Raw genomic sequence first — 121,289 nt, 5'->3', positions numbered from 1 at the left:
CAGGTGCTCCTCAAAGAGAGTCTGCATACTTATCTCAGAGCCCAGGAGTCTCACACAAGAAGACCTTGTTTATATGAATTTTGTGGTTAAGCCTCATAAATTGCCAGGTGCCACCTGGATTTGAGAGTTCTGTATTGTGTTTAGTTGAAGTAACCTGTGGTTAGCACCAGGGTGGTATTGGGAGCTCGGAGGGACAGGGATAAGTGAGATAAACAGCACTGCAGTGTCTTTAAAAAGCAGAGTGAACACAGAAAGAGCAAGAGCACGCAGGAGAGAGAGCAAGCAAGCTTGACATTTGGAGCAAACTGGGCAGACATAGCAGCAGCTCTACAAACTGACAGTGAGCTAAAGGTAGGCTGGCAATACTAATGACAGCATCCCAGATGCTTGTAGGACATCCAAGTGTTGGTTCCTTTTCCTGGTTTAATGTGCAGGTCAATGATTTTATTTTATACATGCTTCCTGACTTCAGAGGTTGTTCTGTTCATTTCGGTAGACTATCTATAAAGGAAGGTCTCCCCTGATGTATTAAAAAAGGGGAAAAAAAATTGAAAGTTTTGCAATCTTGCTCGTCTTCAGAAATGTATGAAATATTGTGATCTGGGAAGAAAAGGGATTTCTTTTCCCTTTTCAAGATAAAAAGAGGCGATACTGAACACAGCTGTCGGAGTCGATTAAATAACCACGGCTGGGGGGTCATACCTGGGGTTCATTCCGTAAGAATCTGAGTGGGGTAGACAGGGAGAAGAAAGATTGTTCAGTGTGACCCCCAACTAGAATAACAGAACAGAGGCATATTTAGCATGAGTAGCAGGAAATATTCCGAGCACTGGGAATATTTCTAGCTCTCCCAAGAGAGCTGCTGAAATCTCCACTGCCTGGGAGCTAGGCAATTCAAAGCATCTGATGTGTTGGCAACAATTATCTACTGCAGAAGGTGAAGGTCAGGTGACCTGAGAGGGCTTCTTTGTCGTTCATTTCTTCCAGGGCATATTCAATGAAAGAGAAAAAAAAAAAGAATGCTTGAACTTTTCTTTAGCAGGGGTAAACCCTGTCTGATTCATTGGAGTTGGTGATTAATAGCAGGAGTTGGGTCATGGGTTTGGAGATGAGTACGGCACTACGGTGGCACTTAGTCAAAGGGTTAGAAGAGTAGAGAAAGCATTAAATATTTTGCTCTAAAGGTACTTGGTGCTGGCTGTTCCTTTACAACAACATAGATACCGCCCCGAGGAAGCATTGCTCATGGTTTAAGAGATTCCAAAGGTGCTGCTGGAGATGGTGAAATTACACAAAATTGCATAGGGTGTTATGTACAAGAAAAGGATCTGAACACAGGACTATTCAGGGGCAAACGGGTTATTGCTCAGTGGATAGATTTTACCAAGTCTGCCTCAGGATGCAGCCAAGAAAGCAAGACAGTAGTAATGCTCTGAGTACATCTGGGCACAGCTGCACATCACAGATCTATGAACAGCAGAATGCAAGCAAGCGTGTTGCCAGGCTGGATCAGTGATGGACAGCAGGGAAACGCAGTGCAGAGAGAGATATTTAGCAGTATAGGCAGCTGGATGGAGCCATGCAGGCAGATGGGGACAGTGGTATGGGCAGCTTGTTCTCAGTGGGATGAAACGAAGAGAAGCTGGGAAGAAAACAAACCTAAATTTTAGTTGCCAAGGCCTAATGAACAATTTTGAAGTTAAACACAGCTCTTAAGGAAAGCGTTGAGCAGACTGGTATGTCATTCTGGATATGGAACTTAATAAAAGCATGCAGTCCTTTCCCAACAGACTCTGAAAGACTGTACTGAAATTATGCTTTATTGAAAGGTTATAAATGAAATAATCTCAGAAACACTCTGGGCATCATCACTTTAGACCATGACTTGGATGTCTTCTTATGAAGGACACCTTCTGAATAGACACTGAACTGGGATTTCTAGCAAGTTATGTGAATTGCTAAATGGCAATATAATCAGTTAAAGAACCACAGCCATACCCCACATCATTTCTAGTTCTAGTATATAGCCTTAATGTATAGTTTTCCTCATTTTTGATACTCACACGAACCAGATCAGTAAAAACAAAATAACTCAGAAAACATAATTGCATCTTCTCTATACTGTTTGTTTACTTTGCGCACTTCTCATAGCCAGGTAATGAAAAATAGGTTAGTCACTTTTGTTGCTGTTTCTACACAATTTTCTTTTCTAAGTCTGATGCAGTAGCAAAAAGTTTCAGTGTTTGAGGTGAAAGTCTTGTATTTATTTTTAAACAATACCATATTTCCATGGCAACCACTTTGATATTACTTTTGGCTGCATCTCTATGAAAGCTAAAATTGGGGTCAGATTTGAACAGATATTTTCAGCTTTCCAGTACCAGTAATCCTTACAGAGAGAGTTCTCAGCAGGGTACTTAAACAGATGACTAACTTACGATGTATAAATATTCTCGCTAGAGCAAATCTGCAGCCAGTATAAATTGCCATATCTCCTTTAGATTCCAGGGAACTATAGCACTTTGCATCAAAAGAGGATACACTCCTCCTGCTTTAATGGAACTACTCACATTCATTAAGCACATGCTAAAGTACCTTACAAAATTGGGGCCTGAATAAAGTCCACACTGGGATTGAGTAGTATGCCCTGCTCTGCTCATGTAGAATGGCATGTATTAGACACTTCAGATCAGACCAAGGACTAACAAGTGGTGTGAGAGCAGTGGTCTTGCTGTTTTAGATAATATAGCATGAGGCAGACAAAATTGTATCTTTCAGACACCAATCAAGTTTAGTTTCATATAAAAAAGTTACCAAACTTTGAAAATGTAATTCTGCTGTCTATTGTAGCTTTACTTATGGTAAGCTCAGTCAGGTGTAAGAAGAAAGGGGCAGATTTGGATATTCATACTGGATGACTAATGGCTTTATGTAAGGTGCATCAGTGATCTAAAAGACACGTGGATGCCTCAGGATCAAAGTCAAAACACATTTGGGTACTCCTCCGAGATACTGAGTGGACAGCCATGTCTGGGCCTCTCAGTGCAGTAGGTGTCTCGGACGAGTAACTCACTTTCAAAGCATTTCTCAGTTAAAGTGATTAGAACTGTTCTATTAAAACCCGTGGCATTATTATTAATTTTGGAGGATAAGCTAACTTACAGCTTCTTTCTCTTTCTCAGGTGGTCTGGTTTCTGCCAGACTGCAGATGTCAGTAACATCACAAATGGACCTTCCTGAAGAAATTCAGCATCCGTATACAAAATTTTCTGAATGGAAATTCAAGCTGTTTAAAGTGAGATCATTTGAAAAAAGACTTTCTGATGACAGCCAGCACATAAACAAAGATCAGGCAGAAGAGGTCACTTCTTCAAGCAAAGAAATCATACTGCATAAAGATGAAGCGGTGCCAAGAGGAGAAAAGATGGACTTAATGGGCAATAGGCAGGCACTTGAGAAAGATGCCAACGACATGCAAACAGAAGACAATAAAGCTCATCAGAACAATCTGAAGCAACTTTGCCGCATCTGTGGAGTTTCATTTAAAACTGATTGTTACAAGAGAACTCATCCAGTGCATGGGCCAGTGGATGATGAAACTCTGTGGCTTCTGAGAAAGAAAGAGAAAAAAGCAACCTCTTGGCCAGATCTTATCGCTAAGGTTTTTAAGATTGATGTGCGAGGGGATGTTGATACGATCCATCCCACTCAATTTTGTCACAACTGTTGGAGCATTATCCATAGAAAATTCAGTAATACTCCATGTGAAGTATATTTTCCTAGAAACAGCACGATGGAGTGGCAACCCCACTCCCCAAACTGTGCTGTGTGCCACACTACCAGGCGGGGAGTCAAGAGAAAAAGCCAGCCACCCAGTGTACAACACGGCAAACGTGTGAAGACCATTGCAGAACGTGCTCGAATAAACAGAGGTGTAAAGAACCAAGCACAGATAAACAACAAAAATTTAATGAAAGAGATTGTCAATTGCAAGAATATACATCTCAGCACCAAGCTGCTTGCAGTTGATTACCCAGTAGATTTCATTAAATCCATCTCTTGCCAGATCTGTGAGCATATTTTGGCCGATCCAGTGGAAACAACATGTAGACACTTGTTTTGCAGAACTTGCATCCTTAAATGTATCAAGGTTATGGGCAGCTATTGCCCCTCCTGCTGGTATCCTTGTTTCCCTACTGATCTGGTAACCCCAGTGAAATCCTTCCTGAACATCCTTGATAGCCTGGGTATAAGATGCCCTGTAAAGGAATGTGATGAAGAGATCTTGCATGGAAAATATGGCCAACACCTCTCCAGCCACAAGGAGATGAAAGAGAGCGAGCCCTACAACCATGTAAATAAAGGTGGCCGACCGAGGCAGCATCTCCTGTCTTTGACCAGGAGAGCTCAGAAACATCGTCTGAGAGAACTGAAACGTCAAGTGAAGGCTTTTGCTGAGAAAGAAGAGGGTGGCGATATAAAGGCTGTATGCATGACTTTGTTCCTGCTAGCGTTAAGAGCAAAAAATGAACACAGACAAGCAGATGAACTGGAGGCTATAATGCAAGGGAGAGGATCTGGACTTCACCCTGCTGTCTGCCTGGCCATCCGAGTCAACACGTTTCTCAGCTGTAGCCAATATCATAAAATGTATAGAACAGTAAAAGCTGTCACTGGAAGGCAGATCTTCCAGCCTTTGCACGCTCTTCGCACTGCTGAGAAAGCCCTCCTACCAGGTTATCATCCATTTGAGTGGAAACCTCCCTTGAAAAATGTCTCCACTAACACAGAAGTGGGAATTATAGATGGACTATCAGGATTGCCACTCTCAATTGATGACTATCCAGTAGACACCATTGCAAAGAGATTTCGATATGATGCAGCCTTGGTTTGTGCCTTAAAGGACATGGAGGAGGAGATCTTGGAAGGCATGAAAGCAAAAAACCTGGATGACTATTTGAACGGTCCCTTCACTGTGGTAATAAAAGAGTCCTGTGATGGAATGGGAGATGTCAGCGAGAAGCATGGAAATGGACCTGCTGTCCCAGAGAAGGCTGTTCGCTTTTCTTTCACAGTCATGAACATTGCTATAGCACATGGGAATGAAAGCAAAAGGATCTTTGAAGAAGTAAAGCCCAATTCAGAGTTGTGTTGCAAGCCCTTGTGCCTTATGCTGGCTGATGAATCCGATCATGAAACTCTGACAGCAATCCTGAGCCCCCTCATAGCGGAAAGAGAGGCTATGAAAAACAGTGAACTGCTACTTGAAATGGGAGGCATCCTGAGAACATTCAAATTCATCTTTAGGGGTACAGGATACGATGAGAAACTTGTGCGGGAAGTGGAAGGGCTGGAGGCCTCAGGTTCCACTTACATTTGTACCCTGTGTGACGCAACCCGCCTGGAGGCATCCCAGAATTTGGTCCTCCACTCCATAACCAGGAGCCATGCTGAAAATCTGGAGCGGTATGAAATATGGAGGTCCAACCCATATCACGAATCTGTTGATGAGCTCCGTGACAGAGTGAAGGGTGTTTCAGCCAAACCTTTTATTGAGACTGTTCCGTCCATAGATGCGTTGCACTGTGACATTGGCAACGCAACAGAATTCTACAGGATCTTCCAGATGGAGATCGGTGAAGTTTACAAGAATCCTGATGTGTCTAAAGAGGAGAGGAAGAGGTGGCAGTTGATTCTGGACAAACATCTCAGGAAGAAGATGAAGTTGAAGCCTATGATGAGGATGAGCGGAAATTTTGCTAGAAAGCTCATGTCCAAAGAGACAGTAGAGGCAGTATGTGAGTTAATAAAGTGTGAGGAAAGGCATGAAGCCCTGAAAGAACTAATGGACCTTTATCTGAAGATGAAGCCAGTGTGGCGATCCTCGTGCCCTGGCAAGGAGTGTCCAGAATTGCTATGCCAGTATAGCTACAATTCACAGCGTTTTGCTGAGCTCCTATCGACAAAGTTCAAGTACAGATATGAAGGCAAGATTACAAACTATTTCCACAAAACCCTTGCTCATGTTCCTGAAATCATTGAAAGAGATGGTTCCATTGGGGCCTGGGCAAGTGAAGGAAATGAGTCTGGAAACAAACTGTTTAGGAGGTTCCGAAAAATGAATGCCAGGCAGTCCAAATGCTATGAGATGGAGGATGTCTTGAAGCATCACTGGCTATATACCTCTAAGTACCTCCAGAAGTTCATGAATGCTCATAAAACATTAAAAAGCCAGGGCTTCACCATTGATCCAGAGGATAGTTTAGGTGACTCCTTGCCACTGGAGGTCTTGGAAAGCAATGATTCAGCGGAATTCTAAATGTAAAGCACATTTGGTGTTGGATTTGTGACGGGGTCTTCCTGCAAGAAGGCAGGTTCTTTTTCAGGCCTGTAGAGGTACAGGGAAGTCTGAAACAATCATTTTTACACTCGCTGTTAAAGGTGCTGAGTGGAGTTTAATAAACACCACGTCTGTTGGGAGTTTCCAAGAGGCAATGCAGTGGTGCATTTACCAGTTGTTATGTGAGATGAAAGCAGAAACAAATTGCCAAGAAGGGTCTTCGGTTTGTTTTGGTCTTAGAGTGTTGTTTACAGGTGAGAAAGCAAAAGTAAACAAGGTTTTATTTAAAGTAGCATTTTGGAATGAATATGATTCTGGAGAGTGATGACAGTTGCTGAAAAAGGGAGTGTGGCTATTTGTTCTGCTTGTATTTTTAAAACTATTTTTTATTTACTTCTTAAGGGGGTTTGATTGTTTTATTGATGGTCCTTTGGCTTTTATAAGCAAGGATTTGTCAGTGTGACACTTGGGCAATTGTTTTGGGATAAAGTTCAGTTATTTTTGTATAAAATACTGACTAAAGATGCAAACTTTGATCTCAGAAACTTTAAAAAATATTATTATCTAACAATTATATTATAGTACTGCTTAGGAGCAGGTGGTGGTATCACCATGCTAATTTACTATATGAAGATATAGGAAAGGTAGCTGGAATTTTTTAAGGATATTTTTATCGTAGTCTGTTTACTCTAAAATGCAATCTTGTACTTGTTCTCCTAAATCAGGATTTACAGTGCCTTGTGTTTATCTCACTATACAACATACATTCCAGCTCTGCTGTGTAGCTTGTTGCTTCACGGGCATTTTAGATTTCTGTGGTAACTTCAGTATATAGTATAATTTTTATTAGTAGAGTTTTATTGGGTGAATTCCTGGCCTCACTGAAGTCACCAGTAAATCATCATTAATACCAGCAGGCCCACAGTTTCACCAAGTGACTTTAGTCGCAGCAGACCCATTTCTCAGGCGATGGATATTACCTTGATCAGACACATGCCACTGTTCTGATCTTCTCTATTAGGATATTCCACTGACTGCTGCTGATTTGCTCCCACTGTATCTGACACCGAGCGTTTTCACACCTGGAATACACCACACTCACAGTCTCATTTTTCTAATCTGTAAAAGAGGAATGATATTTATTAACCTCAGAGATAGCTGGCATACAAGATTAGTTAAAAAGCAATGAACTGTCTTGAAATTACTGCATACTATATTTTACATTATTACAGCAATGTTTAGTTGGCATTCCTGTGTACTATATTAGATGAAACACTTTGTTGGTGGTATTTGCCTTTCTGAAGTGGTATTTAGTATATTCATATATTAAAATTATGTGAATTTCTTTCAATGACATATTCATGAAATATACTCGAAAATACCTGAGATGCCCTGAAATCATCTAGCCTTTCAGATTTGCACCTGTAGCTAGGGCATTACTGTGTTCAGAGTAGTATTTCTGAAACAAGATTAAATGCAGAAACAATCAAAGCATGGATCTAAAAGAATCCGCTTTTTGTTTTTGTTTTGATGTGGCAGAAGTTGGTTTGTGAGTGTAAGTGAATCACAAACTTAAAGAATTAATGGTCTGAGGTTTGTTTAGTAGTATCTTGTTCATGTTATTTACTATATCTTTGAGGGTCTGGTATTTACCATTTATGGACAATGAAAAAATAGAGTTAAGTGTTAGTAATTAGCACAAATATTTGCGTTATTCTGATTATGTCTTTCTTTTGATTTTATTAACTAAAATACTATTTTTTAAAGTATTCTGTAATTTAGGATTTTGTTTTAATATGGTTTCTTTAAATATAGTTTAACTTTATGTCAAAATTTACACTTGGAAATAATGCCTTTTACTTAAAACATTTACTTTTCTAAGCAGTCATAAGGACTACAGCATCTTTTTTATGGTGTACCATGTACAGCTGCACCTACTGAGTGTTTCTAGATTAATTTTTTTTTTTCAATTCTTTGAATAAAACAAGTATTTCCCATAGAGCATAAATACCAGGTTTAGATTAAGGATCATTCTTTACCAATAAATGCAGACAACAAGTAGAGCTCTTTCCCAGGGAGTATAAAAATCAGGAATAAAGAGCATCCTTTAGCAGTAAATGCAGATATAGTCTGCATTTTTGGTTGGCATATATTTCATCATGCAAATAGTTGCACGCTTTTCTTTTTTTCTTTGTATGTATATTTGGGACAACTGTATTACCTTATGTTTTATCCTTGACTCTGCTTGAATAACCTAGGGCCTAGTTTAACAATCTTGACTCAGCTCATGGTGATTTTCCCTCCATTTAAGTGGTATATAACAGTTTTTGTTGCCTTTTGCACAGGAGTGAATTTCACTCCCAAGTAATCTGGACGCATTCATTGCAATGCATATGTGCCACTGGAGTGACAGACCAGACTGTGTTCATTTTGCACATGTAATTTCAGTGACTCCGCTAACATTTTCAAATTCCAAATTCACTTTAATAAGCTTCTGATGTAACAGCCAGTGATTTGTCTCACTGCCTTCAAAAGGGTTGAGTAAGTTTTATCCATATAAGTATGATTTCTCAAGACGAGGCTTATATCCTGGCGTAACTTGTCAGACTGAACAGAACCTGGGCGGGGACAGAGACTACAGTGGCATGTGAAAGTATTCTTTTGTGAAATATTATTAAGCCATCAAGACACTTTTCACATTCTACCAGCTCTGGGCACGATAGCTGACACAGAGAACTACTACAATTTTTTTTTTTCTTTTCTTTTCTTTCGACTTGCATCTAGTTTAATCTTCTTATTCCCCATTGTTGACAACTTCTGTAAATCAAGAGACTCTCTTTGAGAGTTTTGAACTCATTAAAACAAACAGCACTGAAAGGGTAGGTACCTGCAAGTGAAGCTTTTGTAAACAGGGATAAAATAACAATGCTGCATGCGCACAGCCATGCATCGGAAGGCAAACAAATTCTGATTGCAGACAGGTGCATCATTTGGTTACGCAGACTATTGTTAAGCTTTTTGATTTTGAAGAGGCTTTAGAAAAATGGAGACACTTTTATTCATGGTACTCTTTCAAACCTTCACATTTTCTTTTTTACGTTAATACTTGGTACAAATCCTTCAGTAATTCATGGTAAATAATTTCCTTCTGAAATTGTATTGACTGTAGTTTTTATACAATCACATTATGCATCTTGTTTTGTTTGGTCTTATTCAAGGGCTTCGTATGGTGAATTGGCATGTTATGAAATGATGTGAACTATGTTAGAAGCCATGATTCTGGCCTCATGTATTTTTTTCCTCACAGGAATAATTCTATTGACTTTAAGCAAATCAGCTTAGACTTTTAGTCAGGTAGTTCAGAAACAAATTCTAGATATTTACAGCACCCTAATTTCTGACTACACTGAGTTCTGTGCTTTGTCTCACCGCACGGCTTCATAATGTTACCTTTTCTTACTGTATTACAGTTTCTTAATTAATGAAACCTGTTTAAAATAAAGGTCTTATCAATATTTAAGTTTCCGGCTTTGTATTTCTTACCTGTTTTTCAATTATGCATATAATTTCATGGTAACAGTCTTACTTCTCATTCAAATTGTGGATGCTTTTCATATTTAGGCTGTTCTAATACCCAGAGACAGCTGTGATTCCAGCCTTGTTCTGGAAGTCACTAAATTAACACAGATGAATATTACTCTGTGAGTCTCAGCAGTCCTTTCAGCACCTTTCCTCACAGGCAACTGTTTGACAGAAAACTAAACTGATTTAAAAACAGTTTTATTTAGTCTGTAAATGGCTTTTGCTTCATTTACAAATACCATCCCAGTGTTTGTTTAAAACCAGCCTCACACTGTTATGTCCATGCTAATATGTTAAGCCTCTTTACTGGTTTCCGTGCACCCTTTGCATCAAATTTTGGCTCCTCGTCATAGACTGAGCTGCAAAGATTAGTTCCAATCTACCTTTCAGTTCATGAATTGTAGCTTCCCTTTATTCCACTTCAGAAAATCTTTCTTTCTTCCCTGCAATGATATCTCAGGGTCAAATGACTTATGTAAACCAACTGGTTTGGGTGGAATTAATGATGAGCAAATTGAGCTACCTGATTTCCTTGTGCAATCAGGTAATTAGACATCTAATTTCTGGACTTTATATCACCAACTTAGTTCTTTCATCTGACCTTGAATAAAAAATGTTGGATGGAAAAAACAGAACCCATATAAAACAAAAAAAACAAGCCTCAGAGAGTTTCCAGGTAAATTAGGGTGATTTAACCCCTTTATTCCTAAACCTGTAATAACTGACTGAATTTTACTTTTCATGTATTCCTATTAGAATCGGGATCAGATGAAGAATAATGAGGCCTGTCACCACTCTTCTTCAGAGTACTGTTTTAGGTGACTGAATATGGCACAATTTTCAAACAGCTGACCGGCTGCAACTCCTAAGCGTGGGAGCTTTTCTACCTTCTGCATCCAACTTAATATTATCCATAATACAAAAGGACACATTAGAAGGGATTTAATTAGCACCTTTTCTAGCAGCATCGAGAGAGAGGTCAAGAGGTGTATTTTCAATGCCCAGCTCTTTCTCTGAAGGTGGGCATTCTGATCCAGTGGATGAGGAAATTCACAATAACAGCCACCTGAAGGAGGTCCTGCACACCTGTGGTAGTGGCCAGTGCCCTGTTCTTGAGAAATCAGAAGGTTTATAAGGTTACTGCCTTGTTTTTTTTAATGAAAAAATGAGCTTCGGTGTCACGATTTTCAAAGGTCAAGTAGAGGCACCAGATTAGAGTTTGATTTTCAGGGGCTGTTGCTGAAGCCCTTCCCAGAAGTTAGTCTTGTTTGAAATGGGATAGGGTAGGAAATCAAATACGGAGGGAGCTATAGCTACCAATCATGAAAAAAAAAGGTGTCAGACAGCCCTTCTGTCTTTAGTACATTAAGTCTAGCAGTAAATAACTTTACAGATTCCTTTTCAATCTGAATTCAATCTTTTCCTTTTGCTTTGGGCTCCCAGTTACATTATTTCCACTCCTTTCAATGGTCTATTGGTGCAATGAGTCACTCTGAACTATGACGCATGTTTTAGTGCTACCACTAAAGTTTGTGCTGTGCCTTTCCTGTAGATTAATCAGGTACTTCAGGGTCCAAGCACCTTTCAATAGCAGTAAAATCCATATATTATTCTTGTAAAAGCTGATAATAACAACGTAGTGTTACTAAAATGTGTCTGGGAACCATGACACTGCTTGTTGTGGTTACAAAACACACAGGTCAGTTGGATGCAGATACAATAGAGGTTTATTTCTGCACTCAAATCTACTTCATTTTATCTTCTAATTCTAACCTGCCTGAGGAAGAAACGTCTTGTATTGATTAGCTGGTTTTGAAGACAATCAATGCTCTAACAAGTACATGACTCAAAAGTGCCATCAGAATTATCAAGGAATTAAGTACTTTCTGCAGTCTTGAATGCTATGTCAAGTGTCTTCTTTACAGGCTGACTGATATTCATATATCTCTTTACGTTTGAGTCCTCTGGAATATTATATTGCTTTAGTTATGACTTCCTCTTCCCGTGGTGACCACAGTCACTGAGCTGTGATTTAATGCTGCTTGTACTGCCCTTCACTGTGAGGCTGGGACATGGTTTGACCAAGCAATTTCTCCCTCCTACTCAAATAAACCATAGATTTTAAAAAAGCACAGCTCCAACATACAATACACTAATGTTATGGGCCTGATGAGGAATATCGTAAAGTCTGACTGTGAATTGCTTTTTTCATAGCCACAGTCTTAAAGTAAAGAACAACAGCTCAGGGAAGAATTGGAAGGGGCCTCAGTGTGTGCTTGTGCTTGCCACACGCTGAGCGAACCTGCACTCACCTCCCGGGGGCTCAGGGAGTCACTGCAGGTGCAGGAGTTAGTTCTGGAAATTCAGAGATGCTCCCAACATACTGCAGTCACACCGCCAGGCTTTATCTCGGGCTGAACGTCACTTCTGCTACCCCAATGTTGAGCTTTCCCTTTGGAAAATGTTTCCATCCTTTTATTTGTCTGCACTAGGGTCGTGGTTTAACCCCAGCCAGCAAACTAAGCACCACGCAGCCGCTCACTCACTTCCCCCCCAATACCCAGTGGGATGGGGGAGAAAATTGGGAAAAGAACTAAAACTCGTGGGTTGAGATAAGAACGGTTTAACAGAACAGAAAAGAAGAAGCTAATAATGATAAAGATAACACTAATAAAATGACAACAGTAATAATAAAAGGATTGGAATATACAAATGATGCGCAGTGCAATTGCTCACCACCCGCCGATTGACGCCCAGTTAGTCCCCGAGCGACGATCCCCCTACCCCACTCCCCCCAGTTCATATACTGGGCATGACGTCATATGGTATGGAATACCCCGTTGGCCAGTTTGGGTCAGGTGCCCTGGCTGTGTTCCCTCCCAACTTCTTGTGCCCCTCCAGCTTTCTGGCTGGCTGGGCATGAGAAGCTGAAAAATCCTGGACTTTAGACTAAACACTACTTAGCAACAACTGAAAACATCAGTGTTATCAATATTCTTCTCATACCTAGCTCAAAAACATAGCACCTACCAGCTACTAGGAAGACAATTAACCCTATCCCAGCTGAAACCAGGACAGCTAGCAGACAAATTTGTCAGACAATGTGGGGTCTGAGGAATTGGAGATAATGACAGTAACTGGAAGAGGTAACAGGCAAAAACTCGGACTGGACATTGCCAGGGAGTTCAATAATTGTGGGAGTTTTTGTTGTTGTAAAATGGCGAAGGGACGAGACGTGGGGTTTTGCTGTGTAAGTATACTGTCCTCTTTGCTGGTGTTGTGATGATGTGGCTTTAATTTTGGTGTGGACTTTTTTTTGGCTGATGTAAATGAAGTCTACGAAGAGTGCATGATGAATGTACATTTGAATGACAGTTAGCTGAGTAAGACTTATGACTAACCTACAAAAGGGGATGTTGACTATTGAATGTCACCAGTTTGAAGGGACTTTACATGGGCATAATATTATTTCTTGGAAAAACATATAGCACTATATACTCTGAGCTTACGTAAAGTAGCATGACAAAGGAAACAGGAAGCTGGCATTGAAATCTATGAATTCATACCAATATCAGAGTGGTGAGAGGAGAGTCAGGGTGATAATACTTCCCATTTACAAGCTCTATCCCAGCTATAACCTCCCTCAGCACATGAAAGGGTTGGAAACGGAAACTTTGTATGGTTGCTCTTTACTTTGCTCTGCTGTTGACTTGAGTCATGAAGGTTTTAAGGGACTACTGAGCATACACGTCTGTGTTGATAGGAATACTGTACTACAGATGCTGCTTTGTAAAGGAGCGGCTGCTCAGGGTCTGCACATAGTGATCAAATGGCTGACAGCTGCTCCCGTTTTTCTTTTTTATTCAGGGGTCCAGCATGAGAGCTGGACTGTGAATACTGAGCTATTATTGTTGGCTCACAAATGTTGAGCTGATGGTATTGATTTTTTGAAAAGATGTTTGGAGCAGTAATAAAAATAAAAAATAAAGTCAAGAATGATGAGGCTTTACAAATAGCCAATAAAAGAATCCACAAAAAACTTAGTAAACTCTTGGGCTATTCAACCTTGACAATGTCCTTTTCAATCTGAATCCAATCTTCTCCCCGTGCTTTGAGCAGCCAGCTGCATTTGTTTCCACCCTCACAATGCTCCACTGTCTCAATTGAGTCACTCTGAGCGACAGCTTGCACTTCTAAGCTTTCACACTCTACACAGTCACCCTGGGAGAGCAGAGAAAGAAATGCATAGTGGAGGACTTGGAGTAAATGATAAAAGTCCTGTTCATCAGAAGGAACTTCTTCTGAAGGCAATGGGAGCTCACAGCATGGGGTGGCTGTGAAGCTAGACCCCTTATCCGACTTCAGATGGACCTCCCAAGCACACATGCCATCCTTTCGTAGACTTTGGGATTTACAGTGTTTGATTTACCCCGTGAGTAGGTGAAAAAAATGCACTCATTTTTATTATAAACTTTATTAGCTCACTGGAGTTTAAAAAATACAAATACAAAGCAGTTGTTGAGCACGGTGGTTTAAAAAAAACAGTTTGATTTTTACTATGAGATGATATTCCACAACTGTAGCCAAAACTGACATATAATCATGCAATACCTCTCAAAATAAAAAATTAATTATCCAGAATTAAATGCTCTGTATGTAAGCTTTCCGTAATGGAAGTCCCTGAGGAAAACTGACCCTCAGTGTCTGAATATTTCATTATTTCTGACACAAGGGACTTAAGCCACCACTTTAGTTTAAAACCAGAGTAATTAGTCTAATCTTATTTCATTACACCAACATAAAATTGGAGTAATGCAGCTATAAATCAGGCCAAATATTTCTAGAACTACTCACTAAGATAAAAAATTAAAATGGGTAATATAAAGTTCTTTATGGACAGCACTGAGTACATGGGATAATGTCTTATCCTACCAGCAGTTCCATTAAACTCACTGGGGATAACCAGGGAGTAAGTTATAGCATAAAATACGGCACACAGTTACCACTATCTGGCTGTGCATTTGCACAGTGCCCTCTATGATGGGGTTCCTATCCGGGCATTACAAAAATACACGTAAAAGACAAAATAAATTCATGAGCTTTGAAAAGTAGCTGAAATATCGAGATAACTGAAATCAATTAAGTAAAAAGATCTCTTTGAGCTCCAATAACCCATTCTGCTTCAACCATTACTAGCTGTCTTTGACCGTGATTTCATTTCCTCCCAGGTGAATACAAATCAGCAGTGTAAATCTATTCAAACAACCTCCGAAGAAAGGACTTTTTCGCTGGCGTTGTTAACTTCATGGTTGTCTTTTTACGCAATGGTTTCATGGGTTGCTTTTTCAGGTGCACCACCTTTTTGGGCGTTTGTAGCCCTTTATTAAGGTCAACGTGCTCGTTGCAGAAGTACTTGACATTTGCTTCTGAGAGACGTAGGAGCATGCTCTCTGAGAGATCCATACATTGCGCGTGGACCCAGTGGCCAGCCCCACTGGAGCACAGGATCATTGCAGGCTTGTTGAGCTCTGTTGAATAGAAAGGGACCCAGGTGTTAATGTCAATATTGCAACTGGCAGAGCAGGTGATCCAGTAGCCTGTTTCTGATTCATCTTCTTCATCATCTTCATTGTAAGTGTCAGTATCATCAACATCAAAACTATTGGCTTCAGCACTAAAACAAAACTCTTCCGAATCTTCAAATGGAGTGGAGTCTCCAGGGTCTTCGGTCGAGGTCTGACTGGAAATTTGTGCCGTCAGTTCTTCCTCCTGGTCCTCTTCTGCTCCTTTGCATCTCAAAATGTAGAAGTAGTTTGCATCTGAGATTAACTGTTTGTTGGCTCCTGGAATGCCCAGCAATACAGACCCTCTACCCATATCACAGCCAAACCACATCCTGCAGTGTTTAATATCTGGTGTCCAGTCCGGGCTCGCCCTTTCGACAATCTCTATCTTACTATCTTCCAGAACTATGGTGTTACACACCAACCGTTTCTGGTTGTCAGACTCGTAGCCCCCGACAAGGACAAATTCGGAATCACTGGTTTGAGTCACTATAGCACTTGACACAGATATCCCCCCTGGCAAAATGGTGCAGGTCACAGCTGGGCTGCCCAGTGGGAGATCAACTTTTAGCTTGTACAAGCTGGGGGACCTCGTGTTATTTTGAAGCGAATGGCCTCCCAAAATGTAGATTGTATCATTTCTGGCAACTGAAACGTGGAAAGCTAGTCCGTCTTGAAGCTCTGGAAGTATGTATGATGTACAGCATCCAAACTCAAAATCAACGAGAAACACAGATGGCAAACAGTCAACTACGCTGTTCCATTTTTCAGTGGTTCTTTGTGCAAGAGGAGTATATGCTCTCCCTCCAAATATAACGCTCATGCTTTTTCCCCGGCTATGAACTACGTTAATTGTATGCCCATATCTAGCTTCAGGGACATCTCCACCCAGGTCTTTCTCAACGCATTGCAACGTGGTTTTCTTGCTATTTTTGCTGACCAGACTCATAACATAAATCTTATCAGAAAGGTCATTGTTAGGTGTTTTCCCGCCATGGATGATATACTGGTACTCATCAGACTCCGCATTGCCTCTGAGCGTGCAAAGAGCAGGGTAGCGGAGGGGGGGGGAGGTAACAGGAGTCTTTAGAGAAGAAGGCAGGTTTCATTTTGAGTTCATTCTGCTTTATATCGAGGAGGAAAACACCAGTGGGACAGGATCTCTTTGGCCATCCTTTCTGCCCAAAAAAGAAAACATGCCCCTCAAAATTCAGGAGAGAGAAGCCTGGCTGAAGCAAGGACGAATTACTGATGGCCGATGCCACCTGCAGCGACATTTTGTTTGGCGACTGGGCCATACCGTGGTCAATACCTGAGGGAAAAAAAAAAACCCACAGAAGGAACACATGAAACATGCCTTAGACCCTGCGAGAGTCGTTCAACAGCACTGGAAGAAATCGTATTAAAGCTGCGCTTCACGCTTTGAGAGCCAAGAATCAAGCGAGAGCCGCGCAGCACTTCGGCGGGATTCGGTACGGCCTGCGGCCCGTTAAGCCCCTCGAACCCCAACCTTGGGGTGTGCGGCAACGCTCCCATGGAAACGGCGGCCCCGCGGCCTGCTGGGGCCGGTAGTTCCCGCTTGGGGCCTGGGCCCGGCACGGCCCGGCCGCCGCTCGGCTAAGTCCGCGGGCGTGAGGGAGCGGGACCGGAGGGGTTTAGCGGGCAGGCGGCGGGTGAGTGGGGCCGCGGGGCCGGCAGCGGGCGGCTCTCCTGCCGGTGGGATTCGGCCGCGGGACGCCCGGGAGCGGAGGGATGACAGAGATCGCCCCGTTTCTCGCCTCGGCGGCGCCGGGCCGGTGCCGCAGGGCCGCCTCAGCGGGCGCCAGGGCATCGGCGGAGCGGGGCCGCGGGTGTCCCGGCCCCGGCGAGGGCCTGCCGGCGGGCGGGCCGCCTGCCTGCGCCTCGCTCCGTGCCTGCCGGCCGTGTGCCCGGGGCGGGGGGGGGGGGGCTCGCCGGCTGCCCGAGACCGGCACCCCGCTGGTGGGGCGGGGGGGAGCTCCCCCGCCGTGCAGGCCGGCCGGGCCCGGCCTCTGGCCGGGACCGTGCTGCCGGTGAGCTGAAGTAAGTGCGTGCGCGGCCGGCCGCAGGCTTCAGGGGAAGGTTTCGCAGGTTTACAAGGAGAAGATCCAGCTTTGCTGAAGGCGTGCGGGAGCGGGGGGCGGCCGGCTGTGTTCTACCCGGGCAGGTATCGCCGCAGTGGCAGAGGCAGAAGCCGTTCGGGCCGGGGCGAATCCCCCGCGCTTGTGCTGAACAGCCCGCTCGGGGTGGCTTGGGAGTCTGGCTGCTTTCATGGTGTGATCAAGTTGCTGATCTTTGCTGTTTGCTCATGCCTTCATGAGTAGGTTTCAAGGGGATACCTTTTACTTTTTTGGCCTGTTTGTTCAAAAATCTAACAGAGTTTATGTGGTCAGCCTGGATAGTAACACTGAACGAGCTTTGGAGAGCACTGACACCGGAGGGGCAAACAACTGGCCGGTTCATTGGCACTGCCCTTCGGTGACAGCAGAGTTGTGCCTTTTAGTAAATGCCCAAGGTCTCTGCCCCAGCCTTTGCATAATCCACAGAATTTAAAGGTGTGAACTAGCTTTCAAATACAGTATTGGAAAAAAAAAAAAAAAAAAAACCTCTGCGTTTTAAAATACAATTCCTTGTTCTGAAATCTTTAGGATTCCTATTTTCCTTGCCCCTGCTTTTCATTTTGCTGTAACAACAAAAACAAGGCACAGAGGGTTTCTTTTTTAAGGAAGGATTGGTATCTTCTAGTTGAGTGACAGCAAAACCTGGAGACTCCAGAACAGCATAGTGTACAGTGACAGTCACTGTAAAATCGTAGGAACTGATGACACTGACTACATTAAATTGCCATCAGTACATGTTCTCAGGCACAGTAGGAACTGTTGTACCACATTCCTGTACTGCCTGCCCACCAACTGGTACACAAACTGCTGTGCTAAAATGTGGATCTGCCATTAAATGTTTTCAGAGGGAGGTGAGCCTGGTCAGATGTGCTTAGGCCAGAGCACACAGACAGAGTAGGCATAGCCACTACTGAGTCCATTTAAAAAATAATCCATGGAATAGCTGGCTTATCTTTTTGCATGTTGTGGAATCATCCAAAGATCACGGTCAAGTTCTGTTCACTGTGTAGCCAGTCCTAAAGCCTCTGCCCTGAAGGTGGTAGTTTTTTCTACATTTAGATTCCCTTTCAGAAGTACTGCACTGTAGGTGAAGTTCAGTTACGAGTTAATTAAATTAGTGAACCCTGTTCTGAGCATGTCAGTATAGACAGGAGGTTTTGTTCTTACTACTTGCATGAAGAAAGATTGGCCAAGTTATTTACCTTTGGGTGATAGGCTAAACAGGAATCTCTGCTGCCTGTTTCTTATAGCCATTCAAAAATGGTGCTGTTAGAAGACCTTGCACTAAGTTGGATTTACTGGGTTAGATTTCCTTTGTCTCTCATATTGTGTGGTTACTTAGCTACTTTGTTTATACAAGATCTTTAGAAAAGTATGTCTTTCATACTGAAGATGCCATGAGCACATCTTTTAAGTTAGTGTTCTATATTTTGTAACACTAGTGTTCTACATTTGACTGCTTGTTTATATTTGAAGTCTACAAGAGTATTAAAAATGGCAAACAATTTAATTGAAAAATTTGCATTCATCTTATTCTTACATATACTTCAAGAATCTCCAAATATGACAATTGCTAGTGTCCACAATGTCACAAACTATTTCCCAAATATCGAGCAGTACTCCGTTCTGAAAAGCATACTATCTGAAGAGGCTGTTGCAGATACAGAGTGGAGAAAAGACCAATGAAAATGATTAAAAGTGAGATTGATAGACACACAGAACTTCCTGGTCAAATAAGTACACTTAAACACACTTCCTCCTTGTCATCCCTTAATATTTCTTGAACTTTACATAAGCAAGCAGTTCAGTAAGTAATGGAGAGAATATTTATCCTAGATTCTCTGACAGAAGTAGCTCCTTAGGCCCTTGCTGGAATTGCTTTGGCTTTCCAGATTGTTTCATGCTAATTATGGTGTGTTAATACAGTGTGGTTGATCTTTGCTGACCTCCACCTCTAACCTCCAACACCACTGATTCCTTTGGGCCAATGCTCATCTGACCCTCAGCAGATTCAGGGAGCCCAAAAGGTAGAAATCTAACCTTATAACCAGAAAATTTAAAGGTTTTTTGTGGCTGTATGCTCAAAACCATGTCACTGTGGAGTCGGATTAGCATTAGTGGCAGTGTGGAGGGAAACAGACAAATGCCTTTGTTGTGGTAGAGCACAAGATAGAGGGGAACAGACACTGCAAGAAGTAAAGATGGATAAATAGAGAAGGGTGGAGTTACATAAACAATTACCAGTTATGGTGACTTCAGTCATGCTTCATCATATTTGGTATTTTTATAAAAGGTGAAGCTCCAAGCATTATACAAATAGGTGAGAATCTCAGCATTACCTTTATAACCCCTGTATTTGAGAAGCGAACTGTAGAGATCTGAGCTAGAAGCTAAGCTAACAGAAAGAAGAAAACAAGTATTCTCCCCTATTTTGTTTTAAAACCAAACATGATTTTGAGCTGGTTTTTTTTCAGTTAATAGTTGTTTGTGTGACAAGAATAGATTACAAGGAATTCAGATTTAGATAGATTCATTGGGAAATTTATTTACAGAAGGATCAAATGAGGAGAGAAGGTGCTTTTTAAAAGCACTAGCCAATGTAATTTAAAATGTGCTTAGTCTGGAAATAGATGAACGTAGTTACAATTTCGTATGTGGGGTATTATTTCAGAAACTGTATTAAGCATTCACTGAGAAGTATAGGATGAATGTGTTTTAGAAACGAGGGGTAGGATTCAAGCACCTACACATCAGGTGACGTTTCATATGCCTTTGGATATTGTTCTTGTCTTCCAGATTCTGCTATGGAAGGCGACAAGTCTGCCACAGGTCCTGTGTCCTAGGTCCTAGTAAATCTAGGGTTTATAAAATATCACTACATTACTATGTTTAGGCACTGAGTCACTCCTAAACTGTGTTTACTACTTTTTGTTCTCTTTGACCCTATGTAGTAATTGTTCGTTCACATATGTGCTGTGCCTGTTACCCGATTAGGCAACGAAAACGTTTTAAACAGGAGAACAATGAATAATCAGTACTGTTGTTTAGTGTGACGTTTTGTATTAATATTTGTCAACATGAAAAAATACCAAATTCATAATAATTTCACAGTAATTTGAATGGTACCAAATAATGAACGATTTGATCTTATGAATTGTAGCAAACCCAAAGCACTGTTCATTTACACAAAGATAAGGTATTTGAACAGCACCGATTGGACACTGAGAGAATGGATTGCAGGATAGCATGGAGTCTAAGCTGGTAAATGCTCATTGCTGATCATTAAATTCTGTCATTAGTTTGCAATTATTTTTAACTTGGCACGAACACAGATATCTACAGTAGAATTAAATTTATTTTGCAATATTGTATATTGTTTTTTTTTCCTCTGACTGATCTGCAGGGTCTTCCTTTGCAAAATGAAAAAGCATACCCCTGAAAAGCAAGTGCTGTTGCCAAATTCTTCACAATCAAAATCATATCCAGACACTCATAGAGCTTTGAAGTCCTCCATAAACAGTCTTAAGGAAGGAAATCTTTATATAGTATTTCTCAAAACATTTGCTAAGTGTATCAACCAAGTTTGCTTTGGGCAAAACAATAAGTTAGACATACCTGGCTGATAGGGTTTTTTTGCGTCCTCCGAAATCTTTCTATGTAATTGGGATTCAAATGTGAACACTTTGAGGAATCTTCTCTGACAGCACAGGGGGCTTGTGGCATGGAGAGACAGCCTGATGGAGGGGAATCTATCTGCTTAATTTGCAGATGTGCTCCTGAGAATTCGGTCTACTGTGGCTAACTGGCTGTGACTGTTTTTTTTTTCTTTCCTCTCTTGTCTTCAGATGGCACAACAAGAAACCCACCAGCCTCCAGAAGATTTAACCCTTTGCAGTAGTAGAACCCTTTGCAGTCGTAGAACCCTTTGCAGAGTGACAGTAGATGTCTGTTAGTTAGATTGTGAATGTCTGCAGCATATGCTCCTTTATAGTTTAATTTTTTTACACTGCCATATGTGTCAACTTCATGATCTTTTTTGGAATTTTTCAGTGCTATTGTAATATAAAAATGTAATCTAAAGTAATTTTTGAGTTCAAAGAAAAAATAATTTCAATAGCTAGTAAAAGAAAGCAACTCCTGCTGATTGGTGTACTACTGCTTTCCCCAGGAATGCTCTGCTGCAAGGAGGTAGTGACATGGAAACAGCAAAGGAAATGACAAATTCGTGCAACCCAGTGAGTGAGGGCTGATGAAAAGTCCAATTCAAAGTCCACTGAAGTCATTAGGAATGTCTTTTTTCTACTCCAGTGGCCTTCTGATTAGACCTTAAAAGACTAATAAAACTTTGCACCCTTCTGTGGCATTTTTCATCAGTTTCACAGTGCTTTTCTCCAAGAAAAAATAATTAGACTCTGGGAAGTCCTCTGGGAACATATCCTTGCAACAGCTAGCAGTGCTGGGGCACAGAGGATACGCCACTTGCATAGCACAGAAAATAAACAGAGAAACCTGGAAAACAATTCACTCTTCATAGCTCCCTGCTTTTGTTTTCTTAGCCATACTTCACCCACTCCTGAGTTACAATATCTGCTGCACAGTGTTTTAGAAATATCTCATCTCCCATTTGAAACTGCTGTGAGAATAGAAATAGAAAGAACTTGAAATGGAATTTGATTAGTACAGCAAAGCAAACATACCGAATGTTTGTGAAAATTGTCCTGAGACGTTGAGTAACTGTAATGCAGATAGGTTGCAGTGACGTTTCTCATATGAAATACAGCAGCTCTAAGGCACTGAGCCCTGTAGCATCCATATGGCCCTATTACTTCTCTACTGAAACAAAGATAAAAGTAGTCTGTACTGCAGAGTTGAATGCTGAAGAACTTAACTTCTCCTAAATTTAGAGGGCATTCAGATCACATTTATTTCTGTTTTCAGTAGTGCCTAGATGATATTTGACAGCTTCTTATCCAAGTGCTTGACATAGTCTGATCCTTGTTTGCGTCTGTGATCAAAGATCTACTGGCAAAAGAGATACAAATGTTTAAGTGAAAAATCCAACCCCCTAGTTGTGTCTCATTTAATATTTTACATTCATTTTTTTCTCCTTCTGCCAGTTGACATGCCTTATCTTTAGAAATTCTTTTTCCAATTACTGTGGCTGAGAAGATGGAGAAATTAAAGTTTGTTGGCAACAGCGTATCAGTTTTGGATGAGGACATGGTCTGTCCAAGCTGGTCTTCTGTAACTGTCAGTGACAAACTGCTTTGGAGGAGCTGTAGCAAGTAGCTTCAGAAGAATGTATCTATAAGGCAGGAAAATCATGTTCAGAACTGTCCAGGTCATAGCAAGAACATCCAGGATTTGCATCCTGAATTTATTTGGCAGAGAACCCATGCGAAAATGAATAAATAGATTTTCCTTCACAACTTCTATTTTAATAACATTGACATAGGTAGTATGTTTTCAGCAGATTGCTCACTGTTATGGAAATGCTTTGTTTCGCTTGATTTTCTTCTTCTACAATTAATTACTTAAAATAATATGTGGTTTACATCTTCTTCATCCCAAATCATTCCAAATTTCATTGAGATATTTCCAGGCTTTTCGGCATATTTTCTGCCAGTAAAACACAGTCATCTCTGAGCTGGAACGTAGCTGGCTCCCCGTGGGTTGCAGGAATGCAGACCAGCTCAGCAGAGAAAGGGAAGGCTGCCTTACTCGTTTCTGTAGGGTTAGCCAGCCAGAATGCAAATATCCTGGATACTTAGCCAGGACCCATGGGCTGAAACCTGTGAAAAAATGGCACAGGGAGTCCAGCATCCTACAGTCTTCAATTTTCTGTCTCATCTAAAACCATCAGTAAACAGTATTTAATATGTGAGGGACAGGGCTTTATTCGGAGGCCTCATCTAAAATAGCTGGTTGAATCCAGCTGGGCTTTGACTATCGAATCCAGCTGGGCTTTGACTATCAAATCCAGGACGATCGCATTCCAGGGGACAGTGGCTACTGCATTTTAGAGGAGTGCTTGATGCACAGGAAACGTTACCCTTGTCATAGGCCTCCAGGTGGTCTTTAAAGGGAGCAGCTTTCTTGAAGCCATTGGAAATTCATTAAAAAAACCTTCTGATCATGTACAGGACTGACATAATAGCACTGAAATCAAACAGGATCAATGTGCTTCCTTGCAATTAAAGCCCTTAGATGTACCCCTTAAAAGCTCGTACGAGCTGGGCCTGAGAGGCACATGTTTTTGACCATCGCAAAGGTCGGCTCTGAGGCTCAGTAATGCACTTACACAAGCAGATGCAGCTCCCATCCACGCAAATTGCTGATACATTAAGTGTGTGCCCTTAAGGCCTCCTGCTGAGGGCAGTGGCAAACATTGTTGATTTAAACAGGATTAGCTGTTGCAGATCCCATTGAATTGAGAGGTGCTGCAAGGAACCTCATCTGAAAGTTTTCGTCCTTTGTAATTGAAACTTTTTCTTTTAGTTTGTTTCCGTAGTTCAGTTGACCCGCACCTGCTCGTGGCCAGAGCTTGCTGCCGTCGGGTTTGCTGCAGGAGCTCTGCCTCCCCACAGGTGGTGGGTAGCGGGGAGGAGGAGGAGGGAGAAAAGTAGGGCAAGACGGTAGAGCAGGGAGGGCTTTCTTTTGCCTTTGTACCTTTGCAGATGTCTAGACAAGAAGGGAAGAGTTGACTGTCTTCTGGAAAGTGGGTAGCCTTCCTGTGCTGCCCCACTGAAAACGTTTTATGTCTTTCTCGCAGCAGGAATTCCCAGAATCACTCCTTTCACTTGGCCCACTTTCAAAGTGGATGTTTGTTAAGGTAGTGACGACAGTCCAAAGCTAACAACAAACATTTATTAAGGGCAGGCTTGAGTTCCAGCTTTGCATGCCTCTTTGCACCATGGGGGCTGATGATCTGTACTCCAGGCTCCAGCTCTAGCGGTAGTGCGGGTGTGAGTACCCTGGTAACATCTGCTTTTGCTAGTGTGGAGGAAGCACAGCTTTCTGGGCCATTTGTGAGTGGTGTTTCTGATGAGGCTGTGCTTTCACAGTTGCATAAACGGTGATGACAGGCTGCCAAAAGGGGCAATCCTGCATCCTTCCCTTGCTCCTGCTGCATGTTGCCACTGTCCCCTTGTGCAGGCACTCATGATGGTACGGCTGTAAGGCAGATCAGAAAACTTATATTTAAAACAGAACATACGTATTTGCTCAGGCTAGTTTCAGGTTTTATATTGGTAGTTTATTTTGTCTGGCCAAGAGATGGGCTGGAATGAAAAGCCAAGGGGTGAAGAAGGAGAGAGGGTGGTGGTGGCCTTTTTGGGAGCAGCCAGCACTTAGATAGGCTTAAGTTAATTCTGACTGCAGTTGTCTGACACAGGCTTATTCCTTTTGCAAAGGTGTTACCTCATTCTTTATTGCTGTAATAATATTGTAGCAAATCCATACTCCTGTAGAGTATCCTTGACTCACTGATGTGGTAAACCGGTTGTAACACAGCAAGGAGTGATAATCAGATACTTTTCCTCCAAAGGTACTAATCCCTGTTCTTCAGATTGAGTTTACTTTAGTTGCTAACAATAAAGCACCTAAGTCACTCATTTTGTGTGTAATTTAACCAGCTATCTTGAGCAAGCTTTACACAAATATATGGGTACATACACTATTACATGGGGTGACTTCTACAATAGTGCTGTCTAGAGGGCAGATTGGGATGTTACAGTTTTTCGTGAGACAGCATGCTGTTACGTGCCTCCTGGAACAGGTTGGAGAGGAGGCTCTAATGTCCTGAATCACAGTGTGCTTTCTCATCGTCCTTAGGAGGCAGTAACCAGCTCTGGTTCTGTACTTGGTCCCTAGATAACTTACTGCACACTTAAGACTTGGCTATATGCTTGCAGTATTGCCTAACTACGTGAGGGGTCAACCCACAGAGATAATTTCTGCATTGCCTTTACCAGCCCACCCCATCACTAGTGACAGCTTTTATGTTGCTGAACTAGCCAGGCCAAGAGAATCTCCAGAATCAAGGTCTTTAGCGCAGACTGACGTGTAAAACCTTTATGGATGAGAGGTGTTACAGAAATGCTTGCTGCTTAGTTCTGTATTGTGGGTTGTAAGAGAGTAGGATTGCTTTAATGAGAGATTAGTTAGATCTGAAGTATTAAATACCCCTTTGAAAAAAGTTAGTTGTGACAGGTGTAGTTACTGTGCTAGCTCTATAGGGAAAAAAGACCAGGGATTGTCCCGTGGAAGCAGAGTATAAGATGTGAAAATAGTGTATTTGTGTTCAGTCTGATTTTTGCAGACATAGGTTATAAAATCTCAAGAACAGGTGTATCTAGTGATGTTTTCCATGAACCTATAAGTGATCTGTAAATAAACAATTCTGAATATTCTTTTTTTACTGAGAATTACTTTTGGGAGAGCAAATTCACGGTGTGGAAACCTGACTTTAACTTATGCCAGAAATACTAGTGATATATTTCTTTTTCCAGAAAAATAAAATTATGTAAGGTTTTAGTTTGTAGAGTTTGTAGAGAGGATTAGCTTATTACTCTTCCCATTTAAAAATTCAGAATCTTGATTTTTCTTTCATTGCCTATATTATATTTGAAAGAAACATAATAAAGCAGTCAAAAATGCAACATAAAACAGGACGCCTATATTCCACCACATTTTTAATTGTTTAGTAGAACTAATAACTGTGTAATTGAAGTCATGCTAATACTCACTTGACCTGCCTCTGCGATTCAATGCAGAGATTTCTGTTTTGGCTTAAACTGCTGGGAAGAAGACTGCATTTTGAGAAATAAAACTGATTTTTTACAATCTGCTGATGATCAGCAAGGCTTAATGAATGATCACCTCAAGAAACCTCATTACAGTAATTTGGATGGATGAGCAGGAGTGAAAAGCAAAAAGAAGAAAGTATAGTTGCTGCTTGAATGCATCACTTACTGATATTTGACTCTAAAACTACCCAGAGCCAGCACAGAAAAAGGATCAGATATCCTTGCCTTACTTTTCTTGAAACCTCCAAGTTACTTTGATGTCTTTTGGGACGAAGATAAGTTTTTGATTTCATTAGTAGTTACTCTCTAGCAGAACAATGCAGCCATGTAATTTGTAGAGGTGTGATTGTACCCGGTTCATAAATTGTGGGTGATTCCAATCCATTATTGTACATTTTTTTTCTTTTTTCATGGCAGTTCAAAGAAGTCCTTGCCTTGAGGCTATGAATTGGGTGATTGCTGAAGCCTTTTACCTATGTAGAACCTACTGGTTAGCTCCTTAGCAAAGGTGAGAGTCTTCTGGTCAGCCTGGTTTCAGCTGTGCACATCACAAAACTTCTGTGCAGCTGACACAGTGTGGTGTTCATTTAAGAGAGACTCAGGAATAAAGTAGGTGGGAAGCAGCAGAAACCAAAGAGGAATGAAAATGAAAAATACAAAAACCTTGATAGGTTGAGATTAATTTTCTGAACACCGCTATTGTACCATCCATCCTAACCATATGTTCACTTTCAGGGATAGTAGGTGTTCTCCAAATACCATCCTCTGTGCTTGCTTTCATTTAGGGTGGTGCAATAGCACCCTGCAGTTCTTCATAATAATCAAAAACAGGGAGGGACAGGTAGTTCTAGCTGCCAGTCTCTCCCCTCTATTGTTTGAGTGAATGGGTGTTCTTCTGACAGAACTAGGCTTTCATTAGGACCTAGCTGGTTTTTCCTCTCCATGAGGAGATGATTCTGTAGGCATAAATAACAGCTGTGCAAGGGAAGATTAGGTCTGTGTTGGACTATCAGCTCTGTAGTCCATTTTGCATTTTATTTCTTGCTTTAGATTTTTGAAGCAAAACTGTGAAGTTCATATAAAAAGCAATGGAGGATGTATGCCAAAATAACAAATAGGGTTTTCTCCCCTCTTTTCCAATTTAACATTTATTAAAATATGAATAATTTACTAAACTCACATTCCAAAATATATTCTTCGGTTTTTTTTCTTTTTTTCAGAAGAAAACATAAGGAAATGTGGCCTATGAATGATGAGTTATTTATTTTCTTAACCCAAGATGAATACCTTTGACATAGCTGATAGCAGATCTCATGTACTAATGCCTGTAATAACAATATTGGCTGTAGGAGAGCTACTCTGGATATACCGTTTTGACTTGGTTAAAAATTTGGTCCATTTCTGGTAAAAAAAGCTGTTAGTCTTGAGAAAGTAATCTTTTCCCATGCTTGGAATATCCAGGGAATTTTCTCTGCTATTTTTTATTAAGTAATACTGTTTTGATGATGCTTCTCCCAATGGATGCATACTGAAGTGCATGCTAGATGAAAATATGTAGGCTTAGTGAGATATATGTTTAAAACCTTTAGGGATAACTTCCTAATCTCCATACATCAGGAGATTTCAGGTACTAAATGTTAGATTATATTCTAACAGCATCCAGTGCTTGCTTTTTCATGAGGCTGATGTTCAGGATTTTGCAATTGTAGTTCAGCTAAAACTTTCATTCAAGTTGAATTCAGCACTGCGTTTCCCAGCTAACTGTAGTGAGTCAAAACCTGGTGTTTATCCAAAGTCTTGTTGCACTGTTGTTACTCTTCTACAGCTTAACCAGCAGAGGATATTAAAATCTGAAGTGAACTTTCCCAAGTTCTGTAGGAAGTAGAGGCTGCGCAGCAGAATAAGAATTGAGCTGTAGCATTTTGGTAACACCTGGTCTGCATGCTTAATCTCAGGCTGATGGCCAGGTGGCTGTAGAACATGGCATTCACTGAGAAAGCTGCCATTCAGCTTGGTTAAGGATACAACTATTCCTCCAAATTGGTTATCAATTTTCTAGGTTCCTAGAGCATTTTAGAGTAAGGTAACCTAAGCTTTACTGCCAGCCCTCCTCTGATTTGTTTATAAGTCATTTAAACTCTTGGTGACTCATTTTTTTCATCTGTTATTGGGAATAATATTTGTTTGCTCTTCCTCATGGGACTGTCGTGAAGTTTATTTCATTAGTGTTTATAAAGGACTTGGAGATCCTAGACGCCAGATGCCAAAGAAAAACAGAAGGTTGTTGTTACCATTTTCTTGATTAAATATATGCATATATTTTTTTTCTTTGACACTAGCCTTACAAATCACTGCAGTCTTTCATATAATGAGATTTACCTCAAATAATGACTGTAATAACGGAACAATAATGAGGAATAGAAGGCATTGCTTCCCTCTGAAGCCACTGTAATTTGCATAAACCACTCCGAGAGTCTGGTAAATTATATTCTGCTTGGTCAGTCCACAGAGAGATTAATACTGGTTTGTTTTTTGTAAAACATTAGAAAACTTAAACTTTAGGTCATGTGGGTGTGCATGTGTTTTTATATCTTCAGAACATTAGTCTTCTTTACAAGCTGGCAATCCAACAAAATTAGAGTTTTACATTAGAAATCATGCTTTATTTTCCTGCTGGGCTCTGAACAATTCTTGTTCAATCTTATTTAACTTTAAAATCAGGTTGGCAGCCTTTCCTTAGTGTAGTTGATTTAAGAAAAATTAAGCTTTCATTCCCAAAGCCACTTCTTAATGCTGTGGTAAATCAAGAGAAGAAACACAGGAACACATGAAAATCAAGCATGCACTTAGTGTATAATGCATTCTTGCATCTTTATCACATTTATGTATGCAAACTGATCATTTACATTTTTTAGTTAAGTTGCCACCATGTGAGACAATGTGCCAGTTATGTGTGTCCACACCCTCATCTGTGTTTTTCTGCTTCTAGTAGTCTGTCCTATGTGTATAAAAAATCAGCAATATTATTAGCTATTTAGCATCACACAGCTGTTAAAATGCATTTACACAGCTTTTGTAAGTGAGGGGCAAGATTAACTTCAGCATACTTCACCAAGAGCTGTTTCAGGGCCATTACTTCCCTTAAGAGTCTGGTAAAATGATGAAGATGGGCTGGAAAGCTGTTGCTGTGTGACCGAAGAGTGGAGCTTTAAAGTCCAGAAAAGGCTCTATGGGGTTCCTTCAGCTCTCAGCATTTGTTCCCTTCTGAAGAGTGGTCCTTGCCTTTGTCCGTGGCTGCCCAGTTCCATCATACCCTCCCCGTCCTGTGTGCTGTCTGAGCATACACACACATGTCATCATGATTTAACATGCCCTCCAAAATCTGGGTTTAGTGGCTTTGATGGTACAGTAAACAGTGCACCTGCAGAATGATGGATTCAGTCCAAGTTTTGAATGTACAGGTGTGCCGGTTGTTAACATGCTAGTGAGTGGTGTCACTGGTTCTGCAAACAAGGCAGGGGTTGTAAGACTGAGCAACTTAAAATGAGGGGGAATGAACACCACCGAGAGAGGTTGTCACTTCTGTGGCCCGTATTACCTGAGGACATAAATTTCAGGCATAGCTGATCACAGTCTCTCCCTTTGTACTTAAAATTACTATGTCCACTTGAATTTTGGGGGAAATGTTGTGTAAGGTCCCACTGACAAGATCAGAACTTCAGAAGGAGAGAAGAAAAATTGGACATTCTAGTGCTCGTCTATGTGAATTAGGGACTTTTCAGTTAATTTGTTTTCTGCCCACAGATAAATAGGGCTCTTTTCTTTCTATTGCAGAAGCAGCCTACTAAAGCAGATATGCCTGTTCGACTGTCAAGGTGTGGATCATGGGACAACAACTGTTAAATGACAGCATCCTTGATCAATTTATTAATAGCCATGAGCAGTCATATGAAGAGTTTCTAAATACATTCACTTATCTTTTGAAAGGTATGTAGCTTCCCAAATGTCCCATTAGAAACTGCAGCCAGAAGGGGAGGTAAAAAGAGAAGCAGTAGTATTTAGTGTTGTTCTGCTACTCTCTTGCTTTGTGACTTTAGGCAAATCCTTGTGATGCTTTTGTTTCTCCTCTCAGCAATGGGATCCCTAAGGACAACTTTCCTTAGCTTGGTTCACGGACTGCTAAGGTAGGTCTCTACAGGTGCTTAACCATGTGTTGCTCGCTTTAGGGAGGTGGGGGAACATGCACTATTTGGAAGGATAGGCTTTTCCTAGGCAGGTCCTGCATTGCTTTGCTAGAGGAGTTTCCATAAAAGAAGAAGAGCCTAAGGAAAGTACTTAATGGTACGAGATGGCCTAAGATTTGGGGTGTGCAATTTGGATACTTTCACAGATTTACTAACACTAGCTTGCTGCGCTATGTGGCGTGTGCGCTGAGCTAACAGATAACTTGGATGAAGGCATTTCAGGACGTCAGGTTAGGATGATTAGTCTGAAAAAGTCTCATGCTCTGCAGATGAAGTAAAAGGTAGGGCTTAACCTTGATCTGAGCATTGCTGAATTACAGGCAGTTCAGATGTGGATCCAAATTCTGTAGCTCAGGTTCATTTCTTTTGGCCATGTTAAGTCAGGTGCCATAAAAATAAATGCGAGGTACATATTACTCACAATTCTCTTTACCACAGTTTTGCACTAAAAATGATGTCCTCATATTATTGCAGAAGCTGTGTATTTTTCAATTACAGCATGTGGCATGCTCCATTGATTGGCATTCAGAAGTCTGTCCTGTCCTTGTCCTTCAGGCAGAACTAAGTATCAGTCACAGGCACTGGGCAGAAAACCAGTGGGAGAGTCGAAGCTGCCATAGAAATAATCTTGTGGCAACCTTCTGTCTCTTCTCCCAGTAAAAAATAGAAGAGGAAGGAGACACTAGGGGATGAGATAAGAGGATTGAAAATTAGGTTCTGGACTTCTTTATGTATGATTGATACACTGGGGATAGCTCCTATCTTAGAAGCATGCTGCATATCATGATGCTACTTGCAAAGAGCCTCAGCATGTATTTCAGTCACTTTCATTGTCACTATAGCATCTGCCACTAAAACTGTATAAAAGGTAGAGCTTTAGCTGAATCAAATGCTTAGAAATGCAGTTTCCTATGCTGCTATAAACAAAACAGCTCAGCTTGTTTTCCTCCCACCTTCATTTTCCTTTAAAAATACCCAAAGGTGCTGGTTTGCATTATAAACTAATGACCTGCAAAAATTCCACTTAAAGCACAAGGCATTTTAGCATCAGAACAGTGCAAAATACTTCATGAAATATCACATTCTTAGTTTCTTAATTTTGCATTTGAAAAATAGTCATTTGGCTTTAAATGTTTTTAAAAAATGCAACTGTGATAGCTTAATAAGACTATCTGCTAAAAGGCTTCAGAAATTTTCACTTTTATGTATGAGTTCATATATTTACTGTGGGGATATATTTGTGATTACTGTCAAGCAAAATCTAACCATTTTCAGATTACCTTTCTGAATTTGGCCCGATAATGGTGTTGATCTACACGTTAATGCTCACTAATGTCAGAATTTGCAGTCCTGCTTAATTAGATATGGAGATAGCTAGTTGTATACACAAATAACCAAGCCTATTCAGTTGTGTGTGTAAATATATCGGAGCTCTTTAAAAAAATTCCTTGAAAAACATCACCATCTGATAGATTTTTGACTGCCGTAACATTGGAAACAGAAGACACAGATATAGCTAATTGGATCCCACTGATTTCACAGGGTACCATATTTATATAAGGTGGTTTTCACTTGTTCATGAATTTGTACTAGCTCTCTAGTTGGGATTGCAAGGATATTTTCACCAGGAGTTTCCACATTATTCTTGAAAGCATCTCATAAGAATCTGATTTCATAACTAATGTTTGGTTTTTCTTCATTAGTTAAATTTACACACAGTGAAACTGAAAAGAATATACCTTGAGTACAAAGACCCAAGCATCCTTGATTGTTCTGGCCTATCTAAAAAGAGCCCTTTGAGACTATAAATGTCAGCATGGAGTAACCCCCTGTGAGCACATTAGGGTCTTCTGCTGACAGCATAGTTCCATTCTTGTAAATATGGGAAACAGTATTAATGAATTTTTGCATTCCTGACTTTCATTGGCTTTTTAAGGGTTGCTAATATCCTAATCAAGAAAATTGCATTTTTAGAATATTGTCTTTTTTGTATCTGAATGTGTGATACTACCTTTGGCTACTCCTATTCTTCCTTGTGTTATTTGAAAAAGATATTCTCTTAGCTGAAGTAGAACAAGAGTTGGAGTCAAAATAAGGTCCTTCTAAATTCTGTATAATTCATTTAGTGATATGTATGGTTTAAATAGCATGCAGATACATTATAACTTAGTTGGACCATAAAAGTATATCTTTGATACAGGAATTTAATCTTCCTGATTTTAGTATTCCTAAAAACCCAGTAGTTCTGTTTGTCAAAGTGTGCTTGGTGCCGTGACAGAATGAGAGTTCATAGACTAATTGACAAGTAAATCCTATAGTAAGGCTTTTACCTCACTTCTACCAGATCTGATGGGACATGGATGAACATACTTAAATGTAATTTTAAAACTCTGAGCTCAGCATTTAAAGCATATATACTCCAACAGAACATGACCCATATATCTTAAATGCATAGTATTTAAAAAGTATGCGAGCACTCCCTCCATAATTGGAGACATTTTTAATGGTTTTTATTGATTCTGTAATGGATGGACACTTGAGGGCTGGGTTAAGATTCAAGTAAGTCTCTTAGTTTTTCTACTTACAGCATCCCAAGTGTGTTTTTTGTCAAAAGGATAACATTAACAAGATTAATAGATAGGTGAAAGGGCTGGTGAACCCATGTGAATGTAATTTAGTAATTAGAGCACGGGTCCAGAAGGATGAAATTTTTCATGCTTGCTGTAAAGCTTTGCACAAGTTTTCAGCATCTGGAAAAAAATGACCACCTCTTGTGCAAATCCAAAGTGAAGATATTGGTAAGAGGAGTCCTTTTATTAGCCATTTATTTTAATACTTTTGTTTGTGCTGCTCTTAGAATCACTGAACCCCCTTATGCTTATGCTAAGTTATGTATTTAGTTTTGTTAGTTCGTTCTTTTAGTTTTGGGTATAAAAACAATCTGATAATAAAACAGCTAACTGGCATTTACTTTGAGGTTGTACAACTCCACTATGTTTTTTAAGTCCAGAGACAAATCTTAAGAGTGATTTCTTGACTGTGCAGTTGAAGAAGCCTCAGAAGAGTTGGATTTACAAAGGAATTGATGACACAGATTTCTGTAGTTGTGGTCAATGTGTGGTCTCTTCAGAACTAAACACTTCCTAGAACAACTTTGGTTAAAATCTCATGGAGATAGACCCAATCCCCACTTTTTACAAAATTGCCACACAGGGCAAGAGGCTCTTTCAAATCTTAGGAAGAGTGTTTGAAATCTGGTGTAAAGAACTATGATGTCCAGAGTTAGAAGGCAGCATCTGCTCATTTTTCTAAACTGAGAGGAAGATTGGGAAATTCACTGGAGCATAAAATATCTCCTTTGACCTTCTACAAAAAATACAGACACCCCCCCCCCCCCCCCCCCCAATGGTCCAAGCTTCAAATTTTTCATCTGGATTTTAAATTACTTCTCTCCTCCTTCTAAAAATATGAGATCCTGGATCAGTCAGCTGCACAGAAAAATGCTGCCATGAATAAAATTCATATCCAAACCTAAGTTTAGATTCATATTTTTAACATGGTCCTGGGCATTTGACCACTGGGATTAAATTCAATCCATTCCTAGTGTTAATTTTACTCTATTTCATATACCTCACACTGCCTGGCAGTGCATTGAAGTCTGAGGACTTTGATGAGATCTATCTCTAAGCAAACTGAACCTTAGATATATACTTCATAGCCTCAGTGCTGTTGTTTTGATGCTTCTGTGCCGAGCAAGCTGTCAAGCGGAGGAAGTTGGAAGTGGCTGACCACTTCTCTGCTTCCAGGTGGCATGCAAGAGCCATATTCTGTGTTGTGATCAGATTAATTTAATTCCCCAGTGAAAGCTGAGCGATGTATTTAGTTCACAGTCCATTTGACGGTAGCTGTCTGCTTCCTTTTTTCGTTAACCACATTTAGGAAAAACAACAACTTTAAACTTCCTATATAAGTGTCAGTGGAGGCACTTCACAAATGTGAGTCTCAACAGCAGAAAGCATAGCAGAAAACTATATAAGAAATGACAGTAAATTCACTTTAATTTAAAAAATGGACCAGTAGGACAACGCTAACCGGAAGAGAAATTTGCAGCCTTCTTCCTATGAGTGGATTTGCCAATAAAAGCAACTAGATGGTTCAATAAAACTAATTAAATTAATCTGTCATCCCCAGGGAACTTAAACAGGGCATGAAATAGGGAAACAGTGTCAATTCAGAGCTTTTTATTGATGTGTTGTGCTGGATCATTGGAAAGAATTGGTTGGGAGAAAAAATTTGCAATTTTCTATTGATCATAAATTTGGTAGCTGTCTCTGTGTAACCTTCATTCAATATAGTATAAAATCAAATATCATACAGAGCCCCTAAATGTAGAAAAAAAAGACATAGGGATGCAAACATAACAGATTATTTTTGAAGTAATAATAGCTGATCTGTTTTATGGATATTTGTTGTCCTTAGAACTCAGTGGTATTTGCTATGCAAAGTACTTCATCTCCATTGTATAGACAGAAAAAATTAGGCATAAAGAAGGGAAATGACTCGTGTTTGTTTGCACAGTAGCTCACTGGCAGCACCAGATAAGGACAGAGGCACTTGGACTCCTGGAAACTTTGACAGCTCTTGAACAATAGTGCTTCCCTGATAGCAATTCTTCGTTCTTTGCTGTGATGCCTTTATTACTAAACAATTTCTAAAGATTGTTTCAGATGGAAAAAATATATTTGCATTCTGTTGGATAACTTATATTTTCTAGAATGTAAAAAAGGGAAATATTTAGTAATTTTGCTGTTGATACTTTGATACTTGCTCTAGCTCATCACCTTGCCTTGAAAGACATCGAAGTGTGCTAAATGCAGCTGTTAGCTAAGTTTCATGTCATTGCAGTGAGGTGAGGAAGCCTTCTTTTCCAGATGTGGAAATGACACAAAGCAAATAATGTCAGAGATCAGAGCCATATAGTGGCTCAACAGGACAATCAGAAATCAAGTGACCTCACTTCCAATTTAGTGCTGAACTCTATAGAATTGTGTGCTTTTCTATGTCCAGTATAAAATCACCTAGAAATGCCTAATTTCAAGAAAGTAGGTATTTGCCTTAAAAAAAAATCAGGCCTTTTGAAGATGCCTTAATGTCTTAATTATAATACCCAAAATTGAGCATTTTTGAAACTCTTGGGCTCTCTGACATTTTATTAATTTGTTCTCACCTGCTGTAATCTTTTTATGATATTATTTGTTAAAAAAGGAATACTTTGTATGGAGATGTCAGATGCTTTTAATTATATATAATTCACTTGTTTCTTACAGTCCTTATCTACTTACCTGCTAGTGCTGAATTCTTCTAGAATGCAAGTACACAGAAGATTTTCAAAATCAGTTCTGTCCTGATTTATTAGTATATCACCTGCTCTTTTAAAGTGCTCCCAACATATGTATTTAATGTAGTTTCCCTGTGCTGAGGATGAATTTAAGCACATTTGTGGTTGCTTTGACTTTAAAAATCAAAAAAACCCCAAGTGTGACAAACACAGTGCTTATTTAAGTAATAAACTCAAATACATTCTGTTTCTTTTAGCTAAGGTTCAACGTATGACTTAGTGTAGCCAAGACTCAGAAAGAAGTGTGGAGTTCCTGTACTCTGAACTAGTATTCTCCCATTAGTTACTGTGTAATTTAAAGCTTTTCCTAAACTATCCCTCAAACACAATTTCTGAAATATAACACTATTTGCATTCTGCAAAGGACAGTGTAGATTTTCTGAAGCCGTCAGAAACAGGCCCACCTTTATCAACTTCTGGAAAACATCTTCCAGCTTTTATATCCTGATACACTTTCAAATTATAATTGCAAAATACTATCAATTGTACAGCCTGTGCCTTTATGATGCCTTTTTTTTTCCCTCACCACATAAACACTTTTTATTTTTAGAACTAGAAATCTTATCTAGTATGTTGGCATTGCTTGGTAGTGATAGATACCACTTGATCCCTGGTAGATATTAAGAGGTGTAGCTCCCTTTGTAGGACTGTGCTGGCTAATATCAGCTGGGGATCTGCTCTAAGATTTCTGTCATGGTTTTCTGATTTTTTTAAACATTATTTTTCATCATCATCTCTTGGAAGAAGCAGGATTTTGCCCATGCGGGCTGCTGAAATGGTCAAGTGCACCTTTGCCTTGTTATTTAACTGACTGCATTATAGTATTCAAATGGAGAAGGTATCCAGCAGCAGCACTGTTGAACCGTGGAAGAATAATACATATTTTTAAATGATCAGATGGGGTGAATGTGGTATAAACAGGAAATACTGCCCCTTTTCTAACACTGACACTGTCTAAAGCACAACAGAGACATAGGTGTTGATACAGATAAACACTACATAAACCCAGAACCTATAGGTTCCATTAAGGAAAAAGGGAGAGATACTGATACAGTAGAAGAACAGTTAAACTTTTGAAAATTAAGAGCTGAGTTAGTTTTGGAGAAGTATTGCTGTACATTAAGCTAACGCAGGTGTGTGAGAGTGGCTGAAATATACTTGAGAGTAACAGTCATTTGTCTTTCCCCTGAAGGAGCACATACAAAAAAAAGTCCTTTCCTGTCTGGTTTTTAAACCTACTGCAATAAGGGAAGTATCCAAAAATGGCAGTCAAAAGTAATAACTGGGACTTAAGAGTTTACCCTTTTAAGTCAGAAACAGTCCCACTGAAGTTACTTGTCTCAGTCTATGGCATATGTACTTATCCTAGCTGAGGACATGGGGTAGTGAAATTTCCTTAGAAAACTGAGAAAAGAATCAAGCTGGTATTACTGATTATAGTAAAAGTTGACCTTTTTTGAAGGAAAAAAAAAAGGTAAACAATAGTTTTTGCTGATTATTTGTCATTTAATCAGGGTAATACAGAAGACATTAGGGGAAAAGGCTGCACCAGCTGAATCTCTGTTCTGGTGTAAAGAGCAAAGAATTCCGTAGACATGAGTGAGTTATATTGGTGAAACACTGCAGTGAAGGAAAGGGGATTGAGCAGCAACAATGTCCTTGTTAATTGGAGGTGAAGTGCAAAACCAGAAGACCATGATGTTTGACATATTGGACTTTCAAGATGTGTTACAAATATTAATTTGCACACTTAGGCAAGTAAGTTGTTATTTTCTCTGCTGTTAATCTGATTGAGTTACTTTGACAGAAGAGTTCTACTTGCTCAGTGCTACTGCGAGATCACTGTCATTGAAATTAGTGAGGGTTTTGGTTGAGTAAGATTGGAATGGGACTTCAAGAATTCAGATAGCTAGGGGAGAGACAATTCAGATGCTGAGGGCTGGCAGATATGATATAGTATGTATGGAACATCCACTGTCTTTTTGGGTGGCAGCAGGATGCTAGGCAGGATGCACTAAGACTCTTAAAACAGCACTACATAATGAAGTTTAGGTGCCTGAATTGCAGCTGGATTGCTTTTACTTATGGACAGGCATATAGGACCTTAATACTGAAATCCTCCAAGTACTTACTGTATGGGATACTTGGGCTTTTTGTCATGAAAAGTTGGACAAACTGCATTGATTTACAGAGATTTATGCATTTAAATACATGGAAACAGGAAGATAGCTCGAGAATGTAAATCAGAGCAGGTTTTCTAGACTAAGTAACTTTAAAACACTATGTTTTATTCTCATCTGGGCAATATACAAGCAGAAGGAGGCTGCAAGTTTTGATTGGGTTACTGCAGAAAATCTGGGAGCTGGTTTGATTGAATTATCAAAAAGAAATAGGTGGTTTTAAAAATTATCTTCCCAACAAATTGGATTTTCAGCCTTGAAATTTGTTTTTTCCTCTTACAGCTTGTCATTTAGAGCAAATGAACTCAGCACCATCCAATGGTTTACATAGTTGCAAATAGGTAAATACAGGTACTTCTCCTACAGTACGGTACTGTCTTGTGAACATCTCAAAGTGCTATTTTATGGAAATGTTTCAGTGACAGTGTTTGTTCTTGTTTTAAAATGTGGCTGTTTCCTGATGAAGTGTTTGAAGAATGGAGGTGGTGAATGAACATGAAAGTTGTACTCATGACCTCTGTGCAAGGCAGTTATCACACTACTATAAGTAAAATTATTTTTTTGTTCAGGAGTCCTGCACAAAGTTACTATATTATTTGAATCCCAGGTTTTCCATCAAAGCATAACTTGGAAGGGATTTAAGGGATTGAAAGGCCTTCTGCTGGCCCTCAGTCCAGCATTTTGAGGACAAAGAAGTAAATTGGAACTTACAATAGTAGCTTTGCTGTATTTTTTTCTTTTTTATAGTTAAAGGGGCCTGTTTCCCATTCTCACCCAATTTTTGTTTTTGGAATGAATTCACTGATTTGAAAAAAAGCAGGAAGTACCCAGTAGTTTGTATTGTTTTGTCCAGTATATTATCCCAAGCCAGGTTTTCTACAGTATGTTATTGATTGCTGCGTCTGGTCTGGCTTTGAAATGTTTCAGACCACGAAACTTTTATTATTCTTCTGGGTCTACTATTTCATCTAACAGTTTTCACTGACAGGAAGTTTTTCCTGATAATCCTGGTAGCTATCTTCTCTGGCTTTGTGATAAGTGACTCCATTATTCTTTGAAATATGTGGGTGTTCAGTGGACATTTTCAAAAGATTCCCTTCCAAATTGGAAGACAAAGAGAATTTTAAGCAATATAGAGGATAGATAGCAGGAGAGAAAAAAATTTATCAAGCTGGATATACTTTCTGATAGAAATATGTTTCTGAAGTCTGCAACATACTTTTCAGTGACACACAATTATGATGGATACTACTCTTGTGAGACTCAGATTTACTTTTCTAGAGACCTAAGCTGGCTTGTTATTTCATTGTTAAGGTACTGACAGTGGACTTTCTAAAAAGTAAGACTGAGAAACTGTCTGCAGAGTGAATATGTGAATCTTTCCATCATTTCAACCTCCTTCTTCTGCTACTTTTTGTTGTGTTTGTATCCCTTATTTTTGACTTTTGTCACATGTTGTAAAGGCCAGTGTTGTACATCTGGGATCTTGGCAGGTTGAAAGCTGTGACTGTGAATAATGAATCAATTATCACTTAGTCAGGGGGAAGGCAGAGTGATCCTCTTGCTGGCTTGAATGTGATCCTTCCTCCTTCCTCTTTTCTTTCAAAAGTAAGGACAGAAATGGTTGAAATTCAGAACACTGTCAAAGGAATACAGCTGTGATATTTCTCTGCAGATTGTAGTTTCTTTAATTTCTTATTTTTTAAGATCATCAGTGTTACTGCTTCAAGAGAGCCAGTTATGTGATGCATGCATTGAGAAACTATAGGTGTCAGTAGTTACTATGGGCATCTGAAGGTGGATCTTACTCGCCCTGAGGGGCTGTGCTTGGGGCTAGCAACGTAATGTTTGATTCACCTCCCCCCGCTCCAACTTATGTGGCATAGCCTCATTATGCATATGGTTGCATAACTGGTATTCTGTCCACAGCATGCATTTCACAACTGCTTTGGGTCGCTTAGACTTTTTTCTTTTCCTTCTGAATGTTTCTTCAGTTGCAGTCATGAATCTAGTATCACATTGCAGTTGTGAATGTTTCATCAAAAGTAATATTTAATATTCTATAACCCAATAACTGCAATGGTCGTAACCAGAAAAAAAGTTTCTAACAGCAGTTTATGACTGATCTCTCAGGAAAAGGCACAGTGCTTCTAGCTGTAGTCTGGGATTGGTAAATGGCACATAAATATTATGAATGCACTTGATTTCTTATTTGCTCATTTAATCTCTCTAGCTTTTTAACTGTGACAATTGCTCAGCTGTCCAGAAAATATATAACCTAATAAGTTTGTCAGCTCATATGTACTGTCTAATTACAACTGCCCAACTATGTGTCATAGGTCTTTTGATGGTAAAAGTGGTATTATTTTATTTGGAGAATTCAGAACCTATGTTTTGGAGAAGGATTATCTGGTTTATATCCCAGAAGAATGACCACAGTGGTATTCAAGATAGGCATGGGCTAGTGCAGGAATATCATGTTTATTCAGAACCTATCAGCTGTATGAATTATGTTGGTGATCATTCCAGCTGATGATGCCTTTTGTCTCTCTGTTGATCTGGCCGAGAAAAGTGTATGGCTTCCAGAAGCTTTTTCTCACTTCTCATACATAAAGATTCCTGATGTGCACGGGGAGGCCACTGGGTCCTTAGTCCCTATTGTTATTCTATAGGTCTGCACATGTTTGGCTGCATAATTTGCTAATACACACATACCCTAAAAAACATTAATATCCTTTTGTGCCTTGTCAGTCTTTAATATAAAGCTTGTCAGTTCTTAGTATAAAACAGGAAGTCCATCCTGTTTTACCACTACCGTAACAAAAGATTGAAACTTTTTGAGCTAGTCATCTAGGCCATCCTATAAAGTAGGGTGACAGTAAAACTGTCTTCAAATAGTGGGTGACCATTTTACCTGTCAAGAATTTAAAAGAGGGTTTCTTGTGTAATACTGCTTCATTTCCATGGTTTGAACAAGAAAGTGTGTAGGAGGAAGAGATTGCCCATATGTACTGCTGTTTCCAAATATTGTTTTAGGAAAGTACTTGCTAAAAAAGCAGGGAGAAGCCAGATGTCATATCAAGAGACGTGGGATTTAGGAATTATTCAGAGGATCCATCTGTGGTCTGAGTGTTAAAATCTGTTTGCTAGATTGCTCTGATCTGGTGCAGTTTGCATCACAGAGACGTGGTGGGATGGCTTCTATGACTGGAGCGTTGGAATGGAAGGATACAGGCTCTTTAGGAAGGACAGCCAGGGAAGATGAGGAGGGGTTGTTGCCCTCATATGTCAATGACCAGCTGGAGTGCATGGAACTCCACCTGGGGATGGAGGAGGAGCCGACCGAGAGCCTGTGGGTCAGTATTAAAGGGAGGGCAGGGACAGGTGACGTTATAGTGGGGGTCTGCTACAGGCCACCTGACGAGGAAGACTGAGCAAATGAAGCCCTCTATAGACAGATAGGAGCAGCCTCACATTCAGAAGCCCTGATCCTCACGAGGGACTTCAACCACCCTGGTATCTGTTGGAAGGACAACACAGCAGGGCATAGGCAATCCAGGAGTTTCCTGGAATGTGTTGATGACAGCTTCCTTCTCCAAGTGATGGAGGAGCCGATGAGGAGAGGGGCTATGCTGGATCTTGTTCTCACCAGCAAGGAGGGGCTGATGGGGAATGTGAAGCTTAAGGGCAGCCTTTCTGCAGTGACCATGAAATGGTAGAGTTCTAGATCCTCAGGGCAGCAAGGAGGGCACACAGCAAGCTCGCTACACTGGACTTCAGGACAGCAGACTTTGGCCTCTTCAGGGATCTGCTTGGTAGAGAACCATGGGATAAATCCCTGGAGGGAAGAGGGGGCCCAAGAAAGCTGGTTAATATTGAAGGATCACCTCCTCCAAGCTCAGGAGCAATGAATCCCAACAAAGAGGAAGTCAGGCAAAAACACCAGGAGGCCTGCATGGATGAAGAAGGAGCTCCTGGACAAACTCAAACACAAAAAGGAAGCCTACAGAGGGTAGAAGCAGGAACAGGTAGCCTGGGAAGACTACAGAGAAATTGTCCAAGCAGCCAGGAATGATGTTGGGAGAGCTAAAGGCCTGATAGGATTAAATCTGGCCAGGGACATCAAGGGCAACAAGAAAAGCTTCTGTAGGTATCTCAGTGATAAAAGGAAGACTAGGGAAAATGTGGGCCCTCTCTGGAAGGAAATGGGAGACCTGGTTATCCGGGACATGGAGAAGGCTGAGGTACTCATTGGCTTTTTTGCCTCAGTCTTCACTGGCAAGTGCTCCAGCCACACCGCCCAAGACACAGAAGGCAAAGGCAGGGACTGGCAGAATGAAGAACTGCCCACCGTAGGAGAAGATCAGGTTCGAGACCATCTAAGGAACCTGAAGATGCACAAGTCCATGGGACCTGATGAGATGTGTCCACAAGTCCTGAGGGAACTTGTGGATGAAGTGGCTAAGCCACTATCCATCATATTTGAGAAGTTGTGGCAGTCCAGGGGAGTTCCTACTGACCGGAAAAGGGGAAACATAACCCCCATTTTTAAAAAGGGAAAAAGGGAAGACCCAAGGAACCACAGGCCGGTCAGTCTCACCTCTGTGGCTTCGCTAAGGGTGAATTGTGCCTGATAAATTTGGTGGCCTTTCATGATGGGGTTACAGTGTGGACAAGGGAGGAGCAACTGATGTCATCTGCCTGGACTTGTGCAAAGCATTTGACACTGTCCTGCATGACATCCTTGTCTCTAAATTGGAGAGATGTGGATTTGATGGATGGACCACTCGGTGGATAAGGAATTGGCTGGATGGTTGCACTCAAAGAGTTGTGGTCAACAGCTCGATGTCTGAGAGGAGGCCAATGATGAGTGGCATTCCTCCGGGGTCAGTACTGGGACTGGTGCTGTTTAACATCTCTGTTGGTGACATGGACAGTGGCATTGAGTGCACCCTCAGCAAGTTTGCTGATGACACCAAGCTGTGTGGTGTGGTTAACACGCTGGAGGGAAGGGATGCCATCCAGAGGGGCCTTGACAGGCTAGAGAGGTGGGCCTGTGTGAACCTCATGAGGTTCAACAAGGCCAGGTGCAAGGTTCTGCACATGGGTTGGGGCAATCCCAAGCACAAGTACAGGCTGGGCAATGAGTGGATTGAGAGCAGCCCTGCGGAGAAGGACTTGGGGGTGTTGGTTGTACGAGAAGCTCAACATGACCTAGCAGTGTGCATCTGGAGCCCAGAAAGCGAACTGTATCCTGGGCTGCATCAAAAGAAGTGTGGCCAGCAGGTCGAGGGAGGTGATTCTCCCCCTCTACACTGCTGTCATGAGACTCAATCTGGAGTACTGCATCCAGCTCTGGAGCCCTCAGCACAGGAAAGACAATGACCTGTTGGAGCGAGTCCAGAGGAGGGCCACAAAAGTGATCAGTGGGCTGGAACACCTCTCCTGTGAAGACAGGCTGAGAGAGTTGGGGTTGTTCAGCCTGGAGAAGAGAAGGCTCTGGGGAGACCTTAGAGCAGCCTTCCAGTACCTAAAGGGGGCCTACAAGAAAGCCAGAGAGGGACTTTTTACAAGGACATGTAGTGAGAGGACATGGGGTAGTGTTTTTAAACTGAAAGAGGGTAGATTGAGATTAGATGTAAGGAAGTTTTTTTACTGTGAGGGCGGTGAGGCACTGGAAGAGGTTGCCCAGAGAGGCTGTGGATGCCCCATCCCTGGCAGTGTTCAAGGCCAGGTTGGATGGGGCTTTGAGCAACCTGGTCTAGTGGAAGGTGTCCCTGCCCATGGCAGGGGGTTGGAACTAGATGGTCTTTAAGGTCCCTTCCGACCCAAACCATTCTATGATTCTATGAATTTACTTCCTATGAACCTTGACTCTTATGAGTGTGGACTTCAGGTTACGCCCAGACTGCCAGCCCTTTCTATGTGTCATAGTAACTGCAGCACAGAGCTGTCCCTGGGGATTAATAACTCTTTGGTGGATGGCTCAATGTAGTACCCCCAGGGGCATCATTAAAACTCTCCACAAGAATTACTTCAATGCCTGTAACATTTAATTACACTTTAGAAATGCACTGCAGTGTTTCTTATTGTTACAAAGTAGATTTTTCAAACTAAACCCAAGAAACTCTGTTAAATGAGCATTTATTTTTCATTAACAACATGTGGTGTGAAGTTCATTTGAATTGATTGCCCTATAGCTGCTCCATATTCGATAATGAGACTTTTAAAATAAAAAGTTGTGCATTTTTATTTTGGCTGTGATTAGTATATTTTTTTGCCATGTTGTAGGAAAAAAACCTATTCAGCATGGGTTTGGAAGTCCATACTTCCGTGCACATACTTGTCCTGATCTGTAATCAGCTCCGAGATCCAGTCTGTACTGTTGAGATTTCATCTGATGATCACCTAGCTGTATCCTAATTCTGCTGGCTGCTCCGTGCCCCACGGACCTGGCTGGTAGGACAGTGAGAAGCACTAACAGTTGTCTTTAACTTTGCTCTTGTTGTCCAAGGAGTTGTTAAAAGTCTGAAAGATGTCATAAGCTATCATTGAAAGACTCAGTTCTGTTTCTGAATACTTCCCTATTTTCGAGTGAGGGCCCAGTTAGCCACTATTGATGTGTAAAATAAACACAAGAGAAGCTATTCCAATCTTCCGTCAATGCACTAGCAAAACATTTTTCCAGTCTGTCTTTCAAGACCAAAGGAATCCCCTAAGGGAACAAACTCTGCTTGAACACCTGTATTTAATCTTTAATCTCAGGACCTAAGCTTCTGGCAATTAAATATCACTGGCATACTGCTGTTAGTCTGATCCCAATAAAAAAATATTTACTTGCAAAATTTTCCCACCCAGTCAGATTGCTGATATAGGGAGGAAATCAAATCGGTAATAAGCTAGGTCAAGAGCATACTATAGTTGTTAAACACTGAAAGCAGCAGTGCCTAAAGAAATCAGCTCAGATGAGGTGTTTTACTAACTAAAGATACAGGGGCTAGGTTATAGGACCTGTCAGTGCATCTCATCACATGGTCCTGGACTGGTGGAGATTCTGGCAGTGGTGCCCGTGGACACCCGAGAGCTCTGTGGGTGCTGGCTCTGGGTGGGCTCACAGCCAGTATCAGTACCAGCTCTGACAAGAACTGCCACGGCTCACTTCTATACTAGACAACGTGAGCATTTTCTCTGATGGTTGCAAGGTTCACACACGGGGCACACGGTTGGGCTGATAGTATTAAACAGGGTGATACCAAGATAGTGAGGTAGAAAATACAAGAACTACTCCATTTTTGGACCAGATCATTGCTGTACTATGATCAAAATCAGAGTCCTTTCTTGTGCTTGATGAGAAGGTACACCGTCAGTTAGGTATGTTAAGGAATATGTGCACTTGAAGTGCTTAAGATATCAAGTGATTTTGTGAGCACAGATCCCACATAAGCACAGCTGCTGGACTTTTAAAACTAGACATGTGAGTGTTGGGAGTGTGTGTTGGTGTTGGGGAATGAGGTTTTTTTTCTGATTTTATTTCTAAAAATGTACACCTAAAATAGCTCTACTGAGTGCATGCAGTTGCTATGGGGTTTATAGTGTGACAAAGAAGAGACTCTCTTCATATGTGCTGGTGTTTGCAGTGCCGGATGAAGGCACGGGCACAAATGTTACGTGCCATTTTGTGCCAAATTCAGAGAGCATTTAAATAGAGTTTTTAAATTAAAACTAAGGTGTAACCTTACTGTCTTGCTTTTTTGAGGTATTTTCAGCTCTTGAGTTATTTTATGAAGTTTTCTGTATATTGCATAAGCTTTTGAGACAATGAATTCTTCAGTATTGAGGAATAGGTGGTGCACTTGAAGTTCAAACTGCATATTCAATTTTATGATAAAGATTGTGAAATACATGTATATGATGCACATGGAAGCTCTAAGCATGAGGGGAAAAGTGAATGTGTAAAATAAGTCAATATTAGATCTAATGAAATTCATGTTTTTCTTTTTCTTGGATGGTGCATTATGTTATCTGATCTGATGTGATTCTCCTTGCAGAGGAAGAGGGGAAGACAATTCAAGGAAGAGAAGTGGACTCCTTAAGAAAAAAAAATTCTACTTCTGAATTATCAAACAGAAATAAACAGGATGGCTCACCTGGAAGAAGCAAAGAAATGTGGGTGTCTCTTCCACCACAGATGCCAAATGAGAATGAGGTAATGAGTTAACATTTGTCCATGTGGATAAGCACCATATTCAAACAGATGAAAATATGGGGAGATACACTGTCCAAATGTTAGAGGCTAGTGGTATTTATCCCATCCAAGGCAAATATTTAAAATACTACCTAAGTGTGTAATGCTTACAGAGGCACCTGCGTGGGTCATGTTTGGCAGTGGCATTTGCTCTACTGAATCTGACTAATAAATAAGGCGCCCCGCAAGGCCCTTTTTAGTGCTTTCACTGAAGACTGCAGTTATTGGTAGAGGTTGGCAAAAAGGAAAAAATCTTGAGAGCATGGATGCCAACATGCACAGATTTATTTTGTTTCTTGAGGATTTTAGCAAGTCCTGAGTTCTGTGTTACTGAAGTAGATTGCCTCAGCTACCTAAAGTAAACGGTAGGCAGGCCAGAGGCATTTTCAATCTTCTGAAACATATGAGATTAGGGATTTAATGTGTAGGGACAGGAAAACAATAGACATCATCTGGAGAGAGCAAGATGGAAATCTGAGTCCACTTGTTAAAAACTTCTGCCCTCCTGCCTGAGTAACAAATAACTAAGCTGTGATCTAGCCTGTACTCAAAAATTCCCTTCATTAAACTTTTTATTAAAAAAGAAGTAGCAGGTCATTTTGTGCAATGCACAGAGAAACACACTTAAGTGCCTTCAAATGATGGGCCTGCCAGGCCTCAGTCAAAGAGCACAAGCTGTCATTTTCTTCCCTACTAGCACATGCCTTTGAGGTGGAATCGAGCAAGGCTTTTAAAACAATCACATTCTGTCAGTTGATTGTGTAATAATAATAATGACAAGAATCTTTCTGCCATTTTTCTCATGAAGAATATGGTTGCCTCATTGGGATGGACTGCCTTTGGGTCTCTTACTTTAGCCACTTTAAATTGGCTTTCTGCCCCATAAAGCAATGTGCAACTTCCATTATCCTTTATTTAATGGAACATCTTGATACTTGTCTTTGTTGCTACAGAAAAAAAGTTTCAGACATGGCTGCACATTTTTGTCACATTAGCAGTTTAAGAAACAAATACAGTAATAGCAGAATGCATCAGAAAAATTGCTAGCATAGTAGCAGGAGGAGGCTGTAATGCAGTAAGTTGGCCACTGTAACCTTTAAGCCTGCCCTGAGGAAAGAAGAAAAAAACTGCTATTGAAAACAATGCTTCTGTTCTAAATGCTGCTTTTTAGGCATGTTATGATTACTTGCACTATTGTTCCAATTGATTCAGTCTGGTCCTGTGTAGGATTTCAGAGGATTACCTGCATACGTTCTATTTTCAGGAGCATTGCATTCACTATTTAAAAATTTTTAAGTGCACCTTAAAGGATCTGTATGTGTAAATCAGTAGGAGCTCTGACTGTGATTTTGGTTCTGTTTCATGCATATAAGTATTTCCGCCTATTTATCTACAGACAGTGATGAATGAGAGCTGGAAAACTGGTGGCTCTGATGGAAATGATCTCAGTCTTTCTGAAAGAGTGAAGGTGAGTTTTTCTTTGATTTTATTCAAAGTGGGGATTATGAGCAGAACATGACTGATTCTTGCTTTATTCATTTACAAAGTACTTGCAATTTGTTGATGTATTTCTTTCCCATCTGTGGGAAAGAAGGATGAGAGCATCACCATCCAAAATTTTTTTCAAAGGTTAATGAGTATGTACTTTTAAAGTGTAAAGGTTATGTAAGTGTTGAGAATGGTGTCAAATCAGGTTGGAAAAAATTATCTAAGAACATCTCTACTTCATGAAAACACAGAAGATTACCCAGTGCATACAGTAAATCCTCAATGGTAACACTATTTGCACATAGGCTGGGAAAGGCCTTTCACTCTCACCCTATGCATCTATTCAGAGTGCTACCTGAAATAAGAAACGTCTTTTCTTGTGATATGTTTTAGATAGTTTAGACCATTTTCAAGGGACATCAGCCTGAAAAAACAGTAGTGCAGTGTCCCAGATGAAATATTAAAACTTTAATAATTTTTAGCTTTTTTATTTCCCAGTCAGTTCACCATTAGTATCAAAATGGATCAAGCTCTACTTTGCATGTATTGTCTCTCTACCATATGCAGTGATCTTGCAAAACTTGCAAAACTTATCATGTATCTTCTTCCTATGAAAATATTTTACTTCTCCATCTTCCCAATAAGTTACTGAAAAAGTTGCTGTACAGCTTGAGCTTCTTTTCCATCACTGTGGTTGATATGCAGCAATTTTGGCAACAATTCTTTGCTTATACATAAAAGTACTTCCTTTGGGTTACACATTTCAAAGAAAATTCATATGCTTTCTTGGAAGAATGCAGGGGAGAATGGAGAAGATGAAGCAGACAGTTTAATGCTTTTTTGCTTTGCTTTAGATTGTACTATAAGAATGGAATTAATACATTTTAAACTATTTTGCAATTTGGGTGTTTTATGACAGGTGGACAAGTGCTTGGATTTGGAAGATATAGACACAGATGAAGAGACATGCAGTGGTAGGTTTACCCCCCTTCATATTCACTATCATTGTCTGTCTTTGGATACAAGTGTATGGACATTGTTTAAAGAACTGTTTCTCCTCTAAAAAAGGTGTTCTTCCTCAGTTCTTCTATTGCTAGAAAATTCCCCAAATTCCCCAAATTCAAGTACTCATTTCCTTACTCTAAGAGGTAAGGAGGTAATAAATTATAAGTAATATTTATTATACTGTGTCCTGGTGAGCAGGTTTTTTTTTTTTCAAGATTTTTCAGAATTGTAGAACACTTCTTGTTAGCAATGTTTCTACATTCTTCTGCAGTTCTATTTTGTATTGAAATTATTTTGATTACCAAAGTTTGTCCAAAAAGTAATGTGGGTGCTGAGACAGAGTTCTATAAAGTGGAAATATTTAATGAAAATGTTGTCCCTACCTATTAAAATGATTTCATCCTGGGCTTCAAATAGATGAGACTAATTTTGAATTCACAGTGAACTTCTTTAAGAATTCCAGTTATGAGCATTTTGATTTGTGTTGAACTGTTCCATACATCTATAATAATTTTAACTCTCCCACCTCTAAAAAGTAAATAGAAACCTAGTTTCCGTAGATATTTGTCTATCATAGGTGCTTGTGTGGTCTTTATTACCGCCAGAATTCATGACCTTTTAAATTCATTTTCCTCATCTATACCTGTGACTACACAAAGAAACCAAGCCCCACAGATTAAGGGATTTGCCTAAGGTCACTGAAAGAAGCTGTTGGAGAGTAAGACTTTGGTCCTTGGATCCTTGGTTATTGCCATTTGATTAGTCTGTCTAACCCATTAAAGATTTGATTAGGCTTTCCTTTCTGCATGTGCAGAATTCCCGTGAAGTCAGAGGGCTTAGAGACTTCCAGTTGATTAATATTTGGAGCTTGGCTGTAACTCACAAGAAAATAATAAACCAACGTAAGTCAGGTTTACAGCAAATATTCTTTCTCCAACCTGGGCATTTCAGGAAGGAGGGAGTAAGATAGCAGTCCTGTATCAGGTACAGACATCAAAGATTTCTTTTGAGTGCAGTGTTCGTATGTGCCTATTTTTCCCTTTGTAGGACATTGTTCTGTGTTTATGTCTTAAATTCTGGTAATATCTATTAAAAAAACCTGGGGCTTACTGGTGGAAGCCTAAACCCACATTTCACTTGCATCATAATGAAATGAGAATTGTCTATATCTAGTTCATGTAAGTATTGTTAGATCTCTCTAGTTCAAAACAGGCCACAAATTGGATGATGAGAAATAAGCCCAACGCTAAAATACCAAGCAGGGCAGTGAGGAAAGAAGAGCTCTGCCAGAGCTTGGGGATAGCTCGCCACTTTCTGGACCATGCCAGACCTTGTCTCTCTCCAGGCTTTTCAGTCATTTCTGTGTATTTGTGTGTGTGCAAGAGTAAATGTTAATCACATATGTTTAGAAACCCCAGTAAAACAGACTGCATTTGAACAAGATGAGAATTACAAAAATTATCATCTGCTTGTACTGTCTGTATAGCACTTTATGCAAACCACATTGGGAAAACCTTTCAGTTAGTGCTTTTATTGGTGATTATAAAAATAATAAACATAACATTATACCACCACTACTGTAGATTATCAGTGTGCTAACTACTTGCTTTTTACGTGACATTGGATTTGGCTTTCAATCTCTGCTCTCCTCAGCTCTTCCCACGAGACAGCACTCTCTGCACAAATTCCCTGCACAGACTGCCTCAGTCCAGAAAGAAGCTGTATCCACTCCTAAGCAATCAACGGTGCTCACTAACAGCATTAAGCATTTAGATTGTATTTTATAACATCGAAACACTGCATAGCCAGAAGCTAATCATTCCTTCTAAAGTCTGTAAGGAAAGTGAACAGCATCCAAATTTTTATCTGGGAAACCCACAGCCTGGGTCTTGCCTAGGGCTTCTTCAGTGGAGACAGTTCTTGAGTCAAGATGAAAAATCTCCCCACGACTCCTAAGTGCAGAAAATAGGACTTATAGTTTGATAGCTGTCTTACCTGTCAAAATCCACTTGACAGGCTTCATAATAAGAGAGGTAAAATCTTACTCCTGTAGAAACCATAGCAACAAAATGCAAATTAAAGTATAAAATGGTGTCGCTTCCCTTGTTTGTAATAATGAAGTAATATAAAATAATATCCCTATTGACCACCTTAATAAAGGATTAATTCTGAAGAATTCCAGTTAGTTTATAAGTGAGGCAAAGTGTGACACAAATTTGAAAGACATTCTGTTGCTGGCCTTTTTAAATGCTGCCACCTGTATGTCAGAACAAATGATAGATTTAAGACTTCATATTGGCAAAATACTTCATTGGCGAAACAAGCTAGGACACCTAGTAAAAAATAGCATATCCTGCTAGTATGATTACAGCAAGCTTTTATCTCTACATATTATTGGCAACAGTTCAGTATCTCAGTACGTAGTTTAGCTTTAAAGGGCAAATCAGTTAGCTGACTTAGCAACTGTACATTGATACAATAAATATTCACACTTAAGGGGAAGTGGCTCAAAGTTGACATTGTGAAAAGCATGATAGAAAATAGGTGTTAAAACATCCCATCTAAACCAATGCTTTTTGGGAGATGTCCTGGAAGAATCATTCTAGTGGGTTGTTTTCTCTTTTTTTTTTTTTCCCAACTTACTTTCCTAAGTCCAATGTCTTTTAAGGTGTGAATGAATACAGCTGCTTCTTACAAAAAAGAGCAGCCCATAGATTTGGCCAGTATGCAAATTCATTGTAGCTGTTTTCATTAGACAGCACTGGGCTGAAAGCCTGAAACCAGAGGAATGCTTTGCATTGTAGGACTTTGGCACGGTAAACCATAATTGGCAAAGTAAAATTGCTGCCCTAAACCATAGCTTTAGTGCATCGTGTAGAGACAGCATGTGTATGGTGGACTGTTTAATCACTCTTTCTTACTGAATTTAATCTGTAACTGTAAGTAGCTTAAGGCAACAATAGAGATGATCAGGCTTTCTCCAGGGATGGATGGAGAATGCCTAGTACCTATGTTTTGACAACAGAATTCCCTTCCAGGACTGGTGACAAATCGCTTGCTGCAGGGCTCGAAGGATGGTTAGGTAATAATAGGTAATATTTGCATGAAGTACAAAATATGTAAAAAGCATGTCTAGAGACCTTGAGTGTGCAATTTTTTAAATACAAGAGAAAATTAAAGTAGGACTAATTAAATGTATGAATGAGGCTGCATAGGCAAGGATATCAGAGTCCCATCCTAATACAGCTTGGAGCCCTGAGGTACTGTAAACTTGTCTTTTCAAGGTCCCAGTTCTCTGTAACCCCACAGAGGTTGAGGATTAACCCAAGTGACTCAGTTACTTTGAAGCTGAGGCCAAGCACCACTATTATTTAAATAATTCTTTAGGCAAATTATATCAATATCTGTTACTTTCTATAATCTCTGCCTTTCCATTTATATTTTCAGCTTATATTTATGTCCAGAAAAATCAGGTTGAGGAGGAGGATTCGGAATTAAATTATGTGGATTTTTTCAAGTGTGGGGCTCCCCCGAACTGTTGGATCTCTTTCTTTTTTTCTCCTCTGGTCTCTGTAATCCATTTAACACTGCCTCAAGATGATTTCACACTAGGCAGCTCTTTGGGGCTAACACCCTAAAGCCTGAGACTCAGAGGAGACAGCAAAATTTAGCTTGTAAGCTTTTCTCGCTATCACTACCTACCTCCTCAGCTCCCCATCAACAGCATTTTTGTGAAATGTGGTGTCTGAAAGTGGTAAAACCTGTGTTAGTGTATCTATAGCTGGGCATCATTTGGCTACAGTGAAACTAAAGATATAGACAAGACTTTGAACTTCTTCACTCTTGAAAATTCAAATCAGGTTTGTGCCAATAAGTTCTTTTTTTCTATACTTATAATTAATGTCAGTGGTGCACAATGAGCAAAAACCCGCAACTCAGCAGTGTTCACAGATTTGGTAATCACTTTCTGTGACTCTATTGGGGTGGGAGCGGGGGGGAGGACTAAAGAAAAGAAAATTGCTTAGTTTCCAGATAGGCCCTCATTAAAGTATGCTAGACTTGAGTAAAATCATCAGAGCTCACTGCCATATCACCCAGGAATTTGATTCTTCATGGTATGAGAGGTACATTTCAAAATCTCTTCTCAGATTTTTAGTATCACTGCCTGCTCAGTTATCTCTATATATGGTGCTGCTGGCAGTATCCAAGGCTAATTAATCACCTCCACAGAGAACATAATTAGCAGCTTAATTAGGATCATCATCCACTAGTGCTGTAGCATCAGCCTAAACGAGCTGTGAGGTACTGGCTAGAACTTACAATAGCCTACAGTTCCTTTGGGAGCTCCCACTGAGAAGGAGGACTGTCAAAACTCCCTAATTTTTCTCTCTGAAGGAGTTTCTTGATTAAACATTATCAGGGAAAGCAGCATTTACCGATTAGACTTTCATATGCTGTCACGCAGCCAGGATAGAGAGACAAAGCTCATTTCTGGCATGTCTACTGGCAAACAAAGGTTGATTACCACATTCTTATGGGGTGATTGAAGGGAATTTGAAACATTGTTTGCATTACTAACGAGCCTTAAAATAGTGGAATTGACATTCTGAGTATGACAAGCACTTCTTGCTAAAAGCAAAAATAAATTTCCTTCTGTTGTCCTAAATTTTAAAGAGTTGTCTTTCAGAGCCGTTGCCAAACTGTTGTATAACAGTGCTTCCTCCTCATCTTCTCTCAGCAGATTGGTCTGTTGAAGCGGGGGGAAGCTCTTGGTACAGAAATAATCAGTGTTTATATCAGGAGGTGATACAAACCTCCTGATGTCCAGGCTTTCCTTCCTTCAGTGAGGGTATGTATTTAGGGTGCAAGTTTGAAACAATAGCAGAAAATGCCATTGCCTTTAAATGAGCATTCACATCTTCCTTCTGTCCTACAAACAGTTTTGACCCAAGTTACGAAAGATCGAAAAAAGCAGTTGCAGAACATGTGAAGACATAGCATATATACCTGTGGACTGCACTGTTCTTTTCAGAAAGCTTTCTCATATAACTGATGCAGAATAAGATCAGATGCTACGCTGAGAACAAGTACTGAAAGCACATAGATGACTAGAGATAGATATAAGCAACCAAGAGAATAGGGATGAAAACTGGAAACCACTTGTATGTGAATCATGAACCAAAAGACAAAAATCCAGGAATGAGATACCCAAGGGAATGAACTCAGCTCTTTTTTAAAGAACATTCTACTTTACAAGTCCAAAGCCCTGCTGGCTTTGAAGTAGTGCACAATTCCTAGAAGAAAACTAAATGAAGAATTCTATCATGGATTTTTTACGAAGGCCTAGCTAGGAAGTCATTATTTTCAAATGCAGATTTACAGGAGAGTGAGAGGTCTGTAACTCCACTACTGTGGTAAAAGTGTGCAGGTAGAGATAAATAGCCACTTCTTCCTTTTCACTCTGCATCTATGTAGCCTCTTATTGGTTCCATTAACTAACATTTAAGCAATGCTTTGAAAATTTATTCTGAGATTTCAAGAGGAAATCAAGCTACTAAAATGTAGTATAAAGCTGTAAAGAAACTTGTGTATCAGCCAGAAAAAATAGTAGGTAGATTTACGTAATCCTTTGACTAAATTGCAAGACATATGGTCCCCTTAAGTTCCTTCATAAAAACATTTCCGAGACAAGATGGACACACCTGTGCTGTAGCAGAGCTGAGATTGATTCATGCTACAAGGTATTTCTAAACCTAAGGCATATCAGTCTGAGTTGTCACAGAAAGCAAGCCCGCTGTTCCCAGAAGGAACGTTTTGCTTAAGTATGTAAAGGAAAAGTGATTCAGAAAGCCTGTGCATTTATGAACTGTGGACCAAATCCTACCCGTGTGGAAAGGTTACATGTTGCTGTGTCCCAGGGATAGGGAGGTCCTCTCAAGTATCTCTTTTTGGAAGGCTCAGGGAGGAACAAACATCCATGAAATATCCTTGGACATGAGAGTCATCTGGCACTGTAGTGGCGAATATTAGTACTTCTACCAGGTATTTTTGCTTAATGTTTAAGGAGAGTCATGTTAAGATGCTTTGCAAAGATTCTTTATGTCCAAAGTACGGGTGGTGAAACTCTAGCAAAAGAGTATTGAACGAGACTGCCCAGCTAATCAATGGCAAGACCAGGATTCAGTCTGGTATTTTATAACTCCTACTGCAGACATCTCTGCTCAGGACCTTCCTTCTTTGTTATGAAAGAGATGAATCTAATCCCAGGTGTTCTCTGAGTTCAGGAGCATCTACATCCAGATTTTTAATTCAGTGTCCTCAAGAAAGGAGAGCTACCTGTCTATTTTCAACCCAGTTTGATTTTTCCTTAGTATAGTATATTTTATTATCTAGATTTTAGCTGAGGACTGCATGGATCCATTTTAAAGATAGCTGCCTGTATTATATATTATGCAACAATAAGTACAGCACACTTTGATGAACAAGCTTCTGCCTGTGTCTGAACACTATGGGATTTTACACAGGATTTTGCTAGCTTATACATTGAGTGGAATGTTAAAGTTGACTATTTTTTATTCAGCAGGGTCATTAGTTCTCCCAGGAGAGGTGGAAGAGACAGTGGCTTATTGTACACCCTTTTTTGATAAGCCTATTCAACCGAAGTTCAGAACCTTGTCAGTTCCACAGCCATCGGACAGCAAAGCCCAAGAGGTATGAGGTCAGATTTATTTATTTAAACACTGGGGGTTTGGCGTGGGTTTTTTTAACCTATTGGCTTCTAATGCTATTTCCACAAGAACAGGGTGATCTAGATGGAGTGTGTGGAACTGCTATGAGTTAACAAATCACATTATTCATTTTAAAATTAATAATGAATTCTTAAATACATTAAGAACTGAGATAAACACTCTAATAGAAAGGTACTATTTTATCTTGCACACTGCTACTATATAATCCTACATTTTCAAAATGTATACTACAATACTTCAAACTGTTTGTGGGCTTTTTAATATTTAACTGGTGTAACTCACAGAATATTCAAGTAAACTCTTGCACTTCCTGACCTTTGAACAAATCATTACTTATGTAGAATGATGGGCCACTTAATTTTCCAGTGATCTCATGATCTTATAACATCCTGCCGTTCTCATTGGGCTGAATATAGGTACCAAATTCTGCAACAAGGAGGTAGTGAATGATTTCCCTTCATTGTGACATTTAAAAGAAAAAGAGGTTTTAGAATATATTGTGATCAGAATTGGGATTTGTCCTCTTGGAAATGAGTAGCAAGATGCTGCTGAGGGTCTGCATTGTTTAAGTCTGGTGTGGAGAGGTTTGCATTATGGAGTCTGAGTCTTTTAAAGAGACACAATCAATACAAGCTTTAATTTAGAATTTCCATTTTGCCTCAGAATTTCAGTTCTTTTCAAACTGGAACAGAAGGTATGGATTGCTCACAGGCTTATTTTAAGTCATTAAGCTTCCTATCCAAATAGTCAGTGTGAGCATTAACTGTTGGAGATGTTTCTATTGCAGAGAATTCTTCACCACTCTTTCCCCCTGCCTGATGATTGTAATAGAAGCTGAAGTTAGCTTCCGGCTAAAATGGGCCAGTTTTGATAGTGTCATATGCTTATTGATGTCCCATGAGGCTTAAATCAAGTTTATAAATGACGTGTGACCAATGAAGGTTTGATGTTATAGCAGTGCATATGGTGCCTCCTTTCCTGGGCTCAATTGTGTTTAGTTCTTTGCAATAAACCCTTTACTATAAGGAACAAGTCTGCTCTGGGAAAAAGTAAATGTTCTAAATTGACCTTTCAAGCTTTAATACCCACCATTCTGTGAATAAAAATACTCACTCTTTTCCCTAAGGATTGACATAATTCAAGGTTTTTGCCTTGAGAAATATCCACTGGCACACAAAAAAAACACCTAGGATGAGGTTTTATAGTTTTCTCATTTGATAACTTCTGTATAAAACCAAAGAAGAAGGAGGGTTGTAGCAGCCTGCAGTGTTCATAAAGGATTGCATATGACTCTTTAAACTATAATTCATGAAAAATAGATGAAGATCCCACTGCATGCAAAATTCATTTCCATTTGAGGAAAAGTTGGGTTATGAAAAAGAAACTGAGTATTATTACATTGGTTAGGGGTTGCTGCATTTTTCAAGAAGAAAGCCTTAGATTTTCACAACTGTTTGGTTGGTGCCAGGCTGCTCAAGATGAAGGCAGTCTTTCCCTTAAATTATACACATATTTGTGCCTTCATTTAGATAATATAGCTGTGGCCTGATTTTCAGAACTGTCAAGACTGAACGGGTCCATTTTAAAATCCCTCAGTCCTTCAAATTGTCATTGCCTTGAAAGTGAAGTCTTGCATTACTTATGGCAGGACTAGTTTAGAAAGAGAAAAAGATTTTCCCTGGAAACATCCCTGCTCTGAAATGAGAGTGTTCTCTGTCCATCAAAACAAATCTGTTAGGGAAGGGCAACAGAATGTGGCTGCCTAGTCAGTTTTCATAGAGAATGGAAAACCATTCCCTATGAAAAATAAACAAGTTTAGTAGTGCAATGTAGGAAGTCAGATGTCAATGCTGTGGACATATTTGTGAAGGACTTCAGGGGAAAGTGTGTATCTCTGAACGTATTGCTAGGGAAAGTTTAAAAAAAGAAGCTCTGCTAAGACCCAGTGGATAGCTTGGCTAATTGTTAAAGAACAACTTGTCTCCCTGAAAATGTTTTTCTGTCAAAAGCTGTTGGGAAGAGGCTTAGTGAATGACACAGCAAATTATTTGTGTTGTCCACCACTGTTGCTTCGTCTTTCTTCCCTGGTTTTAGACATTATTATATTCCTGGATCTCAATATCGACAGTACAGCATACATGACCTCCCACAGGCCACTGCAAATCGAAACAGCATTCACTCCGGAGTTGAAGTACATTATCATAGAACATTTACCTTCCCTACCCAGATATTTAGTCTCTCCTTTATTTCTATTTAATACTTTTTTTCATAAAAGACATTGTAGTTTTTTTAATTAACAGTATGTCTTACTATCTGCTTCTTAGGGTCTTTATTTGTTCTTATTTTCCCCCTGCATACATATGAGAGCAGTTGAATGGGTATTTTCCATCCACTCACTATAAACATGCATTGAAAGTGGGATTCATCTCACCTAACTTCAGCTTTAAATTTAGTCCAATGTAGTCCTTCTGTCATCAAGAGGGGGAGAGAAGCACCTCCAGAACGTGATTCATCCCACTTGCTGTAGGCATTTGTCCTAAGATCTAGTAAATCTCTGTCCACAGACTGACTCTCAGGCTGGGTCTTTTTTGGCTAATTGACTACCGTAATCTAGAAGCCTAATTTTTATATGACTGGGATTAGGAAAGATGAGTTCTACGCTTCTATTCTCCTTTGTTTATCTTTAGTTTGAGCATTCAAAAAAGTATTTACCATGCCTATCATTTTATCTTTATCTGTGGAATGGCAGCATTTATTACCTAAAATACAGCTTCCGCTGAGTTCCTTTTGTTAAGGTTTTGCTGATAGGCCTCAACTGAGCTTTGTTTCTGCTGAGTGCTATGCATAAATGGAACAAGAACAAGGAAGAATTTAAAGACAGGATTGACTAAGTGAAGGAAGGTGGAAGACTTACATCTTCTCAGAGGCCAGTAAAGACACAGAGATTGAATGACTTGTCCAGAATGCTGAAACAGAAGTGGAAAATTGGTCAAGATTTATTGACTCCCTATCCAGTGCCCCAAGCTCAAGACAAACATTTTTTTTCTCCCAAGTACCCCAGTATATATTAAGCTTATATGAGATAATAGCATACATGCCTTTCTCTGCTTTTTTTTTACCTATTGTTATTGAACTAGTAAGTTTTCCCTCGAGTATACAATAAAATCATTGGTGAGTGTATGTACATCCTTTACATAGTTTGAACAAGCGAATCATAGAGTGCCATAATTACACAGAAATAAAGGTTTTAGAAGGACAGAGACAAGCTGTTCAGTTAACTGTAACTCTACACAGATTAATAAAAAGAACCGAGTTGCCAATTATTAATAGACTTTTGAAAGTCTCAACTTTAAGGTATTTTATTTACAGCATTACTTTGTAAAACAGCCTCTAGCAAAATAGTTCAGTTACTAATATGAATATTACATTCTTTTCCCCTTTAATTTGGACATGCAGGAACTGTAAATGAAAACGATTTTTCCTTCAGAAAGTAAATCACAGGAGCAATCTTAAGCAAACTGGCAGTTTTCTAATAGAGCAAAATTCTATTCCCAGAGAGCTCTCAAAAAGATTTCAATTAGATGTTAAATTAGACACCTGAAATTCACATATTTCTCTCAGCTCCTTAGGCAAAAATAACAAGATAATAACTTGAGCAGCTCAGAGGATTCAGTGTTCTATTGCAAAATGTCTTCCTTTTGAAATAGACCAAAATTGCAGTTTGCGGTATAAAAATTTTAGATCGCTTGTCTGCGTAGAAGGTTGAAGTGAATGGCTTCTTGGGAGAAAAAGCAAAAAAAAGAATCCCTAGTGCTTTGAGTACTCGTTTGAGAGATGAAGCACGCTGATAAATATGCAATGTGAATAAACTTTTCAAATGTGCAAGGAGTGGGTACCAGAAGAATTGTTAACAGTGAAGTCAGGTATGTTCTACTTTGGCATCTCATTTCAGTTAGCATTTTGGGGTCGAGTTTTTTAAACAAAAGTTTTTCCAGTATTTCTCTGCATCTGCTTAAAATGTTCATGCATAAAATGACATGAAGGTCAACATGAGGGCATAGTGAATGTGTGTCTACTTTCCATAACTATGTTGGCAGAGGAAGAACAGATTTTTTTTTGTAGAATTCCTATGAAACCTCATTGTAATTTAAATTCTTCTTAGCTTAGTTACCTATAGATGTGGTAACAAATACTGTTACAACCAAACTAACTGAAAAAGATTATACCTTGCATCACATGTTAGAAGAATGTTTTGGGTTTCTGCAAAGGACAGACAGATAGTAATGAACCCCGGTTGCTGGTACCAGTTGTTACACAGTTGGTGGTACCCTTACTGGCATGGAATTTCAGAAGGCTTTGCCTGTGGAAAAGATGAGAGGAGCCTTAATGACCTTGGCCTTAATGGGAAAGAGAGCTTGTGTGCAGGCTTTGTCTCATGTAAACATTTCTTGAATGTGCTATTTATAAAAGTTAATGATGGTTTACCTGGGATAGTCTATGGACATAGGCAAGATAATCTTTGCATGCAGAATGAATGCCGTTTTCTAGACCAACTCTATCCACAGCGTTTGTTTTTCTCATTTATAAATGCCCATGGTCTACAGGTCTGCATCTAGGATGATTTATATGCTCCAGCATCTATTGAAGCCAATGTAAGCCAAATCCCTAGAACATTAAGCAATACAGATGATTAATAAAATTATACAAAACCAGAAAAAATATTTCCTGATCAATCAGGCAATATTACAGTCTATTAATAAAGAATTTAGATACTTGCAAGATACTCGCTGCCATGTCTGTCAGGTGCCCAGCCACCGGAAAGGAATCCAGCTACCTCTTCTCTGACTTATTAGATGGCATTAACTGTGTCAATATAGCTTCTTACAAAATGTTACCAGAAATTGTGTGCGATACTGTGCCTTCTAAACTGAGCAGTGACCATAAGATGCTGAGTGTTCTTCCTCCCTTTCAGCAAAACAAATAAGTGTATTCTTAACTTCAAATGCATCAGTAGTCATTGGCTTCATTGAGGATTTATCAGAAGTTTGAAAAAATAAGCAAGTGTTTAAACGTTTTGCTGATTTGGTACTGAAGTACTTAAATCTTTGAAACAGAGAGCCCTTGAGGAGATGTGCTATTTTTCATGGTTGAAATTTCTAGACATTTTATATTAACTTCTCAAAGGATAGGGAGCATTCCTGTACAGTTTGGGCATTGAGGATGTGTCGCCTGTGTAGCTCTGGAATTAATTTTATGTAACTGGTTACCATAAATCTTTTGTGTCATGGCCCCCTGCAGTTTCTTATCAGCGTGCAGCACTCCATAGTTATTTGTTTTCATTATTTTATTTTATAGGCAGAGCATTATTCTAAGATATTTCAGTGAGAAGCAATACAGCAATGCTATACACTATGTCAACAAAGCAAATATTGGCAAATGCAGTAAGACTCTTTATTCACCACACAAGAAATCCAAACCAGCCAATTGCATATCTCTGAGATGGTGAAAATAAATTATTAGAGTCTGAAAATTGATTATGTGTCATTTTGCTCATTCCAGGCATTTCCTTTGCTGAAACTGTGTTCTGGGAAGCATATTACATTACTATCAGATGCGTGTACACTGAAGCTTTATGTGATACTAGCCCAAATTTTAAGGATATGGAATCTGTCTTTGAAATTTAACATAGCTGTACATAACTTGTCCATATCCCCACAGCCCGGCCGCTACAAGTGGCAGGAATGTAATAGATGTGTGCAAGGGAGGTTTTCAGATTCCTTGCCTTGAGCAAAATTAGCTAATGATATTCATTCAGATACAGTACAGTACAAATGGGGCACATTAAATGGCTTAAATTAGGTCAAATTGAATAATTGAATTTATTCTTTTACTTAAAAAGACCTTAATCAGCTGAGAGTGCTAGAGTCAGAAAAAATAGTTTAATTAAATATTAATTAGAAGTTTATATTTTGAGCTCCCTTATCATCACTTGCAGCAATATTATTTATGTATGTGTTTTTCCTCATTACAGCTACTAGGGGATGATGTTCAACCATTCTTACTTGATGAAGAATTTGATTATGACAATGTGGCACTGACCCCTAAGTTCTCTGAAGCTGAGCTGAAGGCCATTACAGAGTTGTCTGAAGAGAAGAAAACGGGGACAGATGTCAAGTCAGCATGAGCTGAAGACTGAGTCAAAGGCATTCTGTGCAGCGCTGTTGAAATAACATTTTTAGGGGGTAAATCTAGCTCTTCATTGTACCCTTATTTAGTGTTTTTATCTATGTGGCCAGTAAATTAATTCCTCAAGATTTTTTTGTTTGCCTTCGAGCCTGAGGTTGCCTTTCCCTGTACGTCCTCCTAGTCCTAATGAAGACAGAATAGGAAGATGGTGCTTGCCCAGAGTTGCTTGTATAGTAGCCCTTCAGCCAGAGAGGAAGTATTTCCATCCTTTTTATGTCTGTACACTGATTTGCTTAGGCATTCAGGTTGGCTAAGGAGGTCTGTATTTGTCCCCAAACCCAACGGGATTTTTGGGTAGATCAGTGACCTTTAGTATTGTTAGGCCCCAGTGCTCCACTACTTTGTTTTTTTCCAGGTGGTACAAGGCAGTTGGAAGGATGTCTCAAATGACAGCCATAAATTCCCTTTTGTAGAAAAACCCTTGAGCGGGGTGAATCCTGTATTGGCTCAGGCTAGGTATGCTAGAGTAATTGCTCCACAGGACCAAAACAAGCTGGTGGAATTCAAAATAGCTCTATGCCTACTCTTGCTTGTATTTGGTACTGACTCAGTTCCTGACTAGCGCAAAGCTAGTCCTAAAGCTGCCTTTTACCTGGTTCTTTCAGTAATGCAAATAAGAGCTTTTTGCAGCTGACAAATCAGTCTATAAACTCTTTCCCTATTGTTATAAGACTTAAATATACAGTTAAATGAATGAATAAATCTGGAAATACTGGTTTTTTTTCTCTGTCTTTTGAGTTACTTCAGTTCTGCAGAGAAATAAATATTCCTGTTTGCAATAAACTTTTTGAGTTGATCAAAATTGATGTGGTGCAACTCCTAACAATTAAACATGAACTGCTACAAAAAGCCTTCCACACAGAGGGAATAACAGTGATCTCATCCATTAAAGGGAATGTCATTGGAAGGCTGTCAGATTTTGCATTTTTTTACAGGAGATGATTCCAAATACCAGCTTATGGCTTACACTCAGCATCACTGAAATACAGCAAACTCTGGAGTTGAGTAAAGGTCGGGTAGTATGGGTGGGAGAGAAGAGTGTGCATCTCTGACACAAGGGTAGTATCTACTCTTGCTATGAGGTGCTTAGAATTGATTTTTTTCAGCTTACTGTAGAACATTTGCTGTTGAGGCTTGGTTTAACATCACAACACTGAATCATATTATTGGTCATTTTCTGGTATAACTACAGTAGCTAAAGTTTATTGACTAACATTTTGTCCTTGGCCTTTCTCCATTATTTCTGAAGTGGGTGATTAACATGATGAATATGGGAAGAGTGCCTGAGCAGACAGACTAGAGACCAAACCACAAGTTGTTTAAAGGCTCTGGATGAAATCCCTGTGGCTGGTTGGCTGCTCCATTGTCAGCAATTTCTAAAAGCAAAGAAAGGTGCTTTGATGCTCCAAAGGAAATTTTCTGGATCAGTAATTTTGTAGAACATAATCACGCACCACTGAAATCTGAATAGCATTTGTTTTGAGGAATGGTATTTACCTTAATTAGGGGGATATAATTTAAGAGTGAGATTAACAAAAAACAGAAAAGAAAGTCATCTCAGACAAGATGTTTAAGGAGAGTGATATAAAACTAGAAGTATGTTGTATAGAAAAACTGGCCTGTATAGGACCTTGCTGGTAGAAGGTTATGGGAAATTTATTTTTAACATCTACACTCAAAACGGTGTCTGTGCAGTAGTTAAAACAGTTTTTGATGCAGTTGGCTGTATAGCAGATGCTACTGCTGTTTAGGAAACATCTTTTTTTTTTTTTTTTTTAATGTGAATTCATTTGAATTCAGTGAAGTGTCTTGTTGAACCCAAGATATTTTGAATTAAGTGTTTCAGATCCAACTGGAATTCTCCAGTGAAACATTCAGCTAAAAATTCTTAGGCAGATCTAATTATTAATCCATCTTCTTCTGGAAGACACAGATAATGTGTATAAATGGGAGGGATAAGAAGTAAGTTCTGGAAGAGCTCCACGAGCAAATCTGGGAGGAAGAAATTGAGAACTACTGTAGAAAGATAGCAAGGTCAGCCTTTAAAAGCCTCAACAGAAAAATAAGGGAGACAACCTCATTAATGTATGTATGTATAGCAAAGATAAAGGAACCTTCAATCTAGGAGACCTCTGTGTACAGAGCTTGCTCTCCTGCAGACAAAGAATCAACCATAAATAAAGGTGAACTTTTGTGGGTTTGTAGAATGGTGAATTCGGCACCTTTTTTGTGTGTTTTTTTAGAAAGGTTCAAGACACAAACTATAGATCAGTCCTGTTGGAATCCTATTGCCAGTAGAGTCAATGAGAAAATTTGTCCAGGGGCTCATAATGATCTTCAGGCCAAATCAGCCCTGGAATCTCTTAAGTGCATTTTCTATTCATTTCATTATCAATTTTTCCCTGTATATTAGAGATACATCCAGCCGTTCAGTTCCTTCTCTCTTAGGCAGGTGATTCTCTTACCAAATGTTCAGAGTACCTATTATGCTCCATAAGTGTCATTCAGTATAGTCATTATATGGTTCCGTTTGATATAGAGAAACACTTAGTTGCAGAATACCCAACAATATTGGAGCTCTTTAGTGACATCCATCTTACGCAGAGAAATGGGGATAATTCACTTACTTACATTTACACCACACATGAGTAAGATTTTTTCTCTTTGTTAACAGAGATGAATATCACAGTGGAGATGAGGCAACGTAGACTACATTTTCTGCACATGACATTTTATTGGCCTGCCCTTGTGGTTGATTTTGGCTTGTACCTTTCATTTGATTATCCTTCAGAGAGGAGGCATATTTTCCTCTTCCCCATTACCAGCTTGTCATTTTTAAGAACATACTTTATGTGCATATTAAATTTCATACATGTACATGAAGTTAGTTACCTGGAATTGTTTTAATGTTTGCAAGGTGGTTTGGAGTCTGAATAATATATATATTTTCCTCTTGTAGCTTGTATTCTCTTTAATATTTAATATTTTCAGCAGGGGTTGGTGAGGGACATTCTTCTTTTCTATTTATGGTCTTTTCTAAACATTTTTCCTGTTTTCCAAAAGAATTAAAGGCAAAACTCAAGCATGGAACAGGAAACTTCAAGTGCTACTTGGAATCGACTTAGGGACCGCTGCAGTAAGGAATACGATTTTCTCCCTACCACACTGACAAGGATTTTGAACTGCAAGATCTCTGATATTGGGTGAACGCGTTGGAAGTGAAGGCTGTGTGATGCATCTCTCTAATCCCTTTGTATTCATGACTTCATTGATGTCTAAAGTGCAATAGAGATATGCATCCATATCAGTCAGTGAGCTTATCTGTATTAAACTTGTTGCTCACTTGGGTGTTGCCAGAAGGATACTGACTGTTTCTTTCCACAGCCTTGAAGGATCCTGAGTTATGGGGAGGAACTCCTTGCGTTTTACGGGAAGTGTAGTAGTCCTTCCATTGGGGCAGGAACTTGAAGGGTTGTTTCCTCGGCTGGCTGTGGTGCAAGCTAGGATGTTATTAATGCTCAGAGTTACTCCTTGTAGGTGTAAAAGGAAGAGTAATTATTTGCTGAGATAATGGGTGTGAAAGAATAAGATAAAATTGAAGAAATGAAAAGAGATGCAGACAAATCTGACTGACTCAGATATTGTTATGGTTCTAAATATACTTCTATTAATGCAAAAAGGTATCATTATATACACTTGTATATACACAGTGCAACTGGAAGAAAATAATTTTAGTATGGAGAGTACTCACCGGATAATTCGGAACCTTTTGAAGAAGATGGCATGGAAACAAATCCCTGCTGTTATGGAAAAGACCCTTTGATCCTCTGGCCTTGATTTTCTGCTGCTATAAACTGGCAGAACTCCACTGAGGCCATCTGTATTCATACAGAGCAGACAGGACCCTGCTATTTACAGTCTTAGCTGAAAGAATACAGAGCCAAATCAATTCCTGATTTAACTTTACTGAATATTTAGCTATATATATGACCCATTATCATGATGGGAAAATATTTAAATGCAGAGCCAATGCAAATGAAATGTAAAAACTGTGTCTTTAACTGTTCAGTTACTAATTTTACAGAGGTCATTTTGGAGTTTCTGTAGTGGTGTGTGCTTAGAACATTGCTTTTTGCTTTAACAAAAACCTCACATACATTTTCAAGTCCTGTTCAAATCATGAAACTTGATTACATACATAACTACTAAAGATTCCCACCTCCTTTAGAGGTTTGTTTTTTTTTTTCCCTCTGCATGTTGGCAAGAATTGAACGTGTACTTTGCTTTATCTTGGAATTGTTTTAAAAAGATCTGACATCCTTTGTAAAAACACATACTTTCTTATAAAGGTGGACTCTCTCGGGTAGAGATGCAACACTAAATGCAGAAATTAAAATAAGTCCAAATGCCTAGTTATTCAGCAACTTCATGTACGTCATGATGTGGCTAAACAGCCACTTGGTATCAACGTGTCTGCTTGGATAGCAGGCTGATTGGTATCCTGTTGTCCTCTACCTTCAGTTTTACTTGGGAGTCTAAGCGCTAGCTTGGTCCTGCGTGGGTATGAATTCTTACAGCCCCGCAAAGGGAGTCTGCAAAAGTTGACCGAAGAAGCTGAACCGGCAGTGTTGTACCGGGGCTCCGTGCGCAGCCCAGCCTGCTGAATAATTTAGCTGAGTGTGGCTATCCACCTCTGTTCAGCGGAGATTTGTGTTACAACCATCGTGAATGTGATAGTCCTGAAGACATGCGATGGAAAAGTGATGACTGACAAGGGTCGGGGCAGAGATTCATCAGACCCCGTTCACCTTCTGGGGCTGTGCTGAACCGGCGGCTTACTACCCTCCTTCAGGGCTGCGGTTCAGCCTCGGCGTCTTCAAGCCACCCAGTAAAGTGAGGAAACCGGCGATACGGGTTTGCGCTGGCCTGGGGAGGTGAGCACCCTGCACCGCGGAGCCGAGCGCTTGCGACAGTGACAGGCATTCCCACCGCAGCGCGCTTTCTTGTGGCGAGGTGTCTGTTGGCACAGGTGGACGTGAGGGGCCACGTGCGTGCCGGGCTCTTCTTGCAGGGATGCACCCTCCCGCTGAAAGGCGCCTGCCTTTGCTGGTTTCGGGCCCATGCGGGTCTCCCAGGTGCTAAATGTCTGCCCATCCCTTGGGAAGACACGACAGTTTTCTCTGAAATAGTATTAAGTTGTAGAACATCTTGAAAGATGATGAGTTTGGTAAATTTGTGATTGCTGGCTGTTGGAGGTGACACCTGGTGTTTTGCTGGCAAGGTACTGTAAGCCAACGTTGCAGGTGTATGAGCTGTGAAATGCCACGGAGTTAGACCGGAGATAGTTTTAGTGCTTGTTTATGACAAGTTTGCAAGAAGAAAAGCAAGTGTTAAAAGGTACTGTCATTTTTATAGACAGGCTACTTTATTTGCAATTGCAGTGCCCCACAGTTAAAATGGAAATCAATTTTAATGCCTTATGAAAATGCAGAAATATTTGTCTCATTTACAGCACTTCCAAAAAGGACAGATAATAAAATTCCCCTGATTAACGATCTATAATTTTATGTGTTCTGTGGTGTCTTATTCAGTACATCTATCCACATAAACGTTTCAAAATAATAAGCAAAGATAGATCCGAACAAAATCCCTAAATCTAACTTCACACTGAATTTCAGGTTGTGGAAACTCTCTCTCTATATTCAAAGCCCTCTCTGATCTGAATACTCCCAAACTTTGGGGAAATAAGCACTCTACTTTAAAAAATCTCTAACCAAACATTTCTCAAGCAACTGCGTAGTACTCATCTGGATTACAAAAACCAAAGCAGTCAGGGACCTGCCTATATAAAAAGAACCTATGGAACGTAACAATTGGAACAACTGCACTCTACAGGAAGATAATGGATAAAAGGACTCTAAAGGTAGTACAATTACATGGAAAATTATATTTTTCTGGAGAGTGAACCATACTAAAATATTCTGTTGACTTCATACAATTCTTGAGTACCTTTGAATGCCCAACTGAAAAATTAGTGTAATCATTTTGTAATTCATGTGGATTTACAACACAGTTATTATCTCTTGAGCCATTAGAATGAGATTAAAAATTGTGTGGGATTCTTCAGTGTATTTTGTGGCAGCGCTAACACCATAAATTAAGGCTTTAGCCTCATTCTATAATATGTTACAACAGAGTTTGTTCTTTTGTGGCTGTTGTGGTTGAGGACTCTGGTGGCACTGTTTCTGGAGTGCAGGTGTGTACTTGTAGCGAGTAAGCATTAAGTTTAATAAGTTTTCTTGAATCCATGTGCTTTTTTTGCCCATATGTGTAAAACCTTGTAATATGCAATATGATATGCATAATTCTTAGAAAGAGGCAAGTGTCATTTATTATGTTGCTTATGCTCCTCAGAATAACTTAGCTAGAGGACAAATTCTGCTGATTACTTGGAAGCGGTGATTCTGCCATTTAGATTTGCTGCAGATTGCCCATTTGTTCTTTGAGAGAGAAATGTTGAAATGCATTTTTTCATCCTCTTTTCCTTATTTTTGTTTTTGTCTTTCCTACGTCAGATTTGCAACTAGCTTTCCTAAACTTGACAAGACACTACATTAATCCAATGAGCTACTTTCCTGCTGGATAAAATTTAAAAAAGATGGAAGGCTGGTGTCTGGGCCAGGAAACATCAAAGCACCGTTAGCATTTCATGCACAAGCTTAGCATTTGCAAAGCTTTCAAAACCAAACAATCAGGAAAATGCAAGTAATGGTCAGCCTGCTTACTGAATGAAAATTTAATTCCAGATTGCCTTTGTTTAAGTCAGCCGCTTACACTTCAGCTCCTCTGCCCACCAAGGCTTCTGTTAACTAACATATTTCAAAATCCAGACTGTCAAAAATACTGACAGCTTGCACTAGCTGAATAGCATTTCCCACAGTAAAATTGTGATCCATTTAAGGCTCTTTGTTTCGGGTTGTGAAACACTTCCTGCATTCCACATATTTATTTGCCATTCATGAACATTAATAAAATAAACTGTACAAAAAATAATGGCCTAGTGGGTATCTTTCTGCTGAGAGCAGGAAGAAAGGAGCTAGTGGGAAGAGAGGTTGACTGAGCAGCCAAATACTGCCCATGCTCCGAATGTGATGCTTGATGTCTTGCTTTTGATTCTTTTGCAATATTTGTACAAGAATCTTGGTTGTCAAAAGAGCTGGCTGAGTAACACCCCTCCCCACCCCCAAACCCACATGTATGAATGTGCTGGCAAACAAGCTATCCAAATTCAAGTGGCTACTGTTCCGAGGGTAATGCTGTTCATTACGGGGTGTGTTTTACAAGGTGCTTGCAACTGAGAGCATTTACTAATTGGCAGGATTAGGCTCTGATCACAAATGTTCAAATGAGTGTTTATCTGGTACTGCCTGTAATCCTATACTTCCCCAGATTTCATTTTCGAAATGTATATTCTTTTGATACTTTTCACTCGCTGCCCCAGAATCAACAGATCAAAGTCATCCTTCAGAGATGATACTGAAAAAACATAACTTGGTGTGCTCTGAACCAAAGTGATGAAATGAAGAATGAAATAAAATTAAGTAATGTTAAATTTAGGAAAAACAACTTGCTGAAATTCAGATATACTAGACTCTCTAAGTACCACAAAGAGAAGTTGTTGGAGCTGATTTGCTAAGGTCAATTAAAAGAAATCTGAAAAAAATATTGGAGAATATGCTATAGGAACCAAATACTGCATCAGCCAGGAGTAAGATTTGATTAATATTTTCCCTCTAAGACTAAGGTACATGCGAATGAATGGTTGAAGTCTGAAGAATTTTACTTGTTAAGTTTGTTACCGTCTTGGGATTCCAATTCTGATAACGGAAAAAAGGGTGGTTTAGTTTAGTGATGCAGGTTCAGTCTGACTGTTTTGGTTCTAGCACATCTCTACAAACCCTTGATTTGTACACAGGCTGGCAACCCATTTATGAAGCATCACTGCCAGCGTTTGCAAAAATGAGAAATTATGTATTTAAATATTCTGCTTTTCTGGACAGTCTAGTTGCATTACAATTGCACAGTAAGATAGGAGAGATGGCTTTTTCTTCCCTGCTTTTAGAAAAGCAGCTTAATTTAGAATTTTGAAGTGGAATGTTGGATCGGAACCACATTAGGGCTTTGAGAAAACCTCTGTCTGCATGTAGATCTGTGGCTCATGACTTCATGGTGCAGCCTTGATCTCTTTGCCTAAGTAAATGACATCACGTTTGGTCTTACTTTGGAATATGTGAAGTTAATTTTTTTCCAGAATCCAAAACCACTGTCAAATTTGTATTTGCAGGGCATGCTTCTTTTACTGTTTTTTCTTCTTGCTTTTATTGGTCTTAACTGCCACACTATACAGCAATCAATATAGCATAATGTAATATACAGAGAACAGGGTATGGCATTGCTACATTTTTCAACAGGAAAAGGGAACCTTCTCCGTACTGAGAGCTGAAGAGGCCGTTGAAACCCTTTGGTTGGCCACTTGTCAATTTGAATAGATGTGTATTGAGTTAAGCCTGTATTTTTATGAAGCATTTGTATTACCCAAATCAGGGAGGTGCTGCTGGTTGAAATAATTTGGAACAAAACTCAGTTCGATCAACTTCAAAATAGTCTGTCTTTTGGTCACTCTAAATTCCTCTTGATACTCCCATCCCACTGTAGGGGGGGATACACAGACATGTATCCCACATGGGATACATCCCATCCCTCGATAAGAATCAACATAGCAAACACACAAACTCTTCACTGCTGTTTCTTGTAGTTGGGCTCTTGTATAATACTGCCAGTTCTCTGGGACACTTCCAGGGAGCTGCAGCTTACCAAGAGGCTCCCTGGAGGAGAATATAATTTTTATTTATTTTCTGTTCCAAAACATGCCTACACGTAACCCTGCCTCACCCTGTCCTCCCCAAAGGAATGGCTAGGGGACAATACCACCGCCTAGACTGATTACCACTTGTTGGTTTAACTGAGTGTTCAATTTTGCTTTTCAGTTCACCTTCCCTAACCTTTCTTATCCAGATGGAATTTTACTTCTGGTGCCAAGCACTGAGGAAACAAAAATGCGTGTTTCTTCAAACCGCCCCCGTCTTATTAACACTCGGAAAGATGTTTGCTGATATATTCAATAGGAGACGAAACTGATTGCTACCTCACAGTAAAGTGTCTCTGCTTTAAATGTTAATTGTTTTAAGCACTCTGGAGTTTTCTGTGACCTGCAGGTCATTTTTTTAATGATGGTTGATACAATCTCTCAGAAGAAGGAGAGAAAAAAAGTACTTTGCTGGCGTAGTTTCAGGTAACCTCTAAAAGTTCAAGTGGACCAATTACACATAAAAGAACAACAACTTTTGTAAAGCTTCATTTGAATCCCAGAGGGGAAAAATGATAGAAAATCAATTAACTTTCCACATGAAAAAATAGCTCATATTGCTAAGCTTTCCTTGCATAGTTTCTTGATTATGTTTGGAAGCAAATTGCCTTGATTATACCTTTGACGGGAAGGAAAGCCTTTTAATTAATTTAATACATGCTATAGCAGTGCTAAATTGTATCATGGAACAATTAAGTGGGCCTACACCGATATTTTTGCCCTGTTGAAAATGGATATTGCTCACTTAGTGAGTCATGCTCTTGCTGGGTTGACGCAATTATCTGTTCATTGCAGAGCATGTGACATAAAAGCTATTAGGGCCTTTTATATAGAAGAGAGGCTAAATGGAGTAAACAAACAGCTGATTTCAGTGAAGAGTCTGAAATGTCTCCTGTGGTCAAAAATTTGGACAAATCTGAGCTCGACTTCAGAGGCTGTACCAACACTGGGGACTGAATCAGACCCCCAAACCCTAAGACAGCCCCTGCTTTGGAATAGTCAGGCTTCAGGTCTGTTTTCTATTCACCCTGGACTGAAATGAGGAGTGTAAGTGATTCGCTGTCGTGTACGGACAGATGATCCTCAAACTCTTGTGCAGCTATGAACTATTGATAGCTAATTCATAGTAGCGTCTACAGTAGCTGCTGCACTAGCTGCTGCTTAAACCCAATTTTTGCCTCAAGCTCTTAGGCAAAAGCAATTACATTTGTTGTGTTTGCTGAGAATAGGATTTTTAAATGACACTTTTAATTCAAATGTTCTAAATATTACAAGAAACAACACATTCTTTATTTTCGAGTAATGTGTGTTCTTGTATCATTAATCACGTTACATTGTATTGTTGAAAGAAAATAAGAATATTCTTGATCTGTCTCTGTTGATAATATACACTTTCTTGTCTTGCTAAACTAGTACAACTGGGTAACTTTACTTTCCTTGATGGATCTTGCCTGTTGGGAATGTATTCACCTGCACCGTGCTTTTCATGCTGAGATCTGCTGGGTCTTTTCTGATGAGTTGTAGAACCAAATGTCCAAGAGATGAATAATAAAGGAAAGAGTCCACCACCAGAGAACCTCTCTTAGGAATTCACTCATAGCTGTCTAAACTCAGATAAAATATTATCACACATTTTTCTAATATCCAAAGGCCATAAACAATGAAAAATAAAAATCTGTACAAGTGAGGAGCAATACTCTCATTGCATGCTCTCTGTTCTTTCTGATTTCTTAGAGAAGGGCCAACTGGTGAGGGATTTGTTTATAAAAGGAAGCTAGTAACTATGGTTAGGGAAAGGAGAGCAAGCTTTCTTGCAGCAGCATGAAGGCAAATCTGTGCTAGAAATGAACTGCAGAGGTGCGGAATCGTGGCTGTGAGTGCAGGACCACAGGACTGGCATGTTCTGAGCTAGTGCGTTCTGCATTATTTAGAGATTTAATTTAATTAGAAATCTTAGATTTAATAGCTAGCATTTTGAATTGTGACAGAATTGGGCTGGAAAACAGCAGTATGCAAGGAGCACTGTCAGATGTGCTCTCTAGGCTGGTGTACCAGTAAAAATGCTTAGTATCCACCAGAATGGCAAAGCCAGTAACCAGAATGGCTGCATGACATTGCCCAGCATTAGGTAGAGAGGTGCAATTTGCACCACTTATTTAATTCAGTAAAGATTGACTTTCTCGAGGACGGGTTCCAAATCTGCTTGTGGCTCACTGAAGGAGCCGATGCAGTGGAAGAGCTAACTCGGGACCTGTCCCTCCCCCGTCCCAGCTGGTTGCTGCCAGTCTTTTGGACCAACTGGAGACTCTAGCTTCAGTGACCTTGACTGTGATGATCAGGCTTAATTCACTGAGTGCAGTCAGTAAATGTATCTGAGAAAACAAATGTATTTATTTTCCACACTGCTGGTACAAACACATATTTGCTTTTTGCATCGGTGGCATGAATGGTCCAATGTAGTCGTCTACTTTCCCATCAATAGGAATTATGCAAAAAACCCCCTCTTTCCTTTTTCGTTATTTAAATTTGTCATTCCTATCACCACAGATGCCATACATTTATGTACTTTTTTAGTTCTCCCAAGTGAAAAAATAGCAAAAATATAATATGCATTCACCCTGCTGTATTTTGATTGCATTAAGGTTCTTTTTTTAATGTTTAGTCTTCTTCATCAAGAGGAAAAAAAAAAATACATTCTCCATCTTTTTGAAAGGCAAAGATGGATGGTTTGGGAACTCTGCTGGTGCTGGGATCAGCATCACAGCTAGCCAAGACCTAACCCCTCTGAAAGACGGAAGAGTGTCTCAAAGATGATGGAAAATGTCACTGATGCATAAAGGCAGTCATGTATGGCTAATTATTCCCACTGTAACTGGAATGTGATTTCCATTGCATTACTCGAGGAAAGATGCTGTTGACAGTTTCAGCAAAAATATTAAAGAAAGTATTTTTAGGAAAAAAAACCAAACTAAACTGATCTATTTCAGTTCTTGAATTTTCCACTTAGGCCTGGGGTCATTAATTGCTAACTCAAGTTGTGCCCCACGAGAACAGAGCAGTAAGAGACTCTCATGTGTGCTGCTAGCTGGCTGACTCTCTTAAGAGACTAATGGATGATGGGCAGGGTTTAAGGGAAAGCTGACAAAGGGAGAGAAGAAAGGTCACTAACTAAAAAGTTGTTTTTCTCTTGGACAAGGAGGGTTAAAGGGGTGAGAGCAAATACGTGATTCAGTTTGGGAAATGGGATTAGAAGATCAATGTGGGGCTTGCTGAGCATCTCGTAAGACTTCCAAAATGCTCTGGGCACTGTTTCACGCTACCTAAGTTCACAATAAAAAAATATTTTGTTGGGGAGAAAGTACTTAGTTGCTCTTAATTTTTTTCTCATTTCTCTAAAACAACACGAAAAGGAGGGCAACTGTATTGAGACCGTAAAACCAATTCTCAGTGCAGAACACACGGTGGCAATGTTGCACCACTCCTGAACGACTGTGGTGCGGCACTTACCCAGCCAATATTCATTTACTGAGCAATAAATAGGTAGATGCAGTAGAGTGCTGCTTTTTACCCAGGGAATATTATACTTGTACATGGTGGAACTGATTGTGTTTTCTATTAAAATAGAGAGTAAGGTATAGGAAAAATACTTTTTTTCCTTTCTCTTTACCACTCCTGTATTACTTGCATGCATCCTAAGCACTGATACAGTTTAAGTTTTGCAGAAATAATGTAGCTGGTATTGGAAAAAGATACGACTAATTAGTTTCATTCCATAAAACCAAATACACCTGCCTTAGAGGAGCACTTAGGATAGTAAAAACCTCTACCCAGCACGCACCCAGAGAAATCAGGGACTCTGAAGGCTTCTCCCTTTCAAAAGAAAGCTTTACTGTGCAAACAAGCTAGCCATGAACTCGCACTTACAGAAAGCTCTCTCGCCTAAATAGAACCTTCCCTAAATGTCTACAAAGAAACGGTGGCGTTGCAGAAGGACTTAGCAGGAAAGGTTTCGGGCACACGTAAGGGCGAGTTTCTGGGTCCAGCGGCCGTGGATGGCTCTTGGCACAAAACCCCTCGGAGCCAGTGGGCTTCGGCTGAACCCTTCAGGCGACCGCTGCCGCAGAGCAGCCAAGGGCTGACGCGCCTGTGGCTTTCTTCTCTGTTCAGTCTGGCAGGAGGGCCCTTCAGAGGCAGAGCGAGCAGGAGAGGACTTACGTTACAAAGGCAGTGCTGACGGCCGAGTATTTCAGGTCTCTGGGGCTGTTGTCTTTCATATTTGTCCTGCTTTTTGTGTGCTGTTGCAGCTCCACCGGCTCAGTTCCCGAGCCAGGGCCGTCCCTGGTTTTTCCTCTGCCTTTGGTGAGCTCTGCGCCCCAGCAGACAAACACTTCCCTGTCCTTCAGCTGATTTCTGTTTCACCAACACAAAATTAATAAGGTTTTTTTCCTTCTCTTTTTCAGCCTCTTAGGGCTAGACATGTTATCAGCCACTGCCGGGTTATTCCAATTGTCCTTAGCTCTAAGAATCTGGCTTCAACTCTAGATCTGGGTGGCAGGAGCAATGAACTGGGCAGGTATCTCCAAACTACCCTCCACAGCCCTACCTTACTCTCCGAGTGGGAGAGGACTAGGGGAACAGCAAAGCTGCAAGGGCTCAAGATGCCTTCTTACAGCACAAGGAAAATGCAGGTTTTTTTCAGCTAACAGGCAATACCCCACTGTCTTTGTTCCCTTCTCCCCATTCTACCAGTCACAAATGTAAACTAAACTAAAAAAACCAAAACACCCAAATCCCAAAGTGTGAGAGCAAGCACTCCAGGTAAGCCACGCTCAACCAACTGCTTAGATTCATGCTTGAGAAGTCAGTATTTTCAAACTGGTTGATTTTTGTGAGCGACATACCCACAAAGGTCAGCAAAAAATAAATATTAGGAATTAAACAAGTGTTTAGATCATGTTGCTGGTAAGATTAATGTAAATAAAAGCTGGCTAAAGCCACTGAAAATGTGTTGAAGTAATTGATACAGAAATAGCGGGGAAATTAAGTGGGTCTTTTTTCAATGCCTAAAGTCCTTTTTAGGTGCACATTTCCAGGATGAAGATCAAGAGTCCTACAATTCCACGTCGTCTTTATTGATTCACAGGAGGCATAGCTTAAGTGGTAGAGGAAAAAATTGGAATGGAGATTTGCCAAGTGTTAATCAGGAGTTTGGTATCTCGGTAGTTCCTACGTCTCCCTGCGTCCAACAACCAAGCCTTAAAAAAATGTATTGAGGGAGGAAACATAAGTGCCATACAAGTCCTTTTTAGGTGCGTAACATAACCCATATGTTATGACCGTTATTTCTACTGTCAGTAATTTTTAACAAGAGAAATGAATAAGAAGAAGTGGCCATGGTAATGCAGTGCCTTGAAATGTGTCATCCTCAAGCGATTCGGCTGGAGCTGTAGAGATCCCACTTCAATCCCTTCACACAAGCCAGAAGACCTGCCTCCTGTGCCACTGTCTCCCCGGGCAGACTGACACGGTTACTAATCTTTCAATCCTATTACCCACCCTAAGAGCAGCCTCTCTGTGTGGCTGGTGAAGCTTCGTCCAACTTGCCATCTTCCCTGCCTCAGAAATGCTGTGATAGCTCCCATACCCCTTCAGCCAGGGCTTTTTGTCTTTCATTTCTCCCTATTCTGCTTCTGCAAAGTTCCTACTTGCCCAACACCTCTGTCAATAGTGCATGGGGATTGCACTACTTTGTGTGATTTTCTGCACTCTTTGCTTTACAGGCCGTGCTGCTGGAGGTTAACAATGCGGATGAATTTCGTTAGGAGCCCTTGGCCCAGCTGCCTACAGTCACAAGGCAAAGAAATGCACCACCCCGTATTCCTAAGCGATTTGCTTTACCTGCATCTTTCTGGTTTTATGTTAAACCTGAGCTTGAACTGACAAGAAACAAACTCAAACACTACTAGTAAGGAAATGATAAATCCCTTTTGTAGAAATTATCATCTGTGAAGCGCAGGGAAATAGCTAAGCTAAACATTTGTAATTTAGAAAGAAGGACATTAAGAAGATCTGTTGCAAAACACTTAAACATCTCAAAAAAAAATTCCTGCTGGCTTTTGCTTGTTTCTCCCCCTCACACATAGGTAAAATATTAGTTTTCCTAGCCTCAAACAAGTGCTAAAACCCCAAACATTTATCATTTGCTCTATTATTGCTTAGGATAAAAAATTATGCTTTTGGCACTTTGTATTAATGGCACGATGATCTTCTGCAGCATCGTCTGCCAATCTTTTTTAAAGGACAGTATGAGTGTCATTTTTGTAGTTGAGGCATTAAGTCCCCAGGATGCACAGCAAGGCCTCCTTGCTGTGCAGATTTATTTCCACTGAGCAGCTAGAAGTATTTCAGTGAGGGAGAGATACTGAGGAGAAATACAGTAGCTCTAGATAGTAAAGGCAGATGCTGTAGAGTACTGACTGAGGGCTAGAATGTTACAGAGATTGTGATATTTAACACTCATCACCAGTTCACAGCTGATGTACCTTTACTCTCCTGCCCTGATAATATTTTACTTGGTCAAGGTTTGATGGTAACAAACAACAAAATCCATAGTACATCATATATTTTCTCTTCTGCTGGAACAGCACATGGAAAAAGTGTAAACTTCACATACAGATGCTGAATTAACAATCCTGTTTTCATGAAGTACATAGGAAGGCTTTATTGGGTGGGTTTGAGATGTAATGTAAGCTCTTTTAGAGGCAGAGGGTGAGATTTCCCATTCAATTCTGCAAGCGTGGATGGAATAAAACACGAGTAGTTCAGACAGGACCATGGAAATGCAATTGCCCACCCTGCCTCGCAACTAAACCCAGTTTGTCCCCATACAAAGTGAGGCAGGGTAGAAAATGGCTAGTGGAGACAATGGCTCTGCTATCCTGATTATCTTTCTCTTTATTCTTCTCTCCTACCCTGTGATCACTCGGCAATCTGTTTTGCAGCAAACACCATTTGAGGTTGCATTGTCTTTGGGTCACTTCCTTTTCATGCTTTATTACTTCTCGGTGGAAGCTGCTTGCTTTGGGTGGTCTGGGCATCTGCAGCAGTAGAAGAGAGCTCCTGCAAGATGCTTAAAATATATTCCAACATTTCCCATGCTATTCTGTGACAGATGTTTTGTCCAGTCATATTAATCTATCGTCTTGAAAATTAGTTCCTATTAAAGAAAATGCAGACCTCATTTCCCCCCCCTTTTCCTTACTTCAAGTAACTGTTCTGTTGCTTTATTGAGGTCAGAGTAGTGGACCAGCAGTAGTGTGCATTCATTTTTAGCCCTTCCATAAAGGTATTATCTTTCTCTTCCCAGCATACAGTATTTTCCAAACTGAAAATTCATTAAAAATTCCTTACTACTCAGCTTGTGACTCAATCTATTGGTTTTTTGCAGTTCTGGGATGAAGTGTATCTGGTTCACTGTACTGAGATCACTAGGTGTTTGCTTCTTCCCCAGAAGCTGTTATTCTACTGTTGAGATCCTAGGTTCCACTAGCAATCATGCTTTGGCCCTCATGTTCAACATTGTTGTTGCTACTGAAAACAAAGATTGGGGTTTAGTTTGTATGCTATAAATAGAGTGCTTTTGATCTCCCTGCCATACTCCTTGCCCACTGCATGATGATCCCATTTCTTCTTTCATTAATATCTGTGATACAAAAAGGATGTGTCTGCTAATAAAATTTACTGGTGGCAATGCTGGGAAGTGTTTTCAATACGGAAAAGGGCCAGAACACCTCTCAGGGGGCAATGGTTTCCCTTGAGAATAGAAGCAACATGAATTAGATGAAATTGAGTAATATAAAGTGAAAGGAAATTCACGTGAGGAGGGATTTGCCAATAACCAGCCCTCCTGGGAACTCACCGGACTTCCAGTAAGAAGAGTGGGAAGGGGACTTTGACGTTACCAATGTAACAGAAATTCAGCCCAGCTTCAAGTCCAGTCTTCTGTCCTGGCCCTTTAAAATGTAGGCTTCCTTAGCAAACAATGTCTTGGACAATAACAAGGAATTAATGTGTGTTTTTCCTCATGATATGATAAAAGCATGTAACTGTTCGTTTAGTTTATTATTGCTCATTGGTGTCTTTGCAACAGAAGATTTTTGCTGTTCCAAACACTTGAAAGACAGAGGGAAAGAGAAGTCTATTGTCTAAGTTTTTGTTTTCTTTAAATGTTATCCCTGAAGGCGTGTGTATGTGCTTGAAAATAATTGCAAATGTCACAACTCTGATTTCAGCTTATGTGTCGCCTGACTTTCAGGGATAAGGGCACTTAAGTTGCTAGTAAACTCTAGCCTAGAAATACTCTGGCCTTTTCAGTTCCTAAAACATATTTCATAAGCAGCATTTCCCTTCTAGCCTGCAGCAACAAGATTTGTCATTTATATATTGCCCCACACATACATCATGTAACGTTGCCAGATTCTTTATGATTAACTGTTGTAATTGACTTCTGAGATAAAAAGAAATTTATGTGGGAGAATCCACAGAATAAAACAAAGTTCCGATTTGATTCCAAAGTTGAACTAAGAAAAGGAGGAAATAGATCTTTCCTGAGGACAGCCATTCCTTCAGGAAAGCAAGCGTAAGAAAAGCCACTGCATCAATACTGGTGAGAAGCAAGGGCATGCCAAATTTATCCCACACCTAGGCAATGTATCAGATCAATGTATCAGAGAGAATGCAGGAAAATACAGAACAGACATCAAGGAAGTCAGAGCAGATAAGTAGCCTTCTCCAACTTTGCAGCAAGTCTTCTGCCCTCAGGAAGGACTGACTTAAGCTTGCTGGTATCATTCCATGCCACATCTGTCTTAACACACCTGCCTTGCATCTGGATGTATTCCTGGTGTTACTAAAAGACTTTAAAATTCTCAGTGGATGTGACCATCACCAAACTTGCACCTGAAATTGCAGAGCATGACATTCTTTTTCTACCTGATGTGTTGAGTGGGTTTTTGTTACTGTTACTAGGAAAATTCCACAATTAAAGCATTGAGCACCACTCCTAACAAGCATTTATAATTTGCTCTGAAACCACCTGAGCACCTCTGGGCTCACAACTGCAGGTTTTACATTTTTGCTTGCAACCCTTGCCTTTTACCACTGTGTGCCTGCATAAAAGAGTATCAGGATGAATATAATTTTCCGTTTGCTTGATGATGAAAGGGTGTCAAATTAGTCAGACTGATGGGAAAATGGCTTTTGTTGATTTATTTTTCCCATTGGAACACGGTGTGATTCTAAAAAATTTATCTTCCCGATGAGGACAAACCGTGAGTTCCCACAACTCCAGAGGGACGATCAGCAATGCTGGGGTGATTTGTATCCAGGGAGTGGTGCGCTGTGCCTTTGATTTGAAGAGCTGAGGAAGTCCATCTAACCGTCCTCACTGCATATATTAAGAGCTCTTCGTTTTGTTCCATATCACAGCAACTGATCGCGAGGAATGACAGACACTGTGCAAACCCCCACCTAGTTAGTTTCTCACTACAGAACTGAACTTCAGCAAAGGGAAATAAATAAGAATACTTCAAGACCTAAAGAAACCTGTTGTTCTTGTGTTAATAAAAGAAAATTGAACAAAGGAAGGAATAAGACAGAGAAGATTAAGTGACTCCTTATCTCGTACTGCAGTGACATTTTCTCATCCTTCTTAGAATTCATGGCTAGCTCTAGGAGTTGTGTTAGTAAACTTGTATATTAAAATTCAAAATACATGCTGAACTTTAAAATACTTCCCCTAATGCCCATTAGATTGAAAAGAAATCTTCATTATTTCTTTATTTGTGAATGGCTTCCTTCTGTCAACGTTATTTTGTGAGTCACCAGTAGCTGATGCATTGCTTTACCTTTATTTAGAGTGGTTAGAAATACAGAGTGATACATACTATGAAGTAAGTAATAATTTATGACAAGGTGTGCAGTATGCAAAATGTCATATAGTTTGCAGAGATTAATGCGTGAGCCAAGTGCAAATACATTAACTTAACCAACTATCTGGAAAGCAAGCTTAATGAAAGAGGGAAATGAATGCAACATAGGATGAAAAAGGCATTGTAGTGACAGAAAACTGTATATAGCATATGTGTTCAATATAGGGACCTGTATGCTCATCTCTGAGTTCAAGTACACAGATACTTGTTTCTGGAAGGGACGGTCATATAATTCAGAGTGGGCCAGTTATGCCTGACTATCAAAAACTGAGCAGCACTGGAGGCTGAGTTTAGCAAATCTTAGTCTGTTCCAGGATGTCACACATCAAGGTATAGCATTTCAAACCAAGTTTCTACAACATTTTAAAGCAAATACCATGTCTCATTCTGCTAAGTCCCATTTCTGCAGTACAGATGAGTAGAAAAGATAAGACAACTCAGTGTCTTCAAGTCTGTGCATTTCTAATGAATTGCTGCATGTTGAGATCTTTGGGAAAGATCTGCTTATACCCTCAGGCACACATGTAAAACCATGACTGCAATTTTTTTGAATATGTATCTATGGTCCATCCTGAAGTCAGCTTCAGAAGACTCTAGGTTTCTTGGCTGCACTCTAAACCTGGCAAATTTTCTGTGATAACACCAGAATTTGCACTGTAAAGCTCTTGACCTTCAAGTCAGGCATTTTCCCTGAAGTCTTCTGTGTTGACACTACTCGCCTTACTATTTCCTGTGAATGGCACACACTAATTTCAGCCTTTACAGACACCAGTAAGCTTAGGCTTAATGAAGGCCATCAGAATCTCAAAAACCCCACCATCAGAAACGCAGACCTGCCATCATCTTACTTTCTCTTCCTATAGTGCCTGACTCCGTTTCCCCCCAAGACTTCTGGCCTCAAGTGCTACAGCTTGTCAGGCTGCAGAAGAAGCCAGTCTGTATTTCAGTAACTTTTCACGGTTGCAGGCGCGCGATGACCAGACTTTTACGTGAAAGCAGCAGAGACATGAAAGAAAGTGAGCTTGAAGAAACAGGTTTGGAGAGAAGCATCCATTCTGGTTGATGTCCTTCCTCCGTCCTAGAAGCCGTGGCAGTCCCTCCCCAGGCACCCCGTGGGCTCTGCCAGTATGGTTTCTGAAGCTCAGTACAAATTGCCATAGGTGATAAAGATGACTAGCTATGTATTTACTCCTGCACTGAGGGCTACAGTGTGAAATTTAAGAGCCCTTCAATATATAGAAAGTCCAACTAGATGATTGAATGGGCCTTTCTAGCACCATGAATCTCTGTCTATAGATATATAACCATTAGGATCCTGTTTTCTGTAGACTGCACCATTAAATTTATGGGACTTTGCAGTCTGCGGAGGTAGCTGCCATTCTGTGAGACAGAACAGATGCTACCTGCTACACTGAAACGCACCATACCTTGTTCTGAAAGTCTTTGTGGTTCATATTAATCTGAAATAAATCAAATATATTGAAAACATACCCTAACTTTAGGAGCAAGGACAAATAAAACGTAATCGTTTCTGACTGACTTCTCTCCATTTGGAATTTGGAGCAGAAATCATAAAACTGTAACCAGAGGATGTCCATCAGAAATCAACATTTCCTCCCATGGTATTTTGTCTTTGCTTATGGTTTTATTTCCACAGTTGCTATTTAGAGTAAAATCTTATACTTAGCCATTCAGATACAGTCTCTCTTGGCAGCTAATGTTCTCAAAAACCCCTTATGGAAAAGACTATCACAATGGCTGTGGTAATATTCAGACACAGCTAACTTGAATATGCAAAAGTAAATGTATTACATCTTACTAATCACTAATACAGTGATTATCCATGTTTCAGGAAAATACAGTTTTAAACTTTTGTATCCGTAATTAAAAAAAAAAAAAGACACTAAGGAACTGTAATATTTCCTATTTTAATTCATGATTTTAACTGACAATAAATAGAACTGCTGACAACAGGAACTGTTTTTCCATATCACTAGCAGAAGAGTAGGTGTTATATGTGGAATAGAAGTGTATTATAGACTGGAAATTGTATGTTTTTAGCAAAACATATCTTGGAAACCATTAACTGCAATTATTTATTTCTCAGTCCCTAAAAATATGTGTGGTCTGCATTTTAACTGGCTTATTCATAATTTCCCTAAATAGTTTCTTGGTTAATATGGTAAAAGAACAAAGACGTTCTACTTCCTTTTTTATCCTTTCAAAGCACATGTCTATAGCACACATTTAATTTTGAAACCACATAGTAAAAAGCTTTCTTTGTGTGTGTAGGCATGACTGAAAAATGGTGAGAAATAAGAAAAACACGTGCCCTGTCTTTGCTTCAGGGACTTAGATGACATTGGTAAGGAACAAGAGTAGCTACTAAACTGGCTTGCACGCGGATGAACAGGAACAAAAGTCACCTTGGCTGATGTCAAACAGTGGGTCCAAAGTTTATAATCAGCCCATTTCTGGGCCCAAGATTCAAGGAAGTCCCTTCAGTGAAAGTCGGTTATGGATTTTTTTTTTCTCCCCACACGAGTTAAAGAATTCCACGTATCCTGCACTCACAGCTGTCACTAAGCTAATGCATCTCAAAAGTTTGTGTGCATATTAGAGAAGAAGATAGGTCATATTCCTCTGAAATATGCTCTGAAGGCTACCTTTTGCCTCACTCTTACAAAATGCATTAATTGGCTTTTTCTTAACAATGAGTTCTCTCCCACCTTTTGTTGTGTACACTGGCTGTTTCGGTTGTATCTAATCATAACTTTCAAGCGTTGTTCAAGCCACGAGGGAGAAACTGTACTGACAATAGTGCTAAGCACTGTTTGCTTCTGGCAATCTGCAGAGATTTGTTGGTTCATTTCTTTTCCCCACAGCAACCTCATGATATCCATGCTGCCTGATAGTTCTCCGAAGAAAAGCATTAAATAATACCTACTTTTTAGCTTTAACTAGAGCCTGTTTACCTCATTCTTTCTTTCCACGTCCTTCTCCTCGGAATAACTCTTAAACCGGCTTTAAACTCTTTTCAGTTATTATGTTTACATTTAGGATATAGAAGGCTGTTCAAGGCATCTACTCCTGACTCGCACTGGGAAAAATATTTAAAGCAAATTAAGCCATATATATTTAATGGATGAAAATCCGTGAGATGTCTTTTATTAACGTATGCCTATTGATACTCCGTTCTTTGTTTCATTTTGTCAAACAAACTCGGCACGCTGAATCCTGCCGCTGGTAATTACGCTGCATTGTTACGCTCTCTATGCTTTTTCCAGAAGTTTGCCTTGAGGACTCTCCCCAGACGAGACCCGCTGCCCAGCGGGAAAGGGAGCCAGTGCAGGCCGAGGGCACGCTCGGGATGAGGACCCGTGGCCGCCCTGCGCCTGGGCTCGCGCGCGGCCGCGGCGGTGGGACGTGACGCGGTGGGACGTGACGCGGTGGGACGTGACGCGGTGCGACGTGACGCGGTGGGACGTGCCTCCGTCCGTGACGGCTGCTGGGGAACTGCTCTAGAGCAGCAGGGCTCCTCTCTCAAGGGGCCGTGGTCGTAGTCCGGCTGGGGCCAGGCTGCCTCGTGGAGAACACCGAAATCTCAACGTCGGGCTGTAGGCAGGGCGGAAGGAGAAGAAAGAGGGAGGCTCGAATGGGGGGAAGGACTCACAAGGAGGAATGGGGGCTCGCTCTGCAGCGTGGTGCTTCCAGTGTCTTGCTCCAGGTCTCTGTGGTGGAGCCTCTTGGTCCTCCCGAGGAGGGCAAACCCTCCTGAGACCACTTGGGCAAGGTTTGCCGGAGGGACCCCGTCCTCTTTTGTTCCCATGGCCTTCAGTTCTTCTAGTGGCTTACAAATACCCAAAGGCCTCATATTGACCCTCAGGGGATGGGCTGTTTCCTTTGCCCCCGCCTTGGCACACAGGGCTGGACGATCTCCGTGAGGCACTAAGGGCCAGGGAGCCATCCCGATCACGTAGCTGGTCTCATACCGGGGCTGCAGGGATGGACGAAAGAACCCAACTGTGTACGAGATCAGTGTCTGTAGTCATGAAACAGGACAGAGCTTAACAGGTGCGATTTAAAGAGCAATTAGGCCTTTCTACTTGGCAAGTTTTGGAACAGCCTCTGGGTTTGATTATATAGTTACGTGGTTTTGGTATCCATTTCCTTCTTACACATTTTATGAAATTAGATGTCATTCATAGAGGTGAGGTTAACAATGTGCAAAAGTGCTAGTTTCTCTTCCACTCCGTAAATGTACTGTGATTTTTCCTAATTTAATTGACCAATAAATGATGTAGCTTTATTAATTCTGTTAATTTTCCGATGTGTAAACCTTTGATCTCATGATGTTTAACTATGTCCACTAAAAACTGAATCAGCACCCACAATAGCATCATTGCACACTAGGCCTGTGCAGTATTTATTCCATTATTTGTGGCTCGTTTGAATTTTGAGATGTAGTTATCCACCAGTTCTTTCTCTTTCTTGAGGAATGACAGTGAAAAATACTGGAAGAAAACTTTATTGCACAAACTTTTATTTCAATTATCTCTATTTTGTCTGCTAAGAGAAAGGAAAACTGCTTCAGGTAAATATTTTATTACTTGATGAATCCCTTCAATTGCCTTAAAATCAATCTTTGAGAGATAACTATATACCTCAGTCTTTTTTGTTTCTGTTCAAATATATCCAGAGTACCAATACTGGCTGTATTCCTTACACTTAGCTTCATAACTTTTCTTTCATGTCACTTATCTTACAGCCAGAAATTGAGCCACATTCCTTTGTTATTTTGAATAGTTCTCAGATTGATTTTGAAGGGAATGAAATATCCTATAAAGCAGCATCCACATAAAAAGGAAATTTTATGAATGACATTTCCGGTTTTTATTGCCCTTGTTTTTTCTCCCTCTCTTCTTAGACTGTCTGTCAGTGGTTCTGCTGACATGGCGAAAGCTGCCGACAGACGCCCCATTGTGGATAGGGCTCAGCATAACTGGGCTGTATGCGAAATGTCCCTGCTCCTTCTTTCATCATCTGCCTTCTCTCCAAACAAAAAACTGGAGCAAACCGTAGGGGATGCTGGGAGTCATGTTTCCAAAAGACATTGGAGGTAATAAAGGGAATGATTTTCCACATGGGTGAGGCGTAAGGGGTATAGGGAGGTGGGGTGACCTTCCCTAAAATCTCCAAAGTGCAGAAAGAAAGTCAGAGACACAGGGGAGGAATCTTAATCTCAGAAGATCCCCTGGGAAGGATATTGCTGTGGTTATCCTGCACAAGTGGGTGGTGAACCATGTCAATTCACCATCCTTTTTTTGCCACAGGATTCTTCCCTCTTTTTGGAGTGAAGCCAGATCTGCAACTAGCCAAAAATCTGCCTCCTTTTAAGGACTCCAAAAATCAAATATGGAAGGTCTGCTATTTCCAGCAAGTGTTCAAAGCATGCAGAAACTCTATGACTGTTGGTAGAAAAACAGATTTCAGAGTCTAATGTGTATCTCCACTGTTATATTTCTCCCCCTCCCAAATTGTACAGAATATTACAAAAACCACTGCAACATCTTTCTGGCTCAAAAAGGAATCAGACAGTCATGAATAGAGACACAGAGGCTGGGTCAAGTAGGTGTCAGGACAGCTGGTTTCTTACGTATTTTACAATACTTTATACAGTGTTCTTTCATGTAAGGGTGCAAGGGAACTGCCTGTGTCATGGTTCTTGAATGCTGTGATTTTCCAAAGTGTATCACCGTGACTGAAAAACTTGTGGCTAAATCATCATGATCAAGACCTTAGAATTTTCCATTTCATGTCTCCTGTGTGATGGTTTAACTGATAGAACAGACTGCTGTATAAATCACAAATGGAAATGGAAACGACTAAAATTATGTTCTCACAAAGCTACTGGTTAGATCAGAAATTTCTCTCTCATTCTTTGCCATTTCTCTGCGGCTAAGGCCAGCTGTAAGCTATAATGGTATCAGATTACTATTTCCTCCAACCTCCAAAACTAATTGCTGGAAATCACCAGCAACTCTCTCCACGCAACACTCTACGTTGTGCCCTACCTACCTATAAGGAAGCCAGGGACTGTATACAAAAACCACCAGGTGAGTGTCCCTCTCTGTGGGTGGCTAGCCTGTCATATGTGTCGTGGTTTCAGCCCAGCCGGTAACAAAGCACCACGCATCTGCTTGCTCACCCTGGGCCCTGGTGGGATGAGGAGAAAATAGAAAGAAAACCTCGTGGGTCGAGACAAGGACAGGGAGGGATCACTCACCACTTATGGGCACGGGCAAAAGACAGGCTCAGCTTGGGGAAGAAACAAAATTAATTTAATTGACTACCAATCCAATCAAAACAAGGATATTGGGAAGTAAACCCCAACCTGAGAACAGCTTCCCCCCCGCCCTCCCGCCTCAGCCCCACTCCCGGTTCTCTCTCCCCAGGGGAGCAGGGGACGGGGCTGGGGTCGGTTCCTCACCCCTTGTCTCTGCCGCTCCTTCCTCCTCGGGGGGAGGAGGACTCCGCGCTCGGCCCCTGCTCCGCCGTGGGGTGTCTCCCGCGGGAGGCAGCCCTCCACCAACTGCTCCAGCGTGGGTCCCTTCCGCGGGCTGCAGTTCCTCACAAACTTCCCTGGCATGAGTCCTTTCCGCGGGCTGCAGTCCTTCAGTGCCAGCCTGCTCCAGCGCGGGCTTCCCCAGGGAGCGGCGGCCATCTTGGGGTCCATCCATCCCCCTGCTCCGGCGTGGGCTCCTCTCTCCCCGGGCTGCAGGTGGGCATCTGCTCCCCCGCTCCCCTCCGTGGGCTGGGGGGGACAGCCTGCCGCCTCACCGCGGCACAGGGGGCATCCCCTCCTCCGGCACACCTCCTCCCCTCCTTCCCCGACCTCGGTACCCGCAGAGGGGTTCCTCTCCCGTCCCAATCCCCACTCACCGCAGGTTTCCCCCCTTCACTCCGCTCTCCCGGAGGCGCTGCCGCCGTCGCTGAGGGGCTCGGCCTGGGCCAGCGGCGGGTCCGGCTCGGGGCCGGGGGAGCTTCCAGCAGCTTCCAGCAGGAGCCGGCCCTGCGCACCCTGCCCCACACCCCACCCCCCCCCCCCCCGCACCACACAAACCCATAACAATATGTCACATGTAATACTGCTTATCAGACACACTCTTCTGGATGCAGGGATGGGAGGCCTATGTTGAAGAACCCGTGTGTCACCCACAGAGTAAGAGTGAAGGTTATTTCAAAAGGAAAAGTGTGCATACCCAGCCACACACACCAATTAAGCTCCAAACCTTCCTTTTAGAAAACATAGGGTCTTATGCATTAATCACAGTTGAATGAAAGATGTGGTATGGGATTTTACTAATCAGAGACGGTTCATTTCTCAAATTATTCAGCAAACGTAGCAGACTTCTAGCAAAGATATAGTTGCTTAGATATCTGTGTAATCCAGATTTGTCACTGCACTTTGTGGAATATATGAAAAGAAAAAGAAAAAGAAAAAAAGAGAAAAAGAAAAAGAGACAAAAAGAGAAGAGAAGAAAAGAAAAGAGTAAAGAAAAGAAAAAAGAAAAGAGAAAAGAAAAGGAAAAGAAAAAGAAAGGAAAAGAAAGGAAAAAAGAAAAGAAAAAAGAAAAAGAGAAAGAAGAGACGAGAGAAGAGAAGAGAAGAGAAGAGAAGGGAAGAGAAGAGAAGAGAAGAGAAGAGAAGAGAAGAGAAGAGAAGAGAAGAGAAGAGAAGAGAAGGAAGGGGAGAGGAAAGGAAAGGAAAGGAAAGGAAAGGAAAGGAAAGGAAAGGAAAGGAAAGGAAAGGAAAGGAAAGGAAAGGAAAGGAAAGGGAAAGGAAAGGGAAAGGAAATGGAAGGGAAGGGAATAGTTAGTGTGAAAACGTGAGAAGCACAAATAACAAACATGAGGGGTTTCATGGTTTTGTCATCCAGTTTTCAGCTGATATATTATATTTTTCAGTCCTGCCCATCTCACTGTCCAGCCAATGCCATTGGATAGTCCAAAATAAGTATATAAAAATAAGCGCTGCATAGTCTCTCCTATTCACATGCAGTCCACTGACAAGACTGGGACTGACTTACCATTTCCACAGACTTTTCTCTGAAATGTTAAGCTCCCAGACTCCATATGAGAACAAAACCTATGAGGACCAGCTGAGGGAACTGGGGTTGTTTAGTCTGGAGAAAAGGAGGCTGAGGGGAGACCTTATCGCTCTCTACAACTACGTGAAAGGAGGTTGTAGCGAGGTGGGTGTTGGTCTCTTTTCCCAAGTAACAAGTGATAGGATGAGAGAAAATGGCCTCAAGTTGTGGCAGGGGAGGTTTAGGTTGGATATTAGGAAAAATTTCTTCACTGAAAGGTTTGTCAAGCATTGGAACAGGGAAGTGGTTGGGGTTATTTAGAATATCCCTGGGCGTATTTAGAAGATGTGTAGACGTGGTGCTTAGGGACATGGTTTAGTGGTGGACTTGGCAGTGTTAGGTTAACTGTTGGACTCGATGATCTTAAAGGTCTTTTCCAACCTAAATGATTCTATCATTCTGTGAATGTGCCACTCCAGCAGACTGTCGGGTAGGCTTGGGAAATGAGGGCGAGGCCCTGGTGCGGGTTGAAGAGGGTGACCGCTCTGTTGCCTTGGAAGCTGCACTGCAGCCAAAAGGCAGATGGGCAGTGAAATCCCTCTGCCCGTTCCTCTCTGATCTGCCTCTGCAAGAATGAAACTGGCTGAGGAGGATGGCAGCCTTTGCTCTGGCACTATCTTTATACTGTGATGTGTGCCGAGGTACAGACAAATGTGGAAATCATTGCTAATCAACAAAGACGACCCATTTTGTAAGGAAAGCCATGACCTACTTCTGTGAAGATGGCTGTTCTCTTTCTGGTAGGGAGAACAGCTTATTCCATATTTAATAGGAATATTTAGGGAAAGTGTAGCTGTAGCAAAGGCATTTAGGGAGGGAGGGAGGGAGGAAAGAAGGAAGGAAGGGTGGATGGACATTTGGGATGGAAAATCATTAGATCTGTTAGACCTATTCAGAGAGCAGGTAGGTTTCATGCTTTCTAACCTAGTGTTAAAGACTTGTCTTCATAGATGAGTCCCCTTTGTATTACCCAGTGCAGTTACTGCCTGAATGTATACACGTAATAAAAACAGGCTATGCTTCAGTCAAAGTAGTCTCTGCTTGGCGTGAGGAACCATCCTAAGGTGGCAGCTAGGTCTGGTTTGTGGAGGATCTGAGGGGAGTACTGGGAATGGCCCCCAAAAATGGGCAATTTGTTGTGACAGTGATTAATGACCGGGGAAGGCAGAACATTGGGCATACTTCTGTGTTTGCCTCTGGGTGATGAGGCATCCAAAGCTAGGAGTCATGCTAACATGAAACCCTGTTGGCTTTCTACATAGCTTGCCTTTGCCTAAAATGGCAGTTTGAGAGATGAAGCTGGATAGTCTGAATTGACCTGTAGAGGCTATTTAGACATACAGTTTCTGGATGCCATGGTATAATTTGGTTTCCCTCCTTATACTGTAGTCTGCAATCCCTAAATGTGCTGTAGAACCACTTTATTATGAGCAAGGAGGCTGAGGCAATAAATGGAGAGAAGAGCTATACCTGGGCCTAAATCTTGCCATCAACAGTTCATGGCTGTGATTGGAAGCACCTATAAAATCTAGGAACCAAACTGTTCTTTAACAGATGGGAGAGAAAAAACCCTCCCCTTCTATAGAGATGATGAGGAGATGAGAATAATTTTTAATTATAGGTATATTTTTTCATCTGCTTGCTAATACAGCTTAATTTAACAGGGCTTCTTAGGAAAAGCAAGTGAAAAATGTAACTATGGTAAGGGATTAAAGACACCCTCTGGGTAAGCAATATCAGGAAAACAACGGAAAAGTATTTGCTAATAATGAATTGGCAGGGCAAAGCTCAAATAAGCCATCAAAGTAAAAGGCAAGCCTTGAACAAACTGATGAAGTATGTCACATCACTCTGGAAGCACAGTGTTGCTGCAAAGGCACTGTTTCTGGTACTCACGGTGCTCATATAAGTGAGCTTTTGGGCCTCTCTGGGGAGTGCCTGCCTGGGGAGTTTCACTACAGAGGTAATACAAACTTATTGATGCAAATGCAGCTAGAAATATTACAAGAGATGTAACACCACTTTGTCCCATACTTGCCATAGTATTAGCAAAAAACCCAGAAGTTATGGCTTGGTGACTTAGGCAATGGTGGCGTAAACACCAAAGTTGCACTTTTGCGGAGCTGCGAGTAGGGGCCTCTCTCTTGAAGTGAATGCATGTGAAAGGGGAAATTCGGGGTGCAGCTTGCCCTGGGCTGTTCCTTTAGGATAAGGGGACTGCAGTAAAACCAGGTGAGATTTTTTGTGTGATTTTCACACAGCCACGCTTCGTAGCTGTTAAAACCAGTTTGAGCATTACAGCTCAGACAAATATCGGATGCTTGGTCTTTTATTCAGTGTCCGTTTACCCTGACATCTGGAGAGTCAAGTGAGTTGTTTAGGTCAGCTGGAACTTTGTATGGAGGTGTACATACAAGGCCATTAATACCCTTTCAGTAGCTGTAGCTGCACATCAGTATGCCCTGCTGCGTTAATGTTTTTGATTCATTCAAAGGCTCTCAAGGGCGCATGTTGAAACATAAGAACTCAACAGGCAGTGAAGTAGTGAATCTGAAAAGATGAGATGCAGTGAACATTAGACAGTAAATGTGTCTTGCTTCTAGTTTCCTGGATAATCACAGCTTGGAACAGAGCTGCTGAAATACCTTAAACCTTTCTGTAGACTGAAAGCAGAGCTTGTGAAGCACAGACAATCATATTTAAAGAGGTTTGTGAGATCTGTCATTTTCTGTAGCAAAGCAGTGAAGGTGTTTTAACAGACTGAACCCTGTATGCCACCTTAAAAGGAAGAAAGCCATACAAAAACCCCCCACCAAACAATGGATTTCTGCATAGGAAGGTGTCTGTAAAACGATAAATTCACCGTGGGTTTATTACTCTTTGTGAGTCTTGCAAAATGAGCTGCCGAACATGGAACTATTTATATTACTCACCCTTGCAAAAAACAAGGGCATGTGAGCAATGCATTGAGACTGTGCATAGAACCAGCAGAATTCATTCATCCAATACATTCATTTCAGAAGGCCATGCATTTTTATTGCCAAGTTAATGCATTAGCTTTCCATAATGTAAATGGAACTGAATATGTCAAGGAACACAATAGTATTTTAATATACAGTTAGAAGATCTGTATTAATAATAGGCTCATATCCCAAGGCAGATTTACTCTATTTAATTTTATCTGTTGCAAAGGAGAGGTTAAATCTAGATACATTATTAAGCAGATAAAGCAACTTTTTATACAGTGCTTAGAAGAGCAACATCAGTTCCTGGGAGATTTGTCATACCGCATAGACAAACCACATGTTTATCAAACAGCTCCTGGAGCAGCCTTAGCTAGAGGTGGGCTTTATTTATTTATTTATTTTTAATAGTAGATCTGAATAGGAAGACAGTTTTCAATCATTCCAAAATCAAGCGCTTTTTTCCCCCCGAATATTTTCTTTTTTCTGTTTTTCAAGGGGGTGAGGAGAGGGGAAAAGGACGCAGGAAAAGAGAAGAGAGAGAGGAAACCGGACAACAGCCCTACGGTTAGAGGTATTTCGTGGGCTCAGCTCCCCCCGATAGCCAGGGGACTCGGAGCTGCCCCCTCCAACCCAGCTGCACCCGGAGTCGGGGCCAGGCACACGCCTTTCGCACAGGAGAAACAGACAGTTGAATGCCTGGCCTGCAGGTAACATCACTTACAAAGATCTTATGCCTGATTTGAAGCGGTGAAGTTGAATCAAAATTAGGTCTTTTCTGTGCCATCCCATTGAATTAATATGTCCAGATAGCTAAATCAAACTTTGTGCAGAAAGCAGGGAGCTGCCCCCAGGCCAAAGTCCTGGAAGCAGAGGTAGGGTCTTCCTCACCATATGTGCTGTGACCACCCGGGTAATGAGCTCTGTAACGCCCAGGTTTGGTGTACAGTCTTCTCGAGTGCACAGCACAACAGTAGATAGTCGGAGCAATTTTGGGGAAGAGAGGTATAATGCCTCTTCAACATATTTGTTCCCCAGATAACAGCAGTTAGTTTGTTGAGCTTGATCTTTCCCATGGCAAAGTTCACTTTTATCTGTTTTTTGGAGCTGAACTGCTCTATAAGCTCTTAGAGGTCAAATTTGCTGCCTACAAGCAGGACTATTTTGTCTGAGCACACAAAATATTTCTGCCCTTCACATTGACACTCAGGCACAGAGGATCTTAAAGACATCTTAGTCTAGCCCGTCCTCCTCTTCTTATCTCTCTCAAGCTTATTAATTATTCCTCAGCAGACAGATGGGAGCTATTCTATATTGCTGTGTGTTTCCACAAAGCTGAAAGATGAACGTTACCGGTGGCTTCATAAAATTCACGTCAGATTGTTGTTATATTTTATTTGTCAGAATTGCTTAGCTTGTGACATCCACAGGGCTTAGAATATATTGCAGTCTTCCCTGGGAGTGCAAGAGAGGCATTTGCCAAAATAGAGATCCTATTGTCTCCCCTGCCTGCACAGCCAACTTCTCTTTGATGCTGAGGGAGAGGAAGATACATATCAAAGCGGGGAACTGATGCCCTACAAATTTACAAGGCCTGGGGTCAAAGATCAAAAAGCATCAGAAGGCACCAAGTTGTAAATAAACAAACACTATTGGCCATGACTTTCAGCACACACTGAACTGTGTACTCTAGCCTGTGAGAAAGAGTAAGAAAAAAAACAAAGTCAAATTTGCATGGAAGCTACTACACTGTTTCATAAAACATACACTTGGGTATATGCATATAAAGTACGCATTGATATACATAGCAAAAACACCTACCACTAAACCCAGGCAATTTTGAAACACATTCCACCCTCCGTGACTCCTTATAAGAGTAGATTTCATTTTTTAACAGCAAAAATACATGGTTTTTGTGGTAATAACATTTCAATACTTACGCTGCTGAGGGTATGGGCCTGACAATGAGAGCTGCAGTAGGAGTTGTTGGGGATGCGTTCCCCAAAAACAAAGGTAACTTGTCCAACCATGTGGCTGGTAATAGGAGGTGTTGAACTAGTGACTTCGCATGCCTCTATCTTTACATGGTTAGTTAGACCTTTTAAAAGGCTTTTTACTGGGACAGTGCCCTGCACTTCTGCATATGTATGTTGAATACTGAGAAACAAAGTCTTCCAAAATGCCTTGCCACTTTAGAAATGCACATCATTTGGCCTTCTTGCAAGAGGCATAGTTCCTTCTTGTCATAGTGTATTACAAAGTTATGACTTCATTATATTTTGTATCTCTCTTTCCATAAGCCAATTTAATCAGGCACAAAACACAGAAGTCCTTTCGCTTCTGCCTCATTTTATTACACTGCTGTTAGCAGATAGTTTACAGTAGTGTCACTGGTCCTTATTTCTGCTCCATGTAGCCTACATTATTCATGTGCTGTGTCTTATTCATTAATGTAAGGCCCTTTGAAGTTTAGAGTGGCTTAGCTTCTCTGTGGACTTCTAATAATCCAAAAAGGAAAAAATGATATGGAGCCTTTACATGCCCCTCTCCTCCTGAAAAATAAGGGGGAGCATAGGATACACAGAAGGCCCACCAAACTCTGGTTGCTATAAAACTGAAAATTTCATTTCTACAATCCTCAGGGACAAACTGCAAGGAGTAAATCCCATGGCAGTATCCGTTTAATGGTGTGTATTTCAAAAGCTGTAAGACCGAAGCGAGAGAGAGAGAGGCACTCAGTGTGCGTGAGAGAGGTGAACGTGGAGAAATGGGAAGGACTTGGTAGCATTAAATTAAATGACAGAAAAGTCCAATATTAACTGCTCTGCAGTAGAGCTATTCAGAAGTTGTATTTCAAAGTCCTAAACTTGGAAATGAATGGCTTATAGGGAAAAATAAGACTGGGTAGCAACTTACCGCATATATGTCAACACTGCGTAGACAAACTTTATGCAAGGTTTGTTTATTTTGTGGCTGGATCGATGTTTTACAGAGACAGGCAGAAGTTTGCATAGAGACGGGCCTATAAAATGGATCTTGCGAACTTTTTAGGTAAGCAGTTTTCCACCATGCAGTAAGTCTATTCGGGGCACGCTTCAGGCTTACGGACGCAGGCGCAACCGATTTCTGTTGCCCTGAGACTGAGAAGCTGGGGGTGGATAAGAGCGGTGGACGGAGGGCCTTACGCAGAGCTGGGGGGTTCCTTCTCTCCAGCAGCTGCCGGAGCCTCGGCAGCGGGCTTTGAGGCGGCAAGGGCAGCGCTGTCGGCCCTGCCCGTGCCCCGCGCCACCTCCCCGCCCCTCGGGAGAAGCAGCGGGCGTTTCGGCTTTCCAGGACTATGACAAGCTAAAGAAACAGGCCAGGTCCTCCTATTTTGCTGCCCTTGCAGGGGAGCACTGCACAGAACTGTCGCCTTTGCTACATCCTGAGATTTAGTTACGCGGTTACTAAGATAGAAGGAGATGATTTATAGGTAGGCAAAAAGAAGCAGCAAAAAATATAGGAGTATGACTTCTTTTCCTCTCTAAATTTTAAGCGCTAGCTTGGCCAGAAGGACCAGTCATTTTTAACATTGAAGGAATGACAATGTATGGCTGAAAGGATTTAGAAATGGAGATGGGGGGAAAGGAAAGAAATACATTACTCCAGGGATGTTAAACTATTAGCAAGAAGGATATTTTTTTGGTTCTTCTAGTCAGAGAGTGTCTGTCTGCCAAATCCAGCACAAGAAATTCTGGTAATTAATCCACAGAGGCTCTTAGGCATCTAATCAGATTCGAGATACCTGTGTTCTTGGCACAGGTAATGTTTCCTTGTTACTTAAGACTGGTATAAATTGGCATTTAGCCGAAGCTAGCACCTGCACTGAACACATGAACTTTTGCTTCTCAGTAAACTACCTCAGACTCTTTTGATAAGAGAAACCGAGAGGAAGATACAAGAAAACACTGGGAGATGCTAAAACCTTTGATCCCACTGGTAAAAGCAGACGGCGTTACGGACTGTATTTTACCCTCTTTCCCCAGAAGCCGCATCCCAAAACAATTGCCGAGCCCCAGCTCTAATCATGCAGTTCTCATGCCACCTCACTGCCCAACGGAAAGAAAAGGTGACTTGAACCCTGATTGTGATGATCATCATTACCCTGCAGCCAGAGGTGTGCCAGCAGCACCGTGGCTATATTCATGTGAGGGGAAACCACCCTCCGGTCACCCATTTTGCTCCGGGGGGGATGCTCCCCCGGGCACAGGGGAGTCTGCGGCAGACCCAGGAATGTCGTCTGTCCTCTCCAGCAGTCTCTTTAAAAGTAGTTCATCCTTTTTCATCATGTTGAGGAAAGATGCAAGGACAACACCTGGGACTCATCGCGCCTCGCTTAAGCAACTTCCATGCCTTAAGTTAGGCATGTAGCTGGTTTAGGCATCTTGGATAGTCAAGGAAAAAGGGAAATTCTGTCCATCTGTCACCACTGGAGACGCATTATTTATTTTTGTTGACCAAAGGGAATCTTAAGTGTCGTGGTTTAACCCCAGCCAGCAACTAGGACATTAAGGCGTTTATGCTTCCAATCTAGGGACCTTTGTCAGGTGCCTGAGGTTAGGGCAGGTAAAAATGTGTCTACCAGGGCTGTGAAAGGTGCTATGATTAGTATGTCCGTTGCAAACCTCAAGGTAAGTTTTAGATTATTGGCTCTGCTCCGTAGTGACTGTATGTGTAAGTACTGGAAGATCAATATTCTTTAAGCAAAGGTTTCCATGTTCAGCGGAAGGCAACTACTGGCGACCGGCAGGAATTTGAATGTGGACCACTTTGTTTTAATTGTGCCAAATAATATCCACTGGAGAATTGTTAGGGACAATGAGGCTCCTGAGCAGTGATTTTGTCCAGTGATCTCAGTAAATATTGAAACTAAGAATTTTTAAAGAAATATTTCAGCATGATGCTTTAAATAATATCTTCACATGATTCACTATCAATAATGCATTCTGGTAAAGGGGAATTGTGACATTAAAAGCATGCTGGACTCAGCCAAATTATTTCAATTTATAAGTCTGAAAGTTCTTTGTACTTTGTGAGGCACTAAAAATAAACTGGAAAAAAACCCCTGATATCTCCCTATAAACTTGGCAGTTGAAAATAGACTATTGTTGCAAGGCATATTTAATACTGTCACAAGTTCACTCTCAGAAACATTGCAAGAAGCAAAGGTTTTATTTCCTTCAAGAGCTAGAAGTTGGCAAATAGTAAAAAAAAAAAGAAAAAAGAAAAAAGAAAAAAAGAATATGATATTCCTGTGAATAAATTCCACTTAGGTCATATTCATTTTGATGAAAGCAGGATCCTTTCATCAGCTATCCAGGATCATCTAATAAAAAAGTTTTTTAAAGCAAAAATATCACTAATATTATCATCACAAGTATTAGTCCAGTATTTACACCTAAAATGTCTGACATTTTAAACAAAACAATTTATTATTTTCACATGCAAAAGAATTATTTCTAGCAATTAGTGGAAGCAGTAAAAAGATTTATCATAAAAGATTTCTTATAAAAAGTAGGTTATCCAGTCTGAGAACCAAAAGCTACCATGTCACCTTGATACCTGACTGCATGGTGTGAATTGTGGACTAAAAATCATCAGCATGTCCCAGAACAACAACTTCTTCTCAACAAGTCATGAAAGAATGTGTATTGCTGATTGATTGTCCATTCTTGTCTTCACAGGAAAACATTCATCAAACAGGAGGGCCAGATGAGGGGTTCAGATTAGACACCGTGTGAAAATCACTGCACTCATGAATTAGAGAAAGTGAACCTCTGGACTTCTGTAATAGGTTTTTAAGGCAGAGGTGGCACAATCATATAATACAAAGCTTCTTGTAGTCACAAAAAAGTGCTTTTCTTTCTTGAATGCAGACAGATTTTCTAGCAGAAGCTGCAGTATTACCAAGTGATTTACATATAAATTAATCCATATTATACCATGTGAATCATTCACTCCTTCAGGGGAATGATCACCATCCAGTTGGTCTGATCACCTAAGCCAAGTGAATATATAATGTTAATCGTGCTACGCACTCCCTACATATCCATCATAATCATTAGTTTTAAATCATTAGGTAGACACTTCCGTTAATGGGTCTTGTGTTGCAGGTCTCCTGGAGATGGGTCTAAGTAACAAAGTCCAGGGCTGCAGTTCAAATTTCCAGTTTCTTGGCAAGACCAAGAGTGATACTTAAATGTGTGACGTTGCTTCAGAGCGTGCAAGCGTAGTGTGATGCGCAGGCACACGAGGGAAAGTCTGGACCTTGCTGCCCTCCATTACAGACTCTGGGTGAAGGTAGAAATGCTGAATGCTCTTCTCACACAAAGTCAGCCCATCTTCACTCCTTCTGGCTTTTTCTTTAGCAACGACTGCCTCTCATTTCTGCTAAAGGAACTGCTCAATTCCTGCCTCGGCACCAGGAATTTAGTTTTCCTGGCATACATTTCTTTCTCTGAAGTGGACCTGTTTATGTTAAGGAGTGAAGGTGTTTTGAGAAACGAGAAATTGCTAGGTACTGGAGCTATGTGCCTGACAATTCCCAAACTCACCCAGCTCCCTCTAGGAGTTACATGTTGGTTTCTGTTGCAGAAGACAGTATATCAGAATTAAAAAACAAACCAACCCACCAAACCAGCCCAGATCAATCTTGACTGATTTGCTGCAGCAGACACCACCATGTGAAAAATGCATAGAATTAAGGAATGAGCTTTTCTTTCTTTTTTTTCTCTGTCTCTGGAGTCAAGTTACAACGGAACACAGTCATTAAAAGGTTATCTAGTGTAACAGCCAGTAAAAGGCAGGAGGAGAAGGCTATATTCTTCTGTGAATTGTTTTATGAAGTATCTCATGGCTGACAATCAGTGAACTAAATCCTTCGACAAGGAAAGATTTACAAGGACTTGTCTACAGAGACAAAGTGTTTCTACAGACTTCAGGCAGCCCTGGGACCAGGGATTAGCAGAACTGCACATAAATACGGCTTGCAGCTACAGAATGCCACAACTGGGAGCCTTCAATAGGAAACTATGTCTAAACATGCCTATGGAAACAGGCTTCACATACTGATCATGAAATGTGCAAGGCTTTAATAGCTTTACAGACCTTTGCATTGGACTTTGAAAAGGTACTTTCCTTCATTAACCCACACTATATTATTTATGCTCCTAGAATTTTGCTGTCAGACATTTTTTTGGTCAAGGCTATTTTGAAGTCTCTCACTTGGAAAAATCCCAACCCGTGACACTCCTGTTTGGATCAAGGCTGGGTGTTATTCTCCACCTAGCACTGTCTTCTTAAGGGGCTGCATTTCTGGTTTTTTTGTTTTTTTGTTTTTTTTTTTTTTTTTTTCTTTTAATGAGTGATGAGCATCAGAAGACTGATCAGATAGAATACAAATATCACAAGCTGTTAAATACTAAACACTTGAGGAATACTTAATTAAGCAGCAGTACGCAGCAGGCGGTCAGGTTCTGAGTGGCTATTGCATTCCTGGGATGGTACCATGCTGGAAAAGCCCGTCTGATTACCTTTATTAACCACCTCAGAGGGGTAGTAATTAACTACTGCAGAAATTTACTGTCTAAAAAGCACATTGTTATCAATGAAACGAATGCAAATTTTCACAACACTGCGCTTAATGGGCATTACTGCCACACACAAAGCAGTACTGGCAAATCATTTCGCAGCCCATTTGTGTTCAGGTAAAATTAAAGCTGCTGCATAATACTGATTTTAAGCAGGATTCTGCTGGATAAGTGGAGTAGAGATTGCTGCTACCTGTGTGGTGCTGGTAATCTGTGACTAGCATCCTTTGATAAATGAAACTGGTGAATCTTAAGTCTGGTCTTCAGAGGCTATGGCTACATCCACCCCGTGAAAACATATTCTTATTACATGACTGTACTTTGACAATAACCGCCAAAACTGCAGCCACTGTGGATTTGATGCGGCTGCGCATATCATTACAGCAAGAAATTCCTTCAAGAATCACCATGTCAGGACAGCGTAGTGATTGGGGTCTGGTGTACTGCTGAAAGTACTGAACTGCCTTTCTGAGCAAGGGAAACTATCAGACCCCAAGAATTAATGGTCACTTGAGTCATCGCATCCTCCGCCACGTGTTGGGGCTCCTAACCCCACGTGTTCAACAAGGGACAAGTTACTTTCCACATAATTAAATCCTCAGTGGAAGCAAGGAAAGATGCACGCCGTGTATCACAGCCACTGATTAAACACGTCTCTTTCTTCTTTCAGCTGGATGTAGGAACCTTTTCACTACTTGCCCTAAGCAGCTGGGCATCATATGTCTGTGCCCTATAAAAAAGTTACTACGTGTACCTCACAGATGATTTCTGGGCAAAGTAATCTCCTCATTTTTTGGTTCTGTCTTTCCAGCATACGTTATTATACCAAGGAATGAACTATTCCAGCCCCCTAAGCAGCTTCAAGGACCACCATCTCTTTTAAAATCTTTCTGACAGAAAGTAAGTGTTTCCTCTTCCCTCAGAGGGAAACAATTAGCCAAGCCATCCAGACAGAGCCCAGGGCCAGCGGTGGGTTTCCTAACCATAAAAATGACATGACTTTGAAGGCCATTGTCTCGCTGCCCTGGTGGGCCAGAAAGCAGGATTTTTATCCTTTTTGAAAGGGGAGAATTCCAACTTGCTAGCACTTCCTTCTGAACTCTGGAATGGGCAGCTACAACAAATGTAATGTCATGACATTGGTACAGTTAAAAAAGGATTTTGAGAAAGGATGTTGTGACACATGCTGAGCCTGTGCTATTTGAGTCAAAATTACTGAAACATCCAGCTTTACTTGATGGGTTAGAAAAATTCTCATATAATTACTTAAAATTATCTGAAATGTTCCTGAACCAGTCTTTTTCTAACAGCTGTAGTGAAATAACAATGGAAGGAAACGGTGCATGTTTGTATTGAGACCATTTCAAACCAGTGCCGATCGCCTCTTTATGTCATATTTCACCAACATGTATTTCTTATATATCAAGTTAGCAAAATACTCTAGTATCCTTCAGGATTATAAGCATTACATGAAGGCAAGATATTATTATTTAATAATACATTTAACACATTAATTATCAAATAAATCAGTGTTACTATTGATACTTGCTATTTCATACATGCTGTGCTTCCTAAGGATTTAACATCAACTCATTTATGCAGGTGAAAAAGACAAAAAGGAAAGACAGTAACTTGGGAACCAGGAGACATTTTTTAAACATGTCTTTAAATTATACTGCTATTTTTTAACATCTGCCTTTCCTCCCTCAGCACAATTGCTAGTGAAGGCATTATTATTATTGCGTATGTGATGAGGATGTAGGATACTCTTTAAAAAGCTTTATTTAAAAGAAATAAAATCTGTGAGCACTCTCATTCCCAACAGCACAGTAGAAACATTTAACAGAAACAAAGCAACAAGAATCTGGGGACCAGAGTTTGAAAAAACAGGAATTCAGGTTGATACTCATTCTCATTAAGCAGTTTCATCTTTGCTTTCTGTACTATTTATTTCTCTTATTATGAAGAAAAAGTTTGAGTCCCTGCAGGGGGAAAGTGTAGATGTTCTAGCACTCAAAAGTGATTATAAAGAGACTGATAGTAAAAGTAGCAGTGGATAACTTGACTGACACCAAGTTACTACTGGAAGTACTGCACCACCAGCTTGCCTGATGCACAGAGAGTTTTTTTCTTCAGTTCCCAGATTCCTGCAATTATGTTGTTGTCTTTAGCAAAAAATATTTCAAATAATGATAGCAATTAACAATGAAAACAGATATTATGGGACGCATGCAGTATGCTCAAGACATAAACATACGCAATCCTGCTTTCTCTTGATACTATGGAAATATCTTTACGCTGTAAGATAGCATTTAAAGTCTCCATATATTCTTTTCCTTTTGGGCTTGAAATAAGAGCTTTGCATTGACAGAGTGAAGTTTTCAAAGTATGTAAGGGTGAGGCTTAATGTCATTTCCAGAAATGAACTCTCAATATTGAAACCTCACTGAGCACCAGGGGAAGGAACGTAACCATCTTGGAGCTTTGCACTCAGACCAGCCACCAAGTCCCAGGTGTCCAAAGTGAGATAAGGTGGCATTGATGTGCCTGAAGTCCCAGGCTGCGGTCCTTAGACCAGTTCCCCGCTCCTTGTAGAGAGGAAGTTTGCAGGAACACGAGCTTTTGGCAGGAGCCTTTCCTGGGAGAGCTGTCTCCACCTCAGGGGTGATCTGCACCTTTTCCCTTCTCAGCCTGAGGAAGACCGAGCCTGTAAGCAGTGCGTGCATCCCATAATGTATGGGCCTTCAGATATCGTTACACGAGTGCGGCACTGGAGACCGAAATAAATTGCAAAAGCCACTGCCTAAACCCAAACAAGCCTGTAGGAGATAAAAGGTACGACTTGGGTGAAATGATTTGGCATTCACAGGCTGGCTGATGGGGGACTGGGGGTGAGTACTGAAACACAGACGGCTGAGAGAAGTGGCAAAAACTTTGTAGTCCCGAGGTGTAACATCACTAAGTGATAGAAAGCCTTTAATAGGACAGAATAATGAAGACTGTTCTAATTCAATTTTATTGCTTATACCAACTGGTGTTAGTGACATGTAAGAAGTGAGAACATCTCTGTTTATGCCATTAAAAAGATGCTAGAAAAATGTAAGGCTGGTAGTTCTTGAAACAGATCTTTCATACTGGACACAAAGCACCAATGCAGCTTTCTCTAAGACTTAAAGATTTTAGATTCTCTTTAAAATCAGCAATAGGAAAATCCCCCTTCATGCTACAGTAAATTTGTTTCCTCACAGTAGGTATTTAAATTTTTAACATGTTTGTACTACAAACGCACACTCTTATCCTCAAAGTACCCAAATCAGCTTTTTTTTTCCCCTTTTTATGAAATGAGGTTTTGATTCAGCTAAGACTGTGGATAAATGCCCTTGGACTTGCTGTCAAGGCCACTCATTGGCTGCAACTCCCATTGAAGTCAGTGGGAGTTTTTCCACAGACTTCAAGAAGGGATTAGATCTGCCCTGTCTGGCTCAATTAATCGTAGTGAAAGTACTGCTATAAAAGCAGAATGTCATGACACCAATTCTGATTGCTCATAGTCAGTTTTGCTGGTCAGTCTGGGGGGAAAGTCACGAATGAATTTAGGAGGCTAAATACAAAGGGAACACTGGCTCCCTTGAAACACATTTAAAAGAAAGGTTACAAGAAGAGACCTCAGTTTTTAGGAGGAAATGGAAATAAATACAATGTTTTAAAAGAAGCCATAAGGGAATATCTGTCCCCTTGTTTGTAAGACAATTTACAGACAAATTACAATTTACAATTTGAGCTGATTGAGGCAGGAATGGGGGAGTGGGGGAGGGAGGTATTGCTGAAATAACTGGAAATGAGGAGGTCGCCAAAGTCATGCGAGCAGCCGAGGCTTGGGAGACCATCGATGCGGACGGGGACGCGCGTTTACGGGAACTCTCGGGGCTCGGTGCCAAGCTTTGAGCTGAAGTGACTCCTTCCTGGAAAAGCCGCCACGTGCTGAAGGTGCTCCCTCAGCTGGGGTCTGGAGGGCCAGGACAACATTGCGCGCACAAGTATTGTAGACAACTTTAACTACAGGGCGCCTGGTTCAGGTCATTGCCCTTCCAGTCGCTGCAGGAGCCACAGGCTACTCTGTAGCTAGAAAGAGATTTTTTTAATTGTAGGTCTCCTTGGTGAAATAGCATTTAAACTGGCAGGAGGAGATAGGGGGTGTTGACATGCTTAAGCTAGTTTTGTGATACCCTGTGAACTGAAGATATCACCCAGAAAGGTCTGTAAACCCGTAAAGATTGCCTATTCCTAATTATTTATTATCTTTGCTGTTATAGACTTTTCCTGTCTTACATTTAGGACATTGCTTCTTTTGCAGCCATCTTGTGATAACATTAATAATCCCCTTCTCTCATTTGTATTATCTCCTCGGAAATATTTATAGACTATGTTCATATTCCCCTGAGTCCTTCTTTCTGCAGAGAATTAATTTTGTTTCCTCAATCGCTCCCTCTCTTATGTGTTAGCTTATAATCCTTCCATAGTGTCATTTTCTTGCCCTTCTTTGCATTGTCTCACTTCTACAATATCATTTTTAATCACGGGCAAGAGGACTACATATAACTTCTTAAATATAATTGACTACACGTCACCTGCTCTTTTAGCTCCTTGACTGAACAAAGTGTAAGGTTAAGATCTTGCTTTCAACTTCCTTGTTGTGCAAGAACTCCCATTTGGAGACAATATATTGTGTAACCTCCTGAAATTATTCAACAGACATACGGGAAAATGCAAGAGAAAGATCTGGTTGTCTCTTTACAGCCCTACAGAAGGCCCATAATTCAAAATGACCAAATGTAATTAATATCCATTAACAATCTTGGACAGGCAGGATAATAGATATGGTCCAATCTTCTTATCAACATGGACAGCACTAATTAAAGCAACAATATACTAAATCGCATGCATTCTTGATACATTTCTGTGTCTGTACTCGGCTCTGAACTGAAGAAGACAGATTACACTGATAAAAAGTTTTCATGTTTCTTTAGCTTTGTATAAAAAAGACAAAGATGCCACCCCAAAAAACTCAAGAGCTCTTGTGCTGGCTCCAAGAGGACCCCATCGCTGTCCCCGTGCAGCTATGGCCGGCCCCACGGCACCGGCCGCCGCACGCCGACCCACATTCAGCCCTTTTGGCGCAGAAAGCAGCAGGGGTTGGACCCTCCCGTGCTGCACCATTCATAAGGCGGGTAAGTGTCTGGAGGGAGGGTGACACTGGCCTTTGGCAGTAGAAGGACCGGGTGTCCCTCATTTGATAGGACGAGGCCTCCCTGAGAAAGGCAAGGTGGGATGATTTTGGGGGGGGGGTATGCTGAGTGCAACAACATTTCATTTGAAATGCTAAACTGCACTCGGGTTATTTTAGTCTCAAAATACTATGGAGGAGGGAGTTTCAGTCACACAGCATTAACATTTCCAACAGGTGAACAAAAAGGGGCAGAAGGAATGAATTTTAATCTTTTTTTTATAATTTCACTTGTAAAAATGGAGCCAGAAGCAGCTACCATCAATACTTTTACTGACCATTTTTCAAGGCATATTGGAACAACCCCTGAGGAGGATTTCGTCTGTTAATTGCCCTTTAATACTTGGTAGATGTCCAGCTATTGTCCTATAATTTAACATCTAAGCCAGTACTTTAAGTTTCATTCAGATAGATGTTCTATACAGGAGTACCGGTTCAGTTTAGATTAGAAAAATTATTAAGACTGCAATCTGTTCTTGTGATTCATATATCTGTTCATTTGTTCCTGTAATAGTACCACATCTACCAGCCTCATTAACCATAATAGACCTTTAAGCTCCTGGTGGGTTATAGGTTTCTAAAGTGTTACAAAGTAATTCTTGTCACTATAATTTAAACATGATGTTGTTGTTATTACTGAATCTATTTTATGAACTTTTTTTTCCTAACTAGATATATGCAGAAATGCTTGGTTGTATATTGCACTTAGCTGCAATGGTAACAAAAATCTGGGTAATTACAGATGATGAATGGTGGATACTGAGCTCTCAAGTATCTAAAGCAACCTTCTGCCCTAACACACCTCATAGTGAAAGTGCTCTGGTATAATACTAATGAAGAATATTACATACCTGGCTCTGAAAATGAGCCCAGATTGTGTTCATTATGCATGAAGATACTCATATTCACTGTCAGGAACTTTGCCAATGAACCTTTTTGATATGATCAAATGACAGAACATCCTAAGGCATTACTGAATGCCAGACTGAGATCTTGGAAGATTTTTATCCATAGACATTAAGATTGCTCTAGTCATTAGTCAGCAGTCGTCGCAAGAAAATGCATCTTCTATTCAGCGCAGGGAGATTCCAGTCAAGCCCTAGATCAACACCAAGACATTGCTTGTATTCTGTATTATACTTTGTCCCTGAAGAGTAGCAAGCAAAATAATGTATTTTGTTTTTATAATAGTAGTAGCATTTCTTCATCTCATATACTCATACTTTGTAATTATTCGGCAACTTTCACTCAAGGATCTTAAAGGCTTTCTCAGCACCAGCTAGCACAACCGAACAACCCCAGTGTTTGTTAAGTATGTTCGCTGTTGCTATTGTATACACTAAATGAATTCATTTGGCCGCTCCCCACCATTTCAAACACCCATAGTGGTGAGATGATTGTCGGAGAGCCAGTCTCTAATATTCAGGATCAAGCCAGTCCCAGATCGTTTAGATACTCTATTCACATAAGGCAAACTCCAGTCAGCATCAGACTTGCCTTTAAAGAGCATGAAGTATGCCAAATTGCCCACTACAGGCGACTGTTTCTGTTGACTTCATGCTCTGGACCTCTCTATCCCATTAAGCTATCCCTGCCTGGGGAATAGTACCTATTTTCTTACATGAGGGCCAGAAAAGTGCTTTGGAGTGCAATAAATCAATGGATCAGTTGGCATTTTAAGGTGGACCAGGTGAATGTGGACACAAGAGATGTGGCTAAACTGAAAGTCAAGAATTGATCATCTTCACTACTCACTAATGGATTGACATTACCTTAGATGTAAGAATGCACCCTACTTTGGTAGAACCTGGGTAAACAGCATGAGCAACACGTTTAAATTAGTCCAGAGTAGTTAGAACAAGTCCTGCCTATGCTCCTGCAAATAGATGGACAAACATCCTTTGTACTCAACAGGAAAAGGAATACTAAGCCATTAAATGCTGGAATTGGAGATCCTTTTCACTGAAGGACACTGAAGGATGCACAACACATGGATTAGCTAAAGGACATGTTCACAGGAAAAACATAGAATCCAGGAGAACTAACGCAGTCTGCTCCTGCCCAGTAATTTTTGCCTAGATTGTAGGGTATCCTACAAGGTTTTGGGTTTTCCCAGCCTGTGTTATCAGTAGTTATGGTTAATAATCCTGTGAATGTCTTCTTTGCCTCAGTGGTTTTTCCAATAAAATTCACTACTTTTGTCACTGGGATTAATTTATCCTTTGTTCTTTTCTAACAATGCTACATAGCAGATGATAGAGGAATATATACAATCCAATACTACTGGTAGCAACAAAAGCCTTTGCCTGACAAACTTCACGTCTCCTTATTGTTTTAATATTTGTTTATGATATCTCACACTTTATGGACCTGTCAGGAATGTCACAGAGTGGCAGATCTTTACTTTTTTTTTTCCTTTTTTCTGAACTAAAATAAAAAAAAAAAACAACCAGAGAACATAATTGTTCTTGCCAGTATATTAGCTTTTCCCTGTGCTTTTTCTCTCAGTCTTGTGTTTAAACATGGGAGATGGAGAAGGAAATATTTGCCAAAACTGTGCTATCGCAAATATGTCAAAATGTTCAAGAGAACAAGCAGATTATTAATCATCTGAAAGGACTCAGCTGACAATCCATAAAAGGCAAAAGTTTTTTATTTCTGTGAAAAGTATCTATTCTCTGAAATTGGTTCCTCTTGGCAGACTGACAACTTTGGGTCAATAATTACTCCAGCTGTTGAAGCTGATTTTGAAACCTTAAATCAAATTCAAGCAAGACCTGTTGTATAATAACCATGAGCTTTCCTACTGTTTTGTAATACTAAATAGATCACACATAACAGAAAACTATACACGAAACAGAAGTCAGTGGAAGCATCTTGGCTAAGATACAAGTAATAGACCATAAGACTTCTTAACGGGAATCTCCTCACACTTCCTACACACAATAAAACCTCAGGTATTCTGGAAAATGATCAGAAAGAATGTAACACTCTAAATAAAGCTGGGCAGCTCAGAAGCTGAAGGCAGCCAGAGCCATATTTCACCCTGGGGACAAAACTACAAATCTGCCTCAAGCCAACACTGGTAGAATTCATCAGTCAATGAAAATTCTCATCCATTCAGAAATGTTAGGTCATTTTAGAAAAAAACTACAAAAAGTCAAGTGACTCTTGACTAACAGTGGCCTACATCTTCAATTAATGAAGCCTTTTTTCAAATCCATAAAGAGTAGAAAATTTTGATTGCTCTTTGTGAAACTATGGAGGGTCCTTTCTGTGCAGGTTCCTTCTTTTAAAAATGCAGATGAAGATTATAGCCTAAAGGGAATGACTGAAAGCGCCAGGAGGAAAGTAAAAGTAGTGGTGTCTTCTGCCACTGGAAAAATACTTGTACTGCAAATGTATGTGTTTTTCTGTGTGTATATTTTCCCATAGAGAGCATGGGTGGAAAAAAGTGACAAAAAAGAAAAAAAAAATCATCACAGAGTTTCAGTGAGATAAAAAAGTTTAAACAACTTTGCCCCTCTGTCTCCTAAGCCTGTCTGAATCAACAGGGAGAGCAATAATCCTGGGAAAGCGGTCTTGCTGCAGGGCAAAGTAGCCTGTCCCAGTTGGCATGGTTATTAAACTGGGAGGTTATTGCTGAGGTTATTGCCTCTGAGCAGGGCTGAATTGTGGCTGAACGCTTAGGTGTGCCACGTCCCCACTACTGCCCACTTAAATTCTACGTGAAAGCAATGCTGGTACCCCTATGTCTGGCAAAACATAGCTATTCTGTTCTGACCTGAAACAACAAATGTGATCTTGCAACTGAAGATGCCCAAGAGACCAGAAATGCTCCTCTATCATCAGCACTGCGGAGGAATCAATGTCTCTAGCAAACCAGGCTTCCTACTGAGAACTCACAAAGTTGAATATTTCCAGTACATATTGCATTAATGCTGTTTCTCTTGCTGAACAATCAAATTAGATGTTTTGGGGGTTGTTTTGGGGGAGTGGAAAGAGGCAGGGAAGAGGCGAGGTCTTTTATGTACAAACTAGCTTAATTCTCTAGAAGTCATTAAGCTACAACACCAGATGTGAGTTGGGTTGTGAGAATTTTGAAGTGGGTTGATTCCTCCACGGGGGAAAAATGAATGCTGCATATGTTTGGGAAATTCTTTTAAGGTGCTTTATTCACAAACAACAAATATCTAAGGGCATGTTCACCTTGTAAAGAGATTGCAAAAGCAACAAACAGCCTCCACATAATCCATCTATCACCAAGACTTCAGCTGAAAATGCACCTGTGTCCCAGGCTGTGCTGATCAGCAGCTGCTGCCTGTCTTTGTCACCTCTTTACCAGCACTGTGATCACCTTTAGGAAATATTTTACACTGGTTATTTTTGGATATGTGGATGTTTTGGATTTTGGATGTTGGAATAATGTGTTCCTGCAGACCACTGGTATAGATGGAATTTAGCCCATGATATCATGTTTGCTGCTACTGGATGTGTGTATTACTGTATCATCTCTAGTACAAATCAGCTGTGAACACACAGATTTCTGTCAAAAGCCAAGCTCAAGCATAGTATTTGAAGCCAGTGCTCTGATTCATGCTAGTAGCAAGCACGGTGTAAAAGGAGAGAGACTGACGTGGCATAAAATATATTTACTCCCCTGCATTAAAAAAACCCAAACCCAAACCAAGCCAACGACACACATTTGAGTGGGTAGAATGTCTTTGTACTGGTTTATGACTTTGCATAGGGTGGCAGTGACTTTTATCCAGTACCAAAGCCTGATTAAATGCCTGGGGAACCACAACCTAAGGTTATTAGCCCTCATGACATCAAATCTGTCGTACCTACACGTAACCGGTTATCAGCTGCTCTCTTTCCACCGGACTTTTGCTGGCAGCGTGGTATTTAAGAGGTGCCCAGCACTTGACCTGCTCTGGATCCTGGCACTCTGCCTGGCAGGCTTGGCTCTGCAGACGGCAAGTGGAGGCAGCAGCTGCCCCACAAACTCCCCAACCTCCTTACCCCACGCCGAGGTGAATCTGGTATTGGAGTAGTGGGAGCTATTCAGAAAGCCTCTTTCTCTCACTCTGCAGTGAGAGAAACCTGTCTGAAACAGACTGAAGTCTCCTTCGGTTTTGGCAATGATGCGTTTACTGAAGATCCAGGGTTCTCACATTTAATTTCTGGCAAAGATACTACTGGAAGGCAAATGATGGTACATAGCCAAGTACTGTGGGCTCTGTCTCTCAGACTTGAATAAGTGCATCAGAATGACTGAGATATTTGATGGAGGATGATATTTGATGCTAGATATTTCTAATTAAAAAAGAAGATAAAATTGCATCCCTTCACTCTACTCCCAGCCAGTGGAAAAACACATATACAATTTCAGTGATATTTTCTTTTAAGGCTGAAGGGAATTCTTACCAAGGAGGAGTCAGGTGGGGAAGAATTAGTAAGCACTTTTGTTGCTAGGACTAATTTAAGGAAATTCATTTTGGTTTAAAGGCCTGCCATCAGGCAGAGCTGCATGTTGTCTTGAAGGCACTGAGTCAGTAAAGCCAAAGAGTTCAGTAGTGCTAGGCATCTCCAGGTAAGGCTGTACATAACTATTGGGTAGACTAAAGACAATTTTTTAAAAATATTTTTTCCTTCAAAGGATAAAGTTTAAGAGTATAATAGATTTCAAAAGCCTTAAAGATACTACAGCAATAAAATACCATTTAGACCCAAGTAACAAGTCAGTACTGAATTATCATCTGACATGAGCTGTGTAGGCTTATAAAAATTAGCTGCTTCTTATGGAGATACACCTGTGCTTATTATCAATGAAGTTTCAGAACAGATTTCTTCTGTTTTAATTTTTCATTCTTTCTAAAAACTGTTTTAGGGAGATTTTCAAACAATGTTCAGAATTCTTTTGGAAAAGAAAAAAAAACCCACATGTGACAAACTCCATAGCAAGTCTTTTACGTTTGATCATAATTAATACACTTTGGCCATTTTCATGTGCACTTGGTGTTCTAGCCCTTCTGTGTTAGTATTGCAAAACAGTATGTTCAGTGGCTTTAAATGTGATATCCAAAGTTCGCTATTAAATTATCCCTCTTACTATAGGAACGAAAAAATTTTATACTTCATGAAAGATCGTCTCCCATTTCAAAAGCCAAGGCTTTCCACTTTTGTAACATCAATGATTTTTCATAACTGCAGTCCCATAGAGTTCACATACAGTGAAATTGAACCTCTCTTTTCAGCTACATTAACAGTTTAGTAGTTTCACTGAATTGACTAGAATTACTATTTGTGACTCAGAAAGCTCTTCCACAGATTTGATTTCTGATGTTGTGTAATTAACATAAACTTATCCATTACTTAGTTTCTCCATACTTATAGCAGGTAATATGTTCTTACCTCTCAGGTAAGCTATGTTTAACAACCATGTTGGTGTACTCAAACACTTAAATTATGGTGGGTATCATAAAAGTCTAAAACTGCATAATTACATCAGAGATCCTCAAAAAGTATGGCTTGTTCTCTTTCACTGTAGTGTAGAAAATACTTAATTGTGCACCAGCTAGCCTAGGAAAATGAAATTCTCAGAAACACTGTTATGTGTTTGTTGAAATTTAATATGAAGGAATAAACTAAGCTACATGAATTTCAACTGCAGACGAAATAATGTTGTATTAACAAATAGATAGATAGATATGTTTAGTAAAATAAAAAAATCCTCTTCTATAAAGTAAATGAAAGAAGTGTCATTGAAAAATGGACTGTCAGACTGGCGTTAGTCTAATGCTGTTCTTTCTGCAAGGAACATTATGCATTAGTGAGCTGAGAGCAACAAGCTGGAATTATTTTGAGATACTACATATTATTTCTTTAGAATAATACAATCAACTATTCTATCTCAGGCAAATTGGTCCCTTAAGCTATAAATGTATCCTGATTATTTATCTCATAAGCAGCCAAACGGAACAGAAAAACCAGGAGTTGTACTTTTCCTACTGAATTTCTCCTATGTGGTAAACATGCTTGCAGAAACAATTAAGCAGCCAGAAAAGAACATCTCTCATTTCCTGTGATGCATAGCTGAATTTGAGAACCAGCATCTGTGAATACAAGAAAATTACTGCAATACCTGGTTAGTCTCTACATATTTACGAAGGAATTGTCATTTCCAGCGACCTTCATTGCATATGAAATACGATCACGTCTATTAGGCAGTTTTATCTTCTTTACGTTCAGTGAACTATATAAATAGATGAAATATATCGTACGATATGTTTTGAGAACAACCGTCTTTTATTGGCGTACGTCTAGTTAGTCTGCGCCTAAGCCTACTTGCTTATTTCTGCCTATTTTCTAGTAAAAATCTGTGGAAATACTCCCGTTCTTGACGGAAGCAAGAAATGAACCCCTCCTCGTTACTCCTGCGCTGTACCTCCCCGTGTCAAGGGGTTCTCCCGTTAGAGCGTAGCCCCGTCGTCCCCGCTGCTGCCTTCGGCTCCGCGGTCGGGGGCGGCTGGGGAGCGACGGGCGCTCGTTGTAGGTCATTGCTGGCCAGCACAGCCGCCACCGCCGTGCCGCGGTGAGGGACGCCGCACGGCACAGCCTTTGAAAGGCCGGCGAGGAAAGGCTGAAGCTGAAATCCCTGGAAAGTCCTTGTCCCTAGCACATTGCAGAAGACGTTCAAAAAAGCTCGCCTGAAGGAAAGCCAATCCTCCGTGGGCCTGGTGAGGTATTGTAAATACGATCTCGAGGCATGCCTGGAGACAGACTAATTAATTAGCTAATTATTACTTCGATAATAATAATGCTTATCTTCACCTCCATGAAGCACACCTGGCTAAGGGACAGCTTGGGATCTAGCGGAACTTGGACTCGCATTCTTTGCTGTTTCTATAGTATCACCTAAGTGCCGCTCGGAGGAGGGCTGGAAGCTGTGGTAACGTCGCTTTATCCTGGCGGGCCTTGTTGGCTGGCGCTGCGGAGGACTCCCTGTCCGTAACCACCACCACCACCTTCTCCTCGCGCCTTATGTGGTCCCCTCCCTAGGGAAAATGGCTTCGGGTGGGTCACAGCCTGGAGCCCCCTGCCCTCGGCTCTCCGGCGAGGCCTTGCGGGCACGGCTGCCACGCGAGCAGTGCCCGGGACAGAATTGGGGGTTAAATCCAAGTTTGGGCTTCATTTACAATGTTCAGCCGCTGCAAGCCTAAGTCCTGGGCCTTTCTGAATGCAGCATTTCTAGACCTGCTCTTCACTCAGAATCACCGGCTTGGCTTGGGCTTGTCTATTTAAGCAGCATGAAGGGGCTCATATAGGGTGAGGTTTTTGTCAAGAATTTTCTTTCTTGGGTCATTAATGCTGTGAATTTCCTGAGCTCCTCCAGTTACATCTGAGCACCATTTAGCTCTCCGTCTCACCAGGATAATGTGACAGTTTGCAAGAAAGAAATTAAATGCTAAAATTTCAGTGGGCAGCTGAAAAGCAGCATCGTAAAACTACCTGTGCTTACACAGAACCAAGGAGAAAGAATAATCCTACGGAGTGCTAAAAATGACTGCCGTGACTTTTATTTGCTCCCCGCTCTCACCTCCACACCTTGCCGCAGAGTCCTGCTGACTGCACCGACTCCTGTGGACTCAGTCAGAAGTTTTGAAGCACAACAATCTGTCAAAGAACAGTTGAAAAATGCCAGTTTCTTTGTAAGAGGACATAAATAGTATTTATCCGTTACTGGTAAACAATTAGCAGCAGCTACCTAGCAGTGTTGAAATTCCCATGTTTGAAAGCAGGCAAAATGGGCTGCAAAGTCAGCTCTGGACACTAAACGCTGGCATCACCGAAGCCGGCGTGTTGGCTCTCTTGCTTCTGACCTGGTGACAAGGCGAGGCGAACAGATAAATAGGCAGGGCTGGGAAAGGCTAGGCTTTTACACAGAAGTGGTAAAAAAGCATCCAGATTTTTTCTTTTTATTTTCCTCACTGAAGCATTTCTACGTAGCAACAAAAAGGACAGATGCTGAAGCTGTGCCCTGTCATCTTGATTGCCGTAGGCTGATGCTGTCACCAAGTCATTTGACCAGGCTCCTCTCCCCCTCATCTGCAGGCGAATGGTAGCACTCTCTCCCTCGCTTCTAAAGGGTGCTGTAAAACTTAATTAGTACAAAGCCCTTTGAGCAGAGATTAAAGGAGAGCGGTGGCGGGTGTTCCTCTCCTCCTCCGACTTGAGGGCTGAGGCTGATACAGAGCGTTGCCCTTCGTCAGCCGGTGCTACTCAGGTGCCAGGTAAGGGCACAGGCGACCCTCAGAGCCCCAGAGACACCCCCCTCCCCGTGACGGACAGGATTTTCAAACGCATCTGGCGCTGGCCCAGCTCCATTTCAGCTGGGTCCAACTGTAAATGTCGCGTTGGTAGAAAAGAGCAGATTAGGGCACGTGCTGAATCCACCTGGACAGGAAGAAAAAGCCTCGGATCTTAAGAGATTTCCTGAGGAGCACCCTCAGCAAAAGGGTAGGAAGTCACTGGATGTGTTTTCATAAAAAAATGAAAATAAATAAATCAATGCTTTATTTTCACAGGGTTAAAACCTGTGAACACCTTGCCATTTAAAGCTCGTCCTGAAATTCCATCCTTAAATATTTCAACAAAACAGCAGTCGTAGGACCAAGTTTCTTTTATACATCATTGTATAATAAAGTCTGTGGAAAATGGATGTGAAAATTGGGGCTGATAGTTCTGCTGGTGAATGAATGATGTAGAAAATACCTTAAGAGGTCCTAAAAGAAAGCAAGCAGAATAATGGAGAAGATGATGTGCCATCTGCATCAATGCCACAGATGGGAGGCTGAGAAAAATTCTGGTCTTCTTACTACTTTAATGTAAGTCAAGAATAAATCCCATAGATCATTACTACTACATAGGTAAATACCAGTGAGAAATCAGAGTCAGGCCCAGGATATGGATAAGAAGTGAGAGAGGCAGGTAAGCATTAAAGGGTGCACGTTTTTAGCTGGCTGTGCTAATGTGTTCTAATTAACAACAGTAATAGGATTCTCAAAGCTAAATCCCCACACATCACACTGAAAATTTTCTCCTGATGCCTGCCTGCAAGGAGATGGGTGGGGGGAAGAGGAAGGGAGGGAGAGGAAGTAGAAGAATAATAAAAATGACATTTCACCCTGCTCTTTTGGAGGAATCATCTCATAATTACTGAGCAGGATTGGCAAGTCCCTTTAATGTTAGATTTTCTGGAGAGGGCTCTCTTTCTTTCTTTTTTCTGTGGGCGGGGTACCAGGGAGGGAGGGAGGGTGAAGTGAAGGATTAGTGCAGTCTGGATAAATAATGAAACCTGAATCTGGATGGTTTAAAACTCAACATAATCCTGGCAAGTTGGGAGCTGTGCAGTGGGATAATTTGAAATGTAAATGTGACATTCTCCTCGGTAAATTAACAAGACATGACTGCAGGCTCTCCTTGTTACTGCAGTCACATTCAAAGAGTCACTCGTTCTCTCTCTTCTCATCTAGTGCTATGACAATAGACAATCACCAGGAGCCTTCTTCAAATAAATATCAAATCAAATCCTTACCATATTCAGAAGTGACATATGCACTGAATTATCTTTTATTAATTTTACATGGAATCTTGTTGCTATAAACACCATATTACAGGCTGCAGCTGGGATGCTGTCCCCTCTCCCTCATCCCCTTAACATGAATTTTTGCACGCTTCCACAGAATAATGGGCAGAAGGTATATAATTCATGATTATGAAACAAAGATTTAAATTCTGTTATGCGATGGCCTAATATAAAATGGAGAGAATTGATCTCATTTTGTTCCTGAACATCTTGAGGGCTTTTTAAAAATTATTATTCTATTACTTTAAAAACCTTTGAAAAAATGCCCTTACCTAACATAAAAATGCCCTGACCATAACAAACATAATCGATCATGTCAGACAATATGATATGATACCTATACAGTACAATCTGGCCAGAACACGGAGACTTATTCTCTTGTTCAAATAGAAAGGGATGGTAGCATTTAAACTGTTAATGTAGCTTCTTTGTTGCTTCCTATTCTCTCGTGGGAGATCTGGGAAAGGGAATATTATGGAGATGGCTCTTGCCCTGTGCTTTGTTTCAGTCTTATGGCAGTTTAGTGCAAACTTGTCTATGGTCCCTTGAGGAGGTCATCAGGGAAGAGTCAGCATGCACTTATCACAACCTGTCTCTACTCTTAATGACTTTTTGACCCCAACATGCTTTTTAGCCTCTCTTCAGCCTCCAACTCACAGTTAAACTATCTTTGGAGAGGTGCCAGAGTGGGAACACCTAGCTTTTACAACCAGCAATTCTTAGTGGTAAGGGTTTATTCTTAAGGTTTGCAGGGCACCTCTCTCATTACTAAGTGTATAGACAGTGGCAGAAGGGTCTTTGTGAACATGATCAATAGCTCCACAATAGTGATATCTCAGCATTTCAGAGACAAAATATGTTTTAATAGAATATTTTAAGCATATCTTTTTCTTTTAACCTGAGAGCTGCCTCCCTGTGTTGCTTATAACCTGCAGGCTGTCCAGAGAAAGCTGCTAGCCAAGTTTGATGCATTATCTTAGACAGCCATGCAGACATTGCCTCAGTCAACCCTCCTTTAAACTTGTGACATGGTGGTGCACTACATGCTCAAGCTTGGACATCCTCATCAGAAAGAAATGCTGATCTTCGTAAAGCTCTAACGAGCATTATTTTGGTTGTACATACCTGCAGTGAGGAGATAGCTGTTTTCTGCCTATGGCATTGGTATTACTTTTCATATGTATTTTAAAAAATATGACAGAGATCAAGTTGTCTGAAAATAAATTCTCAGAAAGGAACCATTACCTATGGTGTAGCACACTCATTAATCTCTCAAAGCTAGATTGCTCCACAAAAGAAGCTGGCCAGTTATCAACAGCAATCCTTTCCCAGAGGGTTTCATGTAACTTAAGCCTTTGCCCATATGCTAAAATAGCTTCAATTAAATATTACTTCCCACGTGCTAGCACAAACTCTCATGTGTCTAAACAGAGATTTTTTTTCCATTGGTGATTTTATGGACTTCCATGGTAGTCATTACTCTATTTCAAAAGTGAAATATGCTTTCTGTATTGTGAGCGAGGCATCTAAACAGTACAAGCTGTCAAATGTTTGCTAAAATTTAAGCTTTCTAAGTCTTTTGCCAAACTTGGACATTCCCAGCACCAGCAGCAGTGCTGTAATAAGGCAAAGTCCTTAAGTAATGAAGGATCGCAAACATCCCTAAGAAATTCCAGCAAGACCTGCCTCTTCTGTGGTGATCCAGGTAGCCATACCAAAAAGGATTTTCAAAGATTGCTTAATGCAGTGCTTTTGCTGTCAGCAGGCTTCTTGGTGTTTCTTGCAACAAAGAGTATCATAACTCTGTAAAACATGAGTTCTGCATTTCTGGATACTTTGTTTCCCATTGGTTTTGCATGAAAGGGATGTAAAGTCCAGAAAGAACATCGGAGAACTTCCAAGCTCAACAGATCCCTGGTAATACTGGCATTCGCAGTCCCACGCAGTCCCACAGAAGGGACTGGGATGTAGTCGTCTTCAGGCAGAAGCAAGACAACGGTGACCGCGTGCTGACAGAAACCAGCCGCATCCCCGCTACAGCAACTCATCACAACGCGTACCATTCAATGCCAACTGGAGGACAAAGGGTTTAGAAATAAAGGTCATCTCATTTCCTGGCCTGGTTGGGTGCGGCAGCAAAACCAAATCCAGTTAAAAAATTCGCCATAAACCCTACTTTAAAACCACCTATTGCCAGCTGAGTTACAGTCATAGAGTTTCAGTGCTGCAGACGAGATGGTAAACTAGGGACAGTGCTTTCTGACTTCATTATCTGATCAAGCGCCATTTAAAATTCCCTTGATCTTTTCTCAAAGGGAAGACATGAGTTTCTGCATTTATGTTGCTTGTCAAAATAACGTGGGTGCTAGAGATCTGGAGCAGCACTACTGTTTAAACAGGACATCACAATTTGTGGCTTTGAGGGCCTCTTCCCAGTCCCACGGTGGCTTCTTCGTGACCAGACCTACATGCACCGCGGTGCCTCACTTGACCGTGGATGAAGTTGTTGTGAGAGCTCAGCTTCTCAGTGCACCTGCAGTGTACTCAGCAGCTGAGTAACCCTGCTCTTTCTAGGTAAGGCTGCTCAGCGCAGCGTTGTCCCGAGTGAATGAGCTCGCCTGATGAACCTGTCTTTTTTTCACGTCCATGATGATGATTTTTTTTCATCCATGTGATGCTTGGCTGTGGCCAATAACCCTTCTGATTCTTAGAGCACACAGCCCCTCTGTGCCATGCTTTACCTGGCTTTAACAGTACTGGCAATACCACAGAGGCCATATGCTGTGAGGCTGAACTAATGCACATTTGTAAAAATAACCCTTTGGGATCTGAAGAGAGAAAGAGCTTATAGAAATGCAAAGTAGAATAGCCTGGCAGTGGCCACTATTGTTAATAATTCCACGACTGATTTCAAACGTAGCGGTTTTATTTCATGATTGAAATTTGCCCTTGTGTTTGACAGGAAGTGGGCAACATCAGAGAAAGCATTGAAGTGACTGTGTGTGCTTACTACTAGAACATGCATGTTGACAAGTTGCTTTAGAATTCAAAAAGAATTTTTAATGCGATGTCCTAGCACAGCAGTCGATTCATATATACCGGCTTGTGATCTGCAAGTTAAAAATGCTGATTAACTATGATGCAAGAATGCTTTAAAGTAGAACCCTTTGATTTCCATATTTTCTGACAGATATAAACTAGTTATTGAATAACATTTGCATGATTTGTCTGTCTTACATCCTTAATCAAATTAAAAGATTTAAAGGAAAATGTATTATTTATAATAGTTTTATGTAACAGGGTTTCATCTTAGCCTGTTCAGTATTTATGTTAAGTACAGATATTTTGACAGAAGTATCATACTGTCCAAATCCTGAAAAAAAAAAAAGAGAGAAATACAGTCAGGAGTACTTAATAGCATCTCCCTGACACTGTCAGAATATGAAAACAGCAGCAAGAAGAGTCTACTGAGGATCTACATTTGACAGATATTTCATTCTCTGCAATCTTTTTCCTCGTATGTGCTGCTATGTTTTGCTTCCTCCACACCACACATAAATGACAACTGACCAATGGTGTAGTTAGTTTTTGCCTTGGATGTTGGACATTGTGATCAAATGATGTTAAAACCAAGATAGCGTATTGCCAATGGGATAACAAATATCATAAGTATCGGCATCAAATGAAAAGGGGTTCTCTAGTAGATGACTTTTGAAAGAGATATACTAGTCCTCAAACACTGTGTTAATGGTGATATTGCAAGAGCAGGAACAAATATTTTTTGTCATTAAAAAGAGAGTATTAATTGTAAAATCAGAAATTCATTAGTTTTGGTCCACAAGACCATTGAGCAGCCTCACTTATTCACATTGCAAATCATCCTTCCTTGCATGCCTGGATGGACTTTCATCGTTTTCTTATTTTAATTTTTGTAAATGGTTATCTTACAATCATTCCTACACTATATATCACACAGTACATACAATGATTTACAAATCCCATAAAATCAAATGTCTCTTTTCATTGACTTGTACAGAACTTTAATATTGATATGGCTTCATTCAATTTGGCTTGGTTTGATCTTTTTCCCTCTCCTGTCTCCCTCAGTGCCTAAAGACTAAATGACAGATTTAGTGACCATTGGGCAAAACAATTGATTTGATTTGACATCCATGTTCCAATAAATATAACACTGTCACTGTTTTTTCCTTTGGACAGCTGAAAAGAAAGATATTTAATCTTATGACAAAGTGTCACTTCGGTGACTTTGGGATCAGGCAGACACATGAAGCAGTTAGGACTGTATCAAGAGCAAGGACAAATGAGAACATAAGCATGCTCAAAATACAAAGAAGATCACCTACACTGCAGCACTGTACACGAGCCAGGCTCTGTAGTGCTCAGCCATAATAAAAAAGACCAGCCAACTTTCTTAACTGCTGTCACAGGAGGTACTTTGTACATGAGTACCCTCACGGCGTGATGATCTCCTAAGAGATCAGGACTCATAATGGAAGCTGTACTGGCAGTTACCAGATTGCTGTAGAGCCCACATCAGACACATGACCCTGCTTTTTCCTTGGATTCTTATTAGATGTAACACCAGCAAAAGCACCAAGAACCTGCCATTGAAAATGTAACCTACCACTCTGAGAATGACCTAAGCCCTTGGAAAGCCATGGTTTTCATATGCTGTTCCAGCTCTGGAAGATGGTCTCGCCCATGCTACGTACCATAATCCCACATTCCAGACAGTGTTCATTTCAACAGGAGCAGGATTAAGCATGGGACTATCAACATTTGCAGTTGGCAATATTTGTCCCCAGCAAAACTCATGACGAATGCGTGATGACATGAGGAAGACAGATCCAACTGGAAAGAAAAACTATAAACAATCATTGCTGTGTCTGCTGCACTGCAGAGAAGACAGCAAGTTTGAGTCCAGCCATTTTATGAGATCTCCTCCTATCATAACCACAACAGTACTGGTGGGCAGCGTTTCCTTGGATTGGGGACTACTACATCACGGATAGAAATCACTCTGCGATCCTGTGGAAAAGCTGGGGAGAGGAACTAGTCAGAAACCCCAGCTCACAGAAGCAGCAACAGACACCATGAAAACAAAGATCTTTGGATAATCTAAGACCTTTCTGGAGTTTTGACTGGATTTCTACCCCACAATGTTCAGGTGCATACACCAGTGACCTGCCTCTTCTTTGCATTTATTCCATAGGTCTCCTCCTCAGCCTCTCTCCTTGTTTTCTTTTCCCTCCATATCCAGTCATCTCCTTTTCATGGCATTAAAAGGGAACAAACCTCTTCCCTTTCATTACATATAAAAGGAAACAAAATTAATGTTTGCTTTGTCAGGTAGTCACTGTGTTTGCCTATCACATGCCTCTTTCACACCTCTTTGTGCAGGGCAAGTAAGAGTCAGTATTGGAGACTGAGGAACAGTCTGAGGGACAAGAGATAGATGGGAACAGGAGGAGAAATAGCCTCTGCACATGAGACTTAACAGTGCCCATGCACAGTTTACTACAGGGCACATGGTCAAACGGCCAGTGCTCACACTCCCTGCCCACTGGGCCCAACCTCTCCCACCCCATGTGCAAGTAAGAGAGAAACCTCTTACCTCAACACCCAGCCCCAAGCACCGTTTCTTTGCACATATTTGAGGACAGTGGAATAATTGTTCTGAAACATAATCACT

At 40.7% G+C, this 121,289-nt stretch overlaps 3 protein-coding genes across 5 annotated transcripts; 2 read left to right on the top strand and 1 right to left on the bottom strand.

Annotated features, from left to right (window-relative positions):
- Positions 1–3,208: 3,208 nt before the first annotated feature.
- RAG1 (recombination activating 1) lies at positions 3,209–6,763 on the top strand. Its single transcript, XM_030042596.2, has one exon. It carries the CDS (start codon positions 3,209–3,211, stop codon positions 6,317–6,319), a length of 3,111 nt encoding a protein of 1,036 aa, XP_029898456.1. The 3' UTR covers positions 6,320–6,763.
- A 7,996-nt stretch (positions 6,764–14,759) lies between these two features.
- Positions 14,760–16,784, bottom strand: RAG2 (recombination activating 2). Its single transcript, XM_029999376.1, is given in 2 exon segments — positions 14,760–16,555; positions 16,557–16,784. Coding segments are annotated over 2 exon segments (1,608 nt in total). The 3' UTR covers positions 14,760–15,175.
- A 239-nt stretch (positions 16,785–17,023) lies between these two features.
- On the top strand, positions 17,024–84,290 carry IFTAP (intraflagellar transport associated protein). 3 transcript variants are annotated; one of them, XM_029998252.1, is made up of 7 exons: positions 17,024–17,159; positions 30,266–30,418; positions 46,302–46,459; positions 47,895–47,966; positions 48,906–48,960; positions 55,572–55,702; positions 84,189–84,290. In XM_029998252.1, the coding sequence occupies exons 2-7, from the start codon at positions 30,316–30,318 to the stop codon at positions 84,273–84,275; spliced, it is 606 nt and encodes a 201-aa protein (XP_029854112.1). In that variant the 5' UTR covers positions 17,024–17,159; positions 30,266–30,315; the 3' UTR covers positions 84,276–84,290. The 3 variants fall into 3 exon arrangements, with proteins under 3 accessions (XP_029854112.1, XP_029854102.1, XP_029854076.1); XM_029998242.2 differs by lacking the exon at positions 84,189–84,290 and adding an exon at positions 61,772–62,701 and having other exon boundaries at positions 17,029–17,159; positions 55,575–55,702; XM_029998216.2 differs by lacking the exon at positions 84,189–84,290 and adding an exon at positions 61,772–62,701 and having other exon boundaries at positions 17,029–17,159.
- Positions 84,291–121,289: the final 36,999 nt, after the last annotated feature.

Source organism: Aquila chrysaetos, chromosome 2, assembly GCF_900496995.4.
Source record: "Aquila chrysaetos chrysaetos chromosome 2, bAquChr1.4, whole genome shotgun sequence".
Taxonomy (NCBI): Eukaryota; Metazoa; Chordata; class Aves; order Accipitriformes; family Accipitridae; genus Aquila; species Aquila chrysaetos.
This window is presented reverse-complemented; position numbering and strand designations above follow the sequence as displayed.

Excerpts from the sequence above, each read along its gene's own strand:
- RAG1 (XM_030042596.2), top strand. The coding sequence starts at position 3,209 with ATGTCAGTAACATCACAAATGGACCTTCCTGAAGAAATTCAGCATCCG.
- IFTAP (XM_029998216.2), top strand. The coding sequence starts at position 30,316 with ATGGGACAACAACTGTTAAATGACAGCATCCTTGATCAATTTATTAAT. Across the intron at positions 48,961-55,571 it reads AGATGAAGAGACATGCAGTG|CAGGGTCATTAGTTCTCCCA; the intron begins GTAGGTTTACCC and ends TTTTTTATTCAG. Across the intron at positions 55,703-61,771 it reads CGGACAGCAAAGCCCAAGAG|CTACTAGGGGATGATGTTCA; the intron begins GTATGAGGTCAG and ends TCCTCATTACAG.